The 144,179-nt window shown below is 42.4% G+C and overlaps 2 protein-coding genes across 2 annotated transcripts; one reads left to right on the plus strand and one right to left on the minus strand.

Annotated features, from left to right (window-relative positions):
- Positions 1-9,827: 9,827 nt before the first annotated feature.
- Positions 9,828-46,161, plus strand: LOC126298124 (U-reduvitoxin-Pr21-like). Its single transcript, XM_049989442.1, has 7 exons — positions 9,828-9,856; positions 20,592-20,786; positions 25,767-25,844; positions 28,728-28,853; positions 35,066-35,167; positions 41,027-41,191; positions 46,157-46,161. Exons 2-7 carry the CDS (start codon positions 20,615-20,617, stop codon positions 46,159-46,161), a joined length of 648 nt encoding a protein of 215 aa, XP_049845399.1. The 5' UTR covers positions 9,828-9,856; positions 20,592-20,614.
- Positions 46,162-46,450: 289 nt separating this feature from the next.
- LOC126298125 (basic proline-rich protein-like) lies at positions 46,451-117,586 on the minus strand. The gene is made up of 2 exons (XM_049989443.1): positions 117,523-117,586; positions 46,451-47,793 (listed from the first exon to the last, which is right to left on the minus strand). Exons 1-2 carry the CDS (start codon positions 117,584-117,586, stop codon positions 46,451-46,453), a joined length of 1,407 nt encoding a protein of 468 aa, XP_049845400.1.
- Positions 117,587-144,179: the final 26,593 nt, after the last annotated feature.

A 144,179-nucleotide genomic window follows, 5' to 3' on the forward strand; every position in this document is an offset into this window, starting at 1 on the left:
TTTGTAGAGAAATAATTTCCAGTCTATGTCTTCAGAATCATGTTGCACGAGTGATAAGTAGGATACTGCTGTGTGCTTGATATCGAGAAGTACCGTGAAAATGGTATAATATTACGACAAACCATGGAAAATACACGTGTTCTTGTAATCCCAGAATCTGGAGATGGGTGTAGAAAAGCAAGCAAGCAAGGAGATCCGAATCAGAAACAGTAACGCATTTGTGACGAGGGGGAGCGAGCCTGAATTTGTAGAACAGTGGGGGCCAATGACCTCCGACCTCACAGGGAAATATCTAGTGCTGTGAGGTGTGTATGCAGTGCTGTCTGTCTTAGCGGTAAATGTACAAATGAAGTAAAATTGCTGATTTTGTATGGTGCAGGATACGAATTGTATGTTTTCTACATCAACACAGTACACAGTGATATATTGCCTGGTTGGAGATCTGTTTCATGCTCCAATATTCAAGCTCCTACCCTCAGTGGAAGAGCAGTGTAATTGAGTAAGAGTCTTCCCATATTTCACGGTCTGTAGGCCACTGTGCAGGGTTTAATTGTCGGTGCACTATCGTGATCTGTACAAACTACAAGCATAATGCTCTATTCATTATAAGACATCCTTTGTGCTGGGACATAGGAGCATCTACAAACTGATTCAAACAAGATGGAGGCAATGTATGTACAGAAAGTTCTAAGAAAGCAAGTGTTCAAAGACAAGTTGAAGCAGACCATCCATCTCTGGCGAGGATGCCATCACTCATCCACCACTGTGGCATTAGGACTTTTAGCTGTAGGATACCAAAAATTCCGGCCATTTCTTTCTCTTCTGTAAGACAGTGTTTCTATATCTGTTTGTGTATTTGTTATGATTTACCCTCCCCCCCCCCCCCCATCTGTGCTTAGAAAGTGCTCTCTTTCCAAACAACAAGAATGCTTTTATGATTAATGGTGTTTTTGCGAGCGTACAAAGGCTTTTAGCGGTGAGAACGTTATTTTTTCTGAGACATATATTCATAGCAGGACGAACATTTTGCACCATGATACGTCAGCCACACTGCTTATGTGTACGTGGTTCAATGCAGCTTGCATGTTCAGTTAGGATCGTTAGGAAAAATGCCCGCTGTGCCATTCTCCGACGTCAGTATCCATAGATAATTTGTCGGCAATGGTAAACACACATGCCACCCAGAGGTGTCTCACATATGCGATCGGCGTGAGCGTATTTGGAGTTCTGTGACATCATCATAACACTTGTAGAAATCTAACTGTATACCTGAAAAATACCCAGCTTTCACCTGCTCACTGTAAGCAGCAGCAGTGTGAGAGGTTTGGCTTGCACTGGCTTGCATCTCTGATCCCTTCCGGTTACGTCTGCAACAGTGCCTAGGTGATATCGTATTTCGAGAGGAATTTCTCAGGTGTCAAGTATGAAAGGGATGCCACTGCCTCATGATTGAGGGACTGGAACATGCACCTGTACGTCACTTTGCGCACTCTGCTGATTGTTTGCATGTCTTTTGCATTATTTTGCGAGCAGGTCTGTAGGTTGTGCTATGTGTTATTTGGACAGTTTACGACTACATCAGTGTACTGCATTATTTAGGCGTGTCTGCAGAGCATTATTTAGGAGTACTTTTCAGGTCTGTGGACTGTGACCCCGATCATGTCAGTCCAGTGCTCTGGACTAGGTCCAGACCTCATGGTGACCACACTGTTTCCTGCCTTTTTCCCCCACCATCTTGGATTACGTCGCAGAATGGCCGACAGTGCTATCTGGTGGCAGTACTGCATACTAGGCCCAGACCTCCTTGTGAATGCTCTATTTTCCGCCAAAACCCTCCATCTTGAATAACAGTACTTTTGTCAACAGCTGACGTCATGACTGTCATAATGGATTATGTCATGGAGTAGACGACATCGCCCTCTGTTGGTGTTACTGTGTACTAGGCCAGTTGGCGAACACACTGGATGGCAGTAATGCCTCAAATTGTTTAAGTAGAGAATGGTGCATGATTTCGACAGCTGACGATTAGCTAGCATGTTTTCAAAGTCTTTTAGATGGATTATTATTTTGACAATTTACGAGTTGTTTGGCTCTCTGTACATAAATGTCTTTTGAGTGTTTTGCCGGCCTGTAGGCTGTGCAATGTGTTATTTTGACAGTTTACAATTAGCATCTGCGTCTGCAGAGCATTATACATGGTTTATTTTGGTAATTTAGAAGTAGTTTCCAGGTCTGTAGGCTGGGTGATATGACCCCAAGCATGTCAGAGTGTGTTATAAATATAATATCTTTCAGACTCCATCCCTAAATAAATTGTTCCAAAATAAGTAAAGTACACTCCTTCCTCTCTCCAGCCGCCCAGCACAAGCTGAGTCCTTTTCCCACCAGTCCCTAGGAAGAGGTGTCAGTTGGATGACTTAGGTTAGTGGAGGTAACCCAAGTGACATTTTTCCCACCATTTTCTTTGGTCAGTAGAGGTGTGTTGCATTGTCCTGATAGAAATTAAACTTCCCGCCATTTTCTGGGGGTGGCGGGGGGTTGAGGGGGGGGGGGCAGTTGGGGTTGGGTTAGTGGAGGTAGCCCAATTGATCTATCTTTCCGTCAAAATGCGCCATCTTGAATGAAGTCACGGCCGCCATCTTGGATGACGTCATGCACTCTTGCCATGTCTACATGCCACCATGTTGGATGAAGTCATTGCCCCCATCTTGGATACATCTGGCAACAATGCAGGGTGGTGCAGAACGAACTTAGTCCCCCTACAATAGTGTACCAAGGGATGTTTAGGAGTGTGGAAATCGCACGTATAGACGTATGAAACAAGTGACACCCAATCGCTTGACCATGTTCGAAGTCCGTGAGTTCCGCGGAGTGACCCTTTGTGCTCTCTCATGATGTCTAACGACTACTGAGGTCGCTGATATGGAGTACCTGACAGTAAGTGGCAGCATGAAATACGTATATTTTGGTGGTGTCCAGACACTTTTGATCACACAAAGTACGTATGTGTAACCTAATTTTAAATTAAAACATTGCACTGATGATGAAAAATATCGATATCTAACAGATGACTTTAGTAACTTAGCAATCAGGGTTCTAAATCATGTCACAGAATTTTACCTCATGGCACTTTGTTTCAGACACCTGCAAATTTTGTTCCCTGAAATTATATCAAACATTTTTCGAAGTTAGTTAACAGGCAGATAAAGGTATTGATAGGATTCCCGGCGGAGCACAAATATTTTCAAGTTCAGATCTGCTAACTGATATTGGTGAAAACGTCGATATTTCAAAACTCTTTGTGCCTCGTCACCAATGACGAACGATGTTGTGATTGAGTGTCGGTTAGGCACGAAAGTTTTAGTCAATTACAATAACTATAGGTGCCTGGTTTGAGTCCAGATCCGAAACAGAAACGTTCGTCCAGTCGTTAAAATTGCTCACAAATAATTGCTAAATCAAGTGTTCAGAAAAGTTACTGGTGATATTATGTTAATTTTGAGGTTTCCATGTAGCGCTCGCTGCTGTTAATTGCGCTGCTTTTAACAGGTTAGTTCAACATCCAGTTTATGACCAACCACTCGTGTCAGGAACAACGTCTCCCGGATATAGCTAATTATTTTAAAGAGCATAAATACTTCGAGTTGTCATAGAACTTTAGGATTCCAGATATGGTCTCAGAATCACTTGTACATAAAAATATTTAATTTTGCCTAAAGATTTCTCGAATGATTTATGTGACGGTGTTGGTTAACCCAAATTCTATTGAGTGTGGTACTGATTTTGAAGTAGCACTTCCTGTAATAAACCTGGGTTTACTAGCGTTAAGGACTTTCTAATGACGTGTTTCCTAGTATTTGTTATATTGTTGTGTATATTCACATCTTGACCGATTACCTTAAAGCACAGTATTCTATAGTGTTGTCTTGCGGTATCTATCTTGTATAGTCAGAAGACTGTACAGGAAAAAGATTAGGGGACCTGCACAATAGTTACGTTATGTGGGTTACATGTAATTCAGGCGAAACACAATTCAGGTCGTTCGGATATTTGTAGGTACGACAGTAGTTTGGCGGCAGCAGAATCCTTCTATAATCATCCTCAAATACCGGTTCTCTATAATTTTTTTTCGATAGTGCTCCTTGAAAAGAACGTCACTTTCCCTCCAGTGATTCATGTTTGAGTTCCTGAAGCATTTCCCTGATACTTGCATGTTGTTCGAATCTACCGGTCGCGACTGCTACGGTCGCCGGTTCGAATCCTGCCTCGGTCATGGATGTGTGTGATGTCCTTAGGTTAGTTAGGTTTAAGTAGTTCTAAGTTCTATGGGACTATTGACCTCAGATGTTAAGTCCCATAGTGCTCAGAGCCATTTGAACCATTTTTGAATGTAACAGTAACAAATTTAGCAGCCAGACTTTGAGTAGCTTCGATGTCTTCCTTTGATCCGAACTGGTACGTATCCCAAACACTCGAACAGTACTCAGCAATGGGTCGCAGTAGCGTCCTACATGCGGTCTCCTTAAAGATGAACCACGTTTTCCTAAAATTTTCCCAATAAACCGGTATGGACCATTCTCCTGCCCTGCGCTAATCCTTACATACTCATTCCATTTCACGTTGCTATGCAACGTTATGCCTAAATATTTAATCGACTTGACTGTGTCAAGCAGCAAATTAGTAATCCTATGCTCGAACATTATGGATTTGTTTTCCCTATTCATCTAAATTAACTTACATTTTTCTACGTTTATAGCTAGCTACCATTCATTACACCAACTAGAAATTTTATCTAAGTCATCTTGTATCCTCCTATACCCGGGCCAGTGACACATGTCACTTGACAGCTCGCGTGTGGTTGGCTACACTGCGATTGCAAGGTTGCTATAGCTGCCACCGGACACGCCCACAACTCCGAAGTACGTTTTGTATATGTAAGCTACAATTATCTTTTATACGTAAGTGCAACAAAGTACATTTTTTAACAATGGAGAGAACGACGACGGAGACCAAGCATTTGATAGTATATTAAACTGGGAAATAAAAACACCTTACGTTAATGACAATATCTATGAAAAGTCGTCCAAATTGTTACAGTAATAGCTGCATGTAAAACTCATAGAAAGAAATAAAGCAAAACATACATAGCCTACCCGATTACAGAGAGAAACACAATTAATTCTATATACATTTACACTCACCAATTTACGATGTCATTGGCGCAATTCCATCCAGTTCTCCTTCACTGTCATCGGAATCGGCGCCAGAACTGTTGTCTTCGTCATCCTCATCATCATTAAGAGAAATCATTAATTGTTCGTTTTCATTTATAATACCATCAATAGTCTGTGCTTCTCTTATCAGTTTAGCTACATGGTCTACTTTTTTCCTCCATGAGGTAGCGTCTACCGTAGCAAAACTTTCACGTAGCAGTCTTTCCACTTCCGTTATAGTAAATGTCTTGTTGTTACTTCTAATGTACGCCTTGACTTCACTCCAAACCAATTCAGTTAGATTAAAATGACAATGATAAGGCGGTAACTTAATTATCAAGTGACCCTGTTCGCTTGCACTTTCATCTACGACGTATTTAGGCGTCACAGGCTTATTTTGTTTCACGAGAGAGTATAACAGCAATTTTGGCATGCTCATGTCCGCAGCAATGTCTCTCGCCTGCAACCACTGCAACTTAGTTTCTTTACGGTCACTAGTAGTGGGAGCTTTTTTTAAATCACGGAATGGTACGGTGCATTGTCCATCACAAAAACGGTCGGAACACTAAACTGGAGCAACAAGTTTTTAAACCAATGTAGAAACCGTGTGTGGTCCATATCCTCATGATAGTCACCGGTTTTTCTCGATCGAAAAACTAGAAGTCCTTCAGACACGAAGCCGTTTGAAGATCATGCATGGCCCACAATGAATCGTGATTCTCTTCCTGTTGGCTGATGACCGCTGCTATTCGGAGTATCATCTGTCCAGCATTGCTCAACTGATTCTCCAGCGTTGACCCAGGTTTCGTCTAAGCATGTGACTGAGTGTATACCCTTTCCTGCAATTTTGTGTAAGAAAATGGTACGAGCTGCAACGATATGAGCTTTTTCTAATAACTGTTTTCGTCCATCTAACTTTTTAAAACGGAAGCCCATACTTTTTAACATCATCTTAAGTGACGTTTCCCCCCCCCCCCCCCCCCCGAGAAAAGTTCACTTTCTTTTAAAGAAGTTACCAAATTCGCTATTGTGGGGTATTCTTTCATTTTATAGTGATTGGAAAGAGCCAATATCTGTAATAGGACGAGGCTGCTTATTTTTCTTGCCCGGAGTACTTAAAAACACACTGTTTCTTCCATAGGGGCTTTCTTCCACACTGTTTATTTCACTGTCTTGTAAGTCTTGAAGTAGCACCCCTTTCCTTATAACTGTTCTTTCACTGAGTCCTAGAGTTTTCGAGGTACGCTCTAAAACTTCATCGGCAGGAATCGATGCATGCCTATGAACAGAAACAAATTCTTTTTCTTGCTCGTAAAACTCACTCCTCCGTAGTAATTCGAAAGCCTGACTATTTAATGGTACTCCACGGCGCAACGGATTGTCGATTGGTGAACGACATCGTTTTGGAGACATTGTTTAACAAACAAGAACTGTAGTCGAGGCGGTAACACAACACAACAGCAAGCGTTCGCGCTCTAACAAACAATGTTTACACGGAAGCCGGCAACGTGGTAGCGTCTACGCAAGAACCGGCTTTTGTTCGGTGCTGTAGACGCGGAGCCTCCCGTTCATCACTTGTTTGTTAGTTATACTACCAACTCTACGGTGCTTGGGGAGTGACCTTGAAGTGACATGTTTCAGCGGCCCGGGTATACAGTCAATCAACGACGACACCTTCTCACACACCACATCATCATCAGCAAACAGCAGCAGACTGCTGCTCACCCTGTCTACGAGATCACATATGTATTTAGAAAACGACAACGGTCATATCACATTCCCTTAGGCACTCCTGACGATACCATTGTGATGAACACTCGCCGTCGAGGACAACACACCGGATTCTGTTGCTTAAGAAATCTTTGAGCCACTCACATATTTGGGAACCTATACCATATGCTTGTATCTTCGTTAACAGCCGGCAGTGTAGCACCGTGTCAAATGTTTAACGGAAATCTAGGAATATGGACCCACCTGTTACCCTCTATCCAAGGTTCTTATAATCTCATGTGAGAAAAGGGCAAGCTGAGTTACACACAAACGATGCTTTCTACAACCATGCTGATTTGTGGACTGCCCTCCCAATGAAATTTATTATATTTGGATTGAAAATATGTTCTAGGATTCTGCAGCGGACCGATGTTTAAGAAATTTGTATGTAATTTTGCGGATCCGTTCTTTTACCCTTCTTATATACAGGAGTCACTTGTGCGTTTTTCCAGTAGCTAGGGACTTTGGACTGGGCGAGAGATTCGTGATAAATGCAAGATAAGTGAGGGCCAACGCCGTAGCATATCCTTCGTAAAACCGAAATATAACTCCTTCAGAACCTGGCGACTTATTCCCTTTCAATTGTTTCAGTTGTTTCTCTACACCAGCGACGCTTATTACTATGTCTTGCATCCGGGAGTCTGTGCGATGGTCACATGACGGTATGTCTGTATGATTCTGCTATGTGAACGATTTTTTACATACGAATTTTAGCACTTCGCCTTTACTTTTGCTATCTTCGACTGCCACACCAAACTTGTTAACGAATGGCTGAACACAAGCCTTAGATACACTTAGCGATTTTACGTAGGACCAGAGTTTTGTCGGGTTCTCGGCAAGAGCTTTTTCAAACACATGACGGTGGTAGTTGTACGCTCTTTCTAGGAAGAGATGCAGGACTTGGAAGACTTGATGGCACTAACGGACGTCGTAGGTGCCTACGGAATGACGAGTCTTTCCTCACTTTATTTCAGTGGATTATGACCGAAAGTCAGAGACTATAACCGGCACTGGGAGGTTCGTTATGGCTCCGGTATGACACAGTCTGATAGTGGGAGTGCACTCGGAGCCTGCCGGTGAGGATATAAAAGCCAGCCGTCATTCCCTCCTCGGCTACAGTCGACATGAAGACACCTGTCGCTGTGGCCGCCGTCTTGCTGGCGGCCGTTTTTTCGAGCATACTATGCACAGGTAAGACAGTTAAAGTTGCTAGAGTACTAGTTAGCTTATAAGCAGAATGGAGATAATTTTCGGTAGCGACTAACATTTGACACGGTTCCTTTGAGTATAGGTATTTCCACAGACATCTGTAACAAAAGATTAGTTAATTTAGTCACTCTTGCTTACTTATTTGTTACTTGCATTCACCATATGCTGAGGTGATAAAAGTGATTGGATACCTGCAAATATCGTGTCCTGCCTCTTTTTACCCGACTTAGTACTGCAACTCGAAGTAGCATGAAATTAATAACTCGTTGGAAGTCCCATGCAGAAATATTAAGCTTCGCTGCTTCTTTAGGCTCTCTCAATTTTGCCTACTTACTGACCTCCGTTTATTCGAATAAATGTGTGATGGGATTTATGTCGAGCGGTGTGGGTGGCCAAATCATTTTCTCGAACTGTCCAGAATGTTCTTCAAATAAATCACGAACAATTGTGGCCCGGTGATATGGTGTATTTGACAGCCAAAAAAATTCCGCCTTTTTCTGGGAACGTGAAGTTCATGAGTGGCTGCAAATGGCCTCCAGGTAGCCGAACGTAACCATTTACGGTCATTGATCAGTTTAGCAGGACCAGAGAACCCAGTCTATTCCACGTAACCACAGCCCACAAGAGACAACGGAAAAGAACACCTGATAATTAGTGAGGAAATTACAGTTCACAGAAGTTAGGAGTAACTAAAATTTCTGGTGCCAAGAAGGTCATTTGTGTGATGTTTAGTGTTTTATATCAGCAAACACCAGCCGTACATTTGTCATGAAAACCTACAAGGCAGCTGAATATGTTGCACAATAATGTTTTTAGTTAATTAAGAAAGGTAAGGAAATGTTCTGTTGATTTTTGAGATTATTATTTCGTGTGAAGTGAAGCTCAGTGCTATTTTAGAGTAATATGCAAATATGAAAAAAATTTGCCACCTGCGATTAGGACTCGCGCACTGAAGATTCTGTATAAACTTAATTATGTATACAGACAGTTCATCCTTTATGGCAATCGACAATTTCGACCATTTTTTGCCTGGTATCGAAATTAATACTGGATAGATATCAGTCCCAGGGATTCCAAGATTTTCAAGAATGTTTTAATTTCAATAATGTAAATGTGACATACAGTCATGCAGAAGACAGGCGACCATTATTTTGGGAATCAGCAGTTCCGCATTCAGGCTGACAGGGTCGGAACGATAAAAGTCAAACATCAAGCATATTCTGAGGTCAACCAACGCTTTATGCTTGTATATAGAGCGGAAAATAAGGACAGTTATTTGAACACTTTGCCTTTTTCATGTTATACACCACCATGTTCTGCCATTGCTTCGGGAGCCAAGTCAGCAAAGGAATTTTGTTTTTGGACCAGTGCGTCGTTCACGCTAATTTTGAGCGGGAAGGGGAGGGAGGGGGGTTGGTTCCGCAACTCTCTGTGTCCGCATGTCTCCGGACACGTTCAGAACATCGTTCTCCACACTGAAATTACTCTCCGAAACATTGCAGGTCGACTCCGACGAGACGCAGGTGTGCATTTTGCAACCTCTCGAGAAGATGGGTGCTCTGATGCAGAACTAAGAGACCCGATCACCAAATGCAGATGTGTCGAGAGAGGTTTCGGCACTGAGTTAGACCGCGCGGCATGCCTGAGAGGAGGAGGAGTCAAGCGTAAGTACTCTATGAAGGCGTCAGCCTCAATACAGTTGTATTAGTCGTACGTTGTCCAACCATCTCGGGATTTTAACGATTTGACGCACCAGTTGGACAGAATTTGACACTACATGTTTCAGAATGACATCCAACAACTCTGTCAATTAATTCCAAATCGAATCACTGCTTGTATAAGGGTCAGAAGTGGACCAACGCTTTATTGTCTTGTTCAGTTTGTGAAGCTCTTGCTCTTGAATAAATAATCCAAATTTCCTGAATTAGTAATCATCTGTTTGTACATACACGTCCAACAAATCTACTGACGACAGTTACATTCGGATAATTCCTTCATGGTGCATAGTTTTTTGTTTTACTTTATATTTTTAGTGTTTATATGCAAATCACAGAGAAACGAGCTGAAGGCTGTGAAATGAAAATTGCTGAAGAGATCATAATTTTAATGGCATTGCCTAAGGAAGGAAGTGGTTAAATGCATGCAAGCTGTCTATAGCACACAACACAGTTAAGACATTTAGTGGACACCTTTTCATTGATATATTGATTTCCAGTGGGCCCTGCGCGGATCCAAGCTTTCGCGAAGTGTTTTGGGTATGGGGTCTAGTGTTACGTCACAAGTTCGTTCCCGGTCCCATAGTTCACGTGGGCCCGGTTATATACCGTCGTCCATCTGCCACGAAATTGGGACTTCAGCGCTCTTGAAAGGACCACACGTTGTTCCATAGGCAGTAGCATTATCATCCGTTCAGCAGTTTTCATTTTACAGTCTCTAGCTCGTTTCCTTTTTAAATTACCCTTATATATTTATACTCTACCAACTACCTTACGGTGTGTGGTTAAGGGTACTTTGTGCACCACTGTCAAATCTTGCCTTTCCTGTTCCACTGGCAAATGGGCATCGGGTAGAAAGATTGCTGCTAGGCCTCCATGTTTATCTTCTAATCTCTCCAATTTTATCTTCAGGCTCTTTTCACGAGGTATACCTTGGAGGAAGCAACATTTTGGATCTTGATTGACTCTTTATGAACGTACGCTATGAAAACTCCAGTGGTATGCCACACTGTGATGCCCAACGCCACCCTTACAGCGTTTGTCATAGGAGCTAGCTGATCATATCCCTGTAGGGGATTGAACATCATTCGTTATGGACTACAAGATTCATCAGCATTTATTAATAACAAAAGTCAGCTTTTAAAACAAACAAAGACAAGAGCAACGCAGTAATTTTCTTCAAGAGTACAGGAGTAGCCAGTTAACTTTCAGACTGAACAGTGAATATTGCAACGCCAAGAAACAAATTCCTTGTCTCACATTGATCAGTTCAACTTTAAATTTTTAACTGAACAGAGATTAGCTTTAAATCGAGTGTGAAACATTAAACGGGAGAGTCGCATCACAAGTAAAATTTATAATCTCATATCGGCTTTCAAACAGCAACACAAGCAATCAAGTTTCACCAGAGTAGAAAGTACTTAAAATACCCAGAATTAAACAATAAACACTAAAACAAATTAATAAAGCATAACACGTTTCTCATAATCAGGTACTAAAGCATCATATCGACTCCAGAGCCCAGGAACATAAGCAATATTGTCTCTGACACCACCGGAGACTGGCGCGCCGCTCAATAGTCTGGCTGAGACACAAAAATTATAAAAAGTACAAATTTTAAAACAAAGAGCAGATACATATAATCACAGTGCAACAATATGCCGACCTCATTGACACACAGGCTAAGCCAAGCAATTTATTTTTGTCTCGACAGTTCAGAAAAAAAGCCAGTACGTATAGTAAATACAATGTTCACACTTCAGTCAACACTGCCACTCTTGAGTAAGAATTCAACAGCCATGAGAGAAGCTAAAACATACGACAGAAAGTCCAGTTACTGGTCCATGACTAACAAAACGCTTCTCATATGTGTAGCAAACAAAAGATTATTTAATAACCAGTAAATAACTGCCGCATAAGCGTTAAGAAGGAAGCAGCTAAATTTTAGCACTAGGTGCTAAGACATCCAATAAGAGACATTAAATCTGTAAGGCAGCAATACGTTAATATACACATATAGGAGATGGATCCCTTGTACCAAAATACTCAGAAGGTATCCCTGGGCAACATCTGCAAGTTTATCACAGGAGTTCTGATTCCCCCAGTACTTAATAGTATAACTAGTATTGCTTTTGTCACTAGTGCTTTTGCAAATTAGCTTATATATCTGCATAACTGCCTTCAGACAATCATTTTACATCTCTTATTACCGTTCTTGTTAACATAGTTATTCATTTAGTTCTGGTTTTGACAATGACTACAAATTTTATCTGCATCTGTGGTTCCAGAGTGACTCAAACACTTTTTTTCCAGTCTTTTCTACTCCTTAGTGACTCTTATTATAATGTTTATCAGAACTTAATTAAACCTTTGTTTGTGTTGAGTTCGTTCCCTATGGAAGAAAGGGTCTGAAGACTTCAATTTGACCAGATTAAATAAATAATTAAACCCAGTGGTCCCCAAACGATTTTTTGATAATTTTTCTACATTTTTCACTGTAACCTCGTTCATTACATTGAAGGAAAAAAAATTTAAAGCGAGAAAGTAATTTTCCTATGGAATTCTAATATAAAATGTAATGCTGAAAGCTACTGAGAGCAAAGAGGCTTCACATTTTTGTAATGAAAGAAACAAATTACACAATTACACATGAGTAAAAATTACAAATCAGAAATAAAAAGTTACTTGGTACGATAAGAAGCAAAACGTTCAACACACAGACCCACATTTCATTTCTTGCACTTGGTACTTAGTGATCGCTTACAGCTTTTTCCAACATATCGCTTTTCTTGAGTTTCTGTATTTTCATAATCAGGAGATTCATTGCGTCACATCAGAGATCGTCTGCTACAGTACTGAAGTGTGGGGTTCGTCCAGACTCTCTCTGTGGCTTCGCATAGCTTCTCAAGTACGCCTGCACAATTTCTCTACGGAACTTTACATGAGAGGTTGTATTTCCATTTGTGTGGTAGGATATCCAACAACACTGTACAGTGACATTCAATATCCAACTGAAAACAGCCAAGTATCATTTCCTGTTGCAGATATTTATCGTGTACAGATTCACATTTTGGTCCATTCTATCAGTACCAGCCATGCGCTTATTGTATTTTGTAAGGATGAGGGGTAGAGGAACTTCAGTGTGTTTCATCAGTCGATGTGTATATCTTTTAACATTAGTTATTATGTTCACAGCCGTTGTATCTGATGCTGCTGAAACAAACGTCGTTGTAGTTTTATTTACACATAAACAGATAATTTTCCGTTTGCATGGCAGATTGAATAGTAATTCTTTCATCTTTCTCTGTTTTCTTCTTTGGAAGAGGCTATTCTGTGGGATTTTCTCAGTGTCCCTAAAACCTTTTTCTCTAACAAAAATTGACAAATTGATACTTACAAGTTGTCTAAATAGAAGTGAAATGGAAATAATTTCATTTCTGGAGGTAGTCCCTGACTGCAGAATCTCAATCAAACGTCTAAAAGAAAAAGAAGTGTTCGTATGTTACAACAACAATAATAATAATAATAATAATAATAATAATGATAGAAAATTACAACAGAAATCGGCATGATAGAATAATGTTAAAGAGTTGTCATTAGTGCGTAGCATTACTTTTATGTAACGCTGAACATCCAGCATGTGTCCCTACGATACAAATAGTGTTCTATAAATTTATGTAAATGCTATGTGAGTGTTAATTTATTAGGAAACTAGTTAAAGTTTTTTTTTAACCTGATAGATACAATATTTTAAGGGGACCTGGAATGTCCTATACCTCCAATGTTAAATGTAAGGAACATTTTCTTATGAACTATTAACACCAGAATGATGAAACTGTTACAGTATAATATTACATATATTTAATACCATGTAACATATAGATTTTAATTTATTGGTGTTTTTTGGGAAGATATTAATTATTTTGTTACTGAAAAGAATTGACATATTTTTTGGCATAGTATCTTTGAAATAAAGCCTGTTATCAATTATGTGTCACAAAAAGGCTATGATACAAGGTGTATATTGGCACTGTTTACACTCCTTGAAAATTTTAAGTCGTTATCTCTAATAGTTTAGCAGAAAATGTTCCTTATATGGCAAAAAAGTGAACTTGTGGAAAACGAGTTTGAAAGTTTCACTAACATTTTAGTGGAGTCCAGCACCATAAGAGGGGTTTTCACTGTCACTAGATATCTCCCCATCTAGCCTTCTTTTCACACCTTTCATTCTTTGTCTGGCTTGCCTCTCACACTCCTTTTCTTTCCTTTCAGCATCCCGTTTCCTCTCATTGTCTATCGACATCATTGCACTCACCATGTACTTTCCTGGCATCACATCCAACTTTTGCAGCACATTGCACTTTATAATGTTACCTTTGTTGTACGTAGCGATGTCATCATATACTCCAAAATGAAGAGTATGAATTTCCACAAACACATTTTTTGGGATTCTGGTCCAAATTACATTATTCACACTCTCATTTTGATTTTGTGTACGTCCATGGAGACATTTCTTCAAGAGTTCAGTTGCAGAAAGATCTCTGAAAACTGGTTTTATAGCCTTCATGACAGTTTCTGGTAGACTGTGATGATGCTTGTATATACGTTCAGATCCCTGATATTTGTTGTACTTGCACCAGGAATTGGGTCCCTGTGGGCCTAGTCCATGTAGTGGTTCCTCGTCAGTCGATAAGGTGTGATAGTAAAGTGCCATTACAGCCTTTTCCATTGCATCAACACTGTGAGTATTTTGTCTTATTGCCAGTCCATAGTCTCTCTGCAATCTGTTTATTACCTCGTCTGTCAATCTTTTAGCTCCACCCAAAGATTTTCCATCACTGAGTACTTGACCTTTCATTGTGGTCTTCAGTCGACACAGCCTTGTTCCCACATGTTTCTGAATGTGACCTATGCACTCCTGTTTAGTAATGGTAACATCATTTCCATACGGTTTCAGCTCAGATACAGCAGTAAAAGACTTCGAATCACCATCACCCAGGAACTGTAGGTATCTGACCTTGTACCACAGAAGGGAGCGACTGAAAATGTCTTTCACACCGGAAACTTCCATGGCCCCACTAGACCCACTGTAATTCCTTCGACAGGTTTCTGCATGCTCACCCTTCACTCTTTTAGGACACCTACAGTGCTTGGATTTAATTACAACATCTACAACTTTTGTAGTACCAGCACTTGTTGCCATTATTACCCCATTTTGTAAAGTGTGCCCGCGCTTCTGCCACGTACCATCTAGTGCGACAGTCAGGTCCCGAAGATTCTGAACATCTGGAATTTCTTCATTCACCGCCACAGCCTCCTCCACTGCTTCTTTCATGGATTTCGTTGTTGGTGGTGGTAGATTCATTACACCACAAAACATTTGACCAGCAGAGTATCCCTTACCGATTGACCTCAGAGCATAAACACATCTAATATTTACACCATAGTACTTGCTTTTCTCACTATCAGTTTCACCTTGGCCTATTTCGACATATTCTGAGTTCCAAACTGAAACACTATAATGACAACTAGTACAATGGAGACAGATTTCTGCTACAAGTCCTATGTGTCGCTTGACATTTACTGACATACTCAATTTGCAACATTCCTTACACAGTACTGAACTCTCAATCACCTTTGAGAGCAATGAAATGTTAATTATTTCGTTCATATTATCCCCACTAAACTTCTCCAATAAATTCAATGTCGCGACATGCCATCTACAACACATTATTGAAAATAATATTTTCAATACTTGGATTTGAGCTACAGGTAAGATTAATATGTCATTTTAAAGAGGAAGATCTGTAGTATTTTATTTCACAATAAACTGAAAATCCAAAATTTCGTCTTTTTAGATTCCGGGTTCCCTTAATTGTTATACTTACTCTAAACTCATGGTGTGATTAGAGTCAGGCTATAGGAAAATTTATTTAATTCAATTGACAGTTATTCCCACAACTGCTTCACACAACTAGTAAAACGTGAATGAAAGAACAAAAGTTCAACAATCCTTAAATAAGGATAACAATATTAAATACGTTCATTGCTGTACAGAAAAAAAAATCAGTGAATAAATTGTCCTGTCACATGTATCATTAATGTAACTGTGGCCAGTCATGGGTTTAAAAAAAATCGTAACATCAAAATGGAGTTGTCCGACATAAACTAATGTAGGTGGGCGTGTTTCTACACCTGAAAGATGACGTCTATTCAAAGTTCGCCTTTGAATGACTCTTGCGCATCGTACAGCATCTGCAGGAACCAGTTGGCACCGCAGAGTGAGCTGTGACAAATCGATTACTTCAAGGACAATTCCGGGGCAGACGCCCTGTAGCGTGCCTTCCACTGGCGCCAAACCACCGCCATTTGGTGCTTCAGTGGAGTGAAGAGAGAGCTGATTAGGGGCCAGGGTGGAAATGTGCTTTGTTTTCTGAACTATCGGGTTCTGTCTCGGTGCCAGTGATGACCCTGTGTTGGTTACAAGGAGGCTACTTGAGGGCCTGCAAGCAACCTGTCTGTGCTAAACACACTGGACCAACATCTGGAGTTGTGGTCTAGGGTGCGATTTCGTATGAAAGTGGTTACAGCACGCCCGCTGACTGCAAATTCTTACATCAGTCTGGTGGCTCGACCTGTTGTGCTGCCATTCATGGACAGCATTCCAAGGGATGTTTTTCAACAGGAAAACTCTCGCCCACATACCGCTGTTATAACCCGACATACTTCACAGAGTGTCGACACGTTCCCTTGGCCTGCTCGATAGCCAGATCTGTCTCCAGTCGAGCACACATGGGCCATCATCAGACGACAACTTCCAATGTCATCTACTAGAGCATTAACCGTCCCTGTATTGACCGACCAGGTCTAACAGACATGGAACTCCAGCCCATAAACTGACATGTGGCCCCTGTACAACACAATACAAGTACATTTGCATGCTTGCATTCAGCATTGTGGCGCTTACAACGGTTATTAATGTACCATCATTTCACATACTCACTGGCTTTTCTCGTGCTTACATTAACCCGTGATCGTGCAACGTTAATCACTTAAATATGTTACTTAGACAATGTATTCCTGGAATTTTGATACTCTGTGCTACACATACTTGCGCCTTTTTGGAGAATGATATTTAGGATATAAAGATCCTGGTGTGGTAAGCGATTGGGCGTTGAACTAATTTTTAATATTTAAATACATTTATTAAACAACAAAAGTGTACATGGGTGCTTGAGCAATGTACAGCTGACATTTAGGGGTGAGATCAGTGTCTGCTTCGATAGTTCTCGTACCCAGCAAAAGATGGCAACAGTTATCTCTAAGTTTTTACATTTGAAGGTTAGCCCGTCTTCAGTTTCAGCAACTGATACAGTCGTTTTTAAAGGACCTTACTGAAAAATTGTAAACTTGCAGGAACGAAGAAAAACATTCTGCAGATGAAAATATGGAATGTAGCAGGATGGGCTTTCTAATGTTTAAATAACAGAATGAAATACAAGTTTTACATTATTGCAGCTGCTAAGTTTTGCAAGTTCTTTGAAAAAAATAGGTGCAGAATCTTGGAATAAGGTCCTTTTCTTGAGGAAGTAATTTATACATACGGTCAAGTTACGTTTTTAATAGTGTTTTAACTTGTTCTTTTTTTACTCGTAGGTTTCTTCAGAACTGTAACTCTAAAGAAAGTACATACATAGTGGTTTCATTGACCATCATCATCATCAGCAGCATTGTTACATACAGGCCATTTCATCAAATCATCATAGAAATACCTGTATCGATGCAGAATGTAATAAAGTAAACGTTGAATGGTTTGCATTTTGTTCCTACTAATAGCCACTGGTCCAGTATAAGCCTTTTCAAAATTAAAAACAACAGACACTTCCGGAAATAAGAGATCGAATATATGCTTCTATAACTCTCCCTTGTATTCAGAAGTCACAACACCTGACCAACTTGCATGAAAAAACATGGTTGGGAGCTGACTTTCAGAAATAACAGCTGTTGAACTACGAAAAGCGAAACGTAACGCACAGTGCATTAAATATTCCATTCCAAGCGAAGTGGCGCAGTAGCTGGACTCGCATTCGGTAGGCCGACGATTCAAACCCGCGTCCGGCCATCCTGATTTAGGTTTCCCGTTATTTCCCTAAATCACTTCAGGTAAATGTCGGGATAATTCCTTTGAAAGGGCGCGACCTACATTCTTCCCATCCTTTCCTAATCTGATAGGACCAGTGATCTCCCTGTTTAGTCCCCCAAATCAACCAAACAACCAACCAAGCATTAGGTATTCAATAGATACCATGCGAATATGATCACCATTGAAAGCGCATTATTCCAGGAATAAAGCCATTTCGAAAATGACGTTGCTCTAACAAAGTCACAAAAACGCATTTACTACATGTGGAATCAAGACCTATGTGTATAGAATCTGGTAAGGTCCTTAACTCATTTTCTCAAAATTTGGAGTAAGGCCCTTTCAGACATGACTGTATCACGTAGTAAACAACTCTTGCCACTTAAACTCTTTAAAAGGCTGCCCATTAGTGCCCAAAGGCTCTTGGAATTCATTTACTTGTCTGACACAGGCGATAACAGTAAGATTACTTAAGGCAAGTTACGACCTCACATTGAAATCCACGACGAGAAATGTAATCAATAAAAGTCGATAATTAACCCTTCAAAATGTCAGAATAGTTTGGTTCAAAAATGGCTGTGACCACTATGGGACTGAACTTCTGAGGCCATCAGTCCCCTAGAACTTAGAACTACTTAAACCTAACTACCCTAAGGACATCACACACATTCATGCCCGAAGCAGGATTCGAACCTGCGACCGTAGCGGTCGCGCGGCTTCAGACTGTAGCACCTAGAACCGCTCGGCCACCCCGGCCGGCTCACAATAGTTTGGATACAGCAAGGTAAACGGACACTAGTCCGTGCAAGACGTTATAAAAATTTAAATAAAGATGTCGGACAATAGACCTTTCGAATATTAAACAACTTTCACTACGGCAAAAATACTAAAAACAATTAAGGCAGAAAAATCAGGAAATAGATGCCGGGCATAAGGCTTTCAAATTAAAAAAAAAATCGGTATAGAAAATATAAAGCGGCACTGGTCATTTTAATGATTAGTGACTAAAAACAATTAATACAAAAATCAACGATAGATGTCCGGTATGATAAACAAATTTCAGTGTAGAAGGGATCAGTGGGCACTAGCTCTTATATTACCCGACATGATTTCCAAATCATTGACTCGTCTTTAGACTGTTACTTGTAACAAAAGACCGCAATGTCAACAGAAATTTGCATCTGTTTCATGTTACTGAGAGAGTGCTATGTGGAATTTACACAAAAAAACCTTTATGCAGTTTGCAACCACCACAAGTGCAGTGCCAGAATTATGGAGCCAGTTAGCAGTCGTCCAAAACACTGGGGAGGCCGTCTGACACTGGAACGGTGGCCACTGCACACAGCGAAGTACCACAGCAATACAACGTGCCACGTATTTAACAGCCGAGAGCACGTTACATAAGCAGCCAGTTTGAGTTCTTAAAAACTGCGAGCTATATGAGATTACGCATTTCAAAGACAAGAGGGAGCACGAAACCTGCACAGTGAACAATGATTTAAAAATGGAAAATAAGTTTATCACTTGGTGGTAGTGCTCGGCAGAGGCATCTACATCTACATCTACATCTACATGATTACTCTGCAATTCACATTTAAGTGCTTGGCGGAGGGTTCATCGAACCACAATCATACTATCTCCCTACCTTTCCACTCCCGAAAAGCGCGCGGGAAAAACGAAAACCTAAACCTTTTCTGTTCGAGCTCTGATTTCTCTTATTTCATTTTGATGATCATTCCTATCTATGTAGGTTGAGCACAACAAAATATTTTCGCATTCGGAAGAGAAAGTTGGTGACTGAAATTTCGTAAATAGATCTCGCGTTGGGACACCTGGTAGTGCGAGAACAAAAACACCCGCCAAACATCATTTGCTCATCTGGATATAGCTACAAGAACCGAACTGTCAGTTATTGTGCACTCTCACTTAATACTGATCGGAAACAGGACTTTATCACCGGGATAAGCTCGCCGCGTAATACATCGGTTCTCACCACAATTCCTTCCGGCGCGGTCGTTGACAAGTTCCGTGAGCCCCAACTCACCGCCGCGTCCGGCATCACCCATCGTGCTCTTGCGGGCCAGCACACACTTGGGCTCACTTCACATCCTGCTGGCGTGAGCTCTCTCCTGGCCATGCTGTCTACCCGGACCTGCCTCGCTCTGCCGGTGCCTCCGTCATCCGCAGGCGACTGGCCACGGTTCCATCCCATACCACTTGGAGGGGCTCATTGTCATGCTCACCGATCCCCGACCTTCTAACGTTCCATGTGATCTTTGGCAACAACTGCGCGAAGTATCGATACCTCGCACCAGATGTATCACTCTACATTAATTATTTTTTGAGTTACGACTTGTTTCCGTCAGTGTACTTAGGTATGTTATCAAGGACTCGCGCTTAAGGCTCAATCTCCATTAGCTGTTAAATGTGTCTATTGAAAACCAAATCGCTCAAATGGTATATATGACTTAGCCCCCAGTAAAAACTGGTGTGTTTTGTATGGTGAGTATCACATGTCTCAAGGATCCTGGTGATCGGTTGCAGATGCTGCCTGCTCCCCAGAAGAAATGAAGGATCTGCCAGTGAAGTGTGCATGCGTCCAGGAAGGGTACGGCTCACCCGAGGACAGAACGCAGTGCTTGCGACTGACAGCGGACCGGGATAAGCATGAGAGTACTGCACTACATGTGGCTCCCTCAGCCGCACGACACCCGCTTCGCTCAGAGAATAGCAGTAATGGTAGGTACCATTTTGAAAAAAAAAAAAAAACTTCAGTGTGCGAGTGAGGGGCAGAGATCTGTAGTTCTCAAACACCAGGGGTGTTCTATATTGATTTACACTTTTCTACCATCATTCACGTAGTACCATTTGACTAAAAATCACATTTGCTACCCTTAGGCGGCAGGACAAACACTAGCACTGTAATCCCTGCCTAGCTCAGCGCATTTTCCCAACTGCTGTCAATTACATGAGTGGACAACATGGAATGTGATCATCATTCCTTAGGATAGCTTCTGTGGAGAAAAACTTCCCAGTTGAGTTGTAAATTCCTTGCTCTTCTTCCTTCCTTGCTTCGTTTTGTAGTGTCAACTACTTTCCAGTCTTCCTTGCCTCCTTGGTAAGTCATTCAGTCATTACATCCTTTTTCATTCTCTTTTTAAAGAGTTTTTTCAGCACATGCTCTCATTCTTTAGACAGATTATCATAATTTTCACCACAGGTATTTCAAGTCTTTTAGTAGCTTTTAATCTGTCATCCGCTCCACCACTAATTTAAATCTCAGCATCAGAAACCGCTTTTTCGCTATTGTTATTCCAGACATATCTTGGATATATCTTCCAAATTTTGGAATTGAATGATTCATTAGCATTTTCAGTGAATCAGCAGACTCGTCCTTTTATTTCCTTAAAACTAAAATCTACTTTAAAAACCATATTTCCACTATATGCAGCAGATTCTGTAACACTGAAATAGGGTTTCACTTCTTTGACCGTATAATTTGGTCTGTGGTTATGATTATTAATATTCGTCTTTAAATTAGTAAGACTCTTTGTTCGAAAACATGCTTTTCTTGTTTTATAATATGCTTTGAGCATTCCCATTTATAAATAAAAAAACACCTTATGAATTGCACTAATAAATCTACAGACACTAGACTCCATACTCAAAAACACAACACAGTTGAAGCAACAAACTTCCCTAAAGCAATCAACTGAAGAGTTTATCTGTACCTAAAAATATGAGATCGCAATTACAGAACCGTTCTGTGACATACAAGAATGAGATATGCACTAAAGAGCCAAAGAAGCTGGTACACTTGCGTAAATCGTGTGTGGAGCCCCCGAGCACCCAGAAGTGCCGCAACACGACGTGACATGGACTCGACTAATATCTGAGGTAGTTCTGGAGAGAATTAACACCATGAATCCAGCAGGACTGTCCATAAATCCGTAAGAGTACTGGAGGGTGGAGATCTCATCAGAACGGCATGTTGCAAGGCATCCCATATATGCTCAATAATGTTAACGTTTGGGGAGTCTGGGGACCAGTGGAAGTGTTTAAACTCAGAAGAGTGTTCCCCGAGCCACGCTGTAGCAATTCTGGACGTGTGGGGTGTCGCGTTGTCCTGCTGCAATTGCCCCAGGCCGGCGGAATGCACAGTCGACATGAATGGATGAAGGTGATCCGACGGGGCGTTTACGTACGTGTCACCTGTCAGAGATATCTAGACGTATCGAGGGTCCCTTATCACTCAAACTACACACTCCCCACACCATTACAGAGCCTCCATCAGTTTGAACAGTCCCATACAGTGTCCATGGATTCGTGAGATTGTCTCCATAACAGTACACCTCCATCGGCTCGATACAATTTGAAACAAGACTCGTCCGACCAGACAACATGTTTCCAGTCATTAACAGTCCAATGTCGGTGTTGACTGGCCCAGGCGAGGCGGAAATCTTTATGTTGTGCAGTCATCATTGGTATATGAGTGGGCCTTCGGCTCCGAAAGCCCACATCGATGATATTTCGTTGAATGGTTCACACGTTGGCACTTGTTGATGACCCAGCATTGAAATATGCAGCAATTTGCGGAGGAGCAGTACTCCTGTTACGCTGCACGATTGTCTTCAATCGTCGTTGCTCCTATTCTCTCAGGATCGTTTTCCAGCTGCAGCGATGTCGGTGATTTGATGTTTTACCGAATTCCTGATATTCACGGTACACTCTTGAAATGGTCGTACGGGAAAATCCCCACGTCATCGCTACCTCGGAGATGCTGTGTCCCATCGCTCGTGCGCCGACTATAACACCACGTTCAAACTCACTTAAATCTTAACCTGCCATTGTAGCAGCAGTAACCGATCTATCAACTGTGCCAGAAACTTGTTGTCTTATATAGGCGTTTCCGACAGCAGCGTCATATTCTGCCTGTTTACATATCTCTGGATATGAATATCCATGCCTATACCAGTTTCTTTTGGCGCTTCAGTGTAATTCTCAAGGTAAAGCTGACAGTCAGAAAACCAACAGAAACTAATGGATGAAGTGGGTGGGCATGGAAAATTTGAAAGTCAAACACTCATCGTAATGTATACTCCCCTATAACTCGGCAACCAACAAAGATTTTGTGTTGAAATCTTCACTATGTAAAGCTAAAAGAACGAAGAATGTTTTGGGACAAATTAAGAAAATTGCATTTTTTGCGTAAAGGTACTTTATTACCCCCTTAAGGAGGAAGTGGTTACAATACTCCAACAGACAGCAGGGGTAAGACAAACAGTATTCTAGGTAGCCGCAAGATGGCCTGATCCTCTGGTGTAAGACTTCTACTGGTATCCACAGCAGAGGACAGAGGTCGCTTCGGAGATGGATGTTCCACAGTGCGAAATGTATTTTCACTAGGCAGGTGAGGTCAATTGTCTTTATTAATTGAGTCTGCCGCCTAAGGCAACAGCAAACGACAATGACCTCTAAGTACAGGTGCAGGCATGAGCCACGATTTGCAGCCAGCTGCTACAGTGCACTTAATAGACATCACCAGAGCCCATTCCAAATCACGGGTGAGACCCTCTACAAACGTAGCTGTTGCTTTCTTGGTTTCCTTCCTGACCAGCTGTTCCCACTAGAGACACAAAATGACACCAATTAATTTTGATAATTCACATAAACTTTCAAGCGAACAAACGTGGCTCCTGAAACGAGGTGGCGACTTGAGGAACTATCTGCAGTCGGATGTAGCTAATGGAATCAGGAGACACTGCAGAATCCTCTTCCAAATCCAAATCACAGTTGACACCCAAGACAAACATACAATGTGGACTCTGGGTTTCTGTCCCAACCTGTTAGCTGATCGCACTACAAACATTGTGTCACATATTCATAAAGTAATGACAACGCAATGACTTGCATATTGTTAAGCTTAAGGCTGCTGGAAGCCACCAAGGCCACTCACAGATAAGAAATCAGAGACAAAATTCCGGCCGGTATGGCCGAGCGGTTCTAGGTGCTTCAGTCTGGAACCGCGCGACCGCTACGGTCGCAGGTTCGAATCCTGCCTCGGTATGGATGTGTGTGATGTCATTAGGTTAGTTAGGTTTGAGTGGTTGTAAGTTCTAGCGGACTGATGACCTCAGATGTTAAGTCCCATAGTGCTCAGAGCCATTTGAACTATTTTTTTGGTGGGGTGAGTGGACTGCTGTAGCCTGTTGTGGGGTTGTGTACCACTAGGGGCTACGGCGGGGACGAAGTCTCTCCGTCGTTTCTAGGTCGCCAGTTCAGTACATACATACATACTCCTGCTTCAATTAATGCCGTATACACTGAGAGAACAAAACTCATGGGGTACCTGGTAATAACGTGTCGAGCCTCCTTTTGCCCGCCGTTAGCACTGACAACAATACGTGAACGCCACTGTTCTCGGTCGTTAAGTGAAGGCCGTCGGTTAAGTGGAGGCTGTCGGCCTCTGTGTTGTCGGTGGAGAAAGGTAATGCCTGCAGTTTGGTATTATCGGCACACTCTTGGCACTGTAGATACCGGACGATTTGCAAAATGGAATATCTCATGCGTCTAGCTCCAAATACCACTCAGCATTCAAAGTCTGTTAATTCCTGACGTTCAGCCAGAATCACGTCGGAAACCTTTCCACATGAGTCACCAAAGTACAAATGACAACTACTCGCAATACACTGTCTTTTTATACCTTCTATACATGGTACTACCGACATCTGTACATGTGCATAACATGTTTTACTGTCTTTGGATCTCCATCATTCGCATTTGACATGATTAACTTGCGCAAGTTCATATGGGTGAATTTGGCAGAACAGACACGCGAATCTTTTGGCCCTGTACGAATGTCGCGGGTAACATTCGTGTCCAGTTTGTATGGCGTTAGAGATAATCTTGCGTGAGACAAGCAGGATGTTTTAATTATTTGAGACTCTGTTATTGTGTTGTCCCTTTGTCAACTGGGAAGACTCTACATTTCTTCCCATTCCTACAAGATCTGGTTCTCCAAGATGAAGACAAACTCATTGTGACGTAACTTACTGCAGTTGAGAAAATCTGTCTCATAGCTCCCTCGAAATCGACTATACATTGAAATAACTCTTAAGTGATCTTTGCTTCTGAAGTTTTCTTCAATTACCCTCTGTCGCCGTCTGCTTTGCCAAATGGTCTACAAGCTCATTCTGTGTGGTACTGGAGAGTCTTTTAACCCAAAGGAGTTGTACACTTACATGTCTGTGGAGAAGTTTATGTAAGCCCAATGCATGGCCGTTAGTTTCCGAGTTTGAATTTTAATGATTTGTTAATTATACATAATTTCAAAAACTGGTGAGAACAACGGTCTCATCGGGTGGATTGTCTGCATACAGAAGGGTTTCTATTAATCGAAGGACTTAGGCAATAAAAATCCCGAATGTTTGAACATTTTTCTAGATTGCTAGTTTCCGCAATCGCCACCGTCTTTTGGTCTTAAACCACCTGCAAAATTTATTGAAATTTGTCGGCGTGGTGGGTATCATAGGATGACAGATAAGATATTGATATAGCCAGTAATCGAAACTGATGAAAATGTTACGCTACCTTGAGCACATCATCGTCCAAGCTAAATGCAAGATGGACGAGTTGTTTCACTAAAAGCACATTTATGTATCTTAATGACCATTTTTATGCAGTACTCGATATTAACATTATTTTATTTCTGTTTCTTAGGTTTACGAAGAAAACGAAGCACCAGGACACTTCTGAGGCAACAGGACAGGATGCGCTGCATATTGCTCAACAGTGGAGGTGAGCATTCTATGTGTGTGGTACACACGCTAGACTTTTTGTGCTCTTTTTATGCATCTACACGATTACTCTGCAGTTCACACTCAAACACCTTGCAGACCACCTTCAGACTATTTCTCTACCGTTCCACTCTCGGGAGAAAACGAATCTTTATACCAAGTCTTCGAAAAAAATTGTCCCCCTGCAAGCTTAGAGAACAGGTCCTCAGGATGCAGGAGGGGATAGTCTTCAACCTGTAGCTGAGGGTTAAGCATAGCCTTGAAGTCGCCACACACTCTAAGACACCCATCTGGTCTCTCGAGGACAACCAAGGGTGTCGGACATGAACTGTAATGGACTGGAGTGATGACTCCCTCTGTGGTGAGACTGTCCATTTCTTGTTGAAGTGGCTGCTGGAGGGCGTGGGGAACTTGCCGGGCTCAGAAGTACTTTGGGCGGGCATACACTTTCAGCTGGAGTGATGTATGAAAATCTTGAGCACAGCCGATGCCCAGCGAGAAGAGGTTCTGGAATTCCGTGCACAATGTATCGACTGCCGGGAATGGAACCTGGGAAGACGCCAGATGAACATTGTCATCAATGGCAAAGCCAAAGGCCCAGAATGCATCCAACCAGAAGAGATCCCCTGTGCCCGCATTGTTGACCACTTCCCAGCGAACCGATTTATGCATGAAGGAAGCCGTGAACTGACCCAAGAGGGCGATCGCTTGCATATTATAAGTAAGGAGGCGCCAAGGCGGGGCGCCAGGGGGGGGGGGGGGGGGGGGGGGCCCAATCATTGCATAAGAGGAATAGTTGATCAGTGAGCCTGCCGCTCCGGTATCCACCTGCATCTGCAGCAGGCGACCATTGACCTGAACATCGATCATCAGCTTGGAAGATCCTGAAGGCTGCACCTTGTTGACATCCATGGGTATAGGCCCTCGATGGTAATTGGCCAGATGAGGAGGGGGCTGCCGAGATCGTCAGATGGAACTGACATGGTCGTTTGGGTACACATAGCACAATACGCCCACCTGTCAGGGCTGTCTTCCTGTACATGGTCCTTAAAGCATCCCAGTTAGGACAGGAGCCAGAGGGGCTGGTGGCGCTGGCGAGGGTGCAGGGGCCTCCGTGTACTGGCGGTCTGCTATGGACCTGCAGAGCCGTCGAAGGGCGCAAATTCCTGGACAGGGCGGCTACCCTGTCGACGCTGTGCAGAACGGGACGGTCGGCTCCAGTCATCGGAACGGACGGCGGCAACGTATTTGACATCCGCCAGCGATGCGATGGGCTCCAAGGCATCGTGGTTGCAGAGGGCCGCCACTTCCACCCAGGATTCCAAACGCTTGTCGGCCGCCATAGAGAGTTTATACTTGAATACTAGATCAATGATCTGGTCCAGAGCAGGATCGTCGACACTGAGGGCGTCGTGCCAGAAAGCCGCATCAGGGGCGGCCTGGATAAGGTGGTCGCAGACCATCTCGCCGCTTAGGATGCTTTGGAGACTCATGCGTTGAAGTGACATTTCCAGCTGAGACCTTGTAGTTCCGCTGCCCATTGGCGATAGGATTATCCAGCCTTCTTGTGAAACTAGTACAGTTCGACACAGGCAGCCAACACGTGGTACTGTCATCGGTAGTAAGCTGTGAGAACCCCACAAATCAGAGAGAAAGTCAAAGAATCCGGAGGTCGAAAAAAAATGATTCAAATGGCTCTGAGCACTATGGGATTTAACATCTATGGTCATCAGTCCCCCCCCCCCCCCCCCCCCCCCCCCGAGGTCGAGGTTGAAGTGTCGTCAAGAGAACATGCACTTTGGACTGGTTCCAGGACAAAGAGTAGGAACGACTAGCAGCCTCCTGGACAACCTGGTGGATGTGAAAATGCTGCTGGAGCCGCATTTGTATGTTTCCCAGGCTTCAGCATCCTCGTTGAAAGCGGGAAAAGGGCGGGAGTGGTGGAACTGGGTGGTTTTGCAACAGTTCCGTAAATACACGTTCCTGTGTATCCTGAGATTTCTTGCAAAACTGTTGAAAACCTTCTAATAAGTCGTGCACACTTTGGACGAGCTGCTGAAGTACAACTTCCACCATAAGGAAGACACACGCAGGCACCAAATAGTCGCCACTTGTGTTGTGACTCACAATTCGTAATATTTCACAAACACAACTTCTATTGATGTAAGTTCATAAGGTTGATGACTGAACAAAAAACGAAAGGTAGTAATAACGATGTCAGTAAAAGTCTCATAAGTGAGGCAAACAAAAGTTCACTTCTGAATTTCCACAAAGGTTCGTGGTAACACATGTACATTAGTAAGAGTCCAATTCAGACACGAAGACGTAATCTTCAGTGACCGAAGTATATGAGGTCGCCATCAGCAGTGAACTGAACTTTGGGACTGGTTATAGCCCCTAAATAGCTGTCTCCAGCCAATCAGGTTTTGGCATAGTGATACTTCCTGTAAGCCGTGGCTCGAGCTCCCCCTGCAGCAAGTAGTGCTCGGAATGTCTGTTTCCATTATCTTGTATGTAAATACATGGTGCTTTTGGTACTCCTTGGGCATAGACAACCTCGTCCTCTATGGTGTAATATGGATTGCCGAACCTCAGGGGCTTCCTTGGCTCCGGTATAACAGAAACCTTTAAATTGCCGTAGTAGTCCCGCTAAATTTACTGTTTCAGTTTATTTCGAACGGTGCTTCATGCCGAACTTGTCAGCAGCGTTAGGACAGTGTCATATACATCAGGTAAAGTCGTGACACACCGGGAACATGACATTCAGTAAACGCACGTGGAGACATATACAGTCCGAAAACGATTATACATTCCATCTAACCTACATAAAGCACCTTGCCTTCTGTGATACTGTACTGTGGATTTAATACCCATTTTTTTCTAGGTGGCGGTCGGGCTGATTGTGTGCCAGGAACGAGCTTTATGATTGATTGCAACAAGTGTATTTGTGGGCAGTGCGGCAGGCGTGCGTACTGTACCAAGAAAAACTGCCGGAATGTACTAGATGATGGTAAGTCTAAGCATGCACCTGCTACAGCAGGCTAGCATGCGATGATTTCGTGCTAAACCTGCACTTAATATTAAGCAATCAAGTCATTTCTATATCTGTGTCTTCTCATATAGTCCGCTGTCCACAATTTTGTACCTTGCTTAGGGTTTTCTGTACCAGCATCAGCGTGTTTCTATCCTTTCAGTCAGCAATAAAAGGCTAACGTTACTGCTGTGTAAAACTGATAACATTCTAAAAGATGTACACCAATGGTCAGGGGGAAATAAAGTAACATAAAGAATTCAGGCAGTGTAAGTCTCTATACAAACGAAAATAATAAATTTATATAAAACAAAAATAATAACAATGTTAAATTAAACTTAAATGGCGACTCAGTAAACTGTGTGATAAACACTAAAATTTTAGGGGTGAATACAGAAAAACAGCTGAAGTGAAGAGGACATACGACAAGGATAGCAAAACTAATTTCATCTGCATTATATGTTTTAAGGGTGCCAGGATCAGTTTGTAAAAATAATTGCCTCCAAGTAACTTATTATGCCTCTGTTCACACGGTCAATAGATAATGGCATAATTTTCTGGGGCCACAGGGAGACAAATATTAGAAAAAAATTCAAATTAGAAAAGAGATATCTTAGAATAATAATGATAAGGAACAAATGGGCTCACTACCTGGAGTTATTTGGAGATCTAGGGAACTTGATTGTCCCCTGCGAAAATACTTTTCAAAGATTAGTATATATCAGCAAAAACATACATCAATATGCCACAAACAGCTCTATAAACAAGAACAAGAGAATGCCTGCTGTTAGAAAGAAAACTAAAAGAAAGGGCTGGGGTTCGATTCCCGGCTGGGTGATGTGTTATCTTAATCATCACCATTTCATCCTCATCGACGCGCAAGTCGCCGAAGTGGCGTCAAATCGAAAGACGCACCCGGCGAACTGTCTACCCGACGGGAGGCTCTAGTCACACGAAATTTTTTTTCTGTTTACTTAACGTCTGCCTTAGTTCGGTACACGTTTTCGGTACGCAGTTTCGGAATACACGAACTTGTTCCTTGTATAGGCGAAGCTCGATGTAACTGCTGAGCTGCTAGTGGGCTCTACCACGAAAGTTTTCCGCAACGTAGCCCGCCATCGCACAAGCTTTTTGCCCTCGTTATGCAGCCGCTCCGGAAGACAGGTACCTTCACCTTGAGGAGGATGAACTGTTATGGTGCTTTATGTGAACATTGTCTGAAAATGTGCCGTGAATACGGTTGGTAGGAGAAAAGTAAAAAACTAATACAGAACAACAGATTTACCCCGCATTTAACTTGCACAGTACTGGCCAGCTGGTTAGCTGGTCCAAGTAACCTGCAGTGATTTGAGTTGTTGTAGTTGCCATTTAGTCAAATAACGACGCCTCTGAAGGAAATACTGTTGTCTTGTAATCTCTGAACTCCTCCGATATCCGAGTCCGAGAAACACATTTCAGAAATGAAACTGCTATCTGCTACGTTGATAACGAGTTGTTTAACAACAGAATCCACGAAGCCATCGAAGCGCCACATTTTCGCCTCTTCTTTTATGACATGCCGTTCTGTATCCCGCCAGCGTTCGGCAGTGGCGTGTGACAAAGCTCCTTGTATTACTTCCATTACGTCTGGCAATTCCAATGTATTGTTATTTCTCGAGACAAATCCCCTAACTTCGCTCCAACAACGGTGGCAACATTTTTTAATTTTATATTTCAAAGATATGTGCAATTCAGATTGAACAAAAAAAAAAAAAGAAAATATGAACCAAATGGAGTTTTTAACTATGATCTATGGACTAGCAGTTTACAATTCTACCTCACTACAGATTATTTTTCCGTCTGGTTCGTCATTGTTCTCGGTATTTGCCCTGGGCGGACGTCACATGACACCCCTTCAAGTTCGTCATTGAATACTTCACTCTGTTTTTATCTTAAAGAGAACAGCCAGCCCTGTGACCCAACACGCTAGCAGATTCACCTCTCCATCCCATTCATAAAAACCGCTTAATTTCAGTAAATAAGTTTCCTCGGAAAACTTCAAAGATGATTTTTTCTGTAAACTTGTGAAAAACTTTCAGAATAACCTGCTTCCCGCCTCTTTTTAACGGTGTTCCACATGCGTATTTCAATATGGAGCAGGAAGCAGCGTCAGCCATTTTCGCACTACATATTAAGAGCTCGATAATGAGAGCACAGAGACTGCGACTGTACTCGATATTTTAAATAAAAACAACGTAGATAAAGTACGATTAAGGAAAGCAATGATGGCTGTTAACACATTAGAATTTCTTCTACTTAAATTTACTGTAACATAGTAAAAGAAATCTAATACAGAAGTAGAACCTATTTTCAAGAGCGTAACAACACCAGTGTACGTGTGCTACGGCTGCTGAACAATCATCACGTTAGTATTTGTTTACATCAGGTTTAATCTTATACTGAATGAAGTATAGTCAAGATACTGCTGTCTCGTGATCTCTACGTTAATATTTTCCTTCTCATTTGACTAAGGGTTCTTGATGAATTACAGCAAATATTGTCACTATTGTATAGTGAGGACATGCTTACTTAATCGGTAGGTTAAGCTGAATTCTCCGTCAATGTCTCAAATCATCACTTACCTTTGTTTGTATATTGTAAGAACTCGAATTTTTCTAGTTACTCCTTACTTTTTTCTTGTTTATGATTCTCTGTTTCACATTAGGGGGGAAAGTTGTTACCCTGGGTAGCTAGTTCGAATTTTGAATTAGCCACTGGTGCTGTTGTTATGATCTTCAGTCCAAAGACTGGTTTGAGGTAGCTACTGTAAGCTGTACAAGCCTCTTCATGTCCGAATAACTACTGCGACCTACATCCTTTTGAACCTGCTTACTGTATTCATTTCTTAGCCTCCCTGTACAATTTTTACGCGTACACCCTATCCACACTTTCCTCCAGTATCAAATTGGTGATCCCTTGATATCTCAGAATGTGTGCTATTAAGAAATCCTTTTATTTTATCAAGTTGTGCCACAGATTTCTTTTCTCCCCAATTCTGTTCAGTACCTCTTCATTAGTTACGTGATCTACCCATCCAGCCTTCAGCATTCTTCTGTAGCACCACGTTTCAAAAGCTTCTATTCTCGACTTTTCTGAAATATTTATCATCCAGTTTCACTTTCTTACAAGGCTATACTCCAGACAGATACTTCATAAAACACTTCCCACAACTTACATCTATATTTGATGTTAACAAATTTCTCTTCTTTAGAAGCACTTTTCTTGCCATTGCTAGTCTACATGTTATATCCTCTCTACTTCGGCCATCATCAGCTATTTTACTGCCCAAATAACATTACTAATCCACTACTTTTAGTGTCTCATTTCTTATGTAACTATCTCAGCATCGTCTGATTTCATTGTGCTATATTCCATTACCTGTGTTTTGCTTTTGTTAATGTCCGTCTTATACCCCCCCCCCCCAACCCTTTTGTGTATTAACGCAAGTGCTGTGTATTGTGGTATCTTAACTTCAGGTGAGCAACATAAATTTGAAAATATTTCTAAAGCTGAAAACTGATGCATATCTGTAACCTATTATGAAATGGCGATGTACAGGCCAATTAGTTACAATTTCATAGACGGTAGTTGTTATGTTACATAGATTGCTCAATGGATTGGGCCAGCTGGGCAAACTGGATTCCGCGCACGGTTTAGTACAGCTGATGGTATCCTCACTCTACGCGAAACAATTAGCAGAGCAAATGAGTAGCATCTACCTCTTTACCTCGCCTTCGTAGGTTTCGGAAAGGCATTCGATTCAATCAACCATCCGGAGGAGTTTGAGGCTCTAATAGAGACAGGAATAGAATAGGCGTATACAGAAGTTTTATACAACAATGCAAAACTTACACAGCGTTTGTAAATGTAGTTGAAGAAACCAATGAATTTCCCATAGAAAAAAGTATAAAACATAGCGAGCCTACATTTCCAAAACTTTTCCCAGGAGCCCTCGAAAAAGCGACGTGTAAATTAATTTTGAAAACAAAGGGAATCCAAATTCAGGGAGAGAGATTAAACAACCTGAACTTCGATGACGATATTGTACTATTTGCAAATAGTATAAACGAACTTCAAATACTGTTAGTGAACTTGCGTCAGTCTGCTCTCAACTTGGTCTAAAAATGAACTATGATAAAACCAAGATCATGATAAATGAACGTACACCGAAGCGAAGCGTATCTGTTGAAAGTAAGCAACTTAACAGGGTCTCAAAATATGCCTATTTGGGTCAACTGCCAACTATGAAAGGAGGCCTAAAACCAGAAACATTCCGACGTATTGAGATAGGCTGGCGAGCTTATGGGAGATAATCCTCAGTTTTGAAGTCAAAAATGTGGCGGAGCTAAAGGAAACTGTGGGATCCTACCCACACGTGTAATACAGGGTGTCTAGAAAGCTGTTCTAGGATAGCTAGACAACATACAAGCAAATTATTTTAATGGATTTTATTACAGTACTTGAATTGACAATACTTAGCTTTAGTTTCTACATGATGGATCGCAAGCAATTGGCGACATGCAAATAATCAATGTCCTTCAATAGATACAATGTCCATGCAAGCTAATCACACAAGTTCATAGATCACTGCTACCGTTAATATCAGTGCTTGTCTTCTAGTGCCGCTCTTCTAGTGCTCTCCTTCTAGTCCGGCCGCGGCTCGGCGACGTGTTGCTTCTATTATCTTCGTGTAGATGCCGCTCTAGTCGTGGTGTCCTCCCAGTCATCGTACTATTGGCTGACATCGTGTCACAGCTGTCGATGCTCTTGCGTTCTTGATCTTCGTGCCGGCGCTTGTCGTTACGCTGGAACAGAAACAGTCTTTGACCAATGTATACTGCCAGTAATAACAAGTGATGTGAGACATGGATATTAAATGAGTTCATTGACAGAAAACTAATAGTAGCCCAAACAAGAATGTAAAGATCCATATGGGGCTACACAAATAAAGGCAGAAAGAAAGCAGCTGACTTGGGACAGCTAACGAAGGTCAGTGGCATAATGGAAAGGGTGGATATCTTGCAATGGGTGTGGGGTAGTCATGTCGCTCGAAGAAAACATTGCATGTGGTCAAAACAAGTACTAGACTGGAGCCCAGTTTACCAAAAAAGACCAAGGGAGAGACAGATGGGACAGAGATTTAAAGAAGACAGCCGGGTTGAACTGGCAACGGGAAGCTCAAGATCGGCAAAATGGAAGAATCTGCAAGGATCCTACGTTACACACTGACTCAAAGAGGCCACATCACCAAGTGATCGAACTGGTTGCTGATGATGATGATGATCTGTTGTTATAATGTAGTAACATGTCTAGTGTAATATACAGTTTTCATTATGTATTTCCCTTTGAAGGCAACATGAGAAATGAGAAAAACAAGACAAACAGTGGCACAACATCAAAAGAAACATAGAGTGAATCAGCGAAAGAAGTAAGGTCAGATTACCAGTAATCTTTAAAAACAAAACAAATTTTTCTATAACACTGACAACAAAGTACATGCAAGAGAAAAACAACAATAAATAAAACAAAACTAGAGCATTTTGTATCAGTGCTTAAGAGGCTACACTATGTGTAAACAAATAACCCCACCCTCTGTCACAACTTGCCCACTATGTTGTAAATTATTACGGTGTGTATAATCGGAGATAATGTCAAGTCATGATATTCCTGATAGCTGAGCGTAAGAGAAAAATATGATGATGCTATATTACAAGGTATCTCATTTCGTATTAATATTTCTCTGAACCCTTCTAGTACAAAAATTACTGAAAAAATTGTAACAACTACCCCTGGTCTCCTCTTCACCAAAAGACATGAATAAAATCTTTGAAACAGCAACCAGAATCATAAGTCGTGCAATTAAAATCAAAGTTTTGCGATACAAGGCCCCAAAAAAGAGATTTTATTTTCTAATTATCTTACTATTAACCAGACAAGAGTTTTCCAGTGCTTTATTTTAAGCGAAAGCGAAGGGTTGGCGTATACACACTGAATGGAAAGCAAAGTACTTCTCCTCTACATTTCTTGTTTGTATGAAAATCTAATAGCAGATGAGTTTCATTATACATAGACTAAGTCTCAGTTTCCCAACACAAGTACAGCTGAAACTGATGATTATTAATACATATCCTTATGGCGTTTTCCTTTTACAGCGTGTGAACCTGGAAGAGTGACCAAAGTAGAATGCAACACTTGTATCTGCAGTGCTCACGGAAGGTGGACGTGTACCCAGAAGCTATGCCACGGATTCAAATGTACGTATCACTGCTCTCTCACCTTTCCTTAAACTAAACTTTAAATTAAGTCTCTTCATTGACCTCTAAACTTTTATTTCTGAAAACTACTCCGCAATCTTATTTCAGTAAGTTCTTTGTGGCATGTGGTAACAGGAACTATTGTTAATACGTGGCATAAAGTTCTAGTTGGTTTAATTTTCTCTAACTGTGTACCTCTTTTTACGGCTATAGTTTTCTACATATCTAATTCTATAATTGATTTTGTACAGATATTTGACTGTAGACTTGACTATCCACATGCTTTGTTTGTTTCTGAACAATCCTCAGGAGCCATTCTTCTGGCGTAATATGGTTTTGCTTTTTGTTATGCGGAGGTCGATCCAGACAAGGCAAAGAATTCTCATCGTACGCTTCATGTGACGCTAAGAAAAATTTCGTGTGGTTTTTTTCAGTTCCAACTTCTGTCGAAAGGCACTTCGAACCTGTTGTGAGGCACACTCACATTGATAAAAAAAATTGTTGTTGTTTCTCCAACACCACGAACTTGAGACATAGTGATCATGAACGCCCGATAACCCAAAACATCACGAGGAGGTACCTTCTCCAAAGACATTGCAGTAGACTTCGTAGTTGCATCAAGATTATTATTATATGTATTATTGCAAGAGTCATCAAGCACTGTCCAATAGGATTGTCAGTAACAGAAAATGAAAAATCAAAACGACCTCCTCGAAACACAGTCGTATTACATTCAGCCTCTACGTCCAAAATACACTTGTAAATAGTAGGCCTCCATCCGAAGATACGATGTATCCTGTGACGAGGCATGCTGCCGACTGTGCGACAGCTACCGGCAACACGCTATACATATAGCTGACACGTCACCCAAGGTCACGGACTTAAGTAAATTTAGAGCCGTGCGGAGTGCGCTTATCCCGCCGTCGCGCTCAGGAGCTCTAGGCGCGACGGCAGCCGGGCGCGGACACGATTTTTAGCAACACCGAGAGCATCCCAGGGTGCCCCAGAGTGTAACAACACGGAGAGGAATCGCTTCTCGGCTTTTGACAAGATCACTGTTTAGTTATTTTTTTAAAATTAGTTCAGGCTCTATGAAAAGAAGTAACAGGATGTACCATACTTTATTACATACTGTGATACAGGGTGTTACAAAAAGGTACGGCCAAACTTTCAGGAAACATTCCACACACACAAATAAAGAAAAGATGTTATGTGGACATGTGTCCGGAAACGCTTAATTTCCATGTTAGATCTCATTTTAGTTTCGTCAGTATGTACTGTACTTCCTCGATTCACCGCCAGTTGGCCCAATTGAAGGAAGGTAATGTTGACTTCGGTGCTTGGGTTTACATGCGACTCATTGCTCTACAGTACTAGCATCAAGCACATCGGTACGTAGTATCAACAGGTTAGTGTTCATCACGAACGTGGTTTTGCAGTCAGTCCAATGTTTACAAATGGGAGTTGGCAGATGCCCATTTGATGTATGGATTAGCACGGGGCAATAGCCGTGGCGCGGTGCCTTGATGAACTTGTGGTTAGTATGCCACGACAAATACAGGCACGCAACAATGCAAGTGGATGTGCTACTGGGTATTAGAGGTACCGGTGTGTGCAGCAGTCTGGACTACCACCGCTGAAGGTCTCACTGTATGGTGGTAAAACATGCAATGTGTGGTTTTCATGAACAATAAAAAGGGCGGAAATGTTGTTTATGTTGATCTCTATTCCAATTTTCTGCACAGGTTCCGATACTCTCGGAACGGAGTTGATGCAAAACCTTTTTTGATATGTGTTTACAAATACGCTAGTCCCAGGTAACCAACTACGTGAAATTCGGAATATGAAAAAAGAAGTCTGAAAAATTCAATTTAGGATCAGTTTTGGTGAGACTTGATACACCCCTTACTATACATATGATACATTCAGAAAGAAAAATTTCAAAAGCAGTTGGAGGTACGTGTAACCTAGAAGTCTCGGTTAACAGATTTAAGAGAGAAACATTATAGAACACTTTTGTTTTAATATAAATTTTACGCAGAATACTGATAAATTTTAATTTTAATTTGAAATAAAATGTGTGCTACGTGGGTCAAAACCTCTGATTCACAGATAAGACACAAATGACGTAACCCCCCAGCAGGGCGAATGTAAACCTAAGTTGCTGGATGATCGTAACTGTGTGAGATCAGAACTTGAGGAGCTACCTAAATAAATAATCATTCCCCCGAATTAATTCATCTGCTCATTATACAGATCCAGACTTTGCAAACTGTCTATTCATGTACACAAGAATACCAGGGTTGTTTCATAGAGCAGTTTGCACTTTTTATTTTGCGTACAGAGGTCTCCTATTATAATTTGAAGTTATGATTTAAAACTAGTAAGCATCTGTCCAAAGAAATCTAGAGGCTTTTCTGGCGTTTCTGACAGTAATCCATATTATCTGATGTGAAAGCATTTTTCACTTCAAATTCCTAGAAATCAACAAAAAAGAATTGACGGATTAATGCCTGTTGCAACTGTCAAACACTACAAAATACTGCACAGTTACAGAACATAATATATGAAAATGTATACATAATTCTTTCATTTTTTCATGAAACGTATTTGCATTATACAGCACACATTAGGTATGGTTCCGAACCGAAATTCAGCAGCTATGTAGCTTATATAACCACACACAAACTCTCTCTCTCTTTAAGAACAGCTGCAACTGAGAGGTACCTCAGAATAACGTGCCATAGCCTGTCTTTGCATTCTCTACTTCGTTGCTATCGAGAGACGCTATTATTCTCTACCTACCATTGCTTCTTTCTACAACTGCCTTTACATACGGTCAGAAATGGGTCTTTGAGCTACACCCTCAAAGTTCCACAGACAGAACGACGTCTTCCTTCCAAAGTTCTCGGAACATCATTTGACCACTTCCACAAAAACGTAACCAGTTCGCTACAAGTCTAGAAGCTCCTGTGCATTCTTTCGATCTAGTTCTATAAATCGACGAAATGAACATCTGGAAAACTCTGTGAGTACACTAGATAAGTTCACTCTAGCATATTGCATGCAGACATACTTGTAGCCTAACTGAAATTTCCAAAAAAAATCGAATAAATATACAGTCACCATTTCGCTGTGGCCCCGGGAGCTTTGGTTGCGTTGTGAGAAGGAGGCTGGGCTCAGAGTGTGGATGAGTGGTCCAGTTTACGCCCAGAGTATCACTGGCACAGTGGTATTTGCAATGAAATTTGAATTTTAGAAGATGTACTTCTTTGCTGAGATCGCTAATAATAAACTTTATTCGCGACAACCTGTTCTGGTAATCATTGTTACAATCTTCAGATCTCGACAGACAAGTTATTACACATTACTTAAAAAAGCAGTAAGGGAACCAATTATTGGGAATAAACTTTATCATTACGTAATTATTCTGGCAAAATAAGTTTATCTTCTCTAATTTATAATTACAGGTTGACCCTTACGGCTCAAAACGAGTAAACTAAAGGAATGACACTTATTTATCGTACTGAATTTACACAATAAAATGTCGGAAAAAATCGCAACACCAAAATATTAATGAATGCAGAGAAATGAAATTTCGGGAATACATTCGTCTAGGTAACACAATGAAGTGGTTAACATAGCAAGATCGCAGGTTAATGTAAGCGCGAGAGAAGCCATGGCAAATATGAACTGCTGGTACATTAATAACCGTTGTAACAGCCAAAATGTTGAATGCAAGCATGCAAACGTGCACTCTATGTGTTGCACAGTTGCCGGATGTCAGTTTGTGGGATGGAGTTCGTACCTGTTGCACTTCGTCGGTCAATACAGGAACGGTTAATGCTGTTCGTGGATGAGGTTGGAGTTGTCGTCCGATGATATTCTATAGGTGCTCGATTGGAGACGGCTCTCGTGATCGGACAGCCGGAGGCAACATGTCTACACTCTTTAGAGCATGTTAGGTTACAACAGCGAAATGAGGACGAGCGTTATCCTGTTGGAAAACGCCTCCCGGAATCACCAGAGTGACGTATCAATTTGCCGTCAGGGTACGTGGAAGAGTGCTTCTGCTGTCATGCGAATTCGCGCCCCAGACTGTTGCTCAAGGTGTAGGCGGAGGCTGTCTAACACTGTCAACTGACCTCCTTTTAACCAACATACGACCACCACTGTCACCGAGGCAGAACCAGACTTCATCGGAAAACACAACAGACTTCCACCCTGCCTTCAAATGAGCTCTCACTTAACACCACTGAAGTCGCAAATGGCGGTGGTGTAATGTCGTGGAATGCACACTACAGGGAGTCTGTCTCGGAGATGTCGTTGAAGCATCCGATTTTTAACTGCTGCTCAAATTGCTGCTGCAGATGAAGTACGGTGCGCCGCCCCACACGCCGAGCACGATGATCTTCCCTGTCGGTAGTCCCATGTGGCCGTCCAGAGTCCGGTTTTCTTGCAGTTATACATTGTAGGGACCACGAAAACCAGAAACATGTACAGTGGAGTCTTTCCTGTCAAGTCTTACTTCAGTATCGCAGAAGGAACATAAAGCTTCTAGTACCCACATTATACGTTCTGAGTGAATGTTGATAGTGGCGTCTTTGTCACCTTAAAGGCATTCTTGACTACCATCAAGTCATCACGACCGTTACAGCTTGTATTTAAAGCAAACCTGATTTGCATCCTTACGTGGCGTTACCAGCGCCACTCTTATGCGACTGGCGCGAAGTTTGAATAGACATATTTCTGACGTATAAAGACATCTACCAACCCTCGCTGACGTCGTACAACTCCTTCTTGGTGTTGCGATCTTTGTTTCCGTCAGTGTGGAAAGTGTGTTCAGGGTGGTGGTCAGAGACCGGGTATACGTGCTTATCGTAAAGAAGTGCTGACGCCTCGTCGCGAGACGTGGCGTCACTCGGCAGGTCACTGCGCCACGGCCGCGTACTGTGCTGGCGATCGTGGGGGTATGCGACACGGTGTGGCTTTCACCTCAGCGCTCTCGAAGACAACCCATCGTGTGCTGAGGCTGCCGACTGTGGTCTAGTATGTTGGTTGTCGAGAAGACTAGGCTCTGTTCATCCACCATGGATCGACAAAGACAGCTGCAGATGTTCACAAGTCAACCACGGCGCTGTGAGAATGCGCCAGGCGCGGTTAGTGTGGATATGACAGCTTGCAGATCATCTGCAATGATATGTAGAGGAGGGGGGCTGGCTGCACACCAGTCTTCTCATCCATGATGACCAGTGCTGTAGTATGCATCAGGTTGGTTACGTATCGGTGTTGAAGTCAGCATACAGTTAGCAGACAGGCAGACAGCCCATCATCTATCAGCTTGTCGCAATTTCACTGAAACTCAACAGACTGTCATTCTCTGGTTCTAACGACTCAAACAAAATGGCAGCTGTATTTTGCTGTAGCTGGAAACGTCTGAAGTGTTATGGGCAGGACTCTCCAACGAGCTCGAGATTTTGACGATCTAATCCGCCAGTTGGACAGAATTTCGCGCGATATGCCTTAGGAGGACATCCAGCAACGCTCACAATCCAATTTTTCTGAAATTGTAATCATTTGTTTGTACATGTACATCACATCTACCGATTTCCGTCCCATTCGGATAGTCCCTTCGTGGTCTGTCTCTCTTTGTCGTAGAATGCGTTTTTCGATTTAGGAAGCAAGCCAAATTGTAAATATCTTTCATTACAGTCAGCTGATGACTTTTATTTCAGTAAAACGAAACGCGTTTGCTAACAAAAATAGATAGTTTTTGTAGTTGCAAAGACATATTAAAATAACTTCAATAATACCTAATGCACCTTGCTATTCATTTTTTTTCCTGGTATATGTTTCTAGATGAAGAATGCGGACCCAGAACAGTACCGAAGGGACTTGACGACATAGCAGCTAATCAGTCGTGTATTCCAGGCACTTCATTCAGGATCGGATGTCAGCGGTGCTACTGCTCACGCGATGGTGTATCGGCTGTGTGTCGCCGTCCACCCTGCAACGGTATCAAAGGTGAGTTTCTAGCTACTGAGCATGTTCATTGCCAGAGCAGACTTTTGCAGCAAAGTATAGCGGAGAGGGTGCACCATCTTTATAATCCACATCATAGTCAGCCATTTGACAGCCACTACCATACTGAAGCGTCCTGTAGAATTTTTACTGAATTACAGTCTTTGTTATGCATCCGTGCGACACCTGCGTGATATCTGATGTCGTTCACTCAGCTTACATTAAGTCATCGTCTCTGACCCGTGCTACCTATTCAGAATACAGTAGACATTACTCTGAGTCCATCTATCATTTATGAGCATGGCTGGTACCTCGTTCATCTACAGATAGTTTTGATTTTAGTCATAATTATGTCTTTCATTTCAGCCTGGTACCTAGTATATTTGTATGTGCTCCGTTGTCCCTCTCAGTAACAACCCCATTCTTCACTGAAGAACCATCAGATTTTGAATGACTTTCACATTAAAAATCCACGAAACTTTTCCAAAATGGTTCAAATGGCTCTGAGCACTATGGGACTTTTAACATCTGAGGTCATCAGTCCCATAGAACTTAGAACTACTTAAGCCTAACTAACCTAAGGACATTTAGTTATATATTTCTGGGCAGCATTTGCTTTATTCACAAGATTCTTAGTAGCTGAGCCTGTGTGTATTTCTATCTGTAATAATATTTTAATTCTTAATGTAGTTTTGTAGCTACGTTTGTTTTATATGTGACCTTGAGTTAGTGTGTGTCTGCTCCATCTTCTGTTTCTGTATCGCTGTATGATGTTTCATTTTCTCTACCATTATCTCTATCATTACTGCTCTCATTTAGTGTCATGTGTTTAGTCTAGGTGCGGCTCTTTACGACTACACAAAGACCTTCCAGAGATGTAGTTCTAAAACCTCCTGATACCTATAGTAGCAAACCATTCTACCTGTGCCTCGCAGCAGTAATGTTTGTTGCCAGGTGGAATTTATTTGTTCATGTGCTTGCCGCAAAGCATATAATGAACCCAGTGGTATATTCTCATTTGTGATAGTGCAAGTATAATCTGTAGTAAATACTCTTGCCAGTTTTTGTTGTAACGTCCTTAGAGGGTGAATTGGAGACTGATGACTTTAGTCTCCTTAAACCTGTAATCGGCAGCAGTAGCATCAACAGCTTGAAAGAGACTCCTTCGTCAATTTTAATACCTACTTACCTTGTCGACTGTTGTTTCTGTTTAATCGTTTCATTAATGTCTTTCTAATGAGTCTTCCATTAAGCAGGATATAAAGTGTTTCATTTGCAGCAGTCGTTAGCTTATTTTGTGTACACCAGTTGTTCATCTGTTGCGGTATATCACAGGCTTTTTCCTCATATTGTGCTCTGGAGTTTGCTGAGAGATTATAGCCAGCAGATCGTCGACATATGCCACGATTCCTTCGGCGCTGTGAAGGCATTCCACAAGGTATATCGCAAGGTTATATTGCCAGATCTCAAAGGATGACCCACAGAGCGAGTCTTGTGAGTGTTCCTTAAGGGATCTTTTGACCACTTTCTGACTGCCTGTTCGTCACTCAGCAGCCCTCTTTCTATGTCCTGTAGGCTGTAGTAAAAGGTAGCTAGCAACCCCAGCTCCCTAAGGGTGTGATTAAGCTGCCACCTCGCTGCTGCCCCGTATGGTCCGGCAATGATAAATCACACCCACTGCATTTTACCGGTCCATTTAACCTGCACCATCACTGCTCACTACAATCCACAGGAGGCGATGATATCAATCTGGCTTGTGTTTCGAGCTACGACTATCGCCATATGTCCTGAAGTTTGAGCCATGATTGGTTCCAGCATTACCACGTTTGACGCTCTTAGCACCCAGCTGAGTGTGTGGACAGCTGCTCGGTAATTTCTCCTGGTGGACAGCGAGCAGCGAGGCTCCACCATAAATGCAACAATGCCACTGGCTACCAGCGTGGTGCGATGTGGCAACAGGGAGCAGTGATGTGTCAGCAATGAGGATGCAGCATAAGCATACCCTAGACACAGTGACAAATATTACAGGTTAACAGAGGTTGTCAAAGGTGCCTGTTGTGTCTGTCATTTAGAATATAACATTTTTCCGGTCTGTGTTTCCCACTGAGCGAACGGCTTTGTTTACTGGATTGTCAGTTGACTTGTTTACCCGAAATTCATGTTGCTACAAGCTACCTCCCATTAGTTACTTGTACGAATGCTGTCCATCAAACAGAACTCATTCCTTGACCGTAACGAGTGTGTTCAGTAAACAAATTTCGCATGGCATCATCTTGTCTCAGTGTTGACAAGATCAGTTAGGTTTGATTTTTTCCTTTTAAATATTGTAAGACAATCCCAATATGTTTTCATGTAATTGTGTTTGTGTAAAGTTGTTCCTTTGTTGTTTCTTTTAAAAAATGGCTGTTCTGTATCTGTTTCTCGTCTGTTTGTATATTTGTTGTCTTGCTTGACTTTCTCTGACATTCTCTGCTCGTTAGTAGTATTTTGTAGTTCGTCTGATTTGCTTTCTTACATCTGCGAGCTTGTGTAGCCAAGGGACTTCTGATTGTTGTTCTATTTATTGTTTGCGAGGGGTATTTCTGTGTTTTGTGCAGTCTGTATCATACTAATGTATTGATTCTGTAGTCGATGCTTCCTGTTACGACTTTCAGAGGATGACTGGATATGATTTTTCACATCCTGTCCTCATCTACTTTAAGGAGTAAGAGTCTCTCACTAGATATGTCATCTGCTAGATATGTCATCTGCAATAATGCAGCTGCGTTATTATTGAAAATACATTATGGTCGCACTGTACTAGGGATAAACTGAATGAACAGACAGCCCTGGTGTTCAGCAAGATTGAGGTCCCAATGCTCAACTGGTTATACTGATTTAGGTTTGCTATGGTTTCCCGAAATTACTTCAGGCAAATGGTACGATGGACCCTCCTATAACGCCAATCTTGTCAATCAAGCTCTGCTAGCATGCAGCTGTCTATATGTGTGAACTAAGTTAGAGTTGTTGTTCATAAATTTTATACCATGACATGTGCAGTATCCTTATAGAAGTCAGCCATAGATAAATAATACTACTAGTACTGCTGTTACTCCATATCTGCAAAACCTATGTTCCCTCATGCCATTTACGAGTGGAAATCTGCCCCACCGAAATAGCACAACTCCTTCCAAATATTCACAGACCATACACTTCTCATCACCTTCCAAATAAGTTTACTCTATTCCACTCGAATCCTGCAAGAACATATCGACTCTGTTTTCAAACACTAAACCTCTTTGAATTTCCAACACTTACCACCAACTAGATACACTACTGGCCATTAAAATTGCTACACCAAGAAGAAATGCAGATGAGAAACGGTTATTCATTGGACAAATATATTATACTGGAACTGACATATGATTACATTTTCACGCAATTTTGGTGCATAGATCGTGAGAAATCAGTACCCGGAACAACCACCTCTGGCCATAATGACGGCCTTGATACACCTGGGCGTTGAGTCAAACAGAGCTTGGGTGGCGTGTACAGGTACAGCTGCCAATGCAATTTCAACACGATACCACACTTCATCAAGACTAGCGACTGGCGTATTGTGATGAGCCAGTTGCTCGGCCACTATTGACCAGACGTTCTCAATTGGTGAGAGATCTCGAGAATGTGCTGGCCAGGGCAGCAGTCGAACATTTTCTGTATCCAGAAAAGCCCGCAAAGGACCTGCAACATGCGGTCGTGCATTATCCTGCTGAAATGTAGGGTTTAGCAGGGATCGAATGAAGGGTCGAGCTACGGGTCGTAGCACATCTGAAATGTAAGGTCCCACTGTTCAAAGTGCCGTAAATGCGAACAAAATGTGACTGAGACGTGTAACCAGTGGCACCCCATACGATCATGCTGGGTCATACGCCAGTATGGCGATGACAAATACACGCTTCCAATGTGCGTTCACAAGTGATGCGACCATTGTGATGCTGTAAACAGAACCAGGATTCATCCGAAAAAATGACGTTTTGCCATTCGTGCACCCAAGTTCGTCGTTGCGTACACCATAGCAGGCGCTTCTATCTGTGGTGCAGCGTCAAGGGTAACCGCAGCCATGGTCTCCGAGCTGATAGTCCATGCTGCTGCAAACGTCGTCAAACTGTTGGTGCAGATGGTTGTTCTCTTGCAAACGTCCGCATCTGTTGACTCAGGGATCGCGACGTGGTTGCATGATCCTTTACAGCCATGGGGATAAAAAGCCTGACATCTCGACTGCTAGTGATACGAGGCCGTTGGGATCCAGCACGGCGTTCCGTATTACCATCCTGAACCCACCGATTCCATATTCTGCTAACAGTCATTGGACCTCGACCAACGGGAGCAGCAATGTCGCCATACGATAAACCGCAATCACGATAGGCTACAATCCGACCTTTATCAAAGTCGGAAACGCGATGGTACGCATTTCTCCTCCTTACACGAGGCATTACAACAACGTTTCACCAGGCAACGCCGGCCAACTGCTGTTTGTGTATGACAAATCGGTTGGAAACTTTCTACATATCAGCACGTTGTGAGTGCCGCCACCGGCGCCAACCTTGTGTGAATGCTCTGAAAAGCTAATCACTTACATATCACAGCATTTTCTTCCTGTCGGTTATATTTCGCGTCTGTAGCACATCATCTTCGTGGTGTAGCAATTTTAATGGCCAGTAGTGTATTAACAAGAATAACCCCTGATTATCAACCTACATACACTGTGCTTATACTCCTACATTTCTGATACCCTCTTCTGTCTTAGCACAAAATTCACCCAAAGCTCTACCCTTCCTTCAAGGTATAAAAGGATACTCCTTTTACTCTCAGTGCCAAATCTTACCTTCTCCCAACTTTTCTTCACTCGTATACAACCATTTCTCCATATTGTCCATTCCACATCTTTTGTAACACACTTCATTACTACCTTTTGCTTATTCTATTCAGTTTAGTTTAGTGAAAACAAGTGCTTCGTTTTTGCTGTAAACTGTACCTTCAGTTGCTATGTTGTAGAAGAATGCAATTGGTGACTTAACCAATTTATTTTACAAATATCCTTTTCAAAATTAACGAAATATTTAATCATTTTACCATTTCAATACTTTTTGAAACAAAGCTGGTAAATATTATAAAGACTTTCAGCTAATGAGCAGGATTGTAATCCTGATAATCTACCCTTCCCCCTTAGCAATAAGTAGACCAACTTACCTTTAATTTTTATATTTTTACAGGTGTGCTAGTTCAACTGGACAAGAAATATCCGCCTGAAGAAGGTGGTCCAGGAGAAGATACATGTGAATGTGAGGTTCCAGGAGGAGATGGAGGTGGAGGTGGAGTTGGAGGTGGAGGTCCAGGTGGAGCTGGTGGTGGAGTTGGAGGTGGAAGTGGAGGTGCAGGTGGTGGTGGAGTTGGAGGTGGAATTGGTGGAGTTGGAGGTGGAGGAGGAGTTGTAGGTGGAGGAGGAGTTGTAGGTGGAGGTGGAGGTGGAATTATAGTTGTAGGTGGAGGTGGTGGTGGAGTTGTAGTTGGAGGTGGAATAGTAGGTGGAGGTGGAGGTGTGGTTGGAGGCAGTGGTGGAGTTGGAGGAGGAAGTGGTGGTGGAGTTGGAGGTGGGGGTGGGGTTGGAGGTGGAAGTGGAATTGGTGGAGAAATTGGAGGTGGAGGTGGAATTGGTGGTGGAGTTGGAGGTGGAGTTGGAGGTGGAGTTGGAGGTGTTGGAGGTGGAGGTGGAAGTGGTAGTGGAGGTGGAGGTGGAGGTGGAGGTGGAGGTGGAGGTGGAGGTGGAGGTGGAGGTGGAGGTGGAGGTGGAGGTGGAGGTGGAGTTGGAGGTGCAGTTGGAGGTGGAGGTATAGTTGGTTTGGGATCTGGAGGTGGAGGTGGAGGGGGAGGTGGAGGGGGAGGTGGAGGTGGTGGTGGAGGTGGAGGTGGAGGTGGTGGTGGAGGTGGAGGTGGAGGGGGAGTTGCAGGAGGAGGTGGTTGGGGAGGTGGAGGTATAGTTGGAGGTGGATTTGGAAGTGGAGGTGGAGGTGGAGGCGGAGGTGGAGGCGGAGGTGGAGGACTGGTTGGAGGTAGTGGTGGAGCTGGAGGTGTAGGTGGAGATGGAGGTGGAGTAGGAGGTGGGGTTGGAGGTGCAGGGGGAGTTGCAGGTGGAGGTGGAGGTGCCATTGTGGGTAGTAGTGAAAATCCATTTGCAGGTGGAGGTGTAGGTGGTGGAGATAGTGGAGGTGGAGGTGGAGGTGGAGGTGCAAATGGAGGTGGGGGTGGCGGTGGAGGTGGAGACGGTGGTGGAGGGGGAGGTGGAGGGGGAGATGGTGGTGGTGGAGGTGGAGGTGGAGTTGGAGGTGGAGGTGGAGGTGGAGGTGGTTCGGTACATGGAAGTGGAGGTGGAGGAGGAGGTGGAGGTGGTGGTGGAGGTGGAGGTGGAGGTGGAGGTGGAGGTGGAGGTGGAGGTGGAGGTGGAGGTGGAGGTGGAGGTGGAGGAGGAGGTGGAGGTGGAGGCGGAGGTGGAGGAGGAGGTTGGGGTGTAGGATGGGGAGTAGGAGGTGCTTGGGGAACTGGAGGTGGAGGATGGTCCCCACCTAGATCTGGAGAAAGGCATCACAATTCCACATTACGTGTGAAAACCAGGCAAGCTTAATGGTCATTGAGATGGTAAATGTACACACAAAGTTTGAATGTATAAATGTGGATATAACAACCAGTCACTGTTTACTCATGTACTTCATATCCTACAAGAAATTGTTCCCAACTAAATGCAGTTTATCAGATCAGTATCACCATGAATTGTAACATTTCATTGTTTAGTGATAAAAATTCATTAATTGAAATGTATTTTGCATCACACGATTTTGCCAGCATCTTGTACACAGTATTATTATTGTTTCATTGCATGTACTGTACGTGGACGAATCCTGTGCACAAACAACAATATGAATTTTTTAATTTATACACTTATGTAATCTATATCCAACAGTGTGATGTTTTCATTAGTTACTTAGCTGTTTTATACCACTATAAAATGAGATGTTTTGTGTTATGTCACTGTCAGAAATAAAAGCTACTGATATTTAAAAAATGTAGTGTCAGTGATATATTCCTGCTGAAAACCTAAGTTCTACGACTGAATATCCATATTACAGATTTGACTTATAGCATATAAACCGATGTACACTTTTTGTTATCCATGAACACAAGGAATACCGACTTCCCTCTGAAGGCTATACATATAGCGTATAAAGAATTTTTACTTTCCATTATTCCTGAACAACAAGAATACCTACCTCTCTATGAAGGGTATCAATCTGTAGCTGGCAAAACAATATTTTCAGTTATTAACTGCATGGTTATATCACACTTATCCACTAGCCAAGTTTTTAGCACTTTGCAATCAGAAACTGGTAAAAAAAAAGTCCAGCAAAATTCTGCAAGATGTTTGGTAAGACATAAGGAATAACATTTAACATTTTCTCCTCACTTTGACACGAGATTTATAAAAAACTATTTTAATTTTAAATCTCTTTATTATTTACTAAGCAACAGATCAGATTTATTAACGTGCTGACTTAACATTTCTGTATTAAAGTTAAAATTGTAATTAGGTGCTACACTATGTATTCTAAGCTTCATATAAAATGAAATTATGGCCTTCACTAGATACATAATGTAACTTTCTGGGAATTTTTGTTTAACGATTGTTGTGTGTATACCCAATAATTATATAATATTCGATCTGCATCCTTACAAACCATAGTACGCTCCTATTAACCATACACTTACCACCACAATGGCGTTCAGCTGAAGGTTCAAAATATCCCGCAACTGCAGTGTCCTTGGATAATCTAATTCTTTTTACAAGATCTTTGATCTGGCGCTGAAGTCCTGCTTCGTTTGAGAAATTATAGAGTTCCATTGGCAGCTCACTCCACTTGTTCCCCAATGGAGATGGTCAACAGTGTGTTCTTCGTCGGATACTGTGTTGAGCTTTGTAATGGAATGCACAGTTACCGTCAAAGGGAAGTCGTCTGTTAAATACAAAATCACACTGAAGAGACTATAATAAAATAAATCCGCACCCGCAAACGCCAACTAAGAAGGGCCATGTTAGTGGTACTGTACCACACACAGAGTGTAAAGTGTCTGCTCTGTTTAAATTTCTATTACTAGCGCAAGTACATCCTAAGATGCACTGAATTTAAAAACTACTCTCTATCATAGACAAACCTTTGACTCGTATTCATTATATTAATTAACAAACGCAACTGAGTACAACATGATAGATGAAAGTTATCTGACCAGTCACACTTGCTTCAATACTGCAACGGAAAATAGCATGAAAAGCAATTCGAAATTGGGCATGCACGCATGTCCAAAGGAAAGCTGCATCGTTTTTCTTAACAACATAGGCACTGAAATATTGTATTTATCCGCTAATATCGGGTAGCGACTTTCATTTAAAATCCCCCCCTTCCCCGTACGGGAATCACATAATGTGTATACGAGTACAGGCTGTGACTCAGGAACGACGGCATATAGAAGTATGGATCTGGCTGTGAGTATGCACAGATATCCAAAGTGGTTAAGGCGACGGCTCACACAAAGGGGGAAATCCGGAATTAGCCCGGCACAAATTTTCATTATCATCATTCCATTATACAGTTGACTGTTGTTAGTATTCGTAACTGCAAATACATTTCATGTAAATAGTGAATGTGTTTTAATAACACTACTTCCGAAGAATCTGGACACTCATTAGTGGAGATTAATACGGCATGTGTCAATCCTTCACGTTTATGTCAACTTCAACTCTGCTTGGGATACTTTCAATGAGGTGTCTGTATGTCTGTGGGGGAATTGCGCCTCATTCTTCCTCAAGAGTACAAACAAGAGAAGGTAGTGAAGTCGGGTTCTGGGATCTGGAGCGAAGTCGATGTTTCAGATTGTCTCAAATGTATTCCATTAGGTTCAAGTCGGAACTCAAGGCAGGCCCTTCCGTTTCAGAATTGCTAATGTCCACAAAGCATTGCCTCATAGATGCTGCTTTACGACAGGAAGCATTGTCATGCTGATTCAACCATTCTCTTCAAACTGTTCCTGTACTTTACACAGAACACATTGCCCTAAGATTTGTGAATCTCCTTGTGCATTTTGAGTATTATTAAGTGCTGTAAAGGCAACACACCCCAACCACGAAAAACAGTCCCATACAGTAACACTATGCCTTCTGTACTTCACTGGCGGCGTAACACATGATGGCAGGTAACATCATCCAGCGAACTCAAATCCAGCCATTCGATTGTCATAGGGTATTACGACCTACATCACTCTAAATCACTCTTTTCCAGTTATCCACCGTCCAGTCACCTATTTACATTCCCTAAAACGTGGCCTAGCGTCGGCTACAGAAATGTATGGCTCACGGCCGGCCGCTATAGCCGAGCGGTGCAAAGCGCTTGAGTCCGGAACCACGCGACTGCTACGGTCGCAAGTTCGGATCCTGCCTCGGGCATGGATGTGTATGATGTCCTTAGGTTAGTTAGGTTTAAGTAGTTCTAAGTTCTAGGGGACTGATGACCTCAGATGTTAAGTCCCATAGTGCTCAGGGCCATTTGAGCCATTTGTGACTCACGAGATGCTGCTCCCAAGGCAGGTCTTGATTTAGTTGTGGTTGTTCCTCCACATTTCCACTTCACAATAACATCGCCAATAGGCGACTTGGGCAGCTTTAGAAATGCTTAAATGCCCCTGATATGTTGCTCGTCTGATGTACAATGGCTTGTCCATGTTCGAAGTCACTCAGCTCTCCTGACCGACCCATACTACTGTTACAGCTTCTATACAGACAATAAATTACTTCAAGAGATATTTTCTACTCGTCGAACCACATTTCGTGACATCAGGTGCTCAGTTCCATATTATATGAGCGTTCCTGAATACTATTGATAAGACAGCATATAGTCGGTCACTGTGCTGTGAGGATGTTACCCCATACTTGTAATTAGAACAGTCAAATATGGAACATTGAACACAAACATTTTATAGCATAAAGTGTAGCGCCTTTCAAGTTGTACCAAAGTCACAGCCACCTTACTTACAGAAATATGGGTTACGTAAGTAGGTTGCAAGTGCTGGTACGGACCATGATCCATTTACGAGTATAACCTGTTTCTTATCTAGTGTCACATTACACACTTGAGCTACTAATATTCAAGGTCTCTCACCACTTCACTCCTCCCAAGAAAATCACTGGGATTTGATCTAAGGGAATCCCATCCCAGGCCCCTCCTCCCCCTCTCCTCCTTCATTCTCCTACTCCCAGAACTAATGAGATTCAAGCACCCCTTCCCCATCTTCATCTATTGTAACTGGGACACTTGAGTGGGTGGGGTATACTCTAGAGCTGGACAGCCTTGGGCAAGGATCAGGCTGTGTCTCTTTGTTAAGAACAGACTACGTTAACCGATATCACCCAAGGCCTATTGGTAAATAACAATTTAATATTATGTCATTCGAGGCACCAGCATAGACCACACGCAGGAAGATATGCATGTACTCTCATTCTTGCATGTTTTACAGAATTTTACGTATTTTTTCATAGCTTCCACAATTTTTCGTATTTTACACAATTTAAATATTTTTCAAAATGTTATGTGTTTTATTCAATAACACTATCTCTGTCTCTGTGCTTCCGACTTCACGTCGACATTTTACATATTTTTGCACATTTTTCGTGTTTTCCCCAAATTTTAGATATTTTATCCAATTACGTGAGTACAGTCCCACTGCTGCCAAAGTCACTTCGACGTCATGAGGCTCTGTGTGTGTGTGTGTGTGTGTGTGTGTGTGTGTGTGTGTGTGGGCGCGCGCGTGCGTGTGTGTGTTTGTGTGTGTGTATATGTATGATGTATGTGTGTGACGTCATAGTAGTGTGTGAGTTACAAATGAATACAGCGGAAATAATAACGTCTTAGTGAATTTTATATGCGTAGCCGTTTTACAGATTTCTCACCAAAGTTACAGTAATTATAGGATATACTACACCACAATACATAAACCTCTGTTAACTCACCACTATATTACTAGATTGTGTGTCATCATAGCAAAAACTCTGATGCTTCCAACCAACGATATGATGAGAAAAAAGATTAGCAGAGTACGACAAAATGCGCATCTAGAGTGCATTACATTGCTTCTAAATTTGATTCTTGCGAGTTATTAGATGATTTTTGCAAAATGTTAATCTATCCGCTCGTCTGGGTGAAATGTGTGGGTCCATCTTCCTGGTAAGATTAGCGTGGTGGGAACATAGTAGAAATACCACAGATAGACACACAAACTCTTGCAAAGCCATCCTTACAGTGCTGAGGTGCGGTGAAACAAGTTCATTGTCATGTTGGTAGCAATAATGACTTTATGGCAAAATTATGAGGCTTGCAACCTAGGATACTGTGTGTATAAGATTTAGCACAGTACTGCAAAATACGCAACTAAAGAGAGAGAGAGAGAGAGAGACAGAGGGGGGTGAACACATTAATCCCCTCCACAGCAACGAGCGAAACATTTTGCACAATATATGCGTTATTGTCTCCGGCCTGGTGCCCTGTACATAAATCTGGCATTCAGTGAGGCGACATCCCACCACAGTAAACCAGTCGTAACTCGGCGGCGCATACACGACCACCTGCGGAAATCTGTGGAACGATTTTGAGGATTAATGTTGCTAACAGCTGACAAATAATTATAAAATCCATGAGTAATCGTAGGTATTTATGAGATCTGTTCGGAAAGTAAGGTACAACAAGTCGTGAAAAGGAAAGGACAGTGAAAATCCGATGAAGCTTTGCAGAGATGTGGTGGATAGTATCTCAGTATGGCTGTCGATCGTGTCACGTCACTCTTTTCAGTTCTGAGCATGTAGAGAGCACGTGAAGATGCCTAAAGGAACAGCATCCCCCACCAACTATGCGTGCGCCCTGCGAGGTTGCGCCTCATTTCATGCAACCTCACGTAGGTTACAATGGCATGCAGTTCCTTCTTCATGAAAATTCTCGGCCGCACACTGCAGGGACAATGTGGAGGTCTCTGCAACGTTTTCCGCGGGAAGTATTTGATCACCCACGATGCAGCCTGCACTTGGTTCCCTCTGCTGTTCATCTCCGCTCACATAAACCGCTGGCTATGAAGACATCATTTTGGCACAGCTAACGAACTGCAAAGTAGCATAGAAAAGTAGCGGAAGGCATAGGCGGGTATCTTCTATGACGAGGGTATTGGAAAGTGGGTACACTGCTACGACAGATGTCTGTGTAGGTTCAAATGGCTCTAATACTATGGGACTTAACATCTGAGATCATCAGTCCTCTAGACTTAGAACTGCATACACCTAACTAGCCTAAGGACATCACACTCACCCACGCCTGAGGCAGGATTCGAACCTGCCACCGTAGCAGCAGCGCGGTTTTGGACTGAAGCGCCTAGAACCGCTCGGTCACAGCTTCCGGCGTCTATATAGGAATGGCAACTATGTATAAATGTATCTGCAAGGCGTAGAAAACCGTTGCAAATAAAACATTTTTGATTTTCATTGTCTTTTGCATTTCGCGACTGATCTGACCTTAGTTTCTGAATAGCTTCGTATTTACAACACCATACTGATATTAATGCAGCGTGGTGGAATCGCTACACAACTACGAAGGCTCAGTTTCTGCCTGCCATAGCTGCTAGTGTATACTAAAGTTTGTTTCCCAGCCTAGGTTCTAAGTAGTAAGTAATATGACAGCCGAATTGATTTCAATCATCCGGCAGAGTAATTCAGAATTCCACCATTTGATCGTGTACAAAACAGCTACCAGTACTGGTGTTTTGTGTAATTATTTTCGCGTTACAGCTATAGGCACTGTTTTATAAGCCATTAATGGTCCTGACTGTCTTTTTTTTCCCAATAGAATAACGAGGTACTAGTATAGCCTCCTGCCATTACCGAATAATCCATTAAAACTAGTCTTCTAGATTATGTGCATACTATGAGGTAACGAGCGAGTTGTGTCGCCCTGAAAATATTGTAAGGTCGGAGTTGGCGTGGCCGTACGGGCCGCACGCAAAGCCGAGTCTCGTCTGCGACCGCGTGGTGAGTACGTTAGCCGGCCCAAGAGGGGTACCCCAGCGCGTGGTCCAGGCCGACCATGTGACTGGGAATTCCATCTTAACGCTGTGTCGCGGAATGGACTTTGTGTCGATGGATGAGATTTGTATGCCGTGGAGTGCCAAAGATGGCGGACTTTGTGAAACTATAATGGTAGACATTTCACAGTTCGTACAGAAATTAATAGTAGCCAGATGAATCATGATACCTCAAAAAGAAATATGTGCATTACCACTATTTGCACGACGATTCTGATGGTGTAATCAGATTTTCAATATCTTTATTAAAGTTTAGTATCTGACGATAAATTATACAAGTAACACCCAGCAACGAATTTCCAAAATCTAAACGGCCCATCCGATTTTGTCGATCGACGTGTCTTTGGAAAGCTATTAGTATAAACCTAAATTGGTATAAATTACAGGCATGTAACTTGAATAGTGCATGAGCTATTGGAGGTCAAAGTGGCCGACTACTATCTATTGCGTCAGGCCATAAGTGCTCCACATTTACACGAAAAAGAAACGGTAGCAGCATTCTTATCAATATATTTATTAGTCTATGTCTTTGTTTATATCCGATATATACTATTCATGAAGACATTGGTCAAATATTTAGTGTGTTTTAGAAAGCACAGAGACATTAGGCTACTGCCCTACTTACGCTTCTATTCCTTTGATATATGTTTATTTTATTAGTTTATATATTTAATAATGTGTGTTAGAGCATGTTTATGGTCCAGGCATAGTAATATTTATTTAATTTCAAGTTATTTAAATGTAAATCCATTACTTCGGAAGTGTTTGATTATGTTTGTGAGTGTGCGTTGGCTTGGAGACAGGGTAGGAGCGCTCTAGCCAACCACAGTGATCATTCCAGAAAGGACATGTGGAGAGACTGTATGGAAGTGGGGGAGGAGCATCGTTTTGAGAGAGGACAGGGGAGTTCTGGGCAGTGCGGGAGAGGATACTACGGGCGCACAGTCGCGGGAAAGACTTGGAGAGTTGAGTAGTTTGCGCATGGTCATGGGAGATAGAAACATTTCGTAGTGACGACTTGCGCACTTGTGAGATTTCTGTGGCTTCTGCAGTGAAGACGTAGAATGCCTTTAGAAGTGAGTATCTCACGTACTATGATGGTATTCATAACTAATTACGTGAAATAGGAATCTATTGTTCCTGTTACTCAACTAATATTTTATTTAATTGCTAGGTCTTCGACTCCAATAAGTGTTTCACAGTAATAAAAGGCATTCTTAAAGGTAATTCTGATACCGTACTCGTCATTTAAAGTCGTTAAAATAGTACCTGCAGAATTTATTTAATTGAAATCTTTCATTTATAAATGTCTATGTTACGTTCAAAAATCGCAATTGCTGAGTGATAGGATCCTTCGATCATTCGATTCGTATGTATATCCATATGACATATTGTTAGACTCAGCAGTATTTGGCTTGTAATGCGGCAACTACGTATCCCAGCCCCTAGAGAACAAAATCAGCCAAAACTTTTAATATTTCAACTCTGAGTCTGTGGGTACGTAGTTGAGTGCCACCAAACCACCAATTAATTTTGTTTGAAAGCCCGCAAAAGCAATTGGAAGTTTCTCGTCTGAGATTTGTGTCCTGCAAAGTGGTAATACCTTTGCTCTCTGTTATTCAGCGTACTATGCGAAATGTGAAAACCTTTGCGAAACCAGTAGATATTTCTGTGTAGTGAACCTCTCACAAATCACAGTTTGAGATCGGTTTTTTCCGCAAATAGGTATCTAGAAACAGTGAAATTGCGCAGCTATTTTCACAACTAACACATGTTATTTGTAGAGGTCCTGATCTATCACGTTAAAGGGAATTTGCGAGGGGGCTCAGAGTCTAAATAAGTAGAGTGCAGAGAACAGTAGCGGTTAGCGCATTTAACGGACAGCGGTATCGGAGACAGTTGAAACACGCTGTAACCGGCAGCAGCTACAACTACAGCAGGCGACTTCTCCAGTGGCGGACACAGATCGACAGCAATACTACGGCAGTGTCTTGGAGTACACCAGGGCAGTCTTCAGTGTCGTCTTCCACTACAGCTGACGGAATCACTACGGTAGAGGGAACCATCTCATATCAGATAAGTGCCTATACAAATAGTGAGACAGTGTTTAACCCTAAGGTTGAAGCTCCACTTATAGATCTCGCGAATATAAAACAGTCACCTAGTATGTGTAATTCTGAAAACGGAAGAGAGCCGGTTAGTCAAAAATCAGAGCGCGAAAGTGTAACTAGTAGGAATTCAAGCCAGGGGAATGAGTGTGGGGGAGATATTTTTTTATTTTTTTTTATGCATTTATTTTACCTGGCAAGATTAGGGCCTTCAGGCCCTCTCTTACACCTAACCAGGCATACTCAGATTGAACGAGTTACAGTTACTAAATAACATTAAGAACATTTAACGTATTATGCAGTATTGATGTCAAACAAAAAAATTTGAGATTATAACAGTAGTACAATGATAGTTATAACAATAAAAATAATTATAACAATCAACGATAATAATGATAATACTAATGATAATAGTAATAATAATAATAATAATAATAGTGACTAAGTATATGAAAGTAAACATACATTTCTTTTGTGAATGTCAGTTAGTTGGGAATTTTCTCGTTATATTCTTGCAGCTTGTGAGTTATTCTCATCGAGCAGAGACATAAGACGATAGAATGGGGTGAAAGAGATATATAAGAGGTAGATAGGTTTGAAGAAGAGAAAAAGAATGGTAAAATTCGAAGCTGTGATGGAGAGAAGAAAGAAAGAGATGTTAGGGGCACAACAATGGTGGCTATACCGTCCCTAATATGTAAGTTTTGAGTTCCCTCTTGAATGTTGAGTAGTTCTGGATAAGACGCAGATCACAGGGGAGTGCGTTCCATAGTCGTATGGCTGAGATGGAGAATGACACGGAGAAAGATTTTGTGTTATGTAAAGGTACAGCCAAGATGATAGACGTATCAGATCTGGTATTGCGATTGTGGAATGATGATAGATGTTTAATGTGAGAAGATAAGTATTGAGGGCACCAGTGGCTAAGAAATCGATGAAGTAAGCACATCGTGTGGAGATCGCGTGCCTTATGTGGGCGTATCCAACCTAGCTGGGAGTATGAAGGACTGATATGATCATACAACCGAATATTGCACACGTATCTGACGCAAGCATTCATCACTAGCTCGAGGCATCTAGAATTTTCACTATTCGTGCCGTGTTGAACTACATCGCAGTAGTAAAGATTAGGCAAGACTAGTGTTTGGACTAATTTTTGTTTAACATGGGTTGGAAATATTTTTCTAAATTTTTGAATTGCATGTAGGGAGGAGAGCGATTTCCGGCAAGCTGTGACTGTTTGTTCTTCCCAGTTTAGGTGTTCATCCAAGATTATTCCAAGGTCTTTTACTGTGTTTTGGTATGGTAGTTGGGTACCATTGAGGAGTATTTTAGGGACCGTTTCGCGAAAGTACCGGCTGATTAACTTTGGATGAGATATAAGTGTGACCTGGGATTTCTTGGGATTTAGTTTCAGACCTAGGTTCTGTGCCCATCGAGAAACAGAGCAAAGATCTGCGTTCATACTCGCTACTGCGCCAGCAATGTTTTTGGGGCTTGCACTTATGTACAGTTGGATGTCGTCAGCATATAGATGGTAGCTGCAGGAGTGAATCACTGAAGAAATATCATTAATATACAGTGAGAAGAGTAGTGGACCAAGGACGGAGCCTTGGGGAACTCCAGAGTGCACGCTTTTCCATGATGACTTTTCCGACCCACAAACGACTTGTTGACTTCTGTTTTTGAGGTAGCTGTCGAACCAGTGTATTGCGCTGATTGAGAAATTCAGCTGTTTCATTTTAATTAGTAATATATCGAAGTCAACTGTGTCAAAAGCCTTGCTAAAGTCAAGCAGTGTTAGGATAGTAGCTTCACGTCTGTCCATAGCATGTTTAATGTCATCAGTTACTTTGATTAATGCAGTTGCTGTACTATGGTGCTTTCGAAAGCCTGACTGATATTCGTCATGGATGTTATGAGTTTTGAGGTAATCCGTCAGCTGTTCATGGACGATGTATTCTAGGGCTTTAGATATTGCAGGTAGTATGCTGATCGGCCTGTAGTCACCTGGCGACTTAGGGTTGTCAGTCTTGGGTATAGGCTGGATTAAACTTTGCTTCCACTCAGTAGGATATATACTACTGACAAGAGACAGGTTGAAGATGTCTGTGATAACTGGAATAATAGTGGCTACGACGTTTTTAATCATGCCAATGCTCACTCCATCATTTCCTACTGCCTCGGAAGAGATTCTCATAATTGCCTTGTGTACTGTGCCGGTAGTGACATGTTTTAGGAAAAACTTGTCTCTCAAGAGATTGATATCTTGGGGCTGGTAATTTGTCGCTGCGTGGCAGATTACAGCTGTTGAGAAGAAATCGTTTAATTCTTCTGCAGACGCTTGATAAACAGCGTCATATCTTCGCTTCCCTATACCGAAACTGCGCAGCTTTTTCCACAGTGCAGCAGATTTTGATATGCCGCATACGACAGAGCGGGCATGTCTGATTTTGGCATTTCTCACGCTTTGCTTCGTTCTGTTTCGGAGTTTCCTATAAGCTTCGTACGCCTCGGGAGTTGGGTTACGCTTGAAGGCCCTGTGTGCAGCATCACGTTTATTCATTAACTGGCGTAATGCAGTGGTGAGCCATGGAGCAGGAGCTCTCTTTACCTTGACAGTGCGTTGAGGAGCATGTTTATCATACAGTGCAATAATTTTGCTACATAATTGCCGAATTTTTCCGTCTAAAGTCGGTTCATTGCTTATATCATGCCAAGGGATCTCTGAGCAATCCTTTTGAAGAGCGTCATGGTTAACATTTTTTAAGTTTCTGTAGGTTACCAGGTGAGATTTTTCTTTGGTAGTATGCACTGAGTAATTTAAGAATATCACGTCATGAGCAGAGAGTCCCGGAGCGGATGTCTGATTGGCGCGGATTATTTTATCTGGTCGCTTTGTTGCTATTATATCTATGAGTGTGTGGCTGTGTGACGTGTGGTGAGTTGGGTCCAGCGGTGTTAAACTCATATCATTGGAGTGGAACAGTCGCCTTAGTTTTTCGGCAGAGGGAGATTTTAACTGTAAGTCGATGTTTGTGTCGCCCATAATGATTATGTGTTCATACTGTGTCACGAGTGAGGACAGGGCAGACTGAAAGGAGGACATGGCACCGACGTTTGGAGGTTTATAGATTACTCCAATTAGCAGTTTCTGATTTGATGTATTTATTTCGAAAAACAAGAACTCTGCTTCTCCTTCGCCCTTTGCATCCGATGTGCATAGTACAGTAGGTGTCAGATCAGAGCGAACATAGGCACCCACACCACCCCCGCGTCGTGTTTCACGATCTGCCCTTAGGAGAGAGTAACCAGCGATTCGGATAGCGTCGGAAGAAATGTTTGGTTTCAACCAAGTTTCAGAGACGAGGATAATGTGGAACAGCGATTGGCAGAACAGGTCACAGAACTCGTCGAAGTGAGCCGTTAGCGACTGCGCGTTCGCGTGGGCCACAAAGAGCCCGCCGCCTGAACCGGTCCGTCCCATTGTGGCCGCCTGTAGGACCGAGCGCGCTCCGTTTACCTGCTGGCCGGAAGAGGGACAAAAGCTGGATTTCGCGGGGGAAGACATGTTTACAGGTGTCCAAGGTCGTGACTGACTCAAGCGTCTGTGAACTAAAGGTGAAAAACACGCTGGAAGTATCGGAGAAGGGAGCGAAAAGAAAGACGGAAAGTGGCAGTAGTGGTTACGAAAAAGATAATAGTAGTAGTAGTAGTAGTAGTGGCGAAGATGAAAATAACAGATATAGAAAGGCGGTTGTAAGAAGATTCCTGTTAATGGAGAATGTTAATTCCCATTTAACTGACAATATGAGTATACATGAGCACTTATGATAGACAAATAAAGAAACAATATTTATGTGAAATAATTGACTGATTTTAAATAGAGTACTTATGGTACTTATAGAAATAACGGAGCTATATTTAAGCTAAAACATGAAAAGAAAGAATAAAAATTAACTTATATTAGACAGATTACAATATGAGACTTTGTGTCTCGCGAGATTTCGCTCAGTCTTTCAGTTCGAACATGTTCGTCACCGTTTTCCTCCCTCCTTCCGTCTTGACTACGATCCTGCCGTCCTGGGTCCATACATTTTGAAGGCCGAACTGTGTGATCGCAGCGTTCAAAACTTTTAGTCTTTCGCGCGTCAGATCTTCCCTCAGGGTAACCCCACTCTTGGCGAGTTTTCTTTTCTGAGCAAACACTTCAGCTCTTTTCCGGTACGACACAAATTTAATTATTATAGGCCTGGGTTTCGTGGCGCCTGGTATCCTGCGCCCAACACGATGGCTTCTGTCAATATCGGCCACGTCGATCTGCACGCCAAGTTTCTCACGCACGAGGCTAATGGCCAGGTCGTCGGTGTTTTCGCGATCGTTTTCAGCTACCCCGAACAAGCGCAAGCTGTTCCTTCGCTGATACTGCTCAATTTCATCGGTGGCAGCAGACAGTTTAGCTTCTAGCTCGGCGGCTTTTTTCTCTTGTGCGGCCAAGGACTTTCTAAGAGACTGGATTTCGGTGCTGTTGCGCCCGACAGACTCTTGCAGTTTGTCCATGACCGCGGCCGTCACAGAGTCCGTGATGGATTGGACGATTACGTCTAGCGTGTCTTTGCTGTGCAGCGCCGCACTCACCTGGGACCGGACGAGCTCCCCGATGTCGGGAAGCGGGGCCTCACCTGCCGCCGGAGACCGGGCGCCCGCGCTGCCTGCGCCCCTGTAGCCTCGCCTGCTGCCGCTTACTCGTGCTCTTCCCATTTTTCACTCACTTATCACTTATCACTTGTGGTAATCGACGGAGAACAATACACCACGGCAAGTAACACTTGTTTAGTCAGATGCACACGTTGTGGACTGTCGCACTTCTCTGTAACACCTTCAATGAGCGGAAAAACTCGCGAGCCGAAGAAACGCGCGTCACTCAGTGGTCGCCATGTCTCAGCTAATGCAAATGATCCAGGGATTGGGAAATAATGTGAATACAACAGCAAATAATATCGATACGGTCAGACTGATATGGGTACAATGCGAACTGAAATAATTTCCGCTATGAAAGAGGAAGTTGAAAAAATTAGGGGTAACCTTCAAAAAGCAATTGATGATGAATTAAAATGTGTCTGAGTGGATACGAGGAAAATTACAGACGAAGTCGTAATAGTAAAGTCTAAAATCGAATCAGTGGAAAAAGGTATTGGTGAAAAAATGAATAAGATACAGATGGAACTTGGGGGCACGGTAACCGACTGTATAAAAGCGCAAGATGTTCATAAAAGCGGTATAAATTTTGCAATTAGTGACATTGCCAATCGTGTAGGTGAGGGGTGGGGGGCGGAGGGGGGGAGAAAGAAGTGGGCAAAATTGAAGCTTAAAATAGAGTCGAGTATCACTAGTGAAAATGAATTTAAAAAACAAATACAACAGATAAATAGTGATTTAAATTTGTTAGCCTCCCAACAGGCCATGCCAGGTATAAATATTCCTTGGGCAAACAGCAGATCTGTGAAATTTACACAGATAACGGAAGATATTCTTGGCTGTGTGTACGGATGCTTTTGTTCACGGCATGTCGGACGAAGCCAAAATAAAATATGTAAAACGGCATTTGGAGGGAGACCCGCAGTATTGGGAAAATATTAAATGTAGTTGGTGCGAATCGTACGAAGAGTTCGAAAAACGTTTTTTGAATAAATTTTGGAGCGAAGCAAAACAGACAAGGATCAAAATGAATTTTTAAACGGGCTGAGTTACAGGTACAGTAATGGGATGATGAGAGATTTTTTCAAGCACTAACTTGGCAACTTTATGCATGTGAAATATCTATTGTGGATCAGTGGAAATCACCACGTTAAAATGGCGATTACCCGAAACTTTGCACTGGGATCTTGTTCATAGTCCATGTGATTCAGTGGACGAATTTCTAGAATTGGTTGAAGTTAAAACATCAGAGGAAACCGGGTGTTAGTTATCAAAATGGGAATCCAAATAATCATCACCAAAATAATAATCATGAGAGAAAGCAAGGGAAATCTCAGGGAGATAGTAGCTGGAATGAGCAGAATGATCGGAGAACGAACCGAAATGATAACTTCCGTGAACAAGACCCAAGTAAAGAGTATAGATTTGACGGGGAAATTCGCGCGAAGTGCAATTGGGTAACAACCGGTCGGGAAACTGACGTTCGCCACTTCTCAGGTCTGGGGATGGCGATCTGAACAGGCGATGAAAAGGACTGGAGATAGTGGTAATGGTAGAAATGTTGATACGTTTGGAGAAAGACAACAAATATGTAATATGGGGTATGTTAAAGAGGAAGGCAATAAAGGTGCCTCTTTCAATAAAAGCCTAACGGCGGAAGCATAGATTTGTGAGAGATTTAAGTAAAAATAACGGGTATAAATTTCGGGAAATGATGTAAGTTCTGAATATGTAATGAATGAGTGTGTGAATAGTGTTGAATGGAAAGATTCAGTGGTTCTAAAAGAAGTTAAAGAGGAGAGGAATTTTGTGAAAGCAAATTATGTGGAGAGTTCTGAAGACATATTAGTAAACAGTAGCAATTGCAGTAAGGAAGGTGATGTAGTAGCAATTATTTGTGAGTCGGCGAGAAGCGTCGATGTTTGTGAAGGCGGCGTCGCTTTGGTCTCCCCAGCTGCAAGTGAGGGTGACTGTGTTCCGGCGGAAACCGTCAATGTTACTAAGGGAGGCTTAGCATTGGTCCCGCCAGCAGTTGAATTTAAAAATGTATCGGCAGACGTAGATGATTTTCGTTTAAAGGAAGAGGAAGGAATTTACGCGTTTCTACTCACGAAAGAAGGGGAAACGAAACTTATTGATGAATGTGTGGGTCTAAAACGTTTGTTAGAGTGTGACTGTGAGAATGTATGTAAGGTACGAGGGTGAGTCAGTTGAAAACATTAAATATTTTTTAAATATTATTTATTGTGCAGAAGTGGTACAAAGCTGTATCACTTTTCAACATAATCTCCCCCATGCTCAATGCAAGTCCTCCAGCGCTTACGAAGTGCATAAATTCCTTTAGAAAAAATTCTTTTGGTAGTCCGCGCAACCACTCATGCACAGCGTGGTGTACCTCTTCATCAGAACCGAACTTCCTTCCTCCCATTGCGTCTTTGAGTGGTCCAAACATATGGAAATCACTTGGGCCAAGGTCTAGTGAGTATGGTGGATGAGGAAGACACTCAAATGTAGGTCTGTGATTGTTGCAACTGTTGTACGGGCAGTGTGGGGCCTTGCATTGACATGTTGCAAAAGGACACTTGCTGACAGCAATCCACGTCGCTTTTATTTGATTGCAGGCCGAAGTTGATTTTTTAGGAGATCTCTCCAAAATGACGCCTTTTCTGTCCCAAAAGAGAGTCAGCATAACCTTCCCTGCTGACGGTTAGGTTCGAAACTTCTTAGGGTTTGGTGCTGAGGAATGTCATTCAGTGTTACTCAGCGGTTTTCCTTCACTATGGCTTCAACTACTGCAATGGTCTGTGGAGTCAAAACTCGTTGTGTCTAACATGGATGAGGAGCATCTTCCACTGAAGTCACACCATTTGTGAACTTCCTACTCCATTTGTAGACTTGCTGCTGTGACAAACATGCACCACCGTACTGAACCTTCATTCGTCGATGAATTTCAATGGTTTCACACCTTTACTATGCAAAAACCGAATAACAGAACGCTGTTCTTCCCTGGTGCAATTCTCAAGTGGGGCGGCCATCTTTATACTGATAATGCGACGGTATGTGTGCATCTGCACTAAGTTGCCACCTACAGGCCATTCTGCACGCCTTTTTTTTAGCACGCTTACCAACTTACAGGATAACGGCGCGAAAATTCGATTTGTTATTACAAATTTAAGGTTTTCATTTGACTCAGCCTCGTAGAATCGGGGGTTAATCTGGATTAAAAGTGTGTAGAAATGGCTCTGTGTGCTCATTTTTGTCCGATCACAACAGAATGTAGCGAGTCTGGAAGTTCCAAAATTGTACGACAAGGTAGCAGCAATTTGTGTTGTGTAGCGGCGGAGGATAAAGTTGTGTACCATTCACATAAAGTTAATTTGTCGATGGAGGAAAGTAAGGTTTCTAATGTGAATTTATGTAGTGATTTAAATGGTGTATCAGCAGATAAGGTTGCTGAGATGAATATTTATGGTGATGATGGTTTATGTATCGATGTATTATTTCAGAAAGGTAAAGTGTTTAACAGTGAATTGATATGCTGTTTTGTTGAGGCTGAAAGTGTCGATATTTTGGAGGGGAAAAGCAGCAAAATTGTACATGTTGTGGGTAGTGAATCGGAGAAAGGTGTAGGAGAACTAACAGAAAATTTAGAGAGGGTTGAAGTAAATAGTGTGGATGGGGATAGTTGGTGTAATGAAGTTCGTACGAATTGGTATATGAAGGAGGAGTGTGATTTTAGTGTGGCTGATTGGCGGTAGTACGGTAGAACGTTACGGTCGTTTCTGCCGCATATGTGGAAACGAGAGAAGTTTAAAATTGCTAGAGGTTTAGAAAAGGGAAGGAATGAATTTGCTGGCGAAGGAAATATTTAATGAATTATTTTGGGATGAACATGAGATTGAGGGGTGGATAGAAAAGGATGTGTGTATGCTAGAATTGGAAGAGAAGGGACGAGACGTAGAAAATGATTTATTGAGCGAGAAATATTTAGAACGAAAGGAAATGGTAAATGTACAGCCAGTTATACTTCGCTTAAGCGTGTAGGGAAATGCGTAGAATTTGAACTTCAGAGTGTAAAAAGGGAAGTAAAATTTAAAAGACTTAACAGGTGAAAATCAGATTGTTCATGCCATAGTTACTGAGGGTCGGAGTAAGGAAGTCAATATGCATAACAGAACTCAGGAAGTGATTGATGCAGTCAATGGTATATCTGAAGGGGAAAAGAAAGAGTTGACTGGGGATTGTTGTACCGCTACGAGGACGTATTCTCGGATCGACCTGGTAAAGTTCCCGACTTCGAGTATACTATAGAAGTGAAACCTCACGAACCAATTTTTTAAGTGCAAACCGTACGTATTACCTAGAGCTGATCGAGATACCGTCAGAGTCCGATTAAAATAAATGTTCGATTGGGGAATAGTCGAACAATGTAGATGCGATTGCTGCAGTCCTATCGCTATTGTTGAAAAACGTGATGACTCGGTCAGAACTGTATTAGATGCGAGAAAATAAATAAAGTAATTGTAAGGGAATTAGACCAGCCTGACAATATGGAGGAACTGCTGCAGAGTTTTAATAATATTAATTTACTGTCCAGTGTTGATCTGACCTCGTGATTTTGGCAGAGGAAAGCAGACGATACACTTCTTTCCTTTTTGAAGGGCGAAGCTACCGGTTTGGTGTAGTACCATTCGGACTTACTACTTCTGTGGCAGTTTTTGTAAGGGCGTTGAGCCATGTCCTGGAGGAGAGTCTAATGAACGAACTCGTGATATACGTAGATGATATATTGATCACTACAGAAACGTGGAATGAGCATCGTCGAGTTTTGGAGGAGGTACTCATCATGGCTCAGAGACGAGGTGGAATGACTTTATAGCTCGCAAAATGTGAGTGTGTTCGAGCAGATATTCAATTCCTGGGGCATACCTTTACTTCGGAAGGAATTTCACCTAGTTGCGAAAAATTAAAGTCCATTTCCGGATTAATAGACCCAAAAGTAGGAAACAACTGAAGTAATACTTGTGCTTGTGCGGTTTCTACAGAAAATTCTTGGGGGAGGGAGAAATGAATATTCCGAATTTAGGTTCAAATGGCTCTGAGCACTATGGGACTCAACTGCTGTGGTCATTAGTCCCCTAGAACTAAGAACTACTTAAACCTAACTAACCTAAGGACATCACACACATCCATGCCCGAGGCAGGATTCGAACCTGCGACCGTAGCAGTCGCGCGGTTCCGGACTGCGCGCCTAGAACCGCGAGACCACCGCGGCCGGCCCGAATTTAGGCAAATTGTTGAAGAAAAATGCCGCTTGGAGGTGGACCGAGGAATGTGAAACGGAATTCCAGGGTATAAAAGATAAATTCTGCAATAGTAAGATATTGTATTATCCAGATATGAATCTCTCTTTTTGTTTAGCGTCGGACAGTTCGGACTATGGAATAGGTTGTGAGCTATTTCAGGAAAAGCTAGTCAATGGAAACATTGAACACCGTAGTATGGCACTCTCCAGCCGCATGCTAAATAAGCACGACCGGGGATACAGAATATCGGAGAAGGAGATGCTCGCGTTCGTGCAAGGATTTAAGAAATTTCGCATGTATGTAGAGAGCAGAAAAGTGACGGTGTTGTCGGACCATAAGGCCGTGAGTTATCTGCAGGACTGCAGGATACTGAATGACCGCTTAATGCGCTGGGCAATGATCAAGCAGCAATTCGAATACGAAATCCGCTACATCAAGGGTACAGAAAATTGTGTAGCCCATTCTCTGTCTAGCTTACTAGTGGGGTCGAAAGACGATGGAAGGGAGGATCCGAACGAATTTAAGCTACTGTATATGCATGGGATAGCGGGGGAGAAAGGAATTCGTACGGTGTGCAAAGATATGTGGCGAGCACAAAACGACGACGCAGAGCTGAAACACATTAAGGTGAATTTCGACAGAATGGGATACGAGAAAATACCAGAATATTTTAAGATACACAAGGTAGTGTTATTCCGGTGGAAAGATGAAGATACGGACAAGTGGAGACTGTGATTTCCCAATAGGTATGTGGAACAGTTAATAGACTACGTCCATTTAAGTCACGGACATTACGGGGCCGAAAAGTGCACCGAAATCATCAAGGAATCTTTCTTTCTTTCTTTCTTTCTTTCTTTCTTTCTTTCTTTCTTTCGCTTACACCATAGTCCCACAGTGATCGCAGTGTCGGCGTGGTTACAACAGATTTGGCAATGTTAGTGTTAGGGATGACCAGATGCCGTTCATGCCGCCACCCCGTATCCCCAGGACGTAATCTATGTTCCCCAACTGCCTCCGTCTAGTGTAAAACGTGAAATAGTGCGGACGTGTTTCAAATGTCTGCGACGTGTGTAACTGAGGCTGGACATGGGAACCAGCCCGGTATTCACCGAGCAGGATGTGGCAAACCGCCTAAAAACCACATCTAGGTTGGCCGGCACACCGGCCCTCGTCGTTAATCCGTCGGGCGGATTCGATCCGGGGCGGGTGCGACTACCCGAGTGCAGGAAACAGCTCGTTAGCACTCTCGGCTACCCTGGGGGGACCATACCAAAATCATCGAGGAATACGCCCACGTAAATAACCTGGTCAGACGGGGCCGCGCGCAGGTGGCGACGTGCGACCGTTGCCAACAGGTCAAATCAAATACTGCACGACCACGCAACAGGGGGGAAATGCAGATCATTATACCTACTAAAGTGGGCGAGTTACTGGCTGTGGACAATTTTTGCCCACTACTCACTGGACGTGGCGGCATGAAGAATATCTTTGTTGTGGTGGACGTGTTCTCTAAGTTCATTTAACTGTATGTGATACGGAAAGCGACTACTAAAATTCTGATCGCCACACTGGAGAAGGACTTCTTCAAGAATCTTGCAAAACCAGTAGGGTTGTTGTCTGACAACGTATTGCAGTTTACTTCGAACGACTGGAACACGTACGTGAACGACCAGAGTGTGCAACATATCCATATATCCGTCTATCACTCAGCGAGATATATGAGGGAAGTAGGACGAGTATGTAGGACGTATGCCAGCAATAGTCATTCCGAGTGGGTGGAGTACGTGAGCGCGTTTGAGGACGTACTCAACAGCGTAACGAGGTGCGCACCTTTTGGAAGTCATGACAGGCGTGAAACCAAAGTTCCTACTCCTAGAAACGGTAGAATTCCCGCCACGAAAAGCTGAATCGGCTGCTGAAAGAGAGTGGGCGGTAAAGACCCACATGAAAAAGTTAGCCGCTGAAAGGAAAAGGCGACACGATGGGCGATACAAACCGATGAAGTACAAAGTGGGGGACAAAGTGCTTGTATGCCCTAAAAAGCGTTCCAGTGAAGTGGACGGGGAGATTTAGAAATTATTCGAGTTATATTGTGGACCATTTGTTGTGGCAGAGTGCCGTCACCCAAATGCATACCGTTTAAAATACCCTGTCTCAGGAAAATCTTTGAGCCTAAGAAACGTCATGGAGTTGAGGCTGTATGTAGCGAAAGGGGAGAAATGAAAAGTTGTTCTAATTTGTAGTTGGTGGTAGTATTTTGGAGGGATAATTTTATATGTTTTACTTGGGGATTCATTAGTAATTTGTTAGTTTATTGTGGCACTGTACGTGTGCAAGAGGGGGAAGTTTTGGCACTGAGGGTGTTGAAGGTCAGTGACCTCGTGGATTTAAGTAAAATATGTATTTATTTATGCTTTGTATAAGAGTGTGGCAAAGAATTTAGTGGTCAATTTAAAGGGTACTAAAATTGTAATTTTATGTGCACGCAAGTTTTGGTGCGTGGACGTAGGAAGGATTGATTAAAGTCAATTAAATAGAACTTGCGGGAATTTGACCATAGTGTGATTCAGTCGTTTGCCTTGTGACTTTGTTCTTAAAGTATTGTTTTCCGCTGGAGGAAATCTTTAGCGAGGATCCTGGTTGGATTTGGTAAATGGTTTGTTTTCGGGTTTCTACTTTTGGGTTTAGTTGTATACAGATTTGTCACGATAAAGGCGGAAGCTCGGAATTCAGAGGCAAACACGATTTCCGCGAGGCACTTGGTCAAAAGACTGTTGTGAGTTGATCAATACTTCGTGCTGAAACCCAAGTGAGCGTGTGTAGTGCGACAAAGAAATTAGTGCAAGGAGGCGCCTTAGCACTGAGTGAGTAGCAGAAGAAGTGCTTACAAAATCGCACGTAAGTGAAAGTGCATTTAAAAATTTTTTTTCTTGTCGAAAATATTGTTTATGCATAACTGAAATGCAGACAAATATTTAGTATGCTGTTTCGTTCATAACTTGTGTTAGTTTAAGTTTATTTCGAAATTCATGCTGCTCCGACACCATTACAAAAATTTTGTAAACATTATTGGCCTGGCGTTTTAATCATTTAATTCTGTTCTTTGTAATTTCTACATCTACGTCTACATGGTTACTCTGCAATTCAAACTTATGTGCCGGGCAGAGGGTTCATCGAACAATTTTCGTACTACTTCTCTACCATTGCACTCTCGAATGGCGCGTGGGAAAAAGGAACACCTAAATCTTTCCGTTCGACCTCTGATTTCTCTTATTTTATTATGATGATCATTTCTCCATACGTAGGTGGCAGTCAACAAAATATTTTCGTATTCGGAAGAGAAAGTTGGTGACTGCAATTTTGTAAATAGATCTTGCCGCAAAGAAAACTGCCTTTGTTTCAGTGACTGCCACCCCAACTCGCTTATCATATCAGTGACACTCTCACCCCTACTGCGCGATAGCACGAAACGGGCTGCCCTTCTTTGCACTTTTGCGATGTCCTCCGTCAATCCTACCTGGTAAGGATCCCACACCGCGCAGCAATATTCCTGCAGAGGTCGGACAAGTGTAGTGTCGGCTGTCTCTTTAGTAGGTTCTTCGCATCTTCTAAGTGTTCTGCCAACAAAGCACAGTCTTCGTTTTGCCTTCCTCACAATATTATCTATGCGGTCTTTCCATTTTAAGTTGCTCGTAATTGTAATTCCTAGATATTTAGTCGAATTGGCAGAGCTTAGATTTGTGCGATTTATCGTATACTCAAAATTAATCGGATTTCTTTTAGTACCCATGTGTGTGACCTCGCACTTTTCTTTGTTTAGTGCCAATTGCCACTTTTCACACCATACGGAAATTCTCTCTAGATTTTTTTTGTAATTAGAACTGGTCGTCTGATGATTTTACTAGACGGTCAATTACAGCATCATCTGCAAAAAATCTAAGGGGGCTGCTCAGATTATCACCTATATCATTTATGTAAATCAGGATAAGCAGAGGGCCTATGGCACTACATTGCGGAACGCCAGATATCGCTTCTGCTCTACTCGATGATTTACCGTCTACATCTACGAACTGTGACCTCTCTGAGAGGAAATCACGAATCCAGTCACACAACTGAGACGATACTCCATTTTTTTTATTAATAGTCGCTTGTGAGGAACGGAATCAAAAGCCTTCCAGAAATCCACGAATATGGAATCGATCTGTGATCCCTTGTCGACAGCACTCATTACTTCATGGGAATAAAAAGCTAGCTGTTTATTTTCTGAATCCGTGTTGGTTATGTATCAATAAGTCATTTTCTTCAAGGTTATTCATAATGTTCGAGTACAGTATATGCTCCAAAATCTTAGTGCAAATAGAGGTCAGTGATATGGGTCTGTAATTCAGCGGGTTACTCCTATTTCCTTTCTTGAATATTTGTGTGAACTGTGCTACTTTCCATTCTTAAGGAATAGACCTTTCGTCAAGTGAGCCGTTGTTAATGATTGCTAAGAATAGCGCTATTGTGTCTGCTTACTCTAAAAGGAACCTGATTGGTATACCATCTGGACGGGAAGACTTGCCTTTCTTAAGTGATTTGAGTTGTTTCGCAACACATAAGATATCTACTTTTATGTCACTAACGCTAACAGCTATTCTGGTTTCGAATTCTGGAATATTTACTTCATCTTCTTTCGTGAAGGAATTACGGAAAACTGTATTTAGTAACTCTATTTTGCCGGCCAGGGTGGCCGAGAGGTTCTAGGCGCTTCAGTCTGGAACCGCGCGACCACTACGGTCGCAGGTTCGAATCCTGCCTCGGGCATGGATGTGTGTGATGTCCTTAGGTTAGTTAGGTTTAAGTAGTTCTAAGTTCTAGGGGACTGATGACCTCAGAAGTTAAGTCCCATAGTGCTCAGAGCCATTTGAAACATTTTCGAACTCTATTTTAGTGGCACCATCATCGGTAACATTTCCATCGCTATCGCGCAGTGACGGTATTGGCTGTTTTTTTTTTCACTGGTGTGCTTTACATAGGACCAGAATCTCTTTAGGTTTTCTACCATACTTTGAGACTCTTAGGGATTTAGCCCCTTAGGGATATGGCAGCTAAGGGCGGGAAGAAAGCCAATATGCACTCCGTGTGCGTACCGGGGGGAGTCATCCAAGATGTGGAGAGGGTCCTTCCGGATGCCATGAAGGGTAGGGTGCAGCCAAATGCAGGTGGTGTCTCATGCCGGCACTAATAACGTGTGTCGCTATGAATCGGAAGAGATTCCCTCTGGTTTCCGGCGGCTATCTGAGTTCGTGAAGACTGCCAGTCTTGCTAGCGAGATGAAGGCAGAGCACACCATCTGCAGCATCGACGACAGGAGCGACTGCGGACCTTTGGTGCAGAGCCGAGTGGAGGGTCTGAATCAGAGGCTCAGACGGTTCTGCGACCGTGTAGGCTGTAGATTCCTTGACTTGCGCCATAGGGTGGTGTGGTTTGGGGTTCCGATAAATAGGTCAGGTGTCCACTAAGCACAGGAAGCGGCTACACTGGTAGCAGGGGATGCGTAGCGTGGACTAGGCGATTTTTTAGGTTAGACAGTCTCGGGAAAAATCAAAAAGGGCTCCAGTCTCAAAGGTTATAGGGCAAAGAAATGACAAGAATCGACCAAAAAAAAGTCAGTATTATAGTTGTAAACTGCCGTAGCTGTGTTGGAAAAGTACCTGAGCTCCAAGTGTTGATAGAAAGCACTTAGACTGAAATCGTTATAGGAACAGAAAGCTGGCTAAAGCAGGAGATAACTTCTCAGAAATTTTTACAGAGGCACAAACCGTATTTAGAAAGGATAGATTAAATAAAGTAGGTGGTGGTATGTTTGTGTTCGTTTGTAGTAGTTTATCTTGTAGTGAAGTTGAAATACACTCCTGGAAATTGAAATAAGAACACCGTGAATTCATTGTCCCAGGAAGGGGAAACTTTATTGGGGTCAGATACATGACATGATCACACTGACAGAACCACAGGCACATAGACACAGGCAACAGAGCATGCACAATGTCGGCACTAGTACAGTGTATATCCACCTTTCGCAGCAATGCAGGCTGCTATTCTCCCATGGAGACGATCGTAGAGATGCTGGATGTAGTCCTGTGGAACGGCTTGCCATGCCATTTCCATCTGGCGCCTCAGTTGGACCAGCGTTCGTGCTGGACGTGCAGACCGCGTGAGACGATGCTTCATCCAGTCCCAAACGTGCTCAATTGGGGACAGATCCGGAGATCTTGCTGGCCAGGGTAGTTGACTTACACCTTCTAGAGCACGATGGGTGGCACGGGATACATGCGGACGTGCATTGTCCTGTTGGAACAGCAAGTTCCCTTGCCGGTCTAGGAATGGTAGAACGATGGGTTCGATGACGGTTTGGATGTACCGTGCACTATTCAGTGTCCCCTCGACGATCACCAGAGGTGTACGGCCAGTGTAGGAGATCGCTCCCCACACCAGGATGCCGGGTGTTGGCCCTGTGTGCCTCGGTCGTATGCAGTCCTGATTGTGGCGCTCACCTGCACGGCGCCAAACACGCATACGACCATCATTGGCACCAAGGCAGAAGCGACTCTCATCGCTGAAGACGACTCGTCTCCATTCGTCCCTCCATTCACGCCTGTCGCGACGCTACTGGAGGCGGGCTGCACGATGTTGGGGCGTGAGCGGAAGACGGCCTAACGGTGTGCGGGACCGTAGCCCAGCTTCATGGAGACGGTTGCGAATGGTCCTCGCCGATACCCCAGGAGCAACAGTGTCCCTAATTTGCTGGGAAGTGGCGGTGCGGTCCCCTACGGCACTGTGTGGGATCCTACGGTCTTGGCGTGTACTGTGGAGACCTCACGCCCCACGTGTTGAGCAATTCGGCGGTACGTCCACCCGGCCTCCCGCATGCCCACTATACGCCCTCGCTCAAAGTCCGTCAACTGCACATACGGTTCACGTCCACGCTGTCGCGGCATGCGGCTTGCGGCATGCTACCAAGACTGCGATGGAGCTCCGTATGCCACGGCAAACTGGCTGACACTGACGACGGCGGTGCACAAATGCTGCGCAGCTAGCGCCATTCGACGGCCAACACCGCGGTTCCTGGTGTGTCCGCTGTGCCGTGCGTGTGATCATTGCTTGTACAGCCCTCTCGCAGTGTCCGGAGCAAGTATGGTGGGTCTGACACACCGGTGTCATTGTGTTCTTTTTTCCATTTCCAGGAGTGTAGATAGTTCCTGCAAATTACTACGGGTAGAGGTAATACTCAACAGCCGTACCAAAATAACAATTGGCTATTTCTACTGACCCCCTGACTAAGATGATATAATAGCTGAACGGATCAAAGAAAACTTCAATCTCATTACAACTAAGTACCCCATTCATACAGTTATAGTTGGTGGAGACTTCAATCTACCCTCGATTTGTTGGCGAAAATACATGTTCAAATACATATTTATAGTCTAGCCATAGGAATATTTATTTAATTTCAAGTTATTTAAATGTAAATCCATTACTTCGGAAGTGTTTGATTATGTTTGTGAGTGTGCGTTGGCTTGGAGACAGGGTAGGTGCGCTCTAGCCAACCACAGTGATCATTCTAGAAAGGACATGTGGAGAGACTGTATGGAAGTGGGGGAGGAGCATCGTTTTGAGAGAGGACAGGGGAGTTCTGGGCAGTGCGGGAGAGGATACTACGGGCGCACAGTCGCGGGAAAGACTTGGAGAGTTGAGTAGTTTGCGCATGGTCATGGGAGATAGAAACATTTCGTAGTGACGACTTGCGCACTTGTGAGATTTCTGTGGCTTCTGCAGTGAAGACGTAGAATGCCTTTAGAAGTGAGTATCTCACGTACTATGATGGTATTCATAACTAATTACGTGAAGTAGGAATCTATTGTTCCTGTTATTCAACTTATATTTTATTTAATTGCTGGACCGTTGACACCAATAAGTATTTTACAGTAATAAAGGGCATTCTCAAAGGTATTCCTGCTATCGCATTCGTCATTTAAAGTTGTTAAAACGGTACCTGCAGAATTTATTTAACTGCAAGCTTTCATTTATAAATGTCTATCTTACGTTCAAAAATCGCAGTTGCCGAGTGATAGGAACTTTCGACTATTCGATTCATGCGTATATTCATATGGTATACTGTTAGACTCAGCAGTATTTGGCTTGTAATGTGTCAACTACGTATCTCAGCCCCTAGACATCGAAACCAGGGCAAACTTTTAATATTTCAGTTCTGAGTCTGTGGGTACGTAGTTTAGCCCCACCACACAACTACATCATTTTATTTGATAGCCTGCAATACTCAGATGAATGAGATAACAGTTATTTTTAGGATTCATAATCAAAAAGACATCATGATCACATGATCATCAACATATAAACTAGTGTTACATCCCGGTAGACAAAATTGCAGAACGATCTTCGGCCTACGCGTACAAAAACTCTAATAGATAATGGTCTAAGTCTGCTCAACACACATCGCATTATTTGTTCTGTATCTTTGCCAGCATGAGAACCAGGTCCTCTAGACATGTATAACTTTTGTTGGCGTTCTCAGATGTACTGTCACGCGAATTTTCTATGTTGTTGATGGTACCCAAAAAAAGGCTTTGGGAAGTTTTTTCCCATTTTGATTTGCTAATGACGAACAGACAGTCATCCAGCAATAGACATTGTACTGTAGAACTGTCAGCATCACTGTTTGGTAGTTCACGTAATCGATTTCCAAGTAAAATAATTAAAACTACACTGAAGAACCAAAGAAACTTTTACACCTACCTTATATCGTGTAGGGGCCCCGCGAGCACGGAGAAGTGCCGCAACACGACGTGGCACTGACTCTCCTAATGTCTGAAGTAGTGCTCGAGGAAACTGGCACCATGAATCCTGCAGGGCTGTATATAAATCTGTAAGATTAAGAGAGGATGGAGATCTCTTCTGAACAGCACGTTGGGAGTTTGGTGGCCAGCCAATGTGTTTAAACTCAGAAGAGTGTTCCTGACGTCACTTTGTAGAAATTCTGGACTTGTGGGGTGTCACATTGTTCTGCTGAACTTGCCCAAGTCCATCAGAATTCATAATCGACATGAATTTGTTCAGCCGATCAGATAGCATGCTTACGTACGTGACACCTGTCAGAATCGCATCTAGACGTGTCAGGGATCCCATATCGCTCCAACTGCACGCGCCCCACAGTATTACAGAGAATCCACCAGCTTGAACAGTCCCCCACTGACATGCAGGGTACATGTACTCATGAGGCTGTCTCCATACACGTACGCGTTCATCCCCTCTATACAATTTGAAACGAGACTCGTCCGACCAGGCAACATGTTTCCAGTCATCAACAGTCCAACGTCGGTGTTGACTGGCCCAGGCGAGGAGTAAAGCTTTGTGTCATGCAGTCATCAAGGGTACACGAGTGGGCCTTCGGCTCCGAAAGCCCATTTCGATTATGTTTCGTTGAATGTGTCTCACGCTGACACTTAATGATGGTCCAGCATTGATACCTGCAGCAATTTTCGGAAGGGTTGCACTTCTGTCACGTTGAACGATTCTTTTTCAGTCGTCATTTGTCCCGTTCTTGCAGGATCTTTTTCCTGCCGCAGCGATGTCGGAAATTTGATGTTTTACCCTGATTCCTGGTATCCACGGTACACTCGTGAAATGGTCGTACGGGACAATCCCCACTGCATCGCTCCCTTGGAGATGCTGTGTCGTACGAGCGCCGACTATAACACCACGTTCAAACTCACTTAAATCTTGATAACCTGCTATTGTAGCAGCAGTAACCGACCTAACAACTGCGCCAGACACTTGTTGTGTTATATAGGTGTTGCCGACCGCAGCGGAGTAGTCTGCCTGCTTACATATCTGTGTATTTGAATATGCATGCCTAATCGAGTTTCTTAAGCGCTTCAGTGTATTAGCAAAACACTGCGTAAAATTCATGATAACAAAACTACCAATCACATGATTTTCTGACCATATCTTGCAAATCTTCTTATGTGGTGTATGTAGCAAGATATGCCAACAGACGTTAACCAACTTAGCAATTACACTCCTGGAAATTGAAATAAGAACACAGTGAATTTATTGTCCCAGGAAGGGGAAACTTTATTGACACATTCCTGGGGTCAGATACGTCACATGATCACACTGACAGAACCACAGGCACATAGACACAGGCAACAGAGCATGCACAATGTCGGCACTAGTACAGTGTATATCCACTTTTCTCAGAAATGCAGGCTGCTATTCTCCCATGGAGACGATCGTAGAGATGCTGGAAGTAGTCCTGTGGAACGGCTTGCCATACCATTTCCACCTGGCGCTTCAGTTGGCCAGCGTTCGTGCTGGACGTGCAGACCGCGTGAGATGACGCTTCATCCAGTCCCAAACATGCTCAATGGGGGACAGATCCGGAGATCTTGCTGGCAAGGGTAGTTGACTTACACCTTCTAGAGCACGTTGGGTGGCACGGGATACATGCGGACGTGCATTGTCCTGTTGGAACAGCAAGTTCCCTTGCCGGTCTAGGAATGGTAGAACGATGGGTTCGATGACGGTTTGGATGTACCGTGCACTATTCAATGTCCCCTCGACGATCACCAGAGGTGTACGGCCAGTGTAGGAGATCGCTCCCCACACCATGATGCCGGGTGTTGGCCCTGTGAGCCTCGGTCGTATGCAGTCCTGATTGTGGCGCTCATCTGCACGGCGCCAAACACGCATACGACCATCATTGGCACCAAGGCAGAAGCGACTCTCATCGCTGAAGACGACTCGTCTCCATTCGTCCCTCCATTCACGCCTGTCGCGACACCACTGGAGGCGGGCTGCACGATGTTGGGGCGTGAGCGGAAGACGGCCTAACGGTGTGCGGGACCGTAGCCCAGCTTCATGGAGACGGTTGCGAATGGTCCTCGCCGATACCCAAGGAGCAACAGTGTCCCTAATTTGCTGGGAAGTGGCGGTGCGGTCCCCTACGGCACTGTGTAGGATCGTACGGTCTTGGCGTGCATCCGTGCGTTGCTGCGATCCGGTCCCAGGTCGACGGGCACGTGCACCTTCCGCCGACCACTGGCGACAACATCGATGTACTGTGGAGACCTCACGCCCCACGTGTTGAGCAATTCGGCGGTACGTCCACCCGGCCTCCCGCATGCCCACTATACGCCCTCGCTCAAAGTCCGTCAACTGCACATACGGTTCACGTCCACGCTGTCGCGGCATGCTACCAGTGTTAAAGACTGCGATGGAGCTCCGTATGCCACGGCAAACTGGCTGACACTGACGACGGCGGTGCACAAATGCTGCGCAGCTAGCGCCATTCGACGGCCAACACCGCGGTTCCTGGTGTGTCCGCTGTGCCGTGCGTGTGATCATTGCTTGCACAGCCCTCTCGCAGTTTCCGGAGCAAGTATGGTGGGTCTGACACACCGGTGTCAATGTGTTCTTTTTTCCATTTCCAGGAGTGTATTTATCAACCTCCTCAACCAGTTACATGAAAGTGATAGTGTAACGCGTAGACAGTGTAACAGTAGGAAAAAAGTGACCACAGAAAAGAGGGAAATCAATGTTCGTGCTTCTGTTGCAGTTGACTCGCACTTTAGCTCGCACGCAATCGCATGAGGAAGTCGCATAAGTCATGCAAGTGTCCTACACATTCACCATCGGCGTAGGTTCCACCCTATCACGTGTCTCTCCATCAAGAGCTGTATGGAAACGATTATGAGAATCGTGGCAACGTCTATACATGGGGATTAAAGCAGGATACTCAAGATGTATAATGTATCTTGTTTAGTGACAAAGCCACATTTACCAACCATCGCCAGGGAAACCGCTGAAACATGCCCCCACTCGTCTGTTAGCAATCCCTGTGAGATTCGTCAAGTGGAATGTCAGCACCCACCGAGTATCAACGTGTGGTGTGGGAAAGTGAATCATCAACTCACAGGCCTGCTTTTCATAAACAGAACATTGAATGCACGAAAGTATTGCAGCCTCCTAACAATCCGTCTTCCACAGATGTTAGATTTCCGTCTGCAGACTAGGAGGAACCTATGGTGCCAACATGATTATTGTACAGCTCATAATGCACAAAATATTGCAGCATACCTTCCTCTGTCATCTCCGCTGAAATGCTAGCATCTGTGTGGCAGTCTTTCCATATCAGACTGAAAATGCATATTGTCGCTGCTGGTGGTCATTTTGAGCACAATGTGTGGTGGTCAGTTGTCTCGTTACTGGTCAAAATCAGCAAAATTAGTGTATTCACCTGTGTTGTTCTTTAGTGTGTGCTACCAAAGGCACTGTACAAGTTTAGCTGTGAAAACTTTTCAAAATGCGATAATCGTAAACGACTCGCACTAGAATCCTGCAACAAACAACACCGACATGCTAATTTATCCTACTTTTATTTCTTTAATGCAATAGTCATTGCTCTATGTGCGGACGCATATGTTTGTACAGAAAATACACTTTCTAAGTATCATTACAGTCTGCCTGCCTGAGTACCAATTCATTCTGTGAAAAGCGCACATCACGGGTACTTACCATTACCGAAATAATTGCGATGCAACCTTTAGGTGATTCATTCTGTATATCAGTCTGTAGTATTTATGCTAGGTCTTCCCACCAGCACGGTAATGAACTCATAATGTTCACCTAAATGTGCGGGCAAGCAAACATTCTGCAAAAATCATCTACTAACTCACAGCAGTCAGATTTAGAAACGACATCGTGCTGTCTAGATATGTATTTTGTAGCAGTGTGCTAATTGTTTTAGACGTAGCATCGTTGGTACGAAGCACCAAAACTTTTGCTATGACGTCACACAATGTAGTAATGCAGTGGTGACATAGCAGAGATTTATCCTGATGTGTTTTCTCCAGGTACTGAATTTGGTTGGAAATCTGTAAAACTGCAGTGTTTATAGAATTTCCTATGATAGATTTTATCACGAAACAACGACATTGGCATAAAATAAATTATGATATAATGGCTTAAGCTTAACGCTCGAAAACAACAGTGATGAGTCCTGAGATTATCAAAAAAGTTGTAAACAAAAATACAAATTATAATGCAAACCATAGTGAAGTGTTTTGTCTACAATAAGCTCTCACAAAAAAGTAACACACATAAATATAGAACAGTAGCGAAGACAATCAGTATGTGAAGCAAGAATAGGAATTCTATATAGACATCAGTAGAGAATGTTAAATACACTACTGGCCAAGGTTCGCAGGAGAGCTTCTGTAAAGTTTGGAAGATAGGAGACGAGGACGAGGACGAGGTACTGGCAGAAGTAAAGCTGTGAGGACGGGGCGTGAGTCGTGCTTGGGTAGCTCAGTTGGTAGAGGACTTGCCCGCGTTAGGCAAAGGTCCCGAGTTCGAGTCTCGGCCCGGCACACAGTTTTAATCTGCCAGGAAGCTTCACACTACTGGCCATTAAAATTGCTACACCAAAAAGAAATGCAGATGATAAACGGGTATTCATTGGACAAATGTATTGTACTAGAACTGACATGTGATTACATTTTCATGCAATTTGGATGCATAGATCCTGAGAAATCAGTACCCAGAACAACCACCTCTGGCAGTAATAACGGCCTTGATACGCCTGGGCATTGAATCAAACAGAGCTTGGAGGCGTGTGGAGGTACAGCTGCCCATGCAGCGTCAACACGATACCACAGTTCATCAAGAGTAGCGACCGGCGTATTGTGACGAGCCAGTTTGTCGTCCACCATTGACCAGACGTTTTCAGTTGGTGAGAGATCTAGAGAATGTGCTGGCCAGGGCAGCAGTCGAACATTTTCTGTATCCAGAAAGACCCGTACAGGACCTGCAACATGCGGTCGTGCATTATCCTGGTCAAATGCCGGGTTTCGCAGGGATCGAATGAAGGGTAGAGCCACGGGTCGTAACACATCTGAAATGTAACGTTCCACTGTTCAAAGTGCCGTCAACGCGAACAAGAGGTGACCGAGACGTGTAACCAATGGCACCCCATACCATCCCGCCAGGTGATACGCCAGTATGGTGATGACGAATACATGCTTCCAATGTGCGTACACCGCTATGTCGCCAAACACGGATGCGAACATCAAGATGCTGTCAACAGAACCTGGATTCACCCGAAAAAATGACGTTCTGCCATTCGTGCACCCAGGTTTGTCGTTGAGTACACCATCGCAGGCGCTCCTGTTCAAAATGACTCTGAGCACTATGCGACTTAACTTCTGAGGTCATCAGAAGTAATTAAACCTAACTAACCTAAGGACATCACAGACATCCATGAATCCAGGCAGGATTCGAACCTGCGACCGTAGCGGTCGCTCGGTTTCAGACTGTAGCGCCTAGAACCGCATGGCCACTCTGACCGGCACCGCTCCTGTCTGTGGTGCAGCGGCCAGGGTAACCGCAGCCATAGTCTCCGAGCTGATAGTCCATGCTACCGCAAACGTCTTCAAACTGTTCGTGCAGATGGTTGTTTTCTTGCAAACGTCCCCATCGGTTGACTCAGGGATCGAGACGTGGCTGCCATGCGGATAAGATGCCTGTCATCTCGACTGCTACTGATACTATGCCATTGGGATCCAGCGCGGCGTTTCGTATTACCCTCCTGAACCCACCGATTCCATATTCTGCTAACAGTCATTGGATCTCGACCAACGCGAGCAGCAATGTCGCGATACGACAAACCACAATCGCGATAGGCTACAATTCGGAAACGTGATGTTACGCCTTTCTCCTCCTTACACGAGGCATCACAACAACGTTTCACCAGGCAACGCCGGTCAGCTGCTGTTTGTGTCTGAGAAATCGGTTGGAAACGTTCCTCATGTCAGCACATTGTAGGTGTCGCCACCGGCGCCCACCTTGTGTGAATGCTCTGAAAAGCTAATCATTTGCATGTCACAGCATCTTCTTCCTGTCGGTTAAATTTTGCTTCTGTAGCACGTCATTTTCGTGGAGTAGCGATTTTAATGGCCAGTGGTGTACATAATGGACACCAAGATTACCTGAGTATAAGTTTAAGCTTCACAATAAGGTATCAAAGGAAAGGACGGATCGTGACTAAAAGAAATACCACAATATACAAATGAGGACAATTCTTAATTAACAAAGTACTGAATGATAAATAAACATTATTAGATACGGTACAACAAATTCCCGTTGTAACTCTAGAACATACTATTGATCGACTATGAGCTCATAAATTTGAAAAATAATTGAATATAAAAAGACACAAACACAAGATAATTTGCAACAAAATAAGTCCAAAAATTAGGTTAATTAGAAGATTGCAAATCAAAGGATTATGTGGGTCATCACTGAGGGAGCACCATTTGTACAAACATGATCAACGAATATTCGCTTTATATAAATGAATAAAAAAAACTGCAAGAAAAATTTTAATTCCTTCATTTTGATCTCTTATTCGGTTAAGATGAAGTGCCATTAGAAATATCGTACTGTATATTGAAAATGATAAAAGAAAATATTGATTTCAAATCTTCTTTTCAGCGAAACATAAAGGAACAAACATATGAACCAAGAAATTTCTTATTATATAAAGTCACAATGATGAGATTAAAGCTATTACATTGAAATTACCATAGCCCAAGCTGTATGGGAGTTCTTTGCTTCCAGCAATCCTACTTTCCCAAATCATTTTGAGCAGACAATAAAGCTCTCTTTTGGTCTTCACTAACAACGCTATATAACTAACTTTTAGCTGAGAATGGAGCAGCTTGGTTGTTGTTACACGATGTATCCTTAGTTTGGTACTAATACTATCGTACACAAGGGACTTTCAAAGACTGATAATTTTTCGGCATTACATTTTTTTTTTAATTCACTGTGATGTCGATGTACCCGTCGAGCAGAAGTTGAAGACATGGTCCATTAGGTCACTACTACAATGGTAGTCTCTGTGACACCACTCCAGGCGATGGACATTTGGCTGCAGTAAATGGGCCGATGGGTGCCACCTTTTTGTGTAGTCGCTTGTCTGTAAACGCAGGTAAGTGCTCCCAGCAAGCACAAAAACCTATTTTTAAGTGCAGTTGCATTAGGAGAACTAAAATAAAAATATGTTCGTTAAAGTTAACACTAATCAGGTGTACATGAGCAATGGGACAACCTGTGCATCACCCCATTCTGCATCGTTCCTAGATGTATTCAAGATGGCGGATCCAAGATAATGGCGATAGATATGGCAAAGTCGAAATGACGTCATGGTGTGATGTTCAAATTTTAGTGGGAAAAAAGGTCAGTTGGGATACCTCCACTAACCTAAGTCGTCCGACCGCCACCTCTTCCTTGGAATTGGCGGTAAAAGGACTGAGCCTGTGCTGGGCTGCTGGATAAGATGAACGTAAGTCCTTATTTTTCAGGCAGTCCTTATTTAAACAATTTCAAGCATTAGCTCCATCCAGTGTGCTCACTATGAGGTCCAGAGTTCAACAGACCTAGTACACAGTACTGCCACCAGCGGGTACTGTCGTCCCACCTGTGACATAATCCAAGATGACGGCCTGGGGAAAAAACAGCGGGAAAAGGACTCAGCCTTTTCTGGGCTGCTGGAAAGAGGAAGGAGTGTACTTTATTTTGGAACAATTTATTTCGGGATGGAGTTCACATAGTTCATTTATTACACTGATACAAAACACTCACTCTGACATGCGTCGGGTCACAATACGCAGCCCACAGACCTGCGAACTACTCGTAAATTATCGAAATAAAGCAGTATACTGACGTACAGACACGAAAATAACTCGTAAATTACTGAAATAACGCATAGTAGATCCTACAGACCTGTTAACAAAATAATGCAACAGACACGTCCACTTTGTGTAAAATTGTCAAAGTAATGCATTTAAAAGGCTCTGCAAACACACAACTCTTAAACAGTCAAAAATAATGCAGTGCACAAACACTCAATGTTCGTAAGAGACGCTTTCGAACTATCGTCAAGTGCGGCATATCAGCCAACTGTTCCAACGCGCGCAATGCCGACACTGACGACACCACACAAGCACTTTGCAGGGGGCCCCTATTCTTCATCGTGCTTACCGATTGGTGCAGTAGGTTAGTCTCGGTAGTGACGTCATTTTCGGTTCTTTATCCGCATTTCCTATTCAGTAAGCTTCTGAGACCTGTTACCGAATGGTCCTCCCACCGATTTTTCGAAAACTGTACCGAACGTTTTGGATTTAGGTATGGCCCTGTCGTTCGGATAGCTGTGGTTTATTTACACCTATAATTTGTTATTTTAAACATATTGAGCGGTTATAGTTTTGGATTTAGTGATTGTGTCACTAAAGAATCGCCACAGGACACATCCAGTTGAAAGTGAATTCATAATAGACTATTTTCCTTTGTTAGAAATATGGTTAGCGTTGGTTGTTACTGTGAATGATTATAACATCAACAAAAAAAGAGTTTTGGCCAATATTCTTTCAAAATGCCTGTTGTTTTTATGCAATTAAGAATTTAAAGATCATTAAATATAAAGACAGTAGCTTTGCTTACATATATTACATCAGTGTTTGCTGAAATTACTAGTGACTTCGCATATTCTTTTCCACAAATGGAATATTATCGAAATGCATTTAAAACTTTTAAGTAACAATGCAAAGGAATTTTGTGAAGTCTGATAGAGGAAACCTTCCAATGCGCGCATCATTCAGCAACGAAGTCAATCTGCGTCACTCCCGAATGTAATTACACAAAATAAGGTGCTGACAGCATGTGAGTTGTAGTTCCGATGTTTTGTTGCCTTGCGCGTCAAACGAGCAGGTCGTAGTTAACTTCCGCATGTGCCGCAGCGCCGCTTGTGTCGAAGCTACTCTGTCTTGTTGGTGTATCGGCCAGAGTCACATCGTAGTTGCGTAGTGGATTTTGTTGTCGTTTTCGTCTTGGCGGCAGTGTTTTCTGCCCGCGCCATGGTGTCTGTCGAGTTACTGCTCATTTCAGTTTTGACAAGATGGCTTTGGTTCAAATGGCTCTAAACACTATGGGACTTAACATCTGAGGTCATCAGACTCCTAGACTTAGAACTACTTAAACCTAACTAACCTATGGATGTCACACACATCCATGTCCGAGGCAGGGTTCGAACCTGCGGTCGCAGCGGTCGCGCGGTTCCAGACTGTATCGCCTAGAACCGCTCGGCCACCGCGGCCGGCATTTTGACAAGAGTACACTTCGTGTTCAACCTGGCTCTTTACAAACTCACGATTGGTTGACTCCTGTTAGCCGTGTTACACCTGATCAGGTGGATACTGCTTACTTTGATTCTGATTTGTATGCATTCTTTGTGAAGTTTTATGGTCCCCTTCAAGTAGAACGTCTTCTCTCTCGGCTTGGTTCTAAAGTGTTGTTTACACATCGAGATGGTTCCGTTAGTCAACTCCTCCTTGAAAATGTGGCACTCGAGTATACTCCGGTTCGAATTTATAACCTTGCTCGTGAAGTGGACGATTCATTTCTTAAAACAGCGTTGCTTCCGTTTGGAGTAATACGGCATATCCGATGGGAACGCAGGTCAGCACAACATCGCTTCCAGTGTCATAATGGTATCCGGACTGTGGACATGTGCGTTAAAAAGGATATTCCTTCCCACTTAGCTGTTTGTGGTTGCCGAATCCATGTTACGTATACAGGGCAGGAAGGAACATGTTTTCTCTGTAACGAAAGCGGTCATCTCAGATCTGATTGTCCGTGCCGTACTACTGTTCTGACGTCGTCTTATCAAAAACGTCTTTCTTTAACGTTAGCAGACATAGTCATCGCAGTCGGCTGTCAGTCAGTCTCCAGCTTTAAGAGATGTAGGGGCAACATACCCCCTACTCCTCGCTAATTACCACCGTTACCGGCGCCTCCCAGTGCGGCTTCTGTCCATGAGGGGACGACAGCTCCTGCAGCGCAAGTCAAACGCTGGCGGACTGAGGACGGTACAGATTTCAGAGGACGCCCCACTCCAGTTTTGTTCTTCTAATACGGCTTTGACAGAGGGTGCACCTTCTGGTAGCAATGAGTTGTGTACTGACGTTAATTGTGATTCCAGTAGCTGCTTCTGTTGATGTTGAAATGTGTGTTGAATCTGCATCCCCCACTTTAGCCGTAGACGTGACGGTTCCCGTGAGTTCAGATGTTTCCGCACAGACGTTGCCTGCTGGCCAGTCTTTACAGTGTTCCAGTGAAATAATACTCCTCCTCCACGCTGAGACGGCGGAGCAACAGGATTCTACGGGTTCTCTTCCTGATGATCAAGATGAGCCATCCGAATCCGGCACTGCATTTCCTGTCTCTTCTGTATTTGATGTTGCTGTTGGTCGTTCTTTGTTGTGCCTCCCAAGTTCCAATGAGTGCAATGGCATTGGCTTCTATCAAATCGGAGCTTGACGTGCCCCCAACCCTTCCATATCAAGTCAAGAGTGTGTGTTTACACGGAGTGGTGTGAAACAGCGTTTTCAATCTGCGCGTGCAGGGGCACGTCGTAAAGAGATAAACGAGGATTCCTCGGCTTCCGGTGGGGAGGATTACAATTATACCTTCTTTCTCTCTCCTCCAGACGTTGAGGAGAGAAGGACGTGATGAGTGTTTTCCTTAGTGTTGTTTCATTGGCCTTACATGTACTAACGGACGCAGGCTTGTGCAGTCATGGTCAAAACGAGCGAGACCCCTCGCCTTTTCGTTATGGTGATCCACACAGCTTTAAAGTCTGCTACACAGTATAACAGGCAAGGCGACGAAGTGCTACCAACATACTATGCACAGGCGTGAAGTTGAAAAACTATCCGAACTTTGTCAGATTGTTTTCAGTCAAGTGTAAGACTATATTAATGCTGATTAGTGTGTTAAACACAACACGTAAATATAAGATATATATGAAAGAAGAGACGCTAATTAGTATGAACTGTACTAACAAAAATGAGTTTCAGCTTATCGAGATAAGATAACTGTTTTAGTAAGACAAACTACCACACATCGTTTCGAATTAGCAAAATATTATGCGCATTCAGCTGCGGAACAGTCTGTGTCAACGTTCAGACCAGTCATACTGGATGACAGTTGCTGACCTACCATGAAAGTGTGCAAATTTAGCAATGCGCCAAGACTCATAACGAAATTCAGTTGAAAATCATTCAGTGCCACACTTAAGTCAATTCAATTATTGACAGAGGCGGAAAAAGTAGGTAGTAACAAGTGTGAAATTCTACAAGAGTTTCATATTGAAATCCACAGGGCGCCGGTACATAATAAAGGTAGCAATAAAACGTATTGGGGGCGCGAGAATTTCTTAAAATTGCTTTACTGATAGTCTATCTGCCTCCATCGAGATTAGAACCGAAAACAACCCAGACCTCCCTTGTAGTAGCAAACACCTTTCACTACGCCAGCAGACAACCCAGGCAAACAGCCCTCTATTATTACCCCAGACATGAATAAGCCGGCAATTTCGCAATGAAAACGGCAAACTGACCTGCACTTTCTGTTGCACAGAGCTTTCTGGACTCAACAACATGAATTTTCTACCTTTATGTCACAGCTTATGTGGCAATCATTCGGGATGTTTATCGAAATAACAAAATACTGTTATCATAGAGTAAATTTAGTAGGATAATCCCTGCACCACCCCAGGAAATAAACGATGACATAGCTGCCAAACGTATTCTACAATGTTTCGAATTCTCCATTAGATTCCCCACAGCCAAAAAACGTTGATTAGCCGAAGTATTTCTTAAGCTAGCTAGAAATGGGAATGCTCGCACTTCTAAAACGCGGTGGCAACAATACTGGGATCTGAATTACCACGTGTATAGGCAAATGGATATTATTTGCATTCCTGTGAACGTGATTTGGATCGAAAGCGTAACTATGATTAATTTTCTAATGTATCGACTGCAACTATAACATTTCGAATAAAGAGTAGGGGGAATTATTTATGCGGCCCTCATCTTCAGTAACTGTCGTAGCTATTTTCGTTGTTAGGATTTTGTCACCTAAATTGGTAAAAATGGAACCCTACTAGTATCAATTTCTTGACCGTCTATCTGCCTAGCCAAACCCAACTCTTAAGACCCGTTTACCTCGAGTGCGGGTGGACATAATAAGAGGAAATATATCGCACTTCCTGCGGTAAACGGTCCCTTGGTTGTGTAAAAAAGTAAGCTCCTATGTCCACTCAATCTAAAGATACGGCCGTTTATGTAAAGAAAATTTCCCCGAAAGGTCATAAAATGGCTCTAAGAACTATGCGACCAAGCTGCTTAGGTCATCAGAGCCATAGACCTAGAACTACTTAAACCTACCTAACCTAAGGACATCACATACATCCATGACCGAGGTTGTATGTTGGAATCCAACCTGCGACTGAAGCAGCAACGCAGTTCGTGACTGAAGCGCCTAGAACTGCTCGGCCACCGCACCCGGCGAAACCCTTTTCGCCTTACATGTAATGATAGTATATACTGTCTAATGAGGATAAACTGTATTCGCCAGCAACTCAGAGCGTTTGATCACGGAACTTTTACGACGCTATATTCAAATTTTGTTCGAAGTCGTTTGCGATATCCACTTATAAACATCCTAGCAACGTCGTATGCGATATCCACTTCTGAAGACGCTGGCAGTAATTGCAGTACCATAACAATAGTTAAGAATTTATTGTTATTGGTCCATGCACTACACTTTATTTCAGAATCAATTTAACGCACCTAGGTGTTTGTCTATGGCTGAAAATAATGAACAAATCATAAACAAACAGCAAACAACTTCGATGTTCAAGTCAAATGTAACTCACATGTCGCAATTACAACATAATTTCGTTGTTACATCTACATGACTACATCTACAGGATTTCTTTGCAATCCTGGCTTACGTGCCAGGCAGAGGGTTCATTGAACCACCTTCGGACTATTTCTCTACCATCCCACTCTTCAGCAGCGTGCAGGAAAAAGAACCACTTAAATCTTTCCTTACGAGCCCTGAGTTACGTTATTACTATGGTCATTTCTTCCTGTGTAAGTTCCCGAGGAAATAATGTTTTGGTATTCAGAACAGATGTTGATGATTGAAATTTCGTGAAAAGATCTCGCGGCAACGAAAAGCGCTTTTGTTTTCATGAATGTCACCCCAACCTGCATATCAAATCTGGGATCCTCTCTCACCTATTTCGTGACATTACAAATAGTGCTACCGTTCCTTGGACGTTTTTGGCGTGCACCGTCAATCACGTCTCTCAAGGATCTCATACTGCGCAGGAATACTATAGCAGTGGACGGACAAACTTAGTGTAGGCAGTGTTTTCAGTAGACCTGTTGCGTATTCTTAGTGTACTGCCAATAAAGTGCAGTCTTTCGTTTGCCTTCCCCACAAAAGCCTCGCAAACAAACAAAAATTACGCGAAGCGAAATGTAGTGTGAGGAGGGCTATGCGAGAGGCGTTCAATGAATTCGAAAGTAAAGTTCTATGTATTGACTTGTCAGAAAATCCTAAGAAATCTTGGTCTTATGTCAAAGTGGTAGGTGGATCAAAACAAAATGTCCAGACACTCTGTGACCAAACTGGTACTGAAACAGAGGATGACAGACTAAAGACCGAAATACTAAATGTCTTTTTCCAAAGCTGTTTCACAGAGGAAGACTGCACTGTAGTTCCCTCTCTAGATTGTCGCACAGATGACAAAATGGTAGATATCGAAATAGACGACAGAGGGATAGAGAAACAATTAAAATCGCTCAAAAGAGGAAAGGTCGCTGGACCTGATGGGATACCTGTTCAATTTTACACAGAGTACGCGAAGGAACTTGCCCCCCTTCTTGCAGCGGTGTACCGTAGGTCTCTAGAAGAGCGTAGCGTTCCAAAAGATTGGAAAATAGGACAGGTCATCCCCGTTTTCAAGAAGGGACGTCGAACAGATGTGCAGAACTATAGACCTATATCTCTAACGTCGATCAATTGTAGAATTTTGGAACACGTATTATGTTCGAGTATAATGACTTTTCAGGAGACTGGAAATCTACTCTGTAAGAATCAGCATGGGTTTCGAAAAAGACGGTCGTGTGAAACCCAGCTCGCGCTATTCGTCCACGAGACTCAGAGGGCCATAGACACGGGTTCGCAGGTAGATGCCGTGTTTCTTGACTTCCGCAAGGCGTTCGATACAGCTCCCCACAGTCGTTTAATGAACAAAGTAAGAGCATATGGACTGGACATTCCTTATCATTTAGCTACAAAATGGCAGGTCAGCAACTGGAAGCAGTTAATTCCATAAATTATCTGGGAGTACGCATTAGGAGTGATTTAAAATGGAATGATCATATAAAGTTGATCGTCGGTAAAGCAGATGCCGGACTGAGATTCATTGGAAGAATCCTAAGGAAATGCAATCCGAAAACAAAAGAAGTAGGTTACAGTACGCTTGTTCGCCCACTGCTTGAATACTGCTCAGCAGTGTGGGATCCGTACCAGATAGGGTTGATAGAAGAGATAGACAAGATCCAACGGAGAACAGCGCGCTTCGTTACACGATCATTTAAGACTCTGCAGGACCGACGCTCAGTAGCTTGGTACGGGCTTTTGTTAAAGTTTCGAGAACATACCTTCGCCGGAGAGTCAAGCAGTATATTGCTCCCTCCTACGTACATCTCGCGAAGAGACCATGAGAATAAAATCAGAGAGATTAGAGCCCACACAGAAGCATACCGACAATCCTTCTTTCCACGAACAATACGAGACTGGAATAGAAGGGAGAACCGATAGAGGTACTCAGGGTACACTCCGCCACACACCGTCAGGTGGCTTGCGGAGTATGGATGTAGATGTAAAAGTAGAAAATTATGGTTGCGATCGTTCCAGTTTAGGTTTTACTGGGTACTGAGATGAACTGACAGTATTCCGACTTGTGTTTTGTCATGTAACCGAAAGTTAATTATTGTTACTGGACGCAGCTTTCATGTTTAATGTATTCCTCATTCAACAGAGTACACTACTCGTACACCACACGTAACTGTTTCAAAGTATTAAATTGTTACTGACACCAAGTTGCAGTCGTCAGCTAAACTTGCCGTTTTGAAACAAAGCAAAATATTATAGCGAAATATGGGAACTAAGAAGCGGACTATCCAAATAAACAAACATTTACGGTTCAAGTCGTTGCACTTGGTCTACTACACATTAATGTAAATTAGGAGCAAAGTCCATTAGCCGGCCGATGTGGCCGAGCGGTTCTTGGCGCTTCAGTCTGGAATCGCGCAACCGCTACGGTCGCAGGTTCGAATCCTGCCTCGGGCATGGATATGTGCGATGTCCTTACGTTAGTTAGGTTTAAGTAGTTCTAAGTTCTAGGGCACTGATGACGTCAGATGTTAAGCCCCATAGTGCTCTGAGCCATTTAAACCATTTCCTAGTCCGTTAGTAGGTGGTTATCAGGAAAACCAACCCTCATAATGCAAACTTCCACTACAAGAGCAAAAGTTTCCAAACATGTCAATGAGTAGTCGAGGAAAATGGCCGCATTCTGTCTACTGAATCACAACCCCACTTATGAGGGGACCCGCCAAGTGTCATACCCTGATATTGCTGAAACTTCGCTAAGTAAAAGAGGGGACAAAATTAGCGAACACGTGTCTCGGCTTAACTGCATACACTCGACAGCTTATGAGAAAACGACGGTCAAAGTTTTCAAGCACTGTTGCTATATCGTAGATACCTTTTAGCGTGTAAGGATTCAATTGAAACGCTGGCTCAGCGGCTACCGTCGCGACTTCAGAATTTTGCGCTGCGAGTTCGAAACCCGGTTGTTCCTTTTCTCTTCCCCCCCCCCCCCCCCCCCTCATCACTGAATTATCTAAGAATCTTTATTCCAATTTATGTTGAAACAATATTAATGTTTTTCGTCAATTAATTTACTGTGAAGTTAAAAAAATAAACGAATGAGAAAATTATGTGAAATATTCGTGAATGTCCTTGCAACCTTACAGGTTGAAAGGAGGTTCAAGAATATTTCACATTATTTTCTCATTCGTTTATTTATCTTTTACATTCATTACTTACACAGAAAGTTAATTGACGAATAATCTCCCAATGTCTAGGTCACTTTTGAAAAACTTAGTTGATTTTTCCAAATTTGTTTCACCTCTGTTTACTAAAAGCAAGCACTGTAATGACCTGTGTGAGTCAAGTTGAAGCAAACCGCTCAGTAATGCAAGATTGCACCGTTTCACAAACTTCAATGTAAATAGCTTTGTAGTATTCCTTTGGGGTTTTGAAAGTGTTCGGTGAACTGGATTCACTGTTTTCATACTTCTTTGGTATACTTCGATTCCGAGGAAGTGAAGGATCATCAGCTTGTGAAGATTTTTCTTTTAAACACAATTCCCAAAGTGCTCAAAACTATCACGCCTTCTATTCAATATACAAATCAAGACTTCATATATTTTTTCCAGATCAGCAACACTTAGATGAGGGCATTGAATTTTTTCATTGACATCCTCTACTGGATTCATTGCATGGCAATAAAGACGTAGAAAGAAATAAGTATTGAATTGTAACATTGACTCAAGGTAGCTTGCACATTTGTAACCTGCCTCTGTTTTGTCCTCAGCAGAAAATGTTTCAAAAAACTCTAAAAGTTCTTCAAAGTTTTTCAATATCCTCAAGATACTAGAAGTTCACATAGTCCTTCGAGTCGGGCAAAGGGGTCGCACACCAGCGTGGTCGTTGACGCTCTCACAGCGAATGTTTTTGAAAAGTCCCATCTTTTTGTTGGATTCCCATTACGATGTTCATTAAATCCTTGGCTAAAGCCATAATATCCATCATAGACGTAAGATGGCGGAGACTGTCTACAACTTCCAAGTCTAAACTGTGAGCAGAGCAGTGCACATAACGTGCTTTTGGTTGTACATCCAAAACTAACTTTTTTAGTCCTTTGAACATACCTCTCATATTCGAGGCACCATCGTAGCACTGTCCTCTTGACAAATGAACACGAGCAAAGACGTCTTTTATAATACTAAACACAGTTTCTGATTCAGTGTTGGTGGTCTCATATAAGCCAATAAAGTCTTCGTTGATGATTAAGAAATCATCGACAGTACGAATACAAATTGACACTTGTTCGTGAATCGAAGAATCACTTGTTTCGCCAACCATAATAGAAAAATGTTGAGTCTTCTTGACTGAAGCCAATATCTTTCTCAACACAGACTTTCCTAGTAGATCAATGATCTTCTTTTGAATATCATGGGACGAAAACTTATACCCCGAACGCCCTAACCAACCTTTAAACTCAGGTATGTCATTCTTTGAGAGTTCCAACAATTGAAAAAAATTTGAGTTTAAATCTTCGTACCCTCTAATTGCTAGTCCTTCTCGGCATAGAAATTGCACGGTAGTAAAAATTGTTTCAAGAGCTAAACAGCCTTTCTTCATATCACTATCTAACTGATCATTCAATGGGGAGGCCACACTTCGGTTAGTGATAGAATTTAGTTTCAGAACACCTTCTTTATGCGTAAACGTATTTTCATGAAGACTGAATTTTTCCAAAGCCTTTTTCCAGTTAGAACACCCTACGGAAATGATGCCTCTTCTTTTTTTTATGAAAATTGTAATAGATTTTTAGCACTTGCCTCTGTGCAGGTTTGGCAAAAAACTATTTCAGTAGATGCATTCATATTCTAGTCATGTATATTTGATCAACCAAGACTTCTGAAATGATCTTCCCTTACCGGATTGTCCAGGTTTCGGCTGTGAACGGCTCTCGCCTGAAGACGACGAAGAAACTGACTACACAACAATTGTTGGGGGTTGACTTGCAGTATCATGAACTTCCAAGCGCGCCTTTTCGGAAACAAATTTGTCAATAGCAAACTTAATTAACAATACACTAGGAAACTAAAGTAAACGAATGAAATATAGTCATATAAAATAGCCCACTACACACTAAAGTCGGAACACTAAACACGTCTTCAGCATGCACTGAACGAAACTATGCACACTGAATGACTGCGACAGCAGGTTGGGTTTTATATAGCTGCGGCGTCATAATGTCTTGAAGCGTCAAGGAGACGCAAGGCAGAGGGGTCCAGGCGCTTCTGTTCCAGTCTTTTTGATGTCGCCGCCGTGGCCACAGCGCTGGCCCGCCGGCACCAGACTTTACCCAAAGGTTCGCGGACGGAGACAAATTCTAAGTGTGCCCGCAGCATCGTAACACTAACATGATTCACACCACTCGTTTTCAGTCAACCTGCTTACTACTGCAATAATTACACTCCTGGAAACTGAAATAAGAACACCGTGAATTCATTGTCCCAGGAAGGGGAAACTTTATTGACACATTCCTGGGGTCAGATACATCACATGATCACACTGACAGAACCACAGGGACATATACACGGGCAACAGAGCATGCACAATGTCGGCACTAGTACAGTGTATATCCACCTTTCGCAGCAATACAGGCTGCCATTCTCCCATGGAGACGATCGTAGAGATGCTGGATGTAGTCCTGTGGAACGGCTTGCCATGCCATTTCCACCTGGCACCTCAGTTGGACCAGCGTTCGTGCTGGACGTGCAGACCGCGTGAGACGACGCTTCATCCAGTCCCAAACATGCTCAATGGGGGACAGATCCGGAGATGTTGCTGGCCAGGGTAGTTGACTTACACCTTCTAGAGCACGTTGGGTGGCACGGGATACATGCGGACGTGCATTGTCCTTTTGGAACAGCAAGTTCCCTTGCCGGTCTAGGAATGGTAGAACGATGGGTTCGATGACGGTTTGGATGTACCGTGCACTATTCAATGTCCCCTCGACGATCACCAGAGGTGTACGGCCAGTGTAGGAGATCGCTCCCCACACCATGATGCCGGGTGTTGGCCCTGTGTGTCTCGGTCGTATGCAGTCCTGATTGTGGCGCTCACCTGCACGGCGCCAAACACGCATACGACTATCATTGGCACCAAGGCAGAAGCGACTCTCATCGCTGAGGACGACACGTCTCCATTCGTCCCTCCATTCACGCCTGTCGCGACACCACTGGAGGCGGGCTGCACGATGTTGGGGCTTGAGCGGAAAACGGCCTAACGGTGTGCGGGACCGTAGCCCAGCTTCATGGAGACGGTTGCGAATGGTCCTCGCCGATACCCCAGGAGCAACAGTGTCCCTAATTTTCTGGGAAGTGGCGGTGCGGTCCCCTACGGCACTGTGTAGGATCCTACGGTCTTGGCGTGCATCCGTGCGTCGCTGCGGTCCGGTCCCAGGTCGATGGGCACGTGCACCTTCTGCCGACCACTGGCGACAACATCAATGTACTGTGGAGACCTCACGCCCCACGTGTTGAGCAATTCGGCGGTATGTCCACCCGGCCTTCCGCATGCCCACTATACGCCCTCGCTCAAAGTCCGTCAACTGCACATACGGTTCACGTCCACGCTGTCGCGGCATGCTACCAGTGTTAAAGACTGCGATGGAGCTTCGCATGCCACGGCAAATTGGCTGACACTGACGGCGGCGGTGCACAAATGCTGCACAGCTAGCGCCATTCGACGGCCAACACCGCGGTTCCTGGTGTGTCCGCTGTGCCGTGCGTGTGATCATTGCTTGCACAGCCCTCTCGCAGTTTCCGGAGCAAGTATGGTGGGTCTGACACACCGGTGTCAATGTGTTCTTTTTTCCATTTCCAGGAGTGTATTTGTTTTAACTCATTACTGAATGTATTTTGAAAGGTAACTATCGTCAAATAAGGAAAATAAAAAATTCCAACATAATTTTGTGATTTTACAAAGCATGATATAACTAATAATTTTCTTAAATTATTGGGGTGTGGAGCCCCCCCCCCCCCAAACAAATTTTTGAGGGGGCTCGGGCCCCTTCAGACCACATGGCGTCGGCACCTTTGTGCATATGCATGACCAGTAAATCTAAAAACGTGGTGGAGCGATTTGAGAGCCGGTGCGAAATAGACTTGTCCTCCTACATACTTTCGAATTCTAACAGTTTCCTAGTCGCTATAGATAAATTCGTCATACGTTTGTCGTCATCACAGGTGGATATTACTAACACTGAAAAAAGTGAAAAAGCATATTCAGCCAAAAAATATGGAACTCAAGAACGTGTCTTCAGCCAGTTCCTGTAATACATCAGCAAGACATGTCAAGAAACCGTCAGGCAGGTTGTAATGGGACATCCTCCTCTAGCATTACTTTTCCTCAACAGTAGGCCTAGTTGTCGATACCAGCACTATTTTTCGAATTTTGGGCAGGACAATATTATCTCAGCTGTTTTTCTGAAAACGTTCATATTATTTTATACACAATATGCTATATTTCGAGCTAAAATTTATGAAACGAAATTACTTTCTTTCCGATGTCACAATGGATAAGTATCGATAAATAATAGCTCTCGAATGTACAGTTAAAATTATTTTCTTAGAAACATTTGAAATTATGAATTATTTGGCGCACTTAAAATTTCTATTATTAATTACGCAATCTAGCACTGTTTACTATGTTTATTTATGGATTCAGTTATGAAATAATAATCGAAATTAATAGAAATACATTTGTCAAGACAAACTGTAAACCCTTTGGAACACGGTTATTACCGCAGAGAGAAGTAGTAGTAAGCATGGCTCGGGAGCATTTTTGTATTTATGGCAAACAATGTAACTTGTTAATGTAAAAATTCCCAAGACTGTTTGATATACTAAAATCTGATAAATTATATTACCGTAACAACCGAAAGTAATGCCTCCTATATTTTGTGGTGACTTTGTATGTCCGCGCCAGATGTCATTGGTGTGGTGCTAATGCGTGAAGCTCCCTCTTTCATTTGAAGGTGGTTCCGTTGCTCTGTGGCAGTTGGAGTCAGCAAAGGAGTGTTCCTAAATGGACTCTGACATGGACGAGCGTATAAAACACTGATGTGTGATTGAATTCCTTACTGCTGAAGAAATTGCGCCGCTTGAAATTCATCGACACTTACTAAATGTGTATCGATACGTCACAATATGAGTGACCAATGTGAGAAGATAAGTATGGGGGAGGAGGAGGAGATTAGTGTTTAACGTCCCGTCGACAATGAGGTCATTAGAGACGGAGCACAAGCTCGGATTAGGGAAGGATTGGGAAGGAAATGGGCCATGAGCTTTCAAAGGAACCCTCCCGGCATTTGCCTGAAACTATTTTACGGAAATCACGGAAAACCTAAATCAGGATTGCTGGAGACGGATTGGAACCGACGTCCTCCCAAATGCGAGTCCAGTATGCTAACCACTGCGGCACCTCGCTCGGTGTAATTAGTATGCAAATTTCAAGGTGGTGAAAAGGATGTGCATGAGAAGCCACTGTTCGGTCAGCTTTGCACAGCTGTCATCCCTCTCAACGAAGAGCGTCTTGATCAACTCATCCGTGCTGATCGGCGTATAACGAGCGGGGAATTGTGTGCAAAGCTGAATATCGGCTGCAATGCCTTGGAAACAATGTTGGAACATCTTGGTTATCGCCAAGTCTGTGCGACGTGGGTCCCGCGAATGCTCACAGAAGAACAAAAAACTGTTCAAATATAAATTTGTTGGGACCTGCTAGGCCAATATGAAGCTGAAGGTGACAATTTTCTGAATAGCATCGTTACCTGAGATAACACGTGGTGTCCCAGCTATGAGCCGGAATCCAAAAGACAGACCACGGAAGGGTGAAATGCGAATTCTCCATCAAAGAAGAAATTCAAGACAGCCATCTACAGGCAAAATGATGTGAAGAGTGTTCTGGGATAGCAAGGGTGTGGTTCTTTTTGGCGTCCAGGCACCTGGAGAAACGATCAGTTCAGCACTATACAAGACAACACTGGCTAAGCGGAAAGCCTGAATTTCCAGGGTAAGGGCAAAGAAGAAGATCAGCTTTCACCTGAAACATGATAATACAAGCCCCACACCAGTTTTGCAACCACAGTTTTTATTGCAAAATTCGGCTGGATTGTCTTACGACGTCCATCGTACAGCCCCGATTTAGCACCTTTTCCATCTCTTTGGGACTCTGGAAGATGGACTACACGGCACATTTTCAAGACTCAGATGCTGTTGTCAAAGCTGTAAGGAAGTAGTTAGCCTCAGCTGGTTCCGATTTTTACAAGCGCGGCATGCAGGCTCCGGTTCATCATTGCTTCAAATGGCTCTGAGCACTATGGGACTTAACTTCTGAGGTCATCAGTCCCCTAGAACTTAGAACTACTTGTTGTTGTTGTTGTTGTTGTTGTTGTTGTTGTTGTGGTCTTCAGTCTTGAGACTGGTTTGATGCAGCTCTCCATGCTACTCTATCCTGTGCAAGCTTCTTCATCTCCCAGTAACTACTGCAACCTACATCCTTCTGAATCTGCTTAGTGTATTCATCTCTTGGTCTCCCTCTACGATTTTTACCCTCCACGCTGCCCTCCAATACTAAATTGGTGATCTCTTGATGCATCATAACATGTCCTACCAACAGATACCATCTTCTAATCAAGTTGTGCCACAAATTTTTCTTCTCCCCAATCCTATTCAATACCTCCTCATTAGTTATGTGATCTACCCATCTAATCTTCAGCATTCTTCTGTAGCACCACATTTCAAAAGCTTCTATTCTCTTCTTGTCCAAACTATTTATCGTCCATGTTTCACTTCCATACATGGCTAAACTCTACACAAATACTTTGAGAAACGACTTCCTGACACTTAAATCTATACTCGATGTTAACAAATTTCTCTTCTTGAGAAACGCTTTCCTTGCCATTGCCAGTCTACATTTTATATCCTCTCTACTTCGACCATCATCAGTTATTTTGCTCCCCAAACAGCAAAACTCCTTTACTACTTTAAGTGTCTCATTTCCTAATTTAATTCCCTCAGCATCACCCGACTTAATTCGACTACAATCCATTATCCTCGTTTTGCTTTTGTTGATTTTCATCTTATATCCTCCTTTCAATACACTATCCATTCCGTTCAACTGCTCTTCCAAGTCTTTTGCTGTCTCTGACAAAATTACAATGTCATTGGCGAACCTCAACGTTTTTATTTCTTCTCCATGTATTTTAATACCTACTCCGTATTTTCCTTTTGTTTCCTTCACTGCTTGCTCAATATACAGATTGAGTAACACAGGGGAGAGGCTAAAGCCGTGTCTCACTCCCTTCCCAACCACTACTTCCCTTTCGTGTCCCTCGACTCTTATAACTGCCATCTGGTTTCTGTACAAATTGTAAATAGCCTTTCGCTCCCTGTATTTTACCCATGCCACCTTCAGAATTTGAAGGAGAGTATTCCAGTCAACATTGTCAAAAGCTTTCTCTAAGTCTACAAATGCTAGAAACGTAGGTTTGCCTTTCCTTAATCTAGCTTCTTATAAGATAAGTCAGTATTGCCTCACGTGTTCCAGTATTTCTACGGAATCCAAACGGATCTTCCCCGAGATCGGCTTCTACCAGTTTTTCCATTCGTCTGTAAATAATTCGCGTTAGTATTTTGCGGTTCATCATTGGCAATAGGGCACAACGAATGGTGGTGACTATGTGGAAAAATGACAGTCTGTGGCTGAAATTTTGCTGAAATTTAGCTGTGCTGTTGTGATTTATGTATCTCCTGTAGTTTCCCTGAACGACGTTAGGAGGCACATTATTTTGGAACGACCCTCACAGTAAACGAATGATCTCTCTGTTTACATTATATGGTATTTTACAACCTGCTCCATTAAATTTCTGTTTCTATCTGCTGTAATGAAAATTACGTTAGTTTGTTATAGGTTATACATTTTGTGTTAGGAAATGAGGATTTTTATTTTTGAAGGCAGGTCCTTATCGCGTATGTTTCGCATCTGGGTCTGTGGTTCTGTCAAAGTAAATTTGAACCCTAGTTCGATCTCATTTCTCTTGCTTTTAAGACAGTTGTGTTACTGACTGAGATAGGGCAGTCTCAATGTATACTTATAGTACCAGCATGTTTTAATTTACAGCAAAACAGATCTTCATGACACAGGCAAGCGTTCATAAAAGATTGTAAAAGAAAGGTAATCTTTTTAAAAAATATCGAGAATCCCCAGAAGATATGTACTATATTCCACCATTGATATGCACCCACAGATATTTTGGAAATTCGGTGCCCTTCGACTTGGGTCATAAATGAATACCTTTACAGAGACTGACAGAAGCATCACAGCCATACGAAATAACTAGGGTGGATGGGTTACACCATTTGACCTGACTCCAGCAGGGGAATGTTTTGTGTTGGCAATAATGTATCATTTTTATCAGTATGTGGAGATGATTGTTATGCCAAACCAACAAGCAGTCACAGTAGCACAGACAATGGTCAGCAACTGGATACTTAAGTTTGAGGTGCTGAAGATGGTGATTAGAAATCAAGGGACAAATTTTACATCAGACTTGATAAAGGAATTGTGTTCCTTGTTATGTATGAAGAAACTGATAACTAGTCGACTTCACCCACAATCAAATGGTAGAATAGAGCAAGCACATCATATGAACTGAAGGATGTTAATCTACAATGTGAACTAACGCCAAATGACTGGAACCCATATCTTTCATTTGGTAGTGGCTGCGTGCAGTTCAGAGGCCCACATTAATAGACGATTGCCTCCATAGTAAGTACGGTACATCAGGAAAATACCATCGAAATTTGATATGGTTAGAGCAAGAATGGTGAGAGTAGTATGAAAATGATTGCAGGAGGTGAGCACAGACAGAGTGGAGAGACAGGAGGAAGCTGTGAAACGCACAGGGAGATTCCAATGTTATAGAGTAGGCCAGTGATTAATGCTACCTAGCCCTTACACACAGAGGGGTAAAATTAACAAATTCATCATGAGGTACTGAAGACCTTAACAAGTGGTTGAAACTGTGACACCAGTTAACATTAGGCTGCAGTTGCCAACAAGGTCAAAAACAGTGCATGTTAGATGCCTGTGGTGCTCCAGAGTCAATCTCTGGGGTAGTTAAAAAGGAGCATCAGAAAAGTGCAAAGACATAGAAGTAGAGAAGATGGCATGTGAGTACTGATGGACCTGTTCAGTAGGTGCCATTCGCGCTCCGGTCGAGGAAGTGACAGAGCTATTTTTATTGTGTTTATTGATGATTATATGGGGCACATCTACATCTACATCTACATTTATACTCCGCAAGCTACCCAACGGTGTGTGGCTGAGGGCACTTTACGTGCCACTGTCATTACCTCCCTTTCCTGTTCCAGTCGCGTATGGTTCGCGGGAAGAACGACTGCCGGAAAGCCTCTGTGCATGCTTGAATCTCTCTAATTTTACATTTGTGATCTTCTCGGGAGGTATAAGTAGGGGGAAGCAATATATTTGATACCTCATTCAGAAACGCACCCTCTCGAAACCTGGGGAGCAAGCTACACCGCGATGCAGAGCCCCTCTCTTGCAGAGTCTGTCACTTGAGTTTGCTAAACATCTCCGTAACGCTATTACGGTTACCAAACAACCCTGTGACGAAACGCGCCTCTCTTCTTTGGATCTTCTCTATCTCCTCCGTCAACCCGATCTGGTACTTTCCCACACTGGTGAGCAATATTCATGTATAGGACGAACGAGTGTTTTGTAAGCCACCTCCTTTGTTGATGGACTACATTTTCTAAGGACTCTCCCAATGAATCTCAATCTGGTACCCGCCTTACCAACAATTAATTTCATATGATCATTCCACTTCAAATCGTTCCGCACGCATACTCCCAGATATTTTACAGAAGTAACTGCTACCAGTGTTTGTTCCGCTATCATGTAATCATACAGTAAAGGATCCTTCTTTCTATGTATTCGCAATACATTACATTTGTCTATGTTAAGGGTCAGTTGCCACTCCCTACACCAAGTGCCTAGCCGCTGCAGACCTTCCTGCATTTCGCTACAATTTTCTAATGCTCCAACTTCTCTCTATACTACAGCATCATCCGCGAAAAGCCGCATGGAACTTCCGACACTACCAGCTAGGTCATTTATATGTATTGTGAAAAGCAAAGGTCTCCTGTAGCACGCCAGAGGTTACTTTAACGTCTGTAGACGTCTCTCCATTGATAACAACATGCTGTGTTCTGTTTGCTAACAACTCTTCAATCCAGCCACACAGCTGGTCTGATATTCCGTAGGCTCTTACTTTGTTTATCAGGCGACAGTGCGGAACTGTATCGAACGCCTTCCGGAAGTCAAGGAAAATAGCATCTACCTGGGAGCCTGTTTCTAATATTTTCTTGGTCTCATGAACAAATAAAGCGAGTTGGGTCTCACACGATCGCTGTTTCCGGAATCCATGTTGATTCCTACAGAGTCTATTCTGGGTTTCCAAAAACGACGTGATACTCGAGCAAAAAACATGTTCTTATATTCTACAACAGGTCGACGTCAGAGATATAGAGGTCTATAGTTTTGGGCATCTGCTCGACGACCCTTCTTGAAGACTGGGACTACCTGTGCTCTTTCCCAATCATTTGGAACCTTCCGTTCCTCTAGAGACTTGCGGTACACGGGTGCTAGAAAGGAGGCAAGTTCTTTCGCGTACTCCGTGTAGAATCGAATTAGTATCCCGTCAAGTCCAGTGGACTTTCCTCTTTTGAGTGATTCCAGTTGATTTTCTATTCCTTGGACACTAATTTCGATGTCAGCCATTTTTTTCGTTTTGCGAGGATTTAGAGAAGGAACTGCAGTGCGGTCTTCCTCTGTGAAACAGCTTTAGAAAAAGGTGTTTAGTATTTCAGCTTTACGCATGTCATCCTCTGTTTCAAAGCCATCATAATCTCGGAGTGTCTGGATATGCTGTTTTGAGCCACTTACTGATTTAACGTAAGACCAGAACTTCCTAGGATTTTCTGTCAAGTCGGTATAATGTGCAATGTGCCAGGGTGTAATACAAGACATGTCCAGGAGGTTCTTCACAATGGGCTTTGCTTTTTTTTTATTTATTTACTTACTTATTTATTTTTTGGATTGGCAGCACTAACAAGGGGAGATCACGACTTTTGGAACGCGGATTTACTTCAAACTTCGTACACTCGTAGTACTCCATTAGGACAACAAAATGTGTAAGCAGTAGCGCGTACTTCTCAAGCGTTATTGAGAAAATCGCAAGATAATTTCGATTGTCAAATAGATACCTGTGCGTGACCGTTTTTACCATGAAGCGGCGGTAGCCGAGTGGGCGGCAGTGCTGCGAGGCGGTCACACGCCAGAGCGCTGCGGGCGAGGCGCTCACCGTGTGTTTGTGTTTACTTCGGCCGCTCTAAGTGCTGTTTTCCTTCTAGACCACCATGGCGCACAAATATCGGAAGAAGATATTACGTTCCAACTTTTGTTCCGACTTCGCCCGACCCAAAGCCCTGGAGGTAGACGATTTATCCGCGATGAAGTTAAAATACCGATAACGGATCTAATTGGTATCCACTTGTCCACAGTTAGTAGTACCGTCTACGTCAAAATGATCAAAGATGCGGCGTGCGACAAGGTGCTTCAAGAGGCAAAACGTGGACTGCGCTTCTGTCTTCCGACGGCAACGTCGGACCCGTTACCGTCGATCACGCAGGACTCGGCACACGAACGATAAGGATCTCCGAACTGCCGTTCGAATTACTTGCAAACGTCGTCATCGAGGCGCCCCGTCGCTATGGCAACGTTCTGGAACATGTTGCCGAACGATGGGTAAAATTTCAAACTTATCCCGTTTTAAACGGTGTTAGACAGGTCCGCATCGAGTTGCAGAATCACGTGCCTTCCTATCTATGTATCGGAGGCTGCCGTACCATTATAATGTACGACGGCCAACCTCGAACCTGTTCCGGTTACGGGAAAGAAGGTTATCTACGGTCTGAATGCATTCAACGAGACGTGTCGCGCAGCTCCAATTGTCGGAAGCGTCCGTCACACCCACGATGAGTGCCCTACCGGTCACTTACGCAGCGGCTCTTGCCACGTCTGCAGTTCCGTCCAGTTCGTCACCCGGTCCTTCCGATCTTCACGTCCCACCGTCCCAGTCGCCTACGGACGGTGCAGTCGTCCCATCTGACAACCTTGCCGCCGAACAGGCTCCCGCACCGGACGCTGAGGAGACCAGTACTTCTTCACAACACCTATTTGAAAATTTCATTGTACCGACCGACACCTTCGAACCAGGTCGACGCTCCTCCTTGCCGTCGTCCGACACTGAGGAACAAGTGCGCAAACAACGCTCGCCACGTAGGCGCAAACGCCGCTGCCGTTCACCCACGGGCTCTCAAAGTGTCGCCACCAGCGACGACGAAGACGACACCTAACCAGCCGACATTTCCACGCAGAGGTCGGCGGACAGCTTTCACGGTGAACAAGACGTTTCGCAGGACGGGACCACGACGGAGGTCGCCACACACAATGTAACGATCGGCGCGCAGGTTGAGACGCCTGACTCCTCGCCGATTGCTCTAGATCTCTCTCACCACGATGCAATTCCCATGGACATTGGACAGACCCACGGCGCAGGAGCATGGGCCGACGACGTTGAGGAAGATACGCCCCTTTCTCTGGATGAGTTGCCCTCGCTGGTCGAGGCTGCCTGTTAACATCAAAAGCGAGACGCTGCAGTAGATGGGACGGAACTTCCTCTCGGTGCCCTCCTCATACTTCCCTTGGTGATGGTAGAAGCGCGTCCGCCACCACTGAAGCAAACGTACCGGTTCGCCACACTGAACATCAACATGATCGGCACTGCACACAAGCTGCAGCTTCTATGTGACATGCTTCTGGACTCTGACGTCGACGTCGCCCTTCTTCAGGAAGTACGCGTTGCCACACTACCACCGGTTTGCGGCTACGACTCATACACGTCCACATGTGATCAATCAGGGCGTGGAGTGGCTTTCTACATACGTGAAGGAATCCCACCCAAGGACACTACAATCCTTCCCTGTGGAAGGGGCATGGCTGTTACCATCTTCGACACGCGCGTCATCAATATCTACGCTCCGTCTGGCTCCACGAATCGTCAGCACCGGTCCACTTTTTTCGGACGTGACGTGGTGCCCCTGTTTTCTGGGCGCTATGATCGCTTTATAATGGGAGGCGATTTCAACTGCGTCCTCCATCCGAAGGACCAAATGCCTGGTTATTCGCCATGCCCGGCGCTGCTCACCTTAATAGAAGATTTTCATCTAGTGGACGTTTGAGAGGAAATTCATGGAAATACCCCCAGTTTTACCCAATATACAGTAAATTCTGCGAGCAGACTGGACCGGTTTAATGTCTCTGCCCACCTTGGCAACGAAGTCCCCAAGCTGAACGATGGCCCCTTGCATTTTCGGACCATTGCGCCGTCATTTACTCCCTGGCTTTGCCACCTCAGTCAGTATGGCTCAGAAGAGGTTACTGGAAGCTTAATACTTCCCTCCTTAATGATCCACACTGCCGACAATGTATTGCCACTACATGGGCGTCTTGAGAAAGACGCCTCCAACAATACACATCCACGTTCCAATGGTGGCTCAAATGTGCCAAACCTGCGATCAGAAACGTCTTGATGCAATTTGGCAAGGAAGCAGCAGCATGGCATCGAGACATCACAAACTCTCACTACACCGTCCTCCGTGAGCTCGATGCGCTCCCTCCATCACCTGAAACCCATCGGGAACGACAGCGTACTAAAGCTCGTCTCCTCTCTCTCCAACGATCACGACTGCATGGTGTCGTGGTGCGTTCCCGACGACAGGATCTCCTCCACTACGAAGTACCATCCACAATCCATGCCGCATCTGACCATCGTCGTCGACGTCGACTTTTCGTACCCAGCATCACGACCTCCGACGGTGTTCACCACACAACACAGGCAGGCGGCAGTGGTGTCTGCCTTTGCTGAACATTATCTCTAATTTTATGGCGATGAACCGATGGAAACGCCACTTCCTGATGACCTCCGTCCTTCACCTGACCGGACCCTCGCCGCAGCAGTCAACGTCCATGATGTATGCAATAGCCGCAGAAGAAGTGGTAGATGCGATCAGCAAGGGAGCCAAGAACAAATCACCAGAACCAGATGGCCTCCCCGTGGAGTTTTACCGGGCGTTCACCACGTTAATGCCTCCTCGCTGGACGGAAATGATTCAGGAACTCTTTACTCCGTCCTTCCCAATTCCACCTGAATTCATCACTGGCATTCTTCTACCTGTGCCTAAGCTGAAGGGAGGGTCTCATGCCTCTGCAAAACACGCCCTTACATTGATGAATGCACACCATAAAATGTATGTACGCCTCTTAGCAGCGCGCATACGCACCGTCCTTTCACCGGAGCAGACTGCACGTGGTTGTGAGGCCACCTTACAAACAGCCCTATGAGAATGCCGTGACCTCATCGCGCTGGCGACAGTTTGTCGCCTTCGCGCAGCACTGGTATCCATCGACTTCACGAGTGCCTTTGATCGCGTTCGACACCCATTCCTCCTCATGGTGACGACACGTATGGGGTTCCCATTACTTTTTGTCGATGCCATTTGCCGGTTACTACTTCCCGCGGTCTCGATAGTACAAGTCAATGGGAGGCTTGTAGGACCGATTCCTATACGCCGCTCTGTGCGTCACGGGTGCCCTATGTCTACTTTACTATATGTCGTTGCACTTGAGCCCCTCATCACTGGTCTTACCTCTAGACTGCAGGGTCTCACTTTACGTGACTGCACCTTTCACTGCAAGGCTTATGCGGACGACCTCCTCTTTCCCACCTGCTCCTCCACGGAACTCAATGACGCCATCAAATGGATCCACTAGTATGGAAGTCTTTCTGGTAGCATTCTTAATGTCCGTGAATCGACTATGATGCACATTGGGCGCGGCCTCCCGGCTATGGTGCCGACCCCACTCCCAGTCAGTGCCTCCCTTCGTTACTTGGGTATCGAATTTACGAGCTCCATACACCGCACAGTGGCTCTCGCTTACCGGCGGCTTTTGCAGTCGATTCGGCACTATGTCCGCTGTCAAGTGCTCCGTAACTTAAACCAACTCCAACGTGTGTCCTATGTCAACATGTATGTCGCCCTAAACTGGTACACGTAGCCCAGATCCTCCCAATGCCGTTACACCTTGGTCGCCCCATCCAATCAGCCTTTGGATATTTCGTGTCAGCAGGGGCACTTTTCAAAGTCCACTACAATACTCTAACACTGCCTCCTGCAAAAGGTGGCCTCGGCCTCGTCAACGTGCGGGCACAATCTTCTGCACTCTTTGTCCATACTATGTTGTGGCACTGGCAAGGGCCGGTCCCGACCTTAATACGCAGTCTCTTAGATATCCCCCTACCAGCTTCTCTCAATCCAACGCTCAACGTGGCACCTGTTTCTCCATTATTGTACCACGTCGCCAATTGTTTCATAGAACTCAGCTACGTTCGGGCCGATCTTCCAGTCACCCGTCCTCCCCGTACAAAAGATTATTATGCTGTCCAACCTTCGCGACCCCATGGTACTACAGCACCCTGACATTAACTGGCGAAAGTTTTGGGGTGTGTGTGCGTGCCCCCTTTTTACCGTCGTCGGTGTCTGCACTCTGATACGTTTAAGTCTATGGAAAATTCCCGACTAATAGTCGACTTTATCGCATAGCACTGGCCACATCCTCACTCAGCCCTGACTGTCAGCTCGAAGACGCCGACGAGCACCGTCTTACGTGTCCCCTCAAACGAAACGTATGGCTCTGCATCCAACGAATCGTGGGCTTTTACCTCCGTGGCCCGCCAACGACGGTAACACTACCCTCTTGCTAAGCACCATACACTCATCTGGTTTCGAGGACAGGCTTTAGAATACTTCTTTCAGAGTGGTCCGCATACAGTCCTTGACTTCTGGTACAAAGTTGTGACCGCGCATTGCAGCCTCACCCCAGTACCATCTTACCGACAAACTGTTGCCAGTTACCTCCGCAGCGTCTTCCTTGACCCCACTCAAAGCTGGGGTGTACCATGCCTACCCATCACGTGATGCAACACCCTTGTCCACGTTCTCATGCATAGAAAAAAAAGAATATATTATATTTTTTTGTATTTAATATTTTCCCAATATTTTTGTTTATCTAACAATCATTTGGGTATGTTTAAATGGTACCTTAAAGAACTGTTGCATTGTGTGTATATATGTACTGTTAGTTTGTACAATAAAGATTATTGGAAAAAAACAAAGGAAGAAGACAGAATATGTTTTTTTGTATTTAATGTTATTCTAATATTTTTGTTTAACTATCAGTCATTTGTATATGTTTAAATGGTACCCTGTAGAACTGTCGCATTGTGTAAGAAAAAAAAGGAAGAAGGGGTAGCGTTCAAGCCCCGTAATCGTTGGGACGCTGGATCGAGTTCTGTGAGTTCTGTTCGTCACTTTTTTTATTTCTAATATAGTCATTTTATTTACTATGTATATTAAAATTGATATAATGGGAAAAATATGTCAATCGGATGAACTTTTATTAAATTTAGAATCTTATTTGACAGTCTACAAATTTTTATTATCACAATAATATAATATTCATAACTATCGACTAGTAAACGACCAAACGCATAAAGTGATACTGAAAATGTATGCTTGTCCGTGTCTTCAAAACTGTTCGTATTTAATCGAAAAAGAACGAGAAATTGCTTCTCGTGAAGACGCTATTAAAATACACTCCATACTGCATGATCAATTATCAGCGCCGTTATTTGAGGAAATGCTACGTTATGCATGATTTGCTTCCAAATTATCGGCTGAAAGAGAGGTTTTTGAAAATGTTAACGAGGTTTGTTTTCCCACGGGAAATCTCAAAGGACCTTGCGTATGCGGAAACAGAATTTATTCAATGCAGCTGGTGCCATGTAACTACATGTTTTCCATGTTTTTACGAAAACTACCATCCTGACATTGTACTCGTAATGTCGAAAGCGACGATTATTTGTACATCTTTCGAAAGCCGTCTGTGCCGGTCAAAACTTGGAGGTAACAAGTAGTTTCGGGCTCCTTCAAGGTATAAGGGATTTCTCAAATCACGGACAAGCATACATTTTCAGTATGACTTTATGCGTTTGGTCCTTTACTAGTCGACAGTTATGAATATTATATTATTTGTGATAGTAAAAATTTGCAGACTGCCAAATAACATTGTAAATTTAATAAAAGTTCATCCTATTACACGTATTTTTCCCATTATATGAATTGTAACGTAACTAATGAGGAGGTATTGAGTAGGATTGGGGAGAAGTTTGTGGCACAACTTCACTAGAAGAAGGGATCGGTTGGTAGGACATGTCCTTAAGCATTAAGGGACCACAAATTTAGCATTGGAGGGCAGCGTGGAGGGTAAAAATCGTAGAGGGAGACCCAGAGATGAATACACTAAGTAGATTGAGAAGGATGTAGGTTGCAGAAAATCGTAGAGGGAGACCAAGAGATGAATACACTAAGCAGATTCAGAAGGATGTAGGTTGCAGTAGGTACTGGGAGATGAAGAAGCTTGCACAGAACAGACTAGCATGAAGAGCTGCATCAAACCAGTCTCAGGACTGAAGACAACAACAACAACAAATATAAATAGTAAAGAAAATGACTGTTAAAAAAACTGGTGAACGGGACTCAATCTATCGATGCAGCGATTACGGGACTTCAACGTTACCCACTCGGCTGCCGCCGCTTCCTGGTAAAAACGGCCACGCACAGGTATATATTTGATGACCGAAATTATCTTACGGTTATGTCAATAACGCTTGAGAAGTACGCGCTACTGCTTACACATTTTGTTGTCCTAATGGAGTACTACGAGTGTACGAAGTTTGAAGTAAATCCGCGTTCCAAACGTCGTGGCCTCCCCTTGTAAGTGGCAGGAGGGGATCCCCGACCAGAGTCAGTGTGTAGTTGTGAACTCATGTTGTAGTGTCTAGTCGCATGAAAGATGTTAATAAGTAATCTCACCATGTGCAAGCCACATGCTGTGACCTGCTTCCTACTAACAGAAGTAATAACACCCACTGAAATTTTTTCTCATATCAAAACGGTTTATGGCGCAGGTTTTATGAAGAGAACGAATGTGCTTAAATGGTGTAGGGAGTTTAGCTGAGACAGAACAAACTGTGTGCAAGATGAGTCCCAAAACAGCTGATGGAGCAGAACTAGGAAAAATCGGGTCAACAGCACCCATAAGTTTCTTTAATGACTTGAAGGTGTTTTGGGACCAAAAAGTCATCATTTTGCTTGAATTTCTGTCTCATGGGGTGACAATCAGTGCACAAAGATATTGAGAGACACTAAAAATACTGAAAAGGAGCATTAAAAACGAAAGGAAGGTAATGCCGGTGATAGGAGTGTGCTTGTTGCATGACAATGCCTGTCCTTATACAGTGTTAGCCACCAAGATGTTCTTGGACTCATTTGGTTGGAACGATTTGAACTGCTCCCCATATTTCCCTTACTTGGCGCCTTCAGATTATCATCTCTTTACCTCTCTGAAGGCGAACACAAGTGGAATTAAGTTTTCAACCAATAAGCAGGCGCAGAAAAAGGTTCTGAACTGGGGAAAGGAGCCAGCAGGAGAGTTCCTCGAGGGGGCATAAAGAGGCTTGTGCCACAGCTTGCGACATGCATTCAATAGGATGATGATTATGTGAAAAAATAGTCAACAAGTGTATCAAAAATGTACAATGTATTAAATTTTTTAAAATATATATATATATAGTTTCTGAATGTGCCTCGTACAGTGAAATGAATAATTTTTTGTGTTGGAGTAAGGGCTGTTTTAACTTTCTTTGTATATGAGTGTTGACCAGTGGCAGCAGCCTTCTGATGGGGAGGTAGGACAACGAAAGTCCCTGTTCTCTTGTTGCTGTGCACCAAGGTCAAGAATGGGAAATGTGCTAGTCATGGCAGTGTTCAACCTATTTGACTGGAGTGAAGAGGGCACTGCAAAATCAGCACCTGGAGAGTGAAGATCTTTTTGTCAAACGAGAGGATGTGGTGATTACCAGCCAACAAAGGATTCTGAGTTATTGTTTTATGCATGGCAATTCCAGAATAAAGTGAGAAGGCTGGAGGACGTGTTTAGTGGGCTTCGGCGAGGAGCCAAGAGCAGACTTGTGCTTGGCGAAGTCTTTGGGAAATGTGGGAAGTTGCATAAATTGTATGAACCGTTACAAGAACAGATGCAGCAATCAGTGGGGGTAGTGTTGCATTTGATAGACTGACGGAAGAGGGGTTGTCTAGATGCTGGGGGAAGAATTTTAAAGACTGTGTTTGGAACAGCAGGTGAGTGGCATCAGAGAATTGGACAGCGTTGTAAAGGTGGTGATGAAATTTTCATAGAATAGCGAGTCAGTGGTGTATTGGCATACCATGGTGTTAGCAAGCTTGAAGAGCGTACAGTAATCAGGATCTCGCAATCATGCAAGTGCAGGTGGATGTGTTGAATGGAAGAGTAACTGTGGCAAAGCTGTGAAAATCATTAACAGACAGTGTATGGGACACACAATTGATATTGGCGAGCTTTCTTGAAGCTACTTATCATGCACGGCAGGGGCAACTGAGTCCTGTCCTATTATCAGCAGAGCAATATTTTTTTGGGTTGCAGGAAGTGCAGTGAGAACTACTGGTGGAACTGACATTAACAGCAGACCCAGTTGGCCGAGTTTACCTTTTTGCTACCATACTGCACTAGTAGAAGTGAGGGCTGACCAGTTGCAGTTGTACATACTTGTTTGGTTCCCATGAACACAAGTCAAATGTTACACTATTCACGTCTACGCACTAAAATTGGGAGCCATAGAGAAGTTTGTACAAGTGAGAACAGTGAGTATGTTGTTGATCTCTGAAGAAGGGGAAAGACATGTGATGGTGACAGAAAAAAACGCTGCAGCATTGCCAGAGGGAGATGATTACAGTACGTCCAGCCTGGGTGACTCAAATTGGCGTGTGCACAAGCACAGTGGAACTATTCATGGGCTGAATACGATGACAGTATTATATAAGGGACACAGAGAAACCTAAACTTTATATCGAGCAAGTGGACTTAACTGGATTTATTTCATGTACAATAACATGGCAGTAGTGGTGAACTGCTGTGAGCATGAAAGGCTCATAGAAACAAGGTGGATGTAGCTGAGGAGTAGTGAGTTGTTGATTAATGGGACAGCATGACACAATGTGACTAACCTTCCATCTGACAGCCATGATTATGCGAGTTATCCAGTTGAACATGACACAGCCACATTTGTACTGAACAGATGAATCACCAGAGGTACTCTCAGTGCAGAAGCTAACCTTCCTGAACAAGGCATTGAAACTGAACCTGATCCAGCTACTGAACCAATGAATAGCCACGCAAGAAGAGTGGATTTCAGCAAAATAGTTGATGCAGCACAGGGAAGCGTAATGACAAGTGATCATGATGTTGAGCGTTGCAATACCTTGCACTGCAGCAGTCGCCCATCAGTCCAAAGCATTGGTACTATAGACTCTGGTAGACTGGATGCCTAGAGCATGAAAATGAATGAATATGGAGTACTGTATTTATTTATTTATTTTTATTTACATGTCGAGTTCCGTACGACCACATTGAGGAGCAAATCACCAAGGTCATGGAACATGTCAGTACATGAAATTACAACATAAAAGTATAACAGATAAAAATAAAATGTTTATGAACCCAAATCCACAAGTTTAAGTAAACGCAATCAACAACAGAGCAAGAATCAACTTACTTTTTCAAGGATCTTCTCGACGGAATAGAAGGAGTGACCCATGGGGAAACTCTTCAGTTTCGATTTGAAAGCTCGTCGATTACTGCTAAGATTTTTGAATTCGAGTGCTACCTTATTGAAATTAGATGCAACAGGAAGTCCGATCCTAATGCAGATTCGATTACTGCCGAGTAATAACTGACTGTAAGATGCTTATTCTTGGGAATAAGCTAATATTGTTAACAAGAAATGGCAGTAAGGAATATATATATTTAGAGACCAATGTCAAAATACCCAGACTCGTAAACAGGGGTCGACAAGAGGTTTGTGAACTTACACCACTTATTGTCCCAACTGCGCGTTTCTGAGCCAAAAATATCCCTTTAGAACGGGTAGATTTACCCCAGAATATAATACCATACGACATAAGCGAATGAAAATAAGTAAAGTAGACTAATTTCTGTGTCAAACGATCACTCAGTTCAGATACCGTTCGAATAATAGAAATGGCAGCATTAAGTCTTTGAACAAAATCCTGAATGTGAGCTTTCCACGACAGTTTACTATCTATCTGAACACCTAGAAATTTGAACTCTTCAGTTTCACTAATCATATGGTCATTCTGTGAAATTAAAACGTCACGTTTTGTTGAATTGTGTGTCAGAAGCTGCAAAAACTGTGTCTTACTGTGATTTAGCATTAGTTTATTTTCTAGAAGCCATGAGCTTAGGTCACAAACTGAACTACTTGAAACCCAGCCAATGTTGCACACAACATCCTTTACTACCAAGCTAGTGTCATTAGCAAGCAGAAATATTTTAGTTACCCATACTGCTAGAGGGCATATCATTTATGAAAATAAGGAACAGGAGTGGCCCCAACACTGATCCCTGGGGCACCCCCCCCCCCCCCCCCCCTCACTTGACCATACCCCTTTCAGACTCCACATCACAGCCATTTTCAACTTTGTGAATAATGACCTTTAGCTGTATGTTGCGAAAGCAGGAGGTGAACCAACTGTGAGCTACTCCCCGTATTCCATAATGGTCCAACTTCTAGAGCAATATCTTGTGACTGACACCATCAAATGCCGTAGTTAAATCAAAACATATGCCTAGCGTTCGAAACCTTTTGTTTAACCCATCCAGTACCTCACAGAGAAAAGAAAATACAGCATTTTCTGTTGTTAAGCGACTTCTAAAGCCAAACTGTACATTTGATAGCAAATCGTGTGATATAAAATGATGAATTGTTCTTACATATACAGCCTTTTCAATTAATTTAGCAAACACTGATGGCAAGAAAGAGGTCTAAAACTGTGTGCATTATCCCTTTCTCCCTTTTTATAAAGAGGTTTACTACTGAGTTCTTTAATCGTTCAGTAAACTGACCATTCCTAAAGGAAAAATTACAAATATGGCTAAATACGGGGCTAACATATGCAGCACAGTACTTTAATATTCTACTAGACACTAAATCACAACCATGAGAGTCCTTAGTCTTCAGTGATTTAATTATTGACTCAATCTCCCCCTTGTCTGTATCACAGAGGAGTATTTCAGACATCAGTCTCGGATAGGTATTTGCCAAGAAAGTTATATGATTCCTTGGAGAAACCAAATTTTTATTTAATTCACCATCAATACTCAGAAAATGATTGTCAAATGCTGTACACATATCTGATTTATCAGTAACAGAAAGATTTTTACTGCAAGCTTACGTTATATCGTCGACCTTTTGCTGCAGAACAGACACTTCGTTCACACTTAACCATATGGTTTTAATTTTATCCTGTGAATTAGCTACTCTATTTGCATATCACAGACTCTTTGCCTTCCTAATAACACTTTTAAGCACTTTACAATACTGTTTATAGTGGGCTACTGCAGGTTGATTAAGACTACTTCTAACACTTTGATATAATTCACGCTTTGTTTTACATGATATCCTTATCCCACTAGTCAGTCAATCAGGCTGTCTAATACTGCTAGTATCCCATTTAGAACACTCTAATGGAAAGCAACTCTCAAAGAGCATGAGAAATGTGTTAAGGAAAGCATTATATTTATCATCTATGTTATTGGAACTATAAACATCCTGCCACTCTTGTTCCTAGGTAGGGTTTAAAAAACTCTCTATTACTGTTGGATTGCATTTCCTACATAGTTTGTAATTATATGTGACATTTGCTTGAGTACAAAAGCCTTTTAGTGTTCAAATTTGTGCACTATGATCTGAGGGGCCAATCACCCTTTTACACAAACTGCATCAAATCATTTAAATTTAGGAGATCTACCAACATCCTTTTTCTAGCACTATCATACACAAAATTTATATTGAAGTCACCACATATAACTAATTTCTGGTACTTCCTACAAAGTGAATCAAGATCGACCATCTAGCTTGAGCAGAAATGCTCTAAAGTCAGAGTTAGGGGACCTATAAACAACAACAATTAGAAGTTATTTTCACTAAATTCAACTGCCCCTACACAACATTCAAATATCTGCTCAGTACAGTGCCATGATAGGTCTATGAACTCAAACTGAATACTGTTTTTTTTTATGTACGTAGCCACTCTGCCACCCTGCAAGGAACTCCTTGAAAAACAGCCAGCTAATCTGTATCCTGGTAAAGGAAACCTTTGAATGGTCAAAGGTGCACCTCTAACACCAACTACTACAGGAATTTTTCCATGAGTGATCCCACCACCACCCACTACACTGTCACCTATAAGCTCTGCCAGTCTCCCCTTCCCGTACCTATTGAGGTGAAGGCCATGCCTATTGAAACATGATCTGCTGATAGACCCAACTGGCACCACTGAAATGTGACCCATGCCCTCTGCCATCAGCACCTTCTCCAGCCCTATGTTAATGTGCCTAACAGCCACATTAAGACGAGGCTGAAACAATTGCATGAAATGCACATTAAAGCCACTAGTTTGAGTAGCTATCTTTACCAGGTCACCACCTACATCATGTTCCCTGTCCCTATCAAGACTGTTCCCTGCTCCACCCACTATCACTACCTGATCTTCCTTTGTTAAATTCCTACATAACTCCCCATATGCTGTCAGTCACCTGAGCCAACCCTGCACTAGGCTTCACAATGCTGGTGACCTGGTACTCAGTCTCCAACACTTCCTGCAACTGCTCGCCCACACCTCTATCATGTGAGCTACCTAGCAGCAGAACCTTCTTCTTTCTGTTTGACTTTGCAACTAACCTAGGCCTCCTAACTGCTGAGGACTGATGCATGTTCCCTACATCTACAGCTACAAGAGGCTCCACTTCACTCAGCTCTGATAGTTGGTCAAATCTATTGCATATACACAAAGTATAACTGTCTGAATACCTCCTCCTACTAGCTGCCTTCTTGCCAACTGCCAGTTCCCATTTACCACCACCCTTCACCATCCTCAACATATCTAGTTCCTCCTTTGTACATTGTAACTGCACCTGAAGGGCACATGTCTTATGCTCCTGCTCCCCTGTCAACTTATTTCTACTACAGATTCAGCATTCCCAGCAGAGGATCTCGCTAGAATGCCCACTGGCTTCCTTTGGCTTCCCGTCTTCCCCACTGCATCCCCCCCCCCCCCACACCAATGAATATATTTTGAACTAATCCCACGCCGTAATCCACTACTTACAAACCTACAGCACAGCCCACACTTCTCACTCATGGTAAAATTTTACAGTTACTGAAAAAAACTATACGTCTACGATAACTAAGTTCAGTTACATCAGTAGAACTATTATTAGAACTAACAATAGCAGTCCCAAAATTCTCTGTCTACTAAAAAAACAACTTTTTGTATTAATACTACTACACCACAGCTAATACCAATACCAACAGAACTTCACAAAATTATTAGCTAAAACCAAAAATTCAAGCGGCCACTGGAAATCTCAATAAAGTTAAAATACTGAATGAAAATTTTACTGAAATATTTCATTAGAAACAATAAGAAACATCAGCTGAAAACTAAAGCACGATATTTACTAAATGACTTCAATGCACCAAAAACTCTAAAAAATACAGCATACAAACGTTCCCAAAAGTTTATTACATTGTTATTTATCATGAACAGCACAATGCACTATTTAATAGTGCAGAAATAACTTTGTCAGTACTTAGCTTTATACCCACTACAGCTGCAACTGCACGCACAAGATGTAAACACACTACTGAGGTGTGACGCTCGGACGTACGACGTAAACACACTAACGAATAACAGACCACTTGGGTCAGTAACACAGGAAGAAAGACTAAGATTAATGAAAATCCACTAATAAGTTACTTTTACAGCAAATAATAACACAAATACACTTTAAAATAAATAACTGAAGACTAAAACTTTATAAAGTAGTGAGACCATTGATGATAAATGTATTGTCTACAGTTTAAGGGGATACAAGGCAACAGAATGAGCTATAAATGTTTGCAGAGAGAGCAGCCAAGTGTGCATGACTGACATACTGTAGAAGACATGATGTGACTTGCATTTTAAAGGAATGAATAAAGTGTTATGTAGGTGGTCATAAGCAATGTGGCAGTGTAGAAAGAAATCTGACAAGTAAGGTTTGTAGGTTAAATGCAGACTTTGATTCTTATTAATTGGGCTGCCAGACAATCTTACAATGGGAACTTGTGCTGTACATGTGACATACCATTGTAGATCAGCTTTAAGTGATACACAGACGGCTGGGTCTTCCTGTGGTGAGTTTAGTGCTGTGTCATTACAATTTCACATGCAAATCAATGAGAATATATGGAGGAGTATTGCAGCAGTGCAAGTAGCTGGCAGGCTCAGAGTGTTGTCATTTCTGTTATAGCTACCAAGCTGTTGAATTATTGTGACACAGGTCAGGTTTGTTTGGTGAATCCTGTCATGACAGTGGTAATTTGCAGTTCTTGCAATACGCACAAGGGGGTTTCTCCACTGGTAGTTTTTGGTGGTGTTGCAAAGTGCATGACTAGGAGGGGGTCATTGGTATAACAGATTAATTTGCTGCTGCCTTGTATAAAAAGCTGCAATTTTTGTAGCAGCTCCATTCACAACCCAACTGTTCAATGATGACTTGGGAGACTATGCCAGGTGAGGGGACAACATGGAGCAGCCAGCAGCAATCACGAGCTCAAGTCTCCCATCACCTGCACTATGCCCACTGTCCATACTTAGTATGCAGCACAGTGGGCATTCCAGGCTCACTCCTGCCACACCTGGATTTCTATCACTGACTTCCTTCACTATAGTGTGTGGACCTCTGTGCTACAAACCAGCAGCCACCTGGATACAGTCATTCACCACAGAGTTGGCTATCACAGCAAGATTTCCATCCATGTTTGCACACTGCTGACCAACGGTTTTGCATAGTGACTCACTCTACAGGGTCACATGCCATGCACTGAGCACAGGCGTCAGCAAAGGTTGGTGTGCACATGTTGCAGCCTGCTGGCCAGGATGTTGGCTTCACGTGCTGCCAACCACTGGCCCTCTTCCCATGGAGATGGAGCATGGTCCCTATCTTGCACTGATAGAGTACTAATGTATGAGTGGTAAATTAAGCCATTTCTCTCTGTCCTTTCACTAGCATGCCATCCTGCCTCAGCACTCTGCCATTTGCCATCTTCACATTGTGGCTATGTCTCTACCCCAATGGTTGGCTATACATCGAATATAAGAAAAAGCTTTTTGCACTCCACAAAATCAGCTACCTATGTAGCAAAATATCATGTGCAGTATACCCTGACACTACAGTTTTCAACCCTATGTCACAAATCTATGAAGCCACAGCCTGTCTTGTTACAGTACATTCAAAGTCTCTCCTTCAACCTTCCACTTGACTGAGAATCAGTGGGTTATAATAAGTTCTGTGGTAAAACATGATTCACATAAGCTCTTTGCACTTCTGCTGTAGGTGTTATGATGATAAGTATGATAATCACAACAACAACAAAATAATAATAATATATGGCACATCAACTCCTATACTCAAGTGTGTGGCAGCCATAACAAAAAATACTGAGCAGGATTAGTGATTTTATGGGACTTCATGATATATTTTGACCTTGTCCAGTAACACTAGAATTATATGTATCAGTGTTACTAGAGGATATTTATATGACGACAAGATTTTTTTGGTTTCTGAGTCATCAGTATTGTGACTGGTTTGATGCCGCCTGCCATGAATTCCTCTCCTGTGCCAACATTTTCATCTCTGAGTGGCACTTGCAACCTACTTCCTCAGTTATTGGCTGGATGTATCCCAATCTCGGTCTCCCTTGACAGTTTATACCCTCTACAGCTCCCTCTAGTACCATGGAAGTTATTCCCTAATGACTTAATACATGTCTTCTCATCCTATCACTTCTTCTTGTCAGTGTTCTCAGTACAGTCCTGTCCTCTCCAATTCTGCACATAACCTCTTTATTCCTTTCCTTGACAGAACCTTCTATTTCTGAATGTTATCAACCCATCTCATTTTCAATGTTCATCTGTAGCACCACATTTCAAATGCTTCTATCCTCTTCTGTTCTTGTTTCCCTTAGTCTATGTCATACTGTCAAACAATGCTGTGCATCAAATCCACATTCTCAGAAATTTCTTCCTCAAATTAAACCTATGTTGGATACCAGTAGACTTCTCTTAGACAGGAATACCCTTTCTGCCAGTGCTAGTCTACTTTTTGTGTCCTCCTTGCTTCATCCATCATGGGTTATTTTGCTGCCTAGGTAGCTTCATCTACTTTGTGATGGCCAATTATGATGATAAGTTCCTCATTGTTCTTATTTCTGATACTTCTCTTTGCTTTTGTCTTTCTTCACTTCACTCCCTTGCCATATTCTCTACTCATTAGATTGTGCATTCCATTCAGCAGGTCCTGTATTTCTTCTTCAGTTTTACTGAAGATAACAATGTCATTAGAGAATCTTAACATTGATATTCTTTCACCTTGAATTTCAATACTATTCTTAAATTTTTATTTTATTTCCATCATTGCTTCTTTGATGTACTAACTGAACAGCATGGGAGAAAGACTACATTCCTGTCTTACACACTTTTTAATCTATGCACTTTATTCTTGGCCTTCCACTCTTATTGTTCCGTCTTGGTTCTTGTACATATTGTATAACACCATTCTTTCACTATATCTTACCCCTATTTTTCTCAGAGTTTCAAACACCTTGCATCATTTTGCATTGTTTCAGGTCAGCAAAACTTATGAACATATCTTGATTTGTTTTCAGTCATTGCAACATTGGAACTGCTTCCCTGGTACCTTTATCTTTCCTAAAACCAAACTGAGAGTCATCTAAGAGATCCTCAGTTTTCTTCTCCATTCTACTTCTTGCCAGAAACTTGCATACATGAAGTGTTAAACCACTTGTGTAATAATTTCCACACCTGTCAGTCTTGCAGTCTTGGGAATTGTGCCAATGATGTTTTGCCATAAGTTTGATGGTATATCAGGACAGATAACTCACCAAATAAAAGACCTATTGAGCCACAAACAGGGCACTGAAAAGGCTGACGATGAGCTGAGATTTGTGGAGAACTAGACAATGCCCTTTTTCAGAGGCAGTACACATATGCATGTGCACCCACACACACACATGTGCCTGCACTTGCATCCACACACATGCTAATGCACATCCACATCCACATGCACACACACACACACACACACACACACACACACACACACACACACACACACAAACAACCTCACATGGAAGAAAAAGAGCTGTTCACTTTCCTGCTTGCCCTCATGGTTGTGCTGTCTGGGTAGAGTGCACAGCAATCTTGTATGGGGTGGCTAGTGAGGAAAGGAATTTGTATGGAATGGGAAGATAGTGGAATGGAAAGAAAGAGCATGAGGAAGACTGTACTAGTGCAAAATTTAGGTTTCTGAAGTGGTCGGATGAATGGGATAGCACTCTCACGTATATGTTCTACAGGGCTCATCTACATCTACATCTACATCTACATCCATACTGCGCAAGCCACCCGACGGTGAGGTTACCTTGAGTATCGGTTCTCCCTTCTATTCCAATCTCGTATTGCTCATGGAAAGAAAGATTGTCGGTATGCCTCTGTGTAGGCTCTAATCTCTCTGATTTTATCCTCATGGTCTCTTCACGAGATATACATAGGAGGGAGCAATATACGGCTTGACTCCTCAGTGAAGGTATGTTCTCGAAACTTCAATAAAAGCCTGTACCGAACTACTGAGTGTCTCTCTTGTGGAGTTCCACTGGAGTCTATCTGTCATCTCTGTAATGCTCTCGTGATTACTAAATGATCCTGTAATGAAGCACGCTGCTCTCCATTGGATCTTCTCTATCTCTTCTATCAACTTTATCTGGTACAGATCGCACACCGGTGAGCAGTATTCAAGCCGTGGGTGAACAATTGTACTGTAACCTACTTCCATTGTTTTCAGACTGCATTTCCTTAGGATTCTTTCAATGAACCTCAGTCTGGCATCTGCTTTACCGACAGTTAATTTTATAATGTCATTCCATTTTAAATCACTCCTAATGCCTACTCCCAGATAATTTATGGAATTAACTGCTTAGATTCAATTGCCATTCCCTGCACCATGTGTGAATTCGTTGCAGATCCTCCTGCATTTCAGTACAATTTTCCATTGTTACAACCACTTGATATACTACAGCATCATTTGCAAATAGCCTCAGTGAACTTCCAATGTTATCCACAATGTCATTTACATATATTGTGAATAGCAACGGTCCTACGACACTTCCCTGCGGCACACCTGAAATCACTCTTACTTCGGAAGACTTCTCTCCATTGAGAATGAAATGCTGCATTCTGTTATCTAGAAACTCTTCAATCCAATCACACAATTGGTCTGATAGTCCATATCCTCTTACTTTGTTTATTAAATGACTGTGGGGAATGGTATCAAATGCCTCAAGAAACACAGCATCTACCTGGGAACCCATGTCTATGGCCCTCTGTGTCTCATGGACGAATAGCGCGAGCTTGGTTTCACATGATCATCTTTTTCGAAACCCATGCTGATTCCTACAGAGTACATTTCTTGTCTCCAGAAAAGTCATTATACTTGAACATAATACGTGTTCGAAAATTCTACAACTGATCAACGTTAGGTCTATAGTCCTGCATATCTGTTCGACGTCCCTTCTTGAAAACGGGGATGACTTGTGCCCTTTTCCAATATTTTGGAATGTTACGCTCTCTCTTATGATCAATGAGATGATGGGTTGGAATCAGGAGTGATGCTGGAACGGATGAGGGTACCATATAGACTGATTAGGTACTGGAAAGTCACTTTCAAAGACATGGTAAAACTAGTGAGAAGGATATTCATCAAGAAGTTACAAAAGACATTCTAAACCTTGGTAAATAATATGTTTCAGATATTCGAATCTTGACATTATTTCTACAATGAAGATGGTGCCCTTGTTGCTTTTCATAAGATATGTGAGGGGTGTAAGGTATATGATGTGAAAAGGGATAGGTGACACATTTCTGAGTAAGATGCATAGAGCAGTATCAGTTTTGAAATTCTCCTGTAAGACTGTCAGCACAGTAGGCCAAAGACTGTTTGTCATTACAGATCTGGCTTCCTTGACTGGCCAGGACTGTTTGTTATTCAATGGACAACAGCTGTTGACATTAAGATATTACTGGTAATTGGTAGATTTGACTTGAAAAGAGTTTGCTTTGGTCTTATGTATTATAAAGTGCTAAACATATTTACTGAGCAAAGGAAGACCTAATGAAATGAATGTAATATTTACTGATTTTTCTGTTGCTGCTTGACAGAACATAAAAATAGTGGATGTTGTGCCAAGATTCTGGAGGAATAGACCTAGAGGTTCTGAACCTTAGTCTGAATTGTAAATTTGTTAATGAATCTCAAACAGGTGAGCAAGTTACAGGAGATATATAGAAAGGAATCCCTGCCTAAAGGAATTTAAGGATGGTAGTAGAATCAGTCTGTGATATCTAATCATGATTTCTATATAGTCATTATGTTTTAGTTTCTGAGGGTGAGGTATTTACAAAGTGTTGAGTTTTGATTTTGTGTTTTAATTTATATTCATATAACATTTACAAATAATTTCATTTGAAATTGGTATTATAAACAAACATAACTGTTAACGTACAGAAGACACAATAGTTTTGATATTTACATGTTTGAGACAGTTAAATGAAAATACATTTTTTGTCAACAGACATCCAATTTAATAAAAAAGTTGACTAGGACAGTCATTATCCTTTATAAATGTAGAACTCTATATGTACAATGACTATGTTAACTTTCTGTCTTTATTTTTAAAACACACACACACACACACACACACACACACACACAGAGAGAGAGAGAGAGAGAGAGAGAGAGAGAGAGAGAGAGAGAGAGAGAGAGAGAGAGACAGACAGAGACAGAGAGAGAGAGAGAGAGAGAGAGAGAGAGAGAGAGAGAGAGAGAGACAGAGAGAGAGTTTTGTACAATCTACCCATACATTTCTAGTGGTAACATTACTTATTACACAATTCTGTGCAAAGAGATACTTTTTATTGTTTTATCAGCAGCATCCTCTTTTTATCAAGACATTACGATCAGCACATTTGCAGGTATCACCATGCATCCATCACAAATCAGTTATTTTATAGGAAATTGAAAATTATGGTCTGTAAATTGATGGAGTATAAATACTTAAAATATTTTATGAATCTTGTGAGATTTGGCAATATTTTAGGAAGTCTTTTCATTGTGTTAAATGGCAAATCTACTATTATTCATCTTTATACAATCTTATTTTGTCAGTTAACATGTGATGCCCTCCAGTAATAGAATTAAACCAGTATATCAATTTTTGTAATCAGCGATACCACTTCTAGTACACTACTGTCCAAGAGTTAAGCATAATAATGAAAATACAAAAATTAAATGGGAAAAGGTGAGAAATCACCCAACACCACCATAAATATTTCCCTTGGACCCAACTTGTTTGATCTGTATACGGAAGGAGTACTCTGTGCTGTGAACAATGGCACAAGCAAAAGGTAAACACAAACAGTGCATGAGACTAATCATATCGCAGTAGTTTTTGTCCACTCATTGTTGAGCAAAGTGCAGTTTCTTGGTGAAGTTGGCAACATAATGACACAAAGATGCAACTTGAACCCTGTTTTGCTGGGTAGAACACTCACCCACTAGGATGCAAGCCAGATACAGACCAACATCTCAGTATCCTTAGATGTGCCACAAAGCATCATCAAAGGTGTTGAGTATATGTTCATAGTTGGCCAGTACTAGGTCAACCAGAAGTAACTACCTGACAGCAAGACAGATTCCTTGTTGTAACTGTCGAATGTAATCAGAATACACCTGCAAAGCAACTGGCTACAGAGCTTGCAGCTGCCTCAGGAGTTTCTGTTTCCCAACAAACTGGCTATTGGAGGCTCAGAAAAGCAGGGATGTTTGCCAGACGTCTGGCCATGTGCATCTTGCTCACTCCAGCATGGAGTCAGGCCCATGTATTGTGGAGTCAGAAACATCAAAATATGACCATGAATGAATGGAGGAACATGCTCTTCGCAGATGAATCCCACTTCAGTTTAAAAAAAGATTATCATCGTACATTTTTCTGGAGAGAACCTGATACCCAATTCAACACCAGGAAAATCGTGGAAAGTGACTGGTTTGGTTGTGATGACATCACAGTATTGTTAAGCACCATAATGAATGGCCATACAGAGATGCACAACTTTGTTGGTGGCTGTAGCAATACTGTATACACTCAGGGATACAGAGATAAGATACTGCTACCACGAATGTGTCTTTTCAGAGATATGGTTGGTCAAGACTTCCTCTGTACACATTGACCTTTTCTGGTGGATCAGTTTCTTGAAGGTGCCGATATCTGTTGCATGGACTGGCCAGTGATGTCCCCATATCTGAATCTTATAGAACAGGGCTGGGCTGCTTTAGGGAGATGAATTGCATCCTGTCAGCTTCCACTAGGGACACTTCCTGCCCTCCACACTGTTCTTGCTGTAGACTGAGATTGTCTGCAAAGAACATTTTTGAACCATCTCGTAGAATGCATGTTGCATCACACTGCAGTATGTGTGGCTGTTAGCAATAACCATATCCCCTATCAACGACTTCTTTTGATGTAGAATATATTTCCCAGTTCTGTTATTTGCTTACAAATATGTACACTCCTGGAAATGGAAAAAAGAACACATTGACACCGGTGTGTCAGATCCACCATACTTGCTCCGGACACTGCGAGAGGGCTGTACAAGCAATGATCACACGCAGGGCACAGCGGACACACCAGGAACAGCGGTGTTGGCCGTCGAATGGCGCTAGCTGCGCAGCATTTGTGCACCGCCGCCGTCAGTGTCAGCCAGTTTGCCGTGGCATACGGAGCTCCATCGCAGTCTTTAACACTGGTAGCATGCCGCGACAGCGTGGACATGAACCGTATGTGCAGATGACGGACTTTGAGCGAGGGCGTATAGTGGGCATGCGGGAGGCCGAGTGGACGTACCGCCGAATTGCTCAACACGTGGGGCGTGGGGTCTCCACAACACATTGATGTTGTCGCCAGTGGTCGGCGGAAGGTGCACGTGCCTGTCGACCTGGGACCGGAACGCAGCGACGCACGGATGCTCGGCAAGACCGTAGGATCATACGCAGTGCCGTAGGGGACCGCAACGCCACTTCCCAGCAAATTAGGGACACTGTTGCTCCTGGGGTATCGGCGAGGACCATTCGCAACCATCTCCATGAAGCTGGGCTATGGTCCCGCACACCGTTAGGCCGTCTTCCGCTCATGCCCCAACATTGTGCAGCCCGCCTCCAGTGGTGTCGCGACAGGCGTGAATGGAGGGACGAATGGAGACGCGTTGTCTTCAGCCTTGGTGCCAATGATGGTCGTATGCGTGTTTGGCGCCGTGCAGGTGAGCGCCACAATCAGGACTGCATACAACCGAGGCACACAGGGCCAACACCCGGCATCATGGTATGCGGAGCGATTTCTTACACTGGCCGTACACCTCTGATGATCGGCAAGGGGACACTGAATAGTGCACGGTACATCCAAACCGTCATCGAACCCATCGTTCTACTATTCCTAGACCAGCAAGGTAACTTGCTGTTCCAACAGGACAATGCACATCCGCATGTATCCCATGCCACCCAACGTGCTCTAGAAGGTGTAAGTCAACTACCCTGGCCAGCAAGATCTCCGGATCTGTCCCCCATTGAGCATGTTTGGGACTGGATGAAGCGTCGTCTCACGCGGTCTGCACGTCCAGCACGAACGCTGGTCCAACTGAGGCGCCAGGTGGAAATGGCATGGCAAGCCGTTCCACAGGACTAAATCCAGCATCTCTACGATTGTCTCCATGGGAGAATAGCAGCCTGCATTGCTGCGAAAGGTGGATATACACTGTACTAGTGCCGACATTGTGCATGCTCTGTTGCCTGTGTCTATGTGCCTGTGGTTCTGTCAGTGTGATCATGTGATGTATCTGACCCCAGGAATGTGTCAATAAGGTTTCCCCTTCCTGGGACAATGAATTCACAGTGTTCTTATTTCAATTTCCAGGAGTGTATTTTAACTACCAGAACTTCTCTAAAATTATTTTCCAGGCACTGTGGTATGCCAAATGTCTTGTGACTAAGTTTTAGCTCCTGCACTAATGCTTCCAATGTGCTAATAAAATAATATTCCCTCTTTTAATGATTATTCTTAACTTTTGGTCACTAGTGTATTTGATTGCAGCACAATCAGTGGAGGACTATTGTTAGGTTAACACTGTTTAATGGTGTCCATTGTGTTTTATAATACATGTCAGCAGTTATCCTTTTGCAAGCATGTGCAGTTCCTCCTGGGTGTGATATGCACTAAGACTTAAGAAGAAACTCAGTCAAATAAAATAAAGTTGAACAGCAAACATAATGGTTGGTGAAAAACATAACCAGCCACAAATACTTTTTAATGTTTTATTTTAGTGCTATTACCAGTCACAGGCTTCCATTCCCATCTTCAGATTGTTAACATTATCAGTTACAAAGGCGTTTCGGTCCACAGCATGTCATTGGCTCCTACAATAAACAAGAATATTTGAATATTTAGAGCCACTGTATAGGTAGTTTCATTAATATGAACAAGCGTAAGTGGTTGTATTTATTTAGATACACTGTAAAATAGTTATATTCCCTTACATAAGTTCCAGTAGATGGTTATGTGTTTTGTTGAGGTAAGAGTGGTTTTCCAGGTTGATCTCTATGTTGTTGACTTGCAAACACTACACATATTGCAAATAAATCACAGTTGCACACTTCATAATATTATTAATGTCAGTGAGTATCACATTTGTTATAACTTGATGTTTTTGTTTACAGTGCAAAGGTTACCATTAAGCAGTGATAGAAAGATAACATTCATTTTCATTTGACCACGGATGTAAATAGAGGAAATATGATGTGGGATGTGCAAAGTGCAATATGTTAATAACAGAAAAACATTTGCACTCTATGAGTAAACTCATTTTAAATGACAATAGAACAAATTATTTTTAGTATGTCAAGTATGTCATCCTTTTTTACGTAAATTTCAGCAGAAATTTTGATTAAATACTTTAAAGGCAATTGATTGGCTACTATAATTTAAATGTATATGTACATCCATTTATAGATACAGGTATCTGCTTATCATGACCATATGTAAGTTAGTTGCAGGAAAAAAAATTAAAAAGTTGGAGGGTGTAATGAGAGCTACACAGTTGTTCACCATGATAGTTTATATTGATACAATTTTACACTGATATCTTAACCAGGTGAGTCTGAAAAATTTATTTTATAAATGGTTAATGTAAACATTGGTTTAGAGTCCAGAAAGATTGCTTCCCATTGCTAGCCTTTCCGGCTGCAGATAGATTTTCTTGTTTTATGAGAAATAATGACATAAGTGATGAGCACATACCAGAGAGTGCCAGATTTGCATTCATGGGCATTGAGAGTTTGTACACAAATATCCTTGTCCATGAAATGAAAGAATTAAGTGCAACTTAATTTTAAAAAATAGCTTTTCCAGTCAGAAATATACAAATCCATAGAGATATTAGAATTAATTCTAGCCCATAACTATTGCTCATTAAACAAGAAACTCCATATCCAGCCAGATAGCCTAGCAATGAGTAGCAGCCTTGCAGGTCTCTAAGCCAATGATAACATTAAGCATTTGGAAATTAAATTTTTAAGGGCCACCTGTTTTAGATATCAGTGTAAAACTGTACAAATATAAACTACTATGATGAACAAATTTGTTGCTCTCTTCTCAACCTCCAACATTTTAATTTTGCATTTCCTGCAACTAACTTATAAACAGTCATTTTAAGCAGATGTCTGTATATATAAATGAATGTACATATATGTCTAAATTCTAGTATGCAATCAGTTGTCTTTGAAGTATTTCATCAAAATTTCTGCTGAAAGTTAAGTAAAAAAAAGATGACATACTTGAAATACCGAAAACAATTTGTCCTATTGACTTTTAAAATCAGTTTAATCATAGAGTGCAAACATTTTTATGTTATTAACATATTGCACTTTGCACATCCCACATCATATTTCCTCTGTTTATATGTTTATATCCTTGGTCAAATGCTATCTTTGTATCTTTGCTTAATGATAACCTTTGCATTGTAAACAGGAATATCAAGTGTGTAACATGTGTGATGCTTAGCACTGACATTAAGAATATTATGAAGCATACCACAGCCATTTATTTGCAATGTGTGTTCTGTTTCTAATTGAACAACAAAGAAATTGACGTGGAAAACCACTCTTACCCCAACAAAACAAATCACTATCTACTGGAACTTATGTAAGTGAATATAATTATTTTACATTATATCTAAAGAAATGCAACCACTTAAGCATGTTCATATTAATGAAAGTACCTATACAGTATTCAAATATTCTTGTGTAGTGTAGGAGCAGATGACATGCCCTGGACCAGAACATTTATGTAACTGAAAATATTAGCCATCTGAAGGTGTGCTAGGTAGACTGTAACTGGAAATAGCACTAAAATAAAACATTAAAAAGTATTTGTGGCTGTACGCATCATTCACCAACTGTCTTGAATGGCCACAGTGTTCACTACATCCAACATGGATAAAATAACTTTGCAAACATAATGTACTGGTGTTAGCTGTGGTGTTACTGATAGAGAATCATTTACATGAAATATTATGTAAGTGTAACATATTTATAACAAAAGTCTTTATCAGTGACCACATTCACCTGTTAAAATTAAATACGTTCTCAGTTACCAGTCCTATATAATTTATCAAGCTTGAAACAGTTTAATGACATTCATTGTCAACAGTCAAAAGGAAACATAAAAATTTCACCAAGTTACATAAATGACAAGGAGTTACTTTTCCTTGTTTAGGTGGTTCTTTATTAAGATATGGATCCTTTGTAAACTTGACTTGCTTACTTTGTGAGGGTAGCTCCAGCTCAAATAAAATAATTTCATTTGTTTTAGGATATGGCTGAAGAAATATGGCAGGTACATACAGAGTGACTTGAGAACCTTCAATGGGCCAATAGCGACCCAAATTGTTGCCGTTGATAAATGCTACACCCTGAAAAGAAGACAGAATAGTGTAAAACTACATAAGCTTCTCTGATGATGTTTGAAGAGGTTACTTAACTGAAACCAAAACAGTTATGTGATCACTGAATCTTTTAAATACACTCAATACTCTAGGTAAATTAGGTCATCGTTTACATTCAGCCTTATCAGACCTATATATAATTTATATACAAGGAAAAATAAGTGACTACCCAGCCTGCAGGACACAGAACATTTATAAGACAGGGTTTCTTTTTCACTGGTTAAAAATGTCCATAGATTACAGTACCATGTTAATAGTGTATAGTGAAACTGGGTGTGAAGTGGTACAGCTCCCACCCAACTGCAGGGGATGAATAAGAACTGTTTCCAACACTAATACTTCCTTTACATCTTGAATTAGTAATATCTGTTCACTTGGAGCATTCACCATAAATTACTCTCCATTCTCCAAAAGCAGTAAAGGTGTCTTTAGGTCTTAAATAAAATATAATCTGGCAAAAATGATACTGCTGCCAACAGAAAATAAATGAAAGCCCTGTTGGTATCAATTACTGTTGCACAGTTAAATAAAGCATTCTGAATACATATGAAATTAGGTTAATGTTCTGAGTGCCTAAACAAATTAAAAACACTGAATACCATGATCACCTGAAAACACATTACATAAAACTCAAAGGAAAACAGGACTATCACTTGAGGGCTGCTTGTTATTAAATCTAATCTGTAAAGAAAAACAAGTTTAATTATTCATTTGTCAGATGTGAGGTAGCAATTGTTACACTATATTAGATGCAACTAGTAGCATTCAGTTAATTTAACTGTACTTCACATAATACAACAACATGTTTCAAGAGGCAATGATTTCATTATCACATCATGTCATGTTCCCTTCAGCAGCTGTTGGCACCAAGAGTGATCAGGTGATGTTTCTCATCATGTTGTGAAGTGCTGGTGAGCTATTATGTGCTAGGTACTGCTCTACACAGATCAGTCAGAATATTATGACCACTGACGAATTATTTATATAAACCCATCCAGGCAAGAGCAGCATCACCTGGTGAGGAATTATTCATAGTCAGACACATGCATGGTGCAAGTAGTACCGGTGAGCTGTCTGTGAATAGAATGCCAAAGGTGCACAATCTGTCTGTGTTCCCCTGAGGCAGACTGTGATGGCCCAGAGGCTCAGCATGAGCGTTTTGGAAACTGCACAACTTGTTGTGTATTTGAGGAGTGCTGTGGTGTGTGTCGTCAACACATGGCAAAACCGAGGTTAAACAAAATCCACATGTTGTGGGGTTGCGCGGCCGCCCTCATTACAGATGTCGAATGTCTTAGGTTGGGAAGACTGGTATAACAGGACAGGCAGTGAACTGTGGAGGAACTAACATCAGACTTTAAGGGTGGGTGCAGGGGGGTTGTGTTCCTGAACACACGGGGCACTGAATACTCCTAACTATGAACGTCCAGAGCCGACAACCCGTTCATGTGCCAATGTTATTACCATGACATTGGCAACTATGACTGAAATAGGCATGTGACCATTGGCACAGGATGTTGGCACAGTGGCAGATCATTGCATATTCTGATGAATCTTGGTACCTTCTTCATCATACCAGTTGGAGAGAGAGAATCCATTAAGCTGGCCTCTGTGGCAGAGCAGTTCTAGGCGCTTCAGTCTGGAACCGCACTGCTGCTATGGTCACAGGTTCGAATCCTGCCTCAGGCATGGATGTGTGTGATGTCCTAGGTTAGTTAGGTTTAAGTAGTTCTAAGTGTAGGGGACTGGTGACCTCAGATCTTAAATCCCATAGTGCTTACAGCCATTTGAACCATTTAGAATCCGTTGTCTTACAGGGGAACAGCTCCTTGAAACCTGTATTGTGGCACAGATACAAACTGTTAGCAGATCCATTATGCTCTGGGCAACAGCCATGTGCACATCCACGGGTCCAGTGGAGCTCGTGCAAGGCACCAAGGAGTATTATACACTGGTTGCAGACCACATACACTCCTTCAAGACAATCACGTTTCCTGAAGGCAGTGGCATGATTCAGTAAGATAATGGGCCATGTCAAAAGGCCAGGAGTGTACTGGAGTGGTTCAAAGAAAACAGTGACGAGTCCCAACTTACGTGTTGGCCTCCAACTCACCACATTTATTTGACCCCAATCAAACATGTCTTGGATGTGATTGTCAGAGCTCACTGTCCCCTTACTGTAATTTATGGGATTTAGGTGACCTGTGTGTGTGGATGTGGCACCAACTCCCTCCAGTCACCAAATCAGGGCCTCATTCTGCTGTTATCTGTGCCAAAGGTGGGCATACCAGCTATTAGGTGTGTTATCATAATATTTCTTGCTGGTCAGTGTATATGCACAGCTACTGACAGAACCCCAAATGTAATCCATTGGTCACCTACCCTTACCTTGTTTCCTAAGACACTGCTTCCATGCCAATGTCTGCTATCACCATTATTCTGGCTGCTGCATCAGCAAAGGACTAAATACTTAACTTATACATCTCTATTAAAATAAATCCAAAAAGCTGTTACGATTATTTTTCCAATGGCTCTGATTTGCAGATTAAGAATATTGTTGCATTTCTTTTTTGTGACTGCTATTTTTAATTCTTCCAGTAAGCTGAACTTCTTCTTTTTGTTTCTACATGTATGGTTTTTAAATCATCTTATAATCCCTTTAAGGGGTAGCCTGTTTCACACACATAGCTGGCTGGGGATGACTTGAATCTACTGCTTATGGACTAGAATGTCTATGGATTCACTGCACATAGTACAGACAAACAGTCCTGTGAAGTATTTTTGAATATGTTTTCTGAAAACTGCCTCGAACAGCTAGTTAGGCAACCCATAAACAATGGAAATATTCTAGACCTTGTTGCTTAAAACAGGCCTGATGTTATTGACAGTGTTGGTATAGAGACAGGGATTGGTAATCATAGTTTCATTACAATGATGATGTCTACTTAAGTTAATAAATTCACCAGCAAGGCAAGAAGAGTATTTACAAGCTATATGGGAAATGTACTGACAATACTGAGAGCAATCTGGTCACACTGTGTTGTTCTACTTCTGTGGAAGTGTTCATCTCGCCCAGATGCTCAGTCTGAATTTCAGCTCCATACAGCCATCACATGATTTTTGAGAGCATCATCAGTGAAGTTGTGTTTTTGTTGTATGTTATGAAACTGGAAGAGTACAATTTAGAGAAATGTTATGTCATCAAGTTTTGAATTAAACTTGGGGGACTCTGCAAATATGACTTTAGAAAAGTAGAAATAGGTCTATGGGGAACATTCCTTATCAAGAGCACATTTTTTTACTGGAGCAAATCATTTATCGTAGGCAAGAACATATTGAAGATGAACCTCACACAGGGAGACCTTCAACTTGCAAAACAGATGAAAATGTCAATGAGATCAGACTGATGTTCACCAATAAGGATAATGGGTAATATGTTAAACTTAAACACTTCCACTGTACATCAACTTAGATCAAAGTCTTGCAAGTGGGTGCTACATCATGACAATGCCCCATGTCATACAGCCACTTCCATCACAGAATTTTTGATATAAAAAAGCGTTCGCTGTTCCACAGCCCCACCTATTCATCTGATCTGAGTCCTTGTCAATTTTTTGTTTTCCCAAAATTGAAAAATGCCTTAAAAGGATGTCATTTTGGGACTCTGCAGAACATTAAAAAGAATGTGACTGACATGTTAAAGGCCCTACAAGTTGAAGCCTTTCAGAACTGCCACGAAGATGGGAAGAATGACTCTGCTGGTGAACAGTTATCAAGAAAACTACTCTGAATGGGACAATATTGTAGATAGTAGATAAAAAGTCAGTCTATTTACTTTTCTTAAACACCTCATATGCTAGAAAAAGCAGGTAAGCTGTTTCAGCCTCTCCTTCGACAATGAATGGACATCATTTAGTTTTAGTATGACGGACATAGAAGAATTACTGGAAAAGTTTGAAATGATTGTAAATTACACTTGGGAGATGTACTCTGATCAGCCAGAACATTGTGAACACCCACCTGGTAGCCAGTATGTCCACCTTTGATGTGGATAACATTTCCAGTGCATCATGGTATGATAGCAATGAAGCCTTGGTGGGCTCACTGGAGGGAATTGGCACCACATCTGCTAACATAAGTCACCTAATTCCCAAAAATTACAGGGAGGGGGTGATGAGCTCTAATACAGGTACCACATTCAATAACATCCTAGGTGTGTTCAATTGGGTTCAGATCTAGCCATTTGGGGGGCCAACACATCAACTGGTACTCGCCACTGTGTTCCTCTAACCACTCTATCATACTCCTGGCATTGTGACATGGCGCATTATCTTACTGAAAAATTCCACTGCATGGGAAACATGACTGTGATGAAGGGGTGTACGTGGTCTGCAACCAATGTAGAATACTCCTTGGCAGTCATGATGCCTTGCATGAGATCTATTGGACCCATGGTTATGCAGGTGAATGTTCTCCAACCTGCAGTACAGGTGCCAAGGAGCTGTTCCCCTGGAAGATTATGGATTTGCTGCCTCCCACAGGCATGATGTAGATGTTATCAGGTTTCAGTTCTAGTTGCTGATGTTGTGATGTTAACACATGCATGGGTCATCACCTGCAGAGGCCCATTGTGAGGAGTGTTTGGTGCACTGTGTGTTCAGACACACTTGTACTCTGCCCAGCATTAAAAGTTTGATGTTAGTTCGACCACAGTTTGCCACCGGTCCTGTTTTACCAGTCTGTGCAATAACATCTGTAATGAGGAATGGCCACCCAACCCCACAGTGTCTAGACATCCTTTCACCTTGGTTTCATCATGTGCTGAAGATGCTCACTGCAACACTCCTCAAACACCCAACAAGTCATGCAGTTTCTGAAATGCTCATGCCAAGCCTCTGGGCCATCACAATCTGCTCTTGGTCAAACTCAGGTATACTGTGCTCCTTCCCCATTCTACACACAGGCAGCATGCTCACTAATACTTGATGCACCATGCATCTCTCTGAGTAGCAGTTGTTCCTCATCAGGTGCTGCTTCTATCCCCTGGATGGGTTTCTATTGATAGTAGGTCGGTGGTTATAATGTTCTGGCTGATCAGTGTATGTGACAAGTAAGTGGATTAAGGATGGATAAGATCAACCATGGCTTAACAACAAAATTCAGAAAATGTCAAGGGAGCAAAGACTGCTGCACTCTCATTAAATGGAAAAAAGACTGCAAATGTTGACAGGTGAAATGTAATTGAAAATTGTGCATCCATAAGAAGATATATGTGCAAAACAAACAACATTCACCTTCATATCTTATTGTAAGATCCTGCTGAGAACCCAAGAAAATTCTGATTATGTGTAAATCACTAAGTGGACTGAAGATATGTATCCAGTCACTCATCAACCAGTCTGGTGTGCCAACAGAAGGCAGCAAATGGAAAACTGAAGTTTTAAATTTCAAGTCAAGAAATATTTCATGTAGGAGGATTGTATGAACATGCCATCATTTGACTGTCACAAAGACGCCCACATGCAGGACATAGAAATAGGCATCCATGTCATACTGAAGCAACTGAAAGAGTTGAAAACAAGTGAGTCAGTACATCGGGATGGAATGGTAGTCGGATTATACAGAGAGTTCTCTGTAGCACTATCTCCTTAATTACCTTGCATTTGTCATAAATCTCTTGTCCAGCTCAAAGTCACAAGCAACCGGAAACTCTTGACTCCCATTTATTTAAAGGATGGACCTGCACAATTACAGAGCAATATCCTAAACATTGGTTTGCTGAAGAATTTTTGAACACTGAAGTACAAATTTTCAATCATGGTATGTGGTATAACCATGAGAGTGCTCTTGCTGTCATGTGAAATTGCACCCCAGACCTTAAACTCCAGGTGTAGGTCTAGGCCACAGACAGGTTGGTTGCAGACATTCATCTGGCCTCCTTCTAACCAACACATGGGTACCACTGACACTGAGGCAGAACCAGCTTTCATCAGAAAACACAACAGACCTCCACCCTGCCCTCTCTCACTTGAGACTACTGTAGTTGCAAATGGTCATGGTTTGTGGTCAGAGGAGTGCACTCTACAGGGTGCCTGGCTCAGAGCCGGCCTTGAAGTAACAGATTGTTGTGTCACTGTGGTGCCAACTGCTGCTCAAATCGCTGTTGCAAATGTGTATGATGTGCCATAGCCATAAGCTGAACACAGTGCTCTTCCCTCTGGGTAGTGCCACATGGCACTGGAATTATCACTAGCTCAAACAAAGCTACAATACTACAAATCCCCACATGACTCCAACACTGTTCACAGGAAATTTCAGTCGAACTATACATGATGTCTCTCCTAAGGTACGTCAGACAGATTTTCTCCTGTGTTTTAGTGGATGTTTGAAATTTTGCTTTAGCAGCATGTGGATTCAATCACCCCAAACAAACATTACTCATCATGTCTTTCATGGGACACCCATTCTCGATACAAAGATTCGGTTCATTTCCAATTATAAACAGAATTATTTTTAAAGTGAATTTTACATGCCCATTTGACAGAGTGATCCCAAATTAATCTAGCATGATATTTTTACCAATATGTATTAACAGGGACAGTAAAATGTGAGGAATAGTAAGTATTGCAGCTGCACCAGCACTGCCCTTACCCAGACTGACTGCTATGCTACGCAGAGGCGCATTGCTCAACTTATGCTGCAGTATGGATTATTCTTCATGTTCTATTATTCCTGTTAAAACGTATCATTAAAATGAATATTACACTGGACTAACCTGGTAGTGCTCTATCGAATGTTGACATAAAATCCTGATATAAAAATCATTTTGTTTGAAATGAGAAATGTACCAACACATTCTGTTGATACTGGGCATTGTATCAAAGACAAGATGAGCAATATTTGTTTGAGCTAACACCAGCTACACACTGCAAAACCAAAATTGCAGATATCTGCTGAAACTGCAGACAAAATGTGCCTGACAACCTAGAAGCGAGACACCCAGTACAGATCAACTGAGGTTCATGGCACCACCAACACCTTCATACCTACAATGTCAGACCATACCCACCCACGAACATAAACTAATAAATACAAAATTCAGCTACCATCCCAAACCTCAAAATAATAATAAACTATTCAAACACAAATTACAAAATCCACATCTCACAGAAAATTAAATACATAAACAAATCTACTACACTCTTACAATAAAGACAAAATACAACATAAAACATACTTATCACCCTAACCATACTCTCTTAAACATCACCTACCCACCAACTGATACTCATCATCAACAAAATACCTGCATAAAAAACAATTAACTCATACAAACATCATTCACAACTTTGGAACAAAAAAAATTAAAAAAGTAGATCAGTATGGTAAAAGCTCATCTGTACAACATTTGATTATTTTCATACTGATTTCATCAACAATACTAGAATTTTTAAAGAGTTTCAATTTAGAAAAACATCTTTTGAACAGAAAGATGAGTTTTAACAAATTTCTTTTGGGATACTTTTCTTGAAAATGTAGAGTATCCACTAAGGAGCTGCTGAAACCTAAGTTGTCTATTGGTGAAACAGAGTTATTAAAAGTGTGTACATATTACAGTAAGACCACAACACTCCAACATTTGATAGTCCATCACATATGAAAAATTTCCCTTATTTTTAGCTTGGTACAACTGGAAATACAATTGGAGGTCACTGAGTAACATCAGAACCACTTGGTATAGTGACTCACTAACAACAATTGTCTGCCTCACTGTCAATTATATTGTTGCAAGGTAGCTTTGTGCTAATATAAACAGTTCCTTGTTCACTAGAAATAACAGGCAGTACTTACAATTGCATCAGTGTTGCTTGAAGAAGCTGAGATGGAAAGTGATGTAAATGACGATGAGTCGACAGCTGATAGCTCTCAAATTTTATGAATGTTAAATTCAGCATCTGTTAATGGGCTGAGTGTGTATTCAGCAGAGGAAGCTGACAAATGGGTCAAAATTGACAGGAATTTAGCTATCAAAGAAGAGCTGATACAGTGCAATATTACAAAGTGTTTTCAACCCACAGGAGGCACCAAAAATTGAGGGTGATGAAGAAGAAATGCCTACAATTCTCATCTCTTGGGTCGAGGCTTCAGAAGCCTTAAACACTTTGGTGAAATTTTATGAGAGTAGCCAACAACAAATTCTTTTGATGTTGTGAATCTACATATCATACAAACTCATTTTGATCAAAAAAGAGCTCAACCCAAGAAACAAGTTAGCTTTTCTGCAATGCTGCAGAAGGTTCAGAAGAAAATATCAGCTAAGCCATCAGTGGTAGATACCAAGCTAACATATTGCATGTCCTTGACAATGTCAGATATCTGTTCCTAAAGACAGTGATTTCAATTAATCTCCATGAAATTGGAAAACAGGCAGTCTGTTATGTTAAAATGTGTGGATAAAAATTCTAGGTTAGTATGAATAATCAATGAGCCATCTTCAGATCAACAAATTCCATGTGTATCATCTGCCAGGCATTACATAGTCTGTTGAACTGAATTGCTCTTGGTGTCATGTACACACTAAAGTAGGTTGTCATGGATACATAATGTACAATGTTAGCCATATATGTCTCTGATGCTCGTACTCCCACACTTTTGTTTAAATGCAAGGTGACTAACAGCAGAAATTATCATATAACAAATGTATAGTTGTAAATATGGCATATCACTTGCAACACTACAGGAAGAAGGAAATACCTGTTTATAGTTGTCAGAGAACAGCGTCATGTTTCAGATTACATCAAAAGGCAAGGGAGTATTGCTCTCATGAGAAGTTTTTTATTCCATTCAGAAATTTAAAAATTTTACGAAGCTTTAGGTAGTTTCATGAACAGCTCAAAATTACCAGGTATTACCTTGTATATTATCATCATTTTTATTCACTTTCTATGAATTTATATTTCTGTATCACAGCTTTTGAATGCCAAACACTACCAATTCTGAATGTAGCAATGTTTTTATATTTTTGTAACTATCTCATGTAGATAGCAGCTCCTTCTCCATACCCAACTGACAATAATCAAATGCTAAGCTATATTCACCTGCAGTTAGTGCTATAGAGTACACATGCAACTGTATAGCTGTACTGTCCCGGCTGACTGTTTGGAGTGAGGAGTTGTGTCAGGACATATGGATGAAGGAGTAAAGAGGCACAGAGTGGGAGGTGTAGTTTTTAGCAGGAAGTGACAGATAGTATGTGTACAGCATGAGACTGTGGCAATGATGAGATTATTCTGGCCACAGGTATGAGGCACTGTCAAAAACATCTTAAGATCCATAGTTTTTCTCTTATTTTCCAGCTATTTCTTTGGCTTGTGTGCAGAAGAATCCACTTAAACCACTATTTTGGTATCCTATCATATGTATTTCTAAGGAGTGTGTGCTACAATCTAATATGGATCAGGCATATTGCTCATTACAAATGATAGTTCTGAAATTTGGTGCAATAAGGACACCTTATCCCTACCAATTTGTAGCAAAGTGCAGTTCTATGAACCATCCTTTACTCCTCAAATTTTTCATCAGACTGTGCTGTCATATTTTGATATCATTACATTTACTCCATATATCTCTGAGCTCTTTTAGCTGTGGCAATCTCATAATTATCACATGTTGTTACCATTTACATTAATAAATAAGTGAAAAGATCGTAAAGTAATGTATTAGTCTATACTTGCAGAAATAATGTTCACCATAATTCTTTAAAAGCAAAAGATTCAATTGGTTATGATAAAATATCAGCAATTTAATGAATGAGTGTTCTGCATTTGTATAACCAGTCATTTATCAGTAGAACATTTTATGAATTGTTAAAATATACTGAAGTTAAGGATTTGTTTTAAAAACACCATCAAATTTGTATCCAATTACACTTCTACCAGCATTGCTGAAAATAAGAAAAGGTGGTGAACAGTCCCCTTAACCAAATGGTTACAAATAAGATATTGTCAACGTCACAGTTCAGATTTCTAAAGGGCTCCAATATTGAGAAGGCCCTCTACATCCCCAGTGATAATCTACTTAATTCAGTACACACTAATTTATACATTACCGGTTTACTTTGTCATCTGGCAAAGATGTTTGACTTTGTAAGTCATAGTATCCTTTTGACTAAATTAGAATATTATAGGATGTAACAAGAAACGCTGCAAAATGGTTAAAATCCTACATCTCTCGTAGGAAACAAAATGTGTCAATAGGAAAGAGACGTGTGTTAAGCTACCAGGATTCATAAAACTGGGATCTAATTACATGTGGTGTCACAGAAGTTTACATCTTAGAGCATTTTCTCTTGTTTATATTGAAGACCTTTCATCTGTAACATTAACATGCACCAAGTTTGTTGTCTGCAGATGATGCAAATATTGCAACAAATAACAAATCAAGAGAAAGAGCATTTAATGAAATTTTCATTGACAATAAAAGATGTTTCCTAGCCAGTTCTTTGTCATTAAACTTTGGAAAAACACACTATATGCATTGCAGAGCTAGTAAGAGGTTTTCTACCAGCATATGCCTAAATTTGATGTCAATCATATAGAAGAATCTAATAGTGCTAAATTCTTGGGATTAGACCTTGGTAATAAATACATACCTAATAGCTGCTGAATTACTTGAACAGATCTCCATTACAAACAGATGCTGTCAGACTTAAGTGATTACTTTCATTCCATGATGTTTTACTGAATCATTCTTTGGACTAACACATCAAGTCAAGCTAAAGCTTTTGAAATCCCAAAACATGCCTTTCACTTGTGTGTTATCCCACAATTTTGGCAGGGTCAGCATTGTAACAAGCAGGTTTGGCATGCTTAATTGGAAAGGGTGGCCAGATGCCCCCCCCCCCCCCCACCCCACCCCCACCCACGGACAGAATATGTGTACCCCAGCTGTCTGCATCTAGTGTAAATCATAAAATAGTGTGAAAATGTTACATATGTCTGCGAGTCACGTAACTGAGGTGGTACATAGAAACCAGCCTGGTATTCACCTAGTGGGATGAGGAAAATCGCCTAAAAGCCACATACAGGCTGGCCAGCACATCGGCCCTTGTTGATAATCTGCCGGGTGGATTCGATCTGGATGTGAACTCAAGAACATACACCAGACCCTGTTTAAGAAACTGGGGTAATAACTATTGCTTCTCAGTATATATTTTTCCTTATTGATATTTGTCATTTAAAGCAAATCCCTGTTTGAATCCAACAGCCCAATTCATGAAATCAATACCAGAAATATAAATAATATTCATACAGTTTTAAAGGCACTTACTTTGGTCCAGAAATACATCCATTATTCAATAGTATGCATTTCCAACAACTTGCCAGCAGCCATAAAATTTTAACTACTAATACAGTTCAGTTTTCTTATCAAAAGATACTGATTGTATGTGTTGTTGAGAATATCAACTCCCCCCCCCCCTGCCTTGCCACCGCCACCCCCCCCCCCCCCCCTGTGAACCATGGACCTTGCCGTTGGTGGAGAGGCTTGTATGCCTCAGCGATACAGATAGCCGTACCGTAGGTGCAACCATAATGGAGGGGTATCTGTTGAGAGGCCAGAAAAATGTGTAGTTCCTGAAGAGAGGCAGCAGCCTTTTCAGAAGTTGCAGGGGCAACAGTCTGGTTGATTGACTTATCTGGCCTTGTAACACTAACCAAAATTTGCCTTGCTGTGCTGGTATTGCGAACGGCTGAAAGCAAGGGGAAACTATGGCCATAATTTTTCCCAAGGGCATGCAGCTGTACTGTATCGTTAAATGATAATGGCATCCTCTTGGGTAAAATATTCCAGAGGTAAAATAGTCGTCCATCTAGATCTTTGGGCAGGGACTACTCAGGAGGATGCTGTTATCAGGACAAAGAAAACTGGCATTCTACAGATCAGAGCATGGAATGTCAGATCCCTTAATCGGGCAGGTAGGTTAGGAAATTTAAAAAGGGAGATGGATCAGTTAAAGTTAGATATAGTGGGAATTAGTAAAGTTTGGTGGCAGGAGGAACAAGACTTCCGGTCAGGTGAACACAGGGTTATAAATATAAAATCAAATAGGGGTAAGGCAGGAGTAGGTTTAATAATGAATAGGAAAATAGGAATGTGGGTAAGCTACTACAAACAGCATACTGAATGCATTATTGTGGCCAAGACAGACATGAAGTCCATGCTGACCACAGTAGTACAAGTTTATGTGCCAACTAGCTCTGCAGATGATGAAGAGATTGATGAAATGTATGATGAGATAAAAGAAATTATTCAGATAGTGAAGGAAGACGAAAATTTAATAGTCATGGCTGACAGGAAATTGGTAGTAGGAAAAGGAAGAGAAGGAAATGTAGTAGGTGAACATGGAATGGGAGTAAGGGAAGAAAGAGGAAGCTGCCTGGTAGAATTTTGCACAGAGCATAACTTAATAATAGCTAACACTTGGTTCAAGAATCATGAAAGAAAGTTGTATACATGGAAAACGCCTGGAGATAATGGAAGGTCTCAGACAGAGATTCAGGAACCAGGTTTTAAATTGTAAGACATTTCCAGGGGCAGATGTGGACTCTGGTTATGAACTGTACTTTAAAAATGAAGAAACTGCAAGAAGGAGGGAATTTAAGGATATGGGACCTGGATAAACTGAAAGAACCCGTGATTTTAGAGAGTTTCAGAGAGAGCATTAGGGAATGATTGACAAGAATGGGGGAAAGAAATACAGTAGAAGAAGGATGGGTAACTTTGAGAAATGAAATATAAAAGATAGCAGAGGATCAAGTAGGTAAAAAGACAAGGGCTAGTAGAAATCCTAGGGTAAAAGAAGAGATATTGAATTTAATTGGTGAAAGGAGAAAATATAAAAATGTAGTAAATGAAGCAGGCAAAAAGGACTACAAATGTCTCAAAAATGAGTTCAACAGGAAGTACAAAATGGCTAAACAGTGTGTGTGTACGGAATAGCATTATGCACATATACAGACGGTGATAGTATTGCATACACAAATTATAAAAGAGCAGTGCATGTACTCAGGTGGTGTTCAATATGGTTATAGCCACACACTGGACATTAACATGGGATGGCAGTTGGAGCTACATGCATGGGACATTCAGTTTTGTAAATTGTTATGGAATTTAACATTCCAAGATCCACAGTGTCAAGAATGTGCTGAGAATACCAAATTTCAGACATTACCTTTCACCACTGACAGCACAGTGGTTGATGGCCTTCACTTAATGACCAAGAGCAGCAGCGTTTGTGTAGAGTTGTAAGTACCAACAGATAAGTATCACTGTGTGAAATAACTGCAGAAATCAATGTGGTATCTATGAGGACTGTATCCATTAGGATAATGCAGCAAAATTTGGCATTACTGGTCTATGGCAGCAGACAACTGATATGAGTTCCTTTGCTGCAGCACATCATCCTTGGATTGTGACCATATCAGTTGGACCCTAGAAGACTGGAAAACCATGATCTGGTCAAATGAGTCCCAATTTTGATTGTAAGACCTGATGATAGGGTTTGTGGGCATGAAGCCATTCACCCAAGTTGCCAATAAGGCACTGGGCAAGCCAGTGGTGGGTGGCTCCATAATGGTGTGGGCTGTGTTTATACGGAATAGTCTGGGTCCCCTGGTCCAGCAGAACAGGTCATTGACCATATGCAGCCATTCATGGACTTCATGTTCCCAAACAACAATGGAATTTCTATGGATGGCAATGAGCCAGATCTCTGGGCCCCACTGTTCATGACTGGTGTGAACAACATTGTGGACAATTCAAGTTAATGATTTGAACCCACAGATCACACAACATGAATCCCATCAAACATTAATGGTACATAATCAAGAGGGCAGTTTGTGCACAAACTCCTGTATTGGCAAAACAGTGTATACTGTGTGTGTCCACATGTAAAGTTCCAGTTTCAAAATGGTATAGAAGGATAATGAATGCTCAAAATGATCACAATGGCATCAAATTTGAACAGCATGTTATTGATACATGGGAAAATTAACAAAAGCTTGATCAATAGGTGGCACTGTAAGTGTCAGAACATGCACACAAACAGATGTGCAGCACATTTCTGTTCCTTGGTCTGCATCCAAGGTGGCCAAAATGACTGTCTCCATGAAGGATCATGTGCTGCTGATAAATCTCTTTTCCAAGAACTGTGACTATATGCCAGTAGCCCTGCAGAAGTTCCAGACACTCAAGGGTGTGAAAATAACATTGGTCCACTGTTTGTTAAGGCTCTGGAGAAAATTATTAAAAATTCAAAAAGACATGTTCATTTGAAGTGAGATGTGGCAGATGGAAGAAAGCAGTTGATCTTCAGTCTGTTGACGATGTGGCCACAACATTACAGGAGAGATCAAGCTGTGGTGTGCCACATGCAGTGTATGGGGAATTCCTCAAACACTGGATGTGCTTGAGAGCTCAGTACATAAATTTCTGCAAAACATCCTGCACTACTAGCAATACAAAATCACCCATGTTCAAGAGTTGCTTCCTGCTCACCTGGCACTAGACAGATATTCACTCTGGAATATCTTACTCACATTGAAGTGGACAATAAATGGCCATGGACCATTCTGCAGGCGGAGGAAGCTCATTTCTATCCCCAATGACATGTCAATAGGCAGAATATGGACAATGGTAATTCTGTATACACATGAACCAGTACAACTTGATTCTGCATAAGTGACTGTGTGATACATGCTGATGACATTTACTGTAGGGCCCACTTTTTGGAGAAAATGAGGCTATGGGTCCTGTTACCAGTACAATCACAGGTAAATGCTATGAGAGTCTTCCACACAAATGTTATTCCAATCCTTCAACAGGGTGGATGTGTGGGTAGGAAGATTTTTATTCAAGATGGCACATCTCCACACATTGCACAGCTAGTAAAGTACCTGCTGCAGAGGTATCTTGTAAATACTAGAAATTTGAAGCATCAGTTTCCTACAGTCTGGCCATCCAGATCACCTGTTCTTAATCTGTGTGACTTCTTGTTGTGGGGATATCTGAAAGATGTTTTGTTCAGTGCTTCAGTTACAAATGTAGCTGAACTGAAGGCATGCATTGCAAAATGCTTCCTGAACATGACCGCTGAGACTTTCCAATATGTTGTAAAACATACTGTTTATCTGTTTCTTGATTTCAAGTTGTGACAGAAAATGGTGTTCAG

The sequence above is a fragment of the Schistocerca gregaria genome, chromosome X, assembly GCF_023897955.1.
Source record: "Schistocerca gregaria isolate iqSchGreg1 chromosome X, iqSchGreg1.2, whole genome shotgun sequence".
NCBI classification, from domain to species: Eukaryota; Metazoa; Arthropoda; class Insecta; order Orthoptera; family Acrididae; genus Schistocerca; species Schistocerca gregaria.

Bases quoted from the DNA above. Each gene is read 5' to 3' on its own strand.
- LOC126298124 (XM_049989442.1), top strand. From the start codon at position 20,615: ATGAAGGATCTGCCAGTGAAGTGTGCATGCGTCCAGGAAGGGTACGGC. The intron at 20,787-25,766 runs GTAGGTACCATT...TCTGTTTCTTAG, and splicing joins CTCAGAGAATAGCAGTAATG to GTTTACGAAGAAAACGAAGC. The intron at 25,845-28,727 runs GTGAGCATTCTA...ATTTTTTTCTAG, and splicing joins CATATTGCTCAACAGTGGAG to GTGGCGGTCGGGCTGATTGT.
- LOC126298125 (XM_049989443.1), bottom strand. From the start codon at position 117,586: ATGGATGGAAATCTTGCTGTGATAGCCAACTCTGTGGTGAATGACTGT. The intron at 47,794-117,522 runs GTTTGTAGCACA...GCCTTTCTCCAG, and splicing joins CTGTATCCAGGTGGCTGCTG to ATCTAGGTGGGGACCATCCT.